At 38.2% G+C, this 140,520-nt stretch overlaps 16 protein-coding genes, 1 long non-coding RNA gene and 4 other non-coding genes across 41 annotated transcripts; 9 read left to right on the top strand and 12 right to left on the bottom strand.

Moving 5' to 3' along the window:
• Positions 1–13,406: 13,406 nt before the first annotated feature.
• Positions 13,407–17,893, top strand: LOC116215237 (SH3 domain-containing protein 2-like). 2 transcript variants are annotated; one of them, XR_004158435.1, is made up of 11 exons: positions 13,407–13,572; positions 14,119–14,238; positions 14,315–14,384; positions 14,496–14,647; positions 15,170–15,271; positions 16,030–16,230; positions 16,323–16,385; positions 16,483–16,644; positions 16,753–16,827; positions 17,346–17,514; positions 17,652–17,893. XR_004158435.1 is itself a non-coding variant. In XM_031550874.1 (10 exons), the coding sequence occupies exons 1-10, from the start codon at positions 13,513–13,515 to the stop codon at positions 17,460–17,462; spliced, it is 1,122 nt and encodes a 373-aa protein (XP_031406734.1). In that variant the 5' UTR covers positions 13,408–13,512; the 3' UTR covers positions 17,463–17,893. The 2 variants fall into 2 exon arrangements, 1 of the variants encoding a protein (XP_031406734.1); XM_031550874.1 differs by having other exon boundaries at positions 13,408–13,572; positions 17,346–17,893.
• A 280-nt stretch (positions 17,894–18,173) lies between these two features.
• On the bottom strand, positions 18,174–22,190 carry LOC116215236 (transmembrane and coiled-coil domain-containing protein 4-like). Of its 2 annotated transcripts, none has more exons than XM_031550872.1 (15): positions 21,939–22,190; positions 21,726–21,810; positions 21,145–21,636; positions 20,884–21,052; positions 20,621–20,773; positions 20,370–20,467; positions 20,079–20,170; positions 19,859–19,929; positions 19,632–19,767; positions 19,417–19,476; positions 19,244–19,329; positions 19,077–19,153; positions 18,913–18,983; positions 18,602–18,659; positions 18,174–18,511 (listed from the first exon to the last, which is right to left on the bottom strand). In XM_031550872.1, the coding sequence occupies exons 1-15, from the start codon at positions 22,148–22,150 to the stop codon at positions 18,365–18,367; spliced, it is 2,007 nt and encodes a 668-aa protein (XP_031406732.1). In that variant the 5' UTR covers positions 22,151–22,190; the 3' UTR covers positions 18,174–18,364. The 2 variants fall into 2 exon arrangements, with proteins under 2 accessions (XP_031406732.1, XP_031406733.1); XM_031550873.1 differs by having other exon boundaries at positions 21,145–21,617; positions 21,939–22,074.
• Positions 22,191–25,512: 3,322 nt separating this feature from the next.
• TRNAE-CUC lies at positions 25,513–25,585 on the bottom strand. Its single transcript has one exon. It is a non-coding gene; the product is annotated as a tRNA-Glu (tRNA).
• A 988-nt stretch (positions 25,586–26,573) lies between these two features.
• On the bottom strand, positions 26,574–29,466 carry LOC116213931 (uncharacterized TPR repeat-containing protein At1g05150-like). The gene has a single exon (XM_031549083.1). The coding sequence runs from the start codon at positions 29,315–29,317 to the stop codon at positions 26,882–26,884; it is 2,436 nt and encodes an 811-aa protein (XP_031404943.1). The 5' UTR covers positions 29,318–29,466; the 3' UTR covers positions 26,574–26,881.
• Positions 29,467–33,041: 3,575 nt separating this feature from the next.
• LOC116213747 (pentatricopeptide repeat-containing protein At1g25360) lies at positions 33,042–35,863 on the top strand. Its single transcript, XM_031548794.1, has one exon. It carries the CDS (start codon positions 33,225–33,227, stop codon positions 35,622–35,624), a length of 2,400 nt encoding a protein of 799 aa, XP_031404654.1. The 5' UTR covers positions 33,042–33,224; the 3' UTR covers positions 35,625–35,863.
• Positions 35,864–35,895: 32 nt separating this feature from the next.
• LOC116213748 (protein ACCUMULATION AND REPLICATION OF CHLOROPLASTS 6, chloroplastic) lies at positions 35,896–39,596 on the bottom strand. The gene is made up of 6 exons (XM_031548795.1): positions 38,997–39,596; positions 38,692–38,916; positions 38,049–38,309; positions 36,968–37,943; positions 36,663–36,796; positions 35,896–36,298 (listed from the first exon to the last, which is right to left on the bottom strand). The coding sequence occupies exons 1-6, from the start codon at positions 39,504–39,506 to the stop codon at positions 36,008–36,010; spliced, it is 2,397 nt and encodes a 798-aa protein (XP_031404655.1). The 5' UTR covers positions 39,507–39,596; the 3' UTR covers positions 35,896–36,007.
• A 3,246-nt stretch (positions 39,597–42,842) lies between these two features.
• Positions 42,843–43,289, top strand: LOC116214493 (probable E3 ubiquitin-protein ligase RNF217). The gene has a single exon (XM_031549894.1). The coding sequence runs from the start codon at positions 42,843–42,845 to the stop codon at positions 43,287–43,289; it is 447 nt and encodes a 148-aa protein (XP_031405754.1).
• A 1,967-nt stretch (positions 43,290–45,256) lies between these two features.
• Positions 45,257–48,708, bottom strand: LOC116215587 (probable 1-acylglycerol-3-phosphate O-acyltransferase). Its single transcript, XM_031551346.1, has 9 exons — positions 48,414–48,708; positions 47,692–47,931; positions 47,449–47,495; positions 47,199–47,317; positions 46,940–47,100; positions 46,664–46,773; positions 46,489–46,588; positions 46,035–46,158; positions 45,257–45,726 (listed from the first exon to the last, which is right to left on the bottom strand). Exons 1-9 carry the CDS (start codon positions 48,638–48,640, stop codon positions 45,601–45,603), a joined length of 1,254 nt encoding a protein of 417 aa, XP_031407206.1. The 5' UTR covers positions 48,641–48,708; the 3' UTR covers positions 45,257–45,600.
• Positions 48,709–50,302: 1,594 nt separating this feature from the next.
• On the top strand, positions 50,303–50,879 carry LOC116215073. Its single transcript, XR_004158403.1, has 2 exons — positions 50,303–50,539; positions 50,701–50,879. It is a non-coding gene; the product is annotated as an uncharacterized LOC116215073 (long non-coding RNA).
• Positions 50,880–52,046: 1,167 nt separating this feature from the next.
• Positions 52,047–54,245, bottom strand: LOC116214209 (V-type proton ATPase 16 kDa proteolipid subunit). Its single transcript, XM_031549558.1, has 3 exons — positions 54,009–54,245; positions 53,612–53,897; positions 52,047–52,492 (listed from the first exon to the last, which is right to left on the bottom strand). Exons 1-3 carry the CDS (start codon positions 54,085–54,087, stop codon positions 52,360–52,362), a joined length of 498 nt encoding a protein of 165 aa, XP_031405418.1. The 5' UTR covers positions 54,088–54,245; the 3' UTR covers positions 52,047–52,359.
• A 387-nt stretch (positions 54,246–54,632) lies between these two features.
• LOC116214208 (lysine-specific histone demethylase 1 homolog 3) lies at positions 54,633–65,256 on the bottom strand. Of its 11 annotated transcripts, none has more exons than XM_031549555.1 (11): positions 62,944–65,256; positions 62,024–62,165; positions 59,559–61,826; positions 59,337–59,430; positions 58,313–58,806; positions 56,766–57,458; positions 56,589–56,663; positions 55,494–56,402; positions 55,330–55,417; positions 55,085–55,238; positions 54,633–54,974 (listed from the first exon to the last, which is right to left on the bottom strand). In XM_031549555.1, exons 1-8 carry the CDS (start codon positions 64,653–64,655, stop codon positions 56,337–56,339), a joined length of 5,544 nt encoding a protein of 1,847 aa, XP_031405415.1. In that variant the 5' UTR covers positions 64,656–65,256; the 3' UTR covers positions 54,633–54,974; positions 55,085–55,238; positions 55,330–55,417; positions 55,494–56,336. The 11 variants fall into 11 exon arrangements, with proteins under 11 accessions (XP_031405415.1, XP_031405413.1, XP_031405416.1 ...); XM_031549553.1 differs by having other exon boundaries at positions 55,352–55,417; XM_031549556.1 differs by having other exon boundaries at positions 55,567–56,402.
• An 18,183-nt stretch (positions 65,257–83,439) lies between these two features.
• LOC116214975 (aldehyde oxidase GLOX-like) lies at positions 83,440–85,828 on the top strand. The gene has a single exon (XM_031550516.1). It carries the CDS (start codon positions 83,818–83,820, stop codon positions 85,468–85,470), a length of 1,653 nt encoding a protein of 550 aa, XP_031406376.1. The 5' UTR covers positions 83,440–83,817; the 3' UTR covers positions 85,471–85,828.
• A 12,943-nt stretch (positions 85,829–98,771) lies between these two features.
• LOC116215056 (histone H3.3) lies at positions 98,772–99,725 on the bottom strand. The gene is made up of 2 exons (XM_031550618.1): positions 99,400–99,725; positions 98,772–99,303 (listed from the first exon to the last, which is right to left on the bottom strand). Exons 1-2 carry the CDS (start codon positions 99,469–99,471, stop codon positions 98,965–98,967), a joined length of 411 nt encoding a protein of 136 aa, XP_031406478.1. The 5' UTR covers positions 99,472–99,725; the 3' UTR covers positions 98,772–98,964.
• A 1,635-nt stretch (positions 99,726–101,360) lies between these two features.
• LOC116215760 lies at positions 101,361–101,447 on the bottom strand. The gene has a single exon (XR_004158560.1). It is a non-coding gene; the product is annotated as a small nucleolar RNA R38 (small nucleolar RNA).
• Positions 101,448–101,560: 113 nt separating this feature from the next.
• Positions 101,561–101,635, bottom strand: LOC116215769. The gene has a single exon (XR_004158568.1). It is a non-coding gene; the product is annotated as a small nucleolar RNA snoR20a (small nucleolar RNA).
• A 131-nt stretch (positions 101,636–101,766) lies between these two features.
• On the bottom strand, positions 101,767–101,850 carry LOC116215768. The gene has a single exon (XR_004158567.1). It is a non-coding gene; the product is annotated as a small nucleolar RNA snoR64a (small nucleolar RNA).
• Positions 101,851–110,017: 8,167 nt separating this feature from the next.
• LOC116213794 (protein IQ-DOMAIN 32) lies at positions 110,018–114,274 on the top strand. Of its 4 annotated transcripts, XM_031548864.1 has the most exons (7): positions 110,021–110,319; positions 110,858–111,205; positions 111,299–111,541; positions 111,863–111,943; positions 112,035–113,629; positions 113,689–113,733; positions 113,818–114,274. In XM_031548864.1, the coding sequence occupies exons 1-6, from the start codon at positions 110,233–110,235 to the stop codon at positions 113,714–113,716; spliced, it is 2,382 nt and encodes a 793-aa protein (XP_031404724.1). In that variant the 5' UTR covers positions 110,021–110,232; the 3' UTR covers positions 113,717–113,733; positions 113,818–114,274. The 4 variants fall into 4 exon arrangements, with proteins under 4 accessions (XP_031404721.1, XP_031404724.1, XP_031404722.1 ...); XM_031548861.1 differs by having other exon boundaries at positions 110,018–110,319; positions 112,035–113,733; XM_031548862.1 differs by having other exon boundaries at positions 110,028–110,319; positions 111,299–111,529; positions 112,035–113,733.
• Positions 114,275–115,586: 1,312 nt separating this feature from the next.
• Positions 115,587–120,511, top strand: LOC116214185 (zinc finger CCCH domain-containing protein 6). The gene is made up of 4 exons (XM_031549516.1): positions 115,587–116,035; positions 118,802–119,014; positions 119,113–119,237; positions 119,345–120,511. The coding sequence occupies exons 1-4, from the start codon at positions 115,976–115,978 to the stop codon at positions 120,222–120,224; spliced, it is 1,278 nt and encodes a 425-aa protein (XP_031405376.1). The 5' UTR covers positions 115,587–115,975; the 3' UTR covers positions 120,225–120,511.
• Positions 120,512–128,454: 7,943 nt separating this feature from the next.
• Positions 128,455–132,261, top strand: LOC116212785. 5 transcript variants are annotated; one of them, XM_031547475.1, is made up of 2 exons: positions 128,455–129,036; positions 130,597–131,026. In XM_031547475.1, the coding sequence occupies exons 1-2, from the start codon at positions 128,680–128,682 to the stop codon at positions 130,636–130,638; spliced, it is 399 nt and encodes a 132-aa protein (XP_031403335.1). In that variant the 5' UTR covers positions 128,455–128,679; the 3' UTR covers positions 130,639–131,026. The 5 variants fall into 5 exon arrangements, with proteins under 5 accessions (XP_031403335.1, XP_031403336.1, XP_031403339.1 ...); XM_031547476.1 differs by lacking the exon at positions 130,597–131,026 and adding an exon at positions 129,342–129,553; XM_031547479.1 differs by lacking the exon at positions 130,597–131,026 and adding an exon at positions 130,401–130,590 and having other exon boundaries at positions 128,457–129,036.
• A 115-nt stretch (positions 132,262–132,376) lies between these two features.
• On the bottom strand, positions 132,377–135,453 carry LOC116212783. Of its 2 annotated transcripts, none has more exons than XM_031547471.1 (7): positions 135,068–135,453; positions 134,347–134,970; positions 133,718–133,905; positions 133,303–133,541; positions 133,004–133,203; positions 132,763–132,888; positions 132,377–132,672 (listed from the first exon to the last, which is right to left on the bottom strand). In XM_031547471.1, the coding sequence occupies exons 1-7, from the start codon at positions 135,224–135,226 to the stop codon at positions 132,574–132,576; spliced, it is 1,635 nt and encodes a 544-aa protein (XP_031403331.1). In that variant the 5' UTR covers positions 135,227–135,453; the 3' UTR covers positions 132,377–132,573. The 2 variants fall into 2 exon arrangements, with proteins under 2 accessions (XP_031403331.1, XP_031403332.1); XM_031547472.1 differs by having other exon boundaries at positions 134,347–134,953; positions 135,068–135,201.
• A 484-nt stretch (positions 135,454–135,937) lies between these two features.
• Positions 135,938–137,822, top strand: LOC116212784. Its single transcript, XM_031547474.1, has one exon. It carries the CDS (start codon positions 136,180–136,182, stop codon positions 137,437–137,439), a length of 1,260 nt encoding a protein of 419 aa, XP_031403334.1. The 5' UTR covers positions 135,938–136,179; the 3' UTR covers positions 137,440–137,822.
• The last annotated feature ends 2,698 nt before the right edge of the window (positions 137,823–140,520 follow it).

Raw genomic sequence — 140,520 nt, 5'->3', positions numbered from 1 at the left:
TAATTCAACGTCACAATCATTACAAACCAATTAAAATCAAAATTCAACACAACTCAACTCTAAAATCAAACACACTATTATGGTGTTTGGTTTTGGAGTTAAGTATAGTTGCGTTTTGATTTTAATTGAATTGTAATGATTTTGTTGTTAAATTATGAGAAAAAAGTATGAAAAAGTAAGGAATAATTAAGAGAAAGTAATGATTGTATTGTTGAATTGTTGAAAAAGTAATGAATAGTTGAGAGAATTTAATATTAAAAATTGAATTGAGTATAATTGAGTTGTATGTGTATTGTTTATATATGGGTCCCACCTTTTTTAATTGAAAGAGTTGACTTTTGTTGTGTAGTGATTAGAGTTAAAATTAAAGTTAAAATCTTAAAATTAAATTGCAAAATCAAACGGGGTATAAAACAATGTCATTTTTTTTATTAGAGGTATAGATAATTAATGATGAATCAGTTATATTTTTAAGGACAAATATAATCCTTATTTATACTCGAAAACTCTTATTCTCTCCTATCAATTGTAACTAGTAATATTAATAAAAAATAAACTATGGAAATAATAATCCCTAATCCTTAGAAATTTAAACACTTCAACTAAAAAACCCTAAACCTCTGTATTCTAAATCCTAAATTAGAAATTTTAGGTTGTGTTTAGTTTTAGAACTGAGTAGAGTTGATTTTTTGTTTTAATTGATTTGTAATTATTGTGTTATTGAATTATGAGAAAATATATGAAAAAGTAATGAATAGTTAAGAGAAATTAATGATTGTGTTGTTGAATTGTGAAAAAAGTAATGAATAGTTGAGATAAAGTAATTATTGTGTTGTTGAATTGTGAAAAAAAAATAATAATAAATAGTTGAGAGAATTTAGTATTAAAAATTGAATTGAATGGTTAAAAAATTGAAAAAAAATGAAAAAGTAATACTTGTGTTGTTGAATTAAAGATAAGTAGAATTAAGTGGAGTAGAGTTAAAAAAAATTATGAAATCAAACGGGCCATAAATGTTCCTGAATTAACCACAACCGTTTAAATGAAATGTGATTGTCCTGCATATGGAGTAATTTAATCAGATATGGTTGAGACGGAATCTGATATCAATCCACTAATTAATCAAGATAAAATCAGAAATGGTGGGGCCCTGCAAGCAAAGTAATCTGATGGGGACTGAGCTAGAAGACAAATTTTGCTTTTTCTCTCATAAGCTGGGAGCATGTATGACTTTTTCTGAATTATTTGGTGGAATCTCCGAAATTGAATAATAACTTGCTCATCAAGATATCTGCAGGACAAGGATTGGTCAGGAATGAACAGTAAACATCTTGATGAATGGCTTAGTATTTTCTCAATGTTGTTGCAGATATTTTTACCTGCATTATAGGAGTTGGACACTATCTCAAGTATTTTCCGATGATAAGGACAAGAATCACAAGGTAGAATTGATTTCAGTCAATAAATTGAAAATAACTGTTGTCTCACGATTTTTTCTTTTCCAATTAGGTGTACTAATTTGTGGACGGTATATAAGCATTTTCATGTTCTTGGAAAATCTGTTTAATTAGCAAACTTTTGGTATATTATATATAAACGTGTTGATGGGACCCGATGCCCACTAATAAGGAACACTATCATATTGCTAGTCTTTTATTCACAATGTTATGACATAATAATTTAAATGATGAATTAAATTAATTAATATTGGTGGGCTCAACAAATGATCATTCAGTGAAGTGACAAGTCGGCAATAATGAAAATTTTTCTAGAAACAATACTCAATAAGCCACAAATATAGCTAGTAAGAAATTAATCATTTTCATGTGAAGTTTTTTTTTTTTGGTGTGCACTTTAATAGTCAAAAGTCTAATCCTAACTAAATCAATTCGAGATAGATTAACACTTGAGAACTGGTTTTATGTTAATCCCACGATTCTGAGATGCTAATTATAAGGACCTGTCCGGCTAAAAAAGGATAAAAATGACATGGTGACAAATAGCAATATTCAAATCTTGGACCAACTAGGAGAGGGTAAGAGGATGCCAAGTGGAGAATAAAAATATTGTTTTGGAAAACGAGTGGAGTAGTGGCATGATCATGAATGAATCGAACACGATGTACAAAGTGCTCTTTTTTACGAATAGTTTTCTAACTATATTACATGTAATATACGTCGGGCTTTGCAATATCAAGACTTCCTGCACATGGCATACCTGATAAGTGGTTCCCATCCGTTGATCAAATTGCTTATAAAAGATCGTATTAAAAAGAAACGAGTCGCATTGCATTAAACTGCTATGTGATGAATTTATCAAAAATGGAACAAGAGGTTCATAGAGAAAAAGTACAATGTCACAACTCCATCGGCGATAGAATAACTGAGCAATTTCCCCATTGTCACGAGATTACTTTAAAGGGCAAAGCATGGAATAGCCCAAGTTCAACAATTAATTGGCTGAGATATATTGGTTTAGCTCCTAAGCTGAATGTCAATATCGTTGATCCTACTCTGTCTCTCTTTTTTTTTTTTTTGGTTGAAGTTGATCCGACTCATATCACATGGCGTTGGATGGAAATGGTGCAAATTAATCATCTATGTAAGTTTAGAATAGGTAGTTTGGTAAACGACTTTTTTCTAATTTCAATAAAAGCTTGAATTGACGTGGATTTCAAAAATCAAGCCCAGCTAGCTAGGCTGATTTTAAAAACGACGTTGCCCTAGGATATATATAGCTCTTGGAAAAAGACGAGAAAATCTTTTATATATATATATATATATATATATTATAATATTTGGAAATCCAACAGATTTCAACCAGTTCAATTCGAGTTTGGTCGATTCATGAAAAAGTAAAACTCCTTCCATCAAGAATTTTCTACATTCACAAGACTTGAATTCGAGACTTTATTCGAAGTGAATAAATATCGAATTATTTGAACCGATCATTATAGTTCCACCAAGGGCTGTCCCGGAGCTGCAGGAGCAGGAGGAGTTTTTCAAAACTCACGGAGTGGCTGGATCAGGGGGTTCATCCACTCCCATGGAAAGGGGCTTCAAATGGCAATAGATCAGATCATCTAGTTTCTCATTGTGGAACTTGATGCTAAAGTGGTTTGTGATCTTACCCTGGATCTTTTTTCTACTGATCTTCCACTAATGCCTATTATTTCTGATTGTAGGAATCTCATTCAGCGCTTCGCCGGATTTAGGATGCGACACACCTTTCGGGAAGACAATAAGGTCGCTGATGGCTTGGCTCATATGGTCAGTGATAATAATATTGTAACTCGAGACACGATATATTTTGATTCACCTCCTCTAGAGATGTCTAACCTAGTATTAGCTGATCTCATGGGACTCTTGAGTTCCCGCTCTATCTGTATTAAGGCTAATACTTTTCAGCTTGCTATACTGCCTCCTTTTGGTTGATTAATATATGTCCACTTTTTCTACCAAAAAAAATCTTTGCCATTAAAAGATGAGCCTCTCAAAGGACAAAAAAAAAAAAACAAGAAGAAGGAAAAACTACATTATTGCGTCTTGCCAGATGACATTACTGCCCATTGATAAATGTAAAAAATAAAACTATGATTTACTCTTCAGATCGTCTAGTCTCTTTCTTCATTCCCGCATCCATCATAAATCAGTGGGTAGCGATCATTCTCTGCTCACGGTATAAGGTAAATAATCACAATCCAACGAACTGTCTGAAAGTCGATCTAGAGTTCTCGATTCGAACCATTAATTTGTTCTCCCTACATTAGCTATCCAAGTCCCTTGTTATTATCGTTTTTAACTATCACATTACATTGCATAGCGATGAAATTTAAATTTCCTCCCAACCCAAGAGATGGGTCACATTAAAGATTATTTTTTCTCAAAAGTCAATAAACCTATGCTCGTAGCCTGCAGCTATATATTGCCAAGGTTTTCAATCACCACGTGGAATTTAATAATTCATAATATCACCAACCTCCGGCAACTTAGGAAGAGGATCAATGGTCAACGGTCTACAGTGTTTTACCTTGTTTCATTGCTCTCCAACATCTGACCACCCCTTTTTCTTTTTTTCGTATCCTCGGTGAATTGAGGCGATAATCGTGAAGTACTATAATGTCTGTCAATACGCACCCACCCCTTATCCTCATGAACCTGATCAGCATTGATTTTTCATCATCTATATAATTCGCATGATAAACCAGTATGTACTCGCAAAACAGACATATAAAAAAAAAGCTTTTTCATATAACCCAAAAAAAAACATTTTCACCCAATTTAAAAAAATAGAAAAGTAGTTAATTCTCCGACGCTATATCTACAATCATAATGCTAAAGCTTGTGGTTTTGAAAATGTGCATATGTTTTGACATAAAATTGGATGGTGAGAACAATAAGCTCGGGTCGCTTTAGAAATCTCAAAATTTGAAAAAAGAAAAAAGAAAAAAAGAAAAACATGTATATTATTTTAACTAGATATTATGTAATACCATTTTTCTGTATTAGACAAATAAAGTGTTGTGACTCCTTAGTTTATTGGATTATTATAACTTCCGTTCAGGCATCAACTTGTCTTAATTGTGGCTTTTCAAATTAATGTGACTAGTGGTTTACAACAATATCATTTACATGGAAGTGGACGGAGGCAGAGTGAATTTAGATAGCAATGAGCTAATTGAGGGCTGAGCTAGAAGACAAATTTCGCTTTTTTCTCATATGTTGGGAGCCAGGACTTTTCCTGAGTTAGTTGTGTGGAATCTTTGAAATAACATTAATCACTTGCTCATCAATTTATCAGCAAAAGCACAGATTAGTCAACAACGAACAGCAAACATTTACCCAAAAAAAAAAGAACAAAAAAGAACACCAAACATTTTAATGAAGGGAATAGCATACATACTAATCATTTCAAGATATCTTCATGAATAGCGAACCGTTTCGATGTTAACATTGACAAAATATACTGATGAAGATATCTTACAATAATCTTGAGAAAAATAATACTATTCCCTTCATCAGATATCAGCAACATTTGCAGATATCTTGAGCATGTGGTTGAGATATCTTCACCATTAGTATATATACGCAAAACGTTTTAATGAATGGAATATCTGCGAAGTGGCATATATCTTGATAAAGGGATTAGTATTTTTTTTAAATAAAAAATATTTTTCTCATCGTTTAGATAATATTCTTATCTGCTGTGTGTAGGAGCTGGACACTCATTTATGTATTTTATGACCGGGGCAAATCCACTCACCTGTGAGAATTAATTTCAACCAATAAATTGGGGATTTAAAAAAATAATGACATGTACTAATGTATGGAAGGTATATAAATATTTTCAGCTTTTTAGAAAATCTGGTTAATTAGGAAATGTTTGGTATATTATAACCGTATTAATGGGACCCGATGGTCACTAATAAGGAACACTATCATATTGCGTAGTCTTTTATTCACATTATTATGACATAATGATTATTTATTTGACGAATCAATTTAATTGATGTCGGTGGGTACAGCAAGTAATAATCATCAAGTGAAGTGACAAGTCGGCACACAAGGGAAAACTTTCTAGAAACAATATTCTCTATAAGCCACATTGGTAATCCTACCTTGCAAGAAATTAATAATTTCCATGTGAAGTATTTGACTAAGAGATCCAATCCAACTTCATCAATATTATTTTAATTAGATCATTAAATGTAAAACCTTTTTTTTTTCCTTTTATGAGACCATGAGTTGATGTGACTCTTATGACTCCTTAGCCTATTGGATTTCTAATCCGTGCTTATGCATCCACATGTTCTAACTATGGTTTTTCAATTATGTTGGGACTCATTGGTTTAAGATAATATAACTTAGATAAAATAATGGGCAGAGGTTTGGGCAAAGAGATTAAGGCCCGCCCATCAAACCATTAGGCAATGAATTCACTCAATCAGGCGCAAGTTTACTTTGAGGAAATCTAAAATCTGCTCAGATGGCAAGTTTACTTCTATGCTGAACTAAGAGAACGTTGCTTCATATGGTAAATAATCTTCCTCATCTCGCTATGACTTCGTCGAATCCTGGTTAGGCCATCACAAGTAATTCAGATGATCATAACAGCGTATAAGCAAAACTTGGATTGGTCCAGAAAGAAATTAATTAATCTGGTATGTAAATAAGTTTATTTACAAATTGACAGTTCTCTCATCTAATAATACACGCATTTTGGCACGTTGACCGTACGGAACTTCTAGAGTCCACAAGAAAAATTATGAAGTAAGAAATTACATGAAACATGGATGATTTTGCTTGATCATTCCAAATGCATGATGAATTTCTGCATATACCTCGACTTATTTTTCTCTTCAATACCTTATAAATTAGTTTCAAGAGTAGGCAAAAAGAGATGGATAAATTATATTAAATTAGTCCTCTTACCTGCTCGTTGAACGGGCTTTGGCATTTATATATGTTTACAGAGTATTTTGTGAAGTAATTTTGAAAATATAATGAAATGATGATTTGTAATATTTTTAGTTGATATCTTATAAATTACATAATTTACTAACTTTACATTTTTTAGATTATAGGAACAATTTTATAAATTGAATTTTAAAGCTTTATAATAATTATAGATTTCATGAAATATATATTAGTAATAGAGATAAATTTTATCACTTATTATATGTCAAATAATGAGTTCGTGATGAAATCACTTGTTTTCGTGGGATGTGGATTAAAATATATATTGCATTCAATTGTAAAAGTAATTCAGTGATGGGTAATAAGGTATCTGTAATTGATAAAAATTACATAAAGTGGGGGAGCATTTTGGTAAAAGAGCAATGTGATCCTCTTTTTCATCTATCAGGCAATGGCATTCATAACGGTGTTATGGGGGAAAAATGTTGCATCTGTAATGGCAGTCCATATGGAATGTCCATTTCGAACGAAATGTGCAATCAAACTTCAGAGTCCAAATTTCGTAAAGAATTCATCCATAATCAGAATTTTATTCTGGACTACCAAACATCCTGTTAGTTTTAAGAAAATATGAAAGTTGGTTTGACATTAGCTGGCATCACTGCTTTTCATGGTAAAAATTTAAATCTCAATCGATCTTATCGTTTATTTCTTTGCACTGCTGATCGATGCTACCAAGTTTATGCCAGAGACTCTCTATGAATGTCACTGAGTATTGCAGAAGGCCTCAAGGAGTTCTTTAAAAGATTTGGCAGGATTACTGAGCGTTTTAATATGTCAAATTGTCACGTAAGCAACGTAATATTTTGATTATGTGGTCTTTTGGAGCTAAGAATCAAGTCATCATTTCCTTCATGATCTCCTACCTAATGGTCAGTGCTTGTGCAATGATGATTGATGAGGTCCGATACTGCAGGGCGTTTGGAATGTAGACTCCACCGGATTCGGGTGAGAGGGTGATGATTTCTAGATAGAACCAACTTAGAGACAGATGGTCCCAAAATGGAAATGAAGTACTTAGTCCTTTCCTTTTTTGTCATCTTCCTTTTATACTTGGCGGTTCTTAAGTTTGGGCAGGGTTTATATTGTTTTAGGCTTAAAGTGATATCATTTGCAGGACGAAATTGATTTTTTGCTTGATGGGACAGACTTTTCATCTTTCAAAATGCAATCCATCCTTAATGCAGCTTGACCGACTCTGGTCCAATCATGCGACTCCTCCTCAAGTAGTTAGAAGTTAGAACTACCTAGGAAGTTGAGTATTAGCCTCATTAAAGTTAAAAATTAAATAAATCTCTCACAAAAATGATTAATCATTTTATCTAAAATTATTCAAATGTATAAAACTTAATATATGAAATATGAGTAAAAAAATAATTACAAACACATAATATTAAAATCTTATAGATTCTATGATTATTAATTTGTTAACTAAAATTAGTAATTTTGTATCTTTTAGATTTTATAATTATTTTCTTATAAATAGTATTGATAATTGAGATCACGTCTATAAAATATTTTGCATGAAGTATATGCTTATGAGCTCTAAAATTAATATTATCTAACGCATGTATGAAATTTATCGTATTAAAGTTTATATAGTGTAAAAACATATAAATCAATATTAATAATTGTCTTAATATCTAAAATTTCGTAATAATTGTCTTAAATATCTCATCGAAATGATTATTCATTTTATCTAAAATTATTCAAATTTATAAAACTTAATATGTGAAATGTGAGTGAGAAAAAGACAATTGCAAATATCATTCTCTCATGCTCAAGTAGCCATACCTTATAGAATATCGTTTTCTCGATGCTTTGAATATGGAGGAGAACAAGGAAGCATTCCTTATGCTGCACTCGCTTCAAGATAGAATTTCACTGGATCACTAATTACTAACCTTTCTTTCATTAACTGAAGCTATGAATTTTGTATTTTTTTTAGATTTTATAATTATTTTAAAAAAAATTGGATTGGTAATTGAGATCATATCTATAAATTATTTTACAGGAAATTCATATTTTTTTAGATTTTATAATTATTTTCTTAAAAATTGGATTGATAATTGAGATAATGTCTATGAATTATTTTACATAAATTATTTGCTATTGAGTTCTAAATTTAATATTATCTAGCGTGGGTATGAAATTTGTCATATTAAAGTTCATATAGTGTAAAAAATATAAATCAATATTAATGATTTTCTTAATTTATAACATTTCATTATATATATATTTTTTACAAAACTCTTGCAACAGGCAGTTTCAATAGCCTATTATGAACATAATTGTATCATTTTCAATAAGTACGATGTTAATTGTAGTTACATTAACTCTACACAATAAATGTTGTAATGATCTACTCAATTAAAATAACATAAAAATGTTTTACATTAGTAATTTTTAGTATGATAAATCAAACATAATGCAAATTACTCTTATGAAGTTAATAAGTATATAAGTAAACCAATCATATATGTATTAATATTATTAAGTGTATGATCTTCTTAATTTATTTAGATTGACTGAATTATATTAAAATTTTTCAGAAGTATTAATCAAATAGACCTCCATCAAAGTGATTGGAACATTTCATTTAAAATTATTCAAATTCATGATATTTAATTTATGTAATGTTGAAGTACAAGCAAAATACTAAAATTTTAAAATTTTAAAAATTCTATAATTATCGTTCTTTCATCAAATAGAAACTATTTATTTTGAACTTTTTTAGCTTGTATTTGTTTTTTAAATGGGTTAATTGTCCAAAAAAGCATGAACTATGCATTGTATCCGGTTTTTAGCACGAACTTTTATAAATTGACAAAAAAATGCACGAACTATCGATTTTGTACCACGTTTAGCAAGTTGTGACTTGGTCCGTTAATTTTACGGTTTTGCTGACATGGCACTTAACATTGCCACATGTCACACTGAAACAAATCAATTGGGGCCCGGTTGACCAATTGACTGCCCCCCCAACTGCTCTCTTTCTGTCTCTCTCCTTCTCAGCCTTCCCTCGCCATTGTCGTTGTTGCGTCCTCTGAGGAAGCCCCCACCAGAGCCTTCCTTTCCCGCAATTACTATTGGTTACTCCTCTGCCTCCTCCTCCTTCCTTTACCCTCACACAGAAGAGAGAAGGGGAAGGAAAATGGGACAAAAGATGAAGAGGAAGGGTGCGTGAGGTAGGAAAATGAGACATAGGACAAATGGGATAGAAGAAATAAAAAGGAGGGTACGTGAGGTAGGAAAATGGGAAGATGATGGTGACAAAGGATGAAAATGAAGGGGATTAAGATGGAGATGGTGTGTTGATTGTAATCCCGAACTATCACCCTCACACAGAAGAGGGAAGGAAGATGCGGTTTAGGAAGAAGTGCTTGATCTCCATGTTGTGTACTCAGCTATCCTCAACTACTCCATCTCCTCACACCATCATCATCTCCATCGCCATTTCCACCTTCACCATAGCCATCTCCATTTTCATCATAACCATGTCCACCTTCATCGTAACAATCTCCATTTTTCACCATGCATGCCTCTTCTATTCATCTCCTTTACTCCACTGCCATCACTATATGTGCTCCCTCTCTTGGCTCCATCATACAGCAGCATACACACACAACCGTCACCACCTTCAGCTCCTCTCTCTATTCCTTCCTCTTTCTGTCACAGCCACAAATATCACCTTCCTCTCTTCTTGGCACACTCCATGACCATCCACATCTTTTTCTTCCTCAACCTCCTCCCATAGCCACTCCATTTACCATTGAGGACTATAAAGCATATAGACATAAAATCCTGCATCGAAGTAGTGATCGAAGATGTGGCCAAGAGCATCGACGTGGGTCCTAGACTCCTAGTGTGCGTAGGGAGCTTCATCTCGATTTTTTTTTGTAATGCTTCATCTTGGAATTATTGGTGAGGTTGCTTTTCTTTATGTTGATAGCAGCAACAGGATCTGCCCAACTGTCCCCATAATCTCATACGCGAGAAGTTCCGGTGTTATCCTGTGGGTGATGTCTATAATCTTCCCATCCCCATGCACTTCTCGCCTAACAGGGACCAAACTTTCAGGTTTCGAGTAATCACTGGTGGGGTTAGCGGTGCCTGGGATGGTTGAGTAGGCAGCGGGGTAGTAACAACATCAAAGAAGATGGAGGAAAGGGTGAAGAGGATGAAGTGATGATGTCGCATGAGTATAAAAGGTACGGGAGCAATAGTTGGTCACAGGGCCAGCGGATGAGGAAGGAGGCTAAGGGAAGAAGACGGATTGGACTGGAATTGCATCCTACACGAAATCCCCAATTTGCCCACTTCAGGTGTGCTGACATCACACATCAGTTGTCGTGAGCCACAATATTGCCATTTTCGTGCCACATCAGACAGTTCCATTAACTTTAACAGACGCACTAACGGCGTGCTAAACGTTGGACAAAAAGAATAATTTGTGCATTTCTAACTAATTTCCAAAAGTTCATGCTAGAAACTTAACAAACAGCTTAGTTTGTGCTTTTATTACAATTAACCCTTTTTAAATTAGATCACACTCAACTCAACTTAGCCATTTAATAATAATTTTTCAGCCATTTAATAATAATTTTTCATTCATATTTTTCCTAACCATTTTTATAATCAATTTTTAATAATAAATTATCCATTTACTTTCACATATATATACAAACATATTTAAACTTGACAACAGAACAATAAATAGGGTCATAAGTTTGTATTATCATAGGGATACAAATGTCAATCTATATCTAATTGAAATTTGAAATTCAACAATATAATCATTATTTTTGTCTTTTCCTGCTAGTTAATAATAATTTTTCACTTATAATTTTTCCTAATCATTTTTATAATCAATTTTTTAATAATAAATTCTCCATCTACTTTTATATATATATACTTATATATTTAAACTTGACAACAAAATAATAAATATGGTCATAAGTTTGTATTATCGTAGGGATAGAAATGACAATCTATATCTAATTGAAATTTGTATCAATTACTTATCCCCAAAAAAAAAGACATTTGTATTAATTAAAAATTATATCTTAGTAATTAAGCATCATATTTTAATTAGTTTGTCACAATATTATATATATACATCTCTTTATTTATAAAATATATAAACTTGACTCCACCCTAATAAATAGGGGCAAAATAATAAATGTCTAACTAACTCATTTGTTAATATATTATAATAAAATTGAATGATAGTAATTTATTATTATGAGTAATAATAATATAAGAGAAAAGAGTAATTAAAATTCATTAGATAATTATTAAAAATTCAATTAAATTTATTCATATTTACGAACACTTAATATATATGATAAATGCATAAGAGAATATAAAAATTCAAAATTTATAGGCTTTATAATTACTATTCTCTTATCAAATAAGATTGAGGATTTTAACCATTGTTATCAGAACCGGACTGGACCAGCCGTTCGACCGGTCGGATCGAGACCCGCCACTATGATCGGTTTGGTTTCACCTTCTGACCGGATATGCAAAATTAAACCGTTGAACCCACAGAACCGATCGGTTTGAATCTGAAAATTCACTAAACTGGCCGATCTATGGGTTCAATGGTTGAACAAATATATAAGAAAAATTATTGAAGATAGAAGGTTTTAAACCTCCAACCTCCCCCTCGATGTGCATACCCCCTAACCAACTAGGCAACAACTGCTTTACTTTATTTCTTCCTCAATTACTTTTGTTCCCTAGATATTATGCATTGTTAATGAATTTAGATAGATATTATACATTTAATTATCATTAATATTACTTCAAATAATAAAATATTATTATTAATTAAATTTACGGTCCGACCCATCAAACCCCAGTTGAACTCATAAACCAATGAACCCATACCCTATCCGGTTCGACGTCCGGTCCGATTCTGATAACACTGATTTTAACATAACTTAATTTTTAAAAATTATATTTTATTAAAAAATTCATTGATAATTGAAACGATATATTATGTACACAACTCTTTACTTATGATTCTCGAATTAAATATTTATTATTGTAATATAAAATTTACCATATTCAAACTCTCTAATTCATATCAATTATTATTTTCATATTTGATTTCTCATTATGAAATTTTCGAACAAAATCAATGCAATGTATGGGTTAAACAACCTAATACATATATATTCTTATATATCAATATATTTATCAGCATTTGCAATCATTATACAAAACAAAGTTGAGTTGAATCACTATTCAACTTGAAAAACAAACGTACCCAAACTTAAAATTATTTTCCTAGATATAAGATTGATAATTAAAATGATGAATATGAATTTATTACATAAATTCTTTATTTATGAATTCAATAGAAAATAAACGTTTTGCATATATCACTAAAAACTGTAAATTCATTTCATTCTTATATCTATATTTAACTTCTTATTATAATTTTTTTACAAAAACTGGGCGATACACAATCTCAATAACCTAGTGTATGTATACTTTTTTTGTTTTTTGAGATATATTTCGAGTCATTGGTTTATCTGTTTACAAAAATAAATTTTACTTAACTTAATTTTTTTCTCAATTCAATAGCACAATTATCATTTTTTTTCAAATTCTCTATCTTACTTTTTATTATATATTATTATTATAATTAATTTTTTAATACTAAATTCTTTCAACTATTGAATATTTTTTCTCAATTTTATCAATATAATAATTATTTTTTATCTTCTTTTTCAAATTTTCTCACGTACTTTTCCCAATTACTTTTGTCTTAATCACCTTAAATCAAACTAAATTAAATTAAATCAAATTTAACTACGTTATTTATATATTCAATTTTCGACTTAACTGAACCGACCCGACCCGACCCGGATCCATTTTACACCCTTGCCTCGTCGTTACATGGGAACGAACGACTAATCAAAACTCGGTTCTGGCTGGATCATCATCATCATCTTCGTATGATCAGCTACTGCTATAGATTTGATTTCAAAATTTGTCTCCGCGGAGCTCAAATCGATAATCAATGGAGGCAATCCGGAAACAGGCAACGAAGCTCAGAGATCAGGTCGCTAAGCAACAGCAGGTAAATCCCATCTTCTCCTCTCTGTTTCGTTTCATTTCTTGTCAGATTTGCCGAAAACGATTCCGCGATTCGTTTGTTTGGTTGGGGAATTCATCAATCTCTGCTAATCTTGCTGAATTCGACCCCCATTTTGTCGTACGATGTTATTACTGTTCCTGGTTCATCTGTCGATTCATCTGGCGAGCTGATGCAATTAAGCTAATTGGGGAACCGTGAATTTTTTGCTGTTTGGATCGATTGAACATATTAGGGTATTAGCTTCTTTGAGCTTGAAGATTAGTCCTTCCGGAATATTTTTGAAGATTCTTGTAGCTTAGACCCGTTCGAATGAATCAAAATGTGAAAGCTTTATCTGCACCAGTGGTGGAGAATACAGATTGAATTTAAAGTCTTCGGGATCCGATGAGTCCAACATCGATTCCATAAGGTTTCTCCTCAGGGGAGCTGTTAGATGGAAACCTGTGCTTCATGAACTTGAGGCCAACATTTTAAAAAAGATAGCCTATGTTACAGTCTGAATCTCTGTCTCAATTTCAACTGTCTCAGGTCTTCAGACAATTTGCTGGTGGTATATATGGAGGCGCAGAAAATGTTGCATCTGATGAGACAGATATTCAGAATCATCAAAGACTCGAGAAACTATACATATCGACACGCGCTGCCAAGGTTTGTCTCTATCTTTTGCGTTGCTACTATTTTTAGCTTCCCCGTACTAACCTTTAGTCATGTTCAACCTTCTCAGCATTTTCAAAGGGAGATAGTTCGTGGTGTTGAAGGTTATATAGTTCATGGGTCCAAGCAACTTGAGATAGGTTAGTTAACCTGGAGTATCTATTTGCAATATATTTTGATAATGAGGAACCCGGTGAGGTTGGACCAAGTAATGGTATATAACATGCAGCATTATTTTATTTTTTTTATAGGTACCAAGTTGTCAGAGGATTGTAGAAAATATGGTTCTGAAAACACTTGTACAAGTGGCAATACATTATCGAAAGCGGCCCTCAGTTTTTCAAGAGCTCGTGCTGCAATGGAGAAAGAACGTGGAAATCTATTGAAAACTCTGGGCACACAGGTACGTGAATTTGTTGTAGAATGATCTATTGCTACTGGTAGATTAGATCTTTCTTATAGAAAGTAATGTGTGAGATTGCTTCTCTAGTAACTATCTTCTTGATTCATGTCAAAGTGTACAGTCATTATGACACAACAGGTGCATTTGTTTTTCGAGTTGAATTGCAAGTGTTGACAAATATATTGATGTGTGAGGATATATATATGTGTGTGTGTGTGTGTGTGGAAGTAGGTGGGGAATTTATTATAAAAAAATTAATTATAAATATGGTTAGGAAAAAATGAGTGAGAAATTATTAATAAATGACATAGAAGACAAAATAGTAACGATTATATTATTGAATTTGGGGAAGAATAGAGTTGAGTTGGGTAGAGTAGTGATCCGACTTGAAAAACAAGTGCAAGCTAATGGTGCCATTTGAATTTTGCTTTTGTGAACTTCGTACAGAAGTTTTGTTATGAATAAACTTGCGCTTATCACAAAACAAAAATGAAGCCATTTGAGCCTTTTATATCTTTCCAGGTTGCGGAGCCTTTGAGAGCAATGGTTATGGGTGCGCCGCTAGAGGATGCTCGACAACTTGCCCAACGTTACGATAGAATGCGTCAAGAGGCTGAAGCTCAGGTAACATTCTCTACACATGGTGACATAGCTTGTCTTCCATATTGTCTTCAATTTGTGATAGGAGGCCAGGGCTGTCTGGTAACTTTGTCACGAGCATGCAATGTTTGGTTGCTTAAATTTCAACCATATTTCTGATTTTAATCAGGTAGAAAATTAGATGAACTCAGAGTTATGTTCAAACAAACGTCCAATTTTAAATGGTCAAATTTAGAATTATTGGAAGTTGTCAAATTGGACTCAGCTAGAAGGCCTTATGTGAAAGGAGCATGATATGATAATTTTTCTGAAGATAGGCCTTTCTCTTAATTTCTGCCACTTTTTCACTGATTTCCTGCCGCTTGCATTCCACGAGTTCACTTTTCAATAGCTGTGGCTCACCTCTATTTTCTGTGGTAAAAACGGTCGTATAACTGAATATCTATTCAGTTGTGTTATGCGGTAAATCCTGAAATTTTTGGCAAATAGATTGAAGGATTTGACCAGCGGGTGCAAATAAAAATGACTAATTTAAGGATTAAATAAAAGTTTATGCCCATATATCTGTTGTTTTTATACCCCCATATTTGATTTTACAATTCCAAGACACATGTCTTATCAGTCCCGTGTAAGAACTTTAGTTTTGTGGTCTTCAGATGTGAAGTGATTCTGGAAGATTTTTAATGGTGGCAGCAAGTTCAGAATGGAGCTTGTAAAATAAAGGAAGATGCTCTATGAAAACCTTGTTTCACGACACAAGGCCTTCTTGTTTCTCCTTGCAGGCTATTGATGTATCCAGACGTCAAGCAAAGGTGAGGGAATCCATGGGTACTGCCGAATATGTTATGAAATTAGAAGCTGCCGAAACAAAGCTTCAAGAACTGAGGTCAAATGTGGCAACCATGGGAAAAGAAGCTGGTGCTGCTATGGCTGCTGTAGAAGGCCAACAGCAGAGGCTGACTCTTCAGCGCCTCATTTCCATGGTGATTTACTGTTCATTAATATCTTTTCGTCACCTCTAGTTCTGATTCTGATTTTAGTCATAATTCTGCTTCCGTCTTATTTGTAAATAAAGGTGGAATCAGAGAGGAACTATCATCAAAGAGTTCTGAACATACTTGATCAACTCGAAGGCGAGGTGTGAATTACTCTCGTCAGTACCCTCTATTTGTTTTCATTTTAGCTAGGGCAACATCTAGTCATCTTTTTAATATCCTTTCTTTGGTTATGAGCAGTTAACATCAGAGCGCCAGAGAATTGAGGCATCTCCATCTCCAACTCCTAGTGCACCTGCAGAAAACTCGATGCCTCCACCACCATCATATGACGAGATCAATAACACTTTTACTCCTACCTATGATGAGTCATCTGATGTTGTTGACTATTTCTTGGGAGAGGTGATCACCTCACTTTATGTTGAAGTTTATTTCTGAAGCTTGTTTGGTTCAGTAAACTAATATGCCATGTGACTATCTCTTTACTAACAGTCCATCAATTAAATGCAGGTTATGCACTCATTCCGCGGTGTGTCTGATATGGAGTTAAGTTTGTCCGTTGGAGACTACGTTGTTGTCCGTAAGGTTGTTACTTGCTTTTTACTTCTTGCTTCACTGCCCTTCTGAAGTTAAGTCAATTGTCTTGCATTTATCAGTAGGCTGTTTTGTGGCAAAGTCCATTTTCAAAATGACGGGGAAACCGTAATATCAGAAGCTTATATTGAAATCTGTCGAAAGACAAAATTTTTATAATACAATCATCTGAGAGATATCTTTGGTTTACTGGTTTCTTGGTCCTGAGTTTTTGGAGGAGCGCTTTATATAGAATTTTCCATATCCGCTTGCAGATCTGACCTTTCAGATGTAATCACCAACTTTAGATTCTTAGGTGCTTTCAATCCTTAGGATCTTAGGAGGTGTTGCTTGTGATAGCAGAATGAGTGGAGATGCCTTCACATTCCGAAGACTCTTGTTTTGGGCGTGCTGGTCTTCTAATTACTTGCAACCATGTCTTTCTGTTAGTTGCTGTTTTGAATTCTGTTCATCCCATGGTAGTTTTCTCACAGAATCCATTCAACTTCCGTTCTCTATAATGTACACAGGTTTCAAACAGCGGTTGGGCAGAGGGAGAATGCAAAGGGAAAGCTGGTTGGTTCCCGCTCGATTACATCGAAAGGAGAGAACGAGTTCTCGCAAGCAAAATGGCTCACGTCTTTTGAATCCCATTCCTTGTTGTCCAATCACGCCTTCTGTCTGTGTGAGTTCCCTCAAGTATGCTCTCTGTCCCTCCTGACTCGAATATTTGCTCGACTCGGCTATTTTGGTCTCCCATTTGGGATGTGTTGTAGATCAAATTTTCTTATCCCTCTTCCCTCTCTCCATTATTATAGCTCGAGAATTGTATGTAGGTCATACCGACATTCCTTGAATCAAATGTTGTTTCATAATCACAAATGCTTTGGATTGGATTGTTCTTCCCTGCCGCAGATCGACACTGTTCCGCTATTGGTTTGTCTTTTTGATGAGTGAATACAATAGATACATGGCTTTTTGTGTTGTTTTCTCGTCTTATGGCACTTCTCTGAATTTCAATATTCCAAATTGTATCCCAAAATAGATTTGAGCAATATAAGGAGCTTGAGATCGTCAATGTCGGTGGAACAGACCAGTGTTCCGAGTTGTATTGTTGAAACGATTCTTATACAGATGATTGGTAGTTGCTCGCTTTACGTACTGCTGGTTTCAACTCGATGACAAGCTTAAAAGACTTTACTACCCTCATTCTCCACTCAATTCTTGCTATTGCGAAGTCGTTATGGCTGTTAGAAGAGAATGGTTGGTATCGTCAGTTGTCGAACTTCTGTTATTGCTCGACGAGTATGTAACTCTTAGAAACACGAGCTCGATTCCGTGTTTAGCGAACATCAGAATAACATCAGCATATTGATGGATGCATTGAAGAGTCTATTAGGTTCACCTCAACCGAACAACTTGCAAATTCATACACGAAGGAAGATTTCTGCTTGGAAGCTATTGAAAAGGATTCACGTCTCCTAACATAAAAATGAAATTAATAGATCAAACGCCAAATTCCTTTCAATTCCACCGATCTTGTTAACTATCATGGAGGAGAGTTCTTAGGTTGATGTATTTCGGTGTTTGCAGTTCTAAAAACAGGATGAGGATTGTCGAGCTCCAGCTGGTTCAGTATTTGTTTCGTCATCCAAAGATACGATGAGTGGCCTTTAATGTATCTCGTAACATCGACCTGCAAGAAGCCCAACAAAAAAACAAAATCAAAGAGCTGCAAACGGATGAACTGAGAAATCTCCGCAGGACGCAACACCAGAGGACTTACATTCTCTATACCGGGAAAGTCGACTTGTTGAATCCCAGCTAATCCCTGAGAAAGCATACTGGAAACAGCAAAACTGGTCAATCCCGGTAAGGTAGAGTCGATTTTTACGAGTCTATGCCAAAGCATTATTCACTGATATAGGTTTTCCTCAATAGAAGATCAAGGTGTTTCTAAATTCTTAACCGGCCGGCTTAAGTGTTTAATGTTGTCTGTTGCAAAATCATGGATTAAGTTAACAATACAATTGTTATGCATGTTCATAGATAATGCATCTGAAAAGAGGAGTGAAACTAGATCAAATTGATAGGTACCTCGCACGACATACAATGCCAAGGGTCCAATCGTTTCTTGAATACGCATTGACGAATCTACCGGCAACCATCTTCGTGCAATAGCAGAATGCAGTACATAGAGTTAAAACGAGAAGGAAAAGAATAAAGAAAGGGGGAATTACAGTAAGAAGGTTCTGAACTACCTTTCTGGCAATCTCCCAGCTTTCATCTTTGATAGGAATCGGTGCTCCGAGAAGGACAACTCTTTCAACGAGACAAGCTGCAAGATACCGAAAAGTGCCAGTCAAAAATGGCCTTATCATGAGAAAACAGCAGCCAACTAAAATGTAGATGTTCGGTCTAGATTTACCGTTGTCTTCACCAGCTTCAGCCAGATATGACAGACATTTAAAGATTACACGAGCCCCCAGAGAGAAACCGATGAGCGTAACTGGTCTAAAAACCAAGAATAAGTTTGATGAACATAGTTCAGGAAAGAAGCTCGATGGATCTTTGGAGACTAATACCACAATCAAATTGTACCTGTTCCCTTGAAGCCCTTTCAATAACACTTCCGCGAGAAGTATCCCAGCTTTATCTGATCTGATCAACAAAGAAAAAGGAATGAAGCTGGAGCACTGAGGAAGTACGACATTGTTTAGTAAAGAATCCCTGAGAACTTATATTGAAGGATTTTTCTGGATCACTCGTTACGAATGTGCAGCAACATCCGATGGAGAAGAGTATCTATTGATAACCTGTCGATTCCTACTGCCCATTTACTGTCTATAAGATCTGATGCCATAACTAACGTGGCGGGTGCAGCCAAAGCTGTCATAAGTGAACTCAAGACAGTCATCATTCCACCTTGCTTCATCAGCTGAAGAGCAATTCCTGCAACATGAGGCGAAATTGACGACATTATCAATGACTTTGCTCTGTGACATGCTATAAAATAATGGAACTCAAAAGGGTCATAGAGTACTCGAAGTAAGCCAGTCCTGTACTGCTGTACTGAGCGCAATCAAATTTTTCGACTCCCATTGCAATGCATACCTGCATTTTTGTAGCAGATAAATGTCTTTCGAAATGACCTACGCTACTAAACTCTTGTGCTTGCCTATTGATCCGAAAGAATCCAAACTAAGCGGGAAACCACAGTTGAAGAACGAGGGAAAAAGAAGGGGGGAAGAAATGATTTATACCTCTCCAGGTTTTGGTCATGACCTTCCCAGGGCCTTACAAAATCTTCGACTTCAAAAGCCAGTCCAGAGATTAAAATCTCGACTGCAAGCCACTGAAAAAGAGTGGTTTATCATGTAATGAGTTAAAATCGACAAGCATATGCCACAGAGTCGATAGTATACTTGTTGCTCGACAGCAGTCTCTTCCCGTTGTTAGTAACAGATCTTCCTTCAGTTTTTGTATTAAAGGACTAAAAAAAAAGAAAAAAGAAAACAATAAGAGACTATGGCTACGAACGATTGAGGACTCACGCCTTGGTTATTGTTCTTCCCTATCTCGTTGAATTCGAATTCCTCAAGTTCTCCAATTCGTTTAGCCATTTTACATCCCGAGAGGCCAGCTCCAGCGGCTGCATCATGAAAGCAAAAACAAATTATTAGCTACATGTTTAGTATAGTTGAATATTTACTCGTTACTCGTTTCTCTTTCACATTTTGCTACATGCTTAGCCGAAATTATCAAGACAATGATTTCTTAGTCATGTATATTAAGATTTTCATACCTCCAAATGACGCAGCAACAGCAACAGAACCTGCAGCAGATCCTGTGGCAGTTGCTGCTGCGGTGAATCCTCCAGCTCCGACTGCAGGGATAAGACTGCCCATTGTAGGAGCCAGGGCCCCTAATCCCTGACCAATAGCTGGAGCAGCTAGACCTGTCACGAGCTATATTTTCAGAACTCACAGAAACAGTTTACGGCATTACGAACTTTCACGATTTAAATTAGCAGTCCTCTATCAGAAAGAAATTGAACGATTCTTGTACCACCAGTGATGGCCATCAATGTTCCTCCCGTCAGAGCAGCTGCACCTATCATAGTCCCACGCTTCCATCTATCCGACATGCCTCCCGATGCTTCTCTTTCTTCTTCCTTCGCATTTTCGCCTTCAATTGATGTCATTATAGAGCATGCCACCATCATCTCCAATGCTTCCTGGAGAGGATTTTTTATTGAATCGATCATATTATAACCTCCAAGTACAAAAAATAAGGACAAGAGGTGCTTCTGGTTTCGAAGGGAAAAACCATTTCAATCCATTGGACAACTAGCCAGGTTGCCAGGAGCCGTAAAGCTGCGCGATGCCGGGCATCATAGCCCTTTCTTGCAGGAGACTTCTCATCATTTTCGGCATAGTTGTTGCCTATACAAGCCGAAAGAAGCTCATAACAAATTTTCAACTTTCTGTGCCGGCTCAGTTTTGCTCCCTCTTCCACAGGTTCCTCAGGAACTCTGCTTCCTGACTCATTATTCGCATTGTGGTCAGATGATTTCTCGGCATGTGGGCTCTCAGCAGTGCCATCGTTTTCCGCTACTTCACGAGATCCTACATCTGTCATAACAGTGGCATATTTCTCTCGGCACTCTTTCTCGTATTCATGACTTCTCTGATCTTCCGGGTAGATCGCGCTGCTTTCTATGTTAAGCACCATGGCGTCAACCGTTTTCTCTAAACCGAGCTCCTTATCCCTGCTTTCGGGATTAGTTCCATCTCTGTCCTCTAAAAGCAATTTCAAGAACTGAAATGACGTAAATATCAAACTTAACAGATCAAAAACATAGTTCCCAAGAGGATGGAAAGGAACCACCACAAAAATAGGCCAAATACCGAGCCAACATGATGCCGGACTTGCGAGGAAGAACCGGCAGTTTCCTTTATCCCTTGCCATGTCTTCTCATCCACCTCTAAAAACCTTCTTGACATGAATTCAATAAAAGACCGGATCATCAGCACTTCATAAAAGCATAATTTCCTCTACATAGACCTCTACATATGTTGGGATGGCATGAAATTTTTGAACTAAGGAAATCGGAGAGGAACCTGAGAACAGGCCAAAGGAGACCCGATTTCTCGTGGATCCACAGCTGCGGTTCATCCGAAACCGAGCCTCCACTGCCGATGCTCACGCCTTCACCGACTGGCTCTTTGTCGATGGATGCTAAAGCATCCGAAGGCTTAGACTGGTGGAGGGCGAGCGCAAACAGAGCCGCCGCCGCGTACCTCTCCGTCTGCGTCAGCATCCAATCCTCCATAACCCAAAACCGGAGATATCGTCAGCAGTGAAAATGGAGGTGAAAGAGATGACGGACTGCCGATCCAAATAGTGAAGCGCCGTTTCCGCATCAACGGTTAGCTCAGCTACTGTACGCGCGGGAAAGACGAACAGAGCTCCACGTGGAAGGAGGCCACGTGTCTTTTGGTTCTCGGGTTGGTCCGGATTCCAGTAGAACTGACCCGAACCGAGTTTGACCGCTACTGCTCTTGGGCCAGCCCACCCACTTCTTCGATGCCCCCTTTTTTTTTTGTCACTCACATTATTAAAGTTCAATAATTATATACGGAGGACTTTTTTTTTTTTGGTAGAAAAATGAAATGCATTAGAAATTAATCGTCTATGCGCAAAGCACTTACAGATCTCAAGAACGAAAGTTCCATATTATCTTGAAATAAGAACTCCCTAAGAGAAGGAGGGGGTTGAGATAAAATATCGAGGCTATCCGAAGATTTCGCTCCAATGTTAGCAAGATGATCAGCACATTGATTGGCTTCCTTGTATGTATGCTTCAAGATAATAACTTCAAATTGTTGGGAAAGGGTATTGCAGTCATCGATCAAATTTATTAATACCATATTGGGAGTGTTCCCCCATACCCAATTTAAAATCAACTTCGCATTAAGTTCAACCACAAGGCAGTTGATTCCGCAAGCACGAGCAGTTGTCAATCCTTGTCTTAGTGCTTTGAGTTCGGCAACTAGGCCAGTAGTGCACGCAAGGTTCATCGAGAACCCAACAATCCATCTACCAAGTGAGTCTCGGATGAGGCCACCCGCCCCAGCTATGCTAGGATTGCCTTTCGAACACCCATCAGTGTTGAGTTTGTGAAATCCATCTGTGGGGGGTTCCCAGGAGACATGAATGGTAGAGTTGGACAATGGAGAGTTATTTGGCATAGTTGCATAGAACTCCGCAGCTTTCTGAATGGTGTACTCGGCTAGGTTACTATGGAGAGGTTTCGAAGAGAGGATGAGGTTGTTCCTGTTTTTCCAGAGGCCCCAAATGGTAAAGGGGAAGAGAACCCGCCAAGGAATATGCAGGTGAGATGCAAGGTTACTGGTGAGGTTTTGCCGCACCCATTCTGTGAGAGACTCCGTGAAGGTGGCCAACGCAGGTGCTAGGACCCTGAAGTGTTTCCAAAAGGATCGTGCATTGGAGCAGCTCCGAAGAATATGATCTGTGGTTTCCAATTCTGAGGGACAGCGGGGACAATACGGTGGTATAGACAGCCCGCGGTGAGCAAGGTGGCTAGCCGTAGGAAGTTTATTCATGCAGCAAAGCCACATGAAATAAAGGATGCGGGGAAGAGTCGAACATTTTCAAAGCCACTCCCACTGAGTATCCGGGCTGTTATAGTGATCAAGGTAGAGGAGATAGGCTGATTTTGAGGTGAATTGACCGTCTTGAGTGAGTCCCCAAATGATAGAGTCTGGAACGTCATCCCTAAGTCCCGTTGGGAGTCCTCGAATGGATTTTTGGATATTTTTGGACAGTACGAAGGGTAGGGAGAAGAAGTCCCAAGATCGGCTGGTTGATATGACAGAGTTAACCAGTCTGTTGTGTTCTTGAGCAAGCAACGGACCATGAATGAGACTTCTAAGAGTAGTTGTATCTGCCCATCTATCCGTCCAAAAGCGGGTTGAGGAACCATTACCGATCGACCACTTTGCACCTTTTTCCCAAACTTCCATACCAACCCTCAGCGCTTTCCAGTTACTGGAGCCTTGTTGAAGTCGAGCTAGGCTTTACGGGGTGAATTGATGTCGCAGCAGGCAAGCCCATGGAGCCTTAGAAGTTGATGGTCTAGAGACGAGATCGCCAAGTAGCGCTCTATTACGGATATCCATGCGAGGAATGCCCAATTCTCCCATGGCCTTTGGTATATACGGAGGATTTATTCAAGTGATTCGACGCTTATTTTCCTATATCAAATCTCAAATTCCGTATTTGTAAATGTATAAAATCTACGATTATTAGTTGGGACTCATTGGGGTTTCAGATACCAAGTGGTGCACATCGAGAAAATTATATAATTCTACGATCTACATTTATGTCTGCATAAGAGTACGCTTCTAAAATGGACCTTTCTGGTGCCATGACTTGTACATGGTCTTTGTCTGATCGAAGATGCAGCCTAAAATATGTTCGACACTCGTACATTTATATGCTCTCTCTTTTTTCTTTTTTTAATTATTTGAAATTCATCAGATCTTTGCTAGTATCACTAGTTTTAGAATGTACTCGATTGGCTCTTTCACCACTGATCTACGGTACGTACGTTGATAGCTGTAACGATAATTTTTTTAATCTGTGATACAAGTGAAATTATGACACATTATTACATGATTTGATCAGTAAAAGCTTAGATAATTAAGTAGTTAATATCAAAATAACTCTATATAGCTGGGGAATTCGGTCTCAGAACTGATTCATGCAAGAATCATGATGCTCATCCCATGAGCATGAAACACAGAATACCAGTTCGACTCTACTCAACCACCGCGTCGTGTTAACAAACAAACGCTTTGCAAAAGTTTAATCACGACCACGGCATTATTAGGTATAAAACTAGTTGATCATATATAGGTTTGATCAAGACGAGAGACAGTCATCGGCAGTTCTATGTACGGGAAAATAATGCCTGCTCGGACGCGTAAGCCGGTTGGACATGCACCTTGCATGAGGAGGAGGGTGATATGGGGAATAGTGACTATATGCGTGATGCTTATAGCTCCAAGGTTGTCAACAATGGAGGGTCTAGATATGGGAAGAGACGGCCACCACCAGAGTAGTCTGACGGGAATCGCTGAGGATTACGGAACTTGGGGCCCAGCGCCGGACTTCGGAGGAGGCAGTGTAGCCCCTATTCCTCATTTTGCAGTCCCGTTCTCTGGCGCTTTTCTCCAATACCAGGCATCTCCCCCGGGAGTTACGGTATCAGATTCAAAAGCCTGAATGATGATACCCAGTACGAGTTCCTGCATACATCTGCAACTTAATCATGTGTAACAAGAGAATAATCGAGTCGTCTTCGTATTGATGGAAGCAAGATAAATTTTATGCCATGGCAGTAGCAATGTATACGCATATCAAGTTTTGTATGAGCAATAACCAGAGTACATTCATCATGAATCATAATATTCATGTAGAATTATATAATATTCAGTTTTCTTTTCCTTTTTTTTTGCTTAGAATATAAATTATTCCGTTCACTTTCCTTCTTTTATTGTTACTTTTGTACAAAAATCAAGAAATATAATAGGGCAAAAAGAAATAAAGTATGGACAGAATTATAAAAAAAATAATAATAATACAAATATCAGATAGTAAAAATGTAATTTCCGTTGCCGGGACTTGAACCCGGGTCTCTCGGGTGAGAGCCGAGTATCCTAACCAACTAGACTACAACGGAGTTGCTTTGTACTGTCAAAAATTATCGGTTTCTTTCTAACCCTCCCACTCAGCCATCAATTTTGTCCCCGAAGTTGAAGGGCCGTCAATCGGGTCCCAACGGAATGACTGCATTGGATTTTTTCAAACCATCAGGACATGATCTATAGCTTTTTAACTTCAGAGATAAAATTGATGGTTGATTGAAACATTAGGGATGAAAAATTATTATAATTTACGGATGTAGTGGTTCAGAAGATTGTGTTCTATGCCCTTGGGTTCTTTGCTTCTCGTTCCAATTACTTCTTCAGCCTTCAGGACATCATCACGTGGATATGATGCATGCTCATTGCGGAGCCTTTGGGAAAGAAGACGACCATCGATATATGATAAGGACTAGAGCCGAAAATACACAATAAGAGCATATCAAATCCGAAAGAAACTTTTCTCTGAGATCACTAGAATAAGCTTAATGACCTGTTTTTATTTTCCAGGAAGGCTTCGTCTAGAGGCTCAGCAAACCGAACGGGATCAAATCGCAATAACGTAACATATTTGATTCGGGTTTAGTAATTGGTAGTGTCATTCCAATCTCTTTTAATCTTTGATTCTTGGTAAAGCGCATGTGCAACCACTATTAGCTTCTCATTGTCCGCAATTAGCTCTGATTCTTCTTCTACCTCGGATCCTCATCTACTTGGACCCAACAATCAGATCTTGCCGGTGCCAGAATAGGATTCTTCTTCTTTCCAACAGTCCTAAAACAGAGGAGAGACAAAAAGTTGCTTGACCGACAACAGAGAATAAAGTCTCAGTAGTGTCAGTGGCGAATGTGAAACGCAGTCCTCTCGACTTGGAACCAAGAGGTGCGAGGTTCGTTTCTCAAGTGGAATTTCCCCTTCTCACCCAGCAATTAAAGACCATCTGATCTGAGAATGTGAAAAGGGCAAGACTGGAACTGTTTGATCTCTTAACAGAATCTACCGCAAATTATATTATCACATCCGAACGTCAGAGAAAGAACAAACAGAAAATGGAGACATTTCAATTAGCATCTTGGGATTCTTGATGCGGACTCTACATCCAAGCGCAGAGTCGCACATTGAGGGGGGGACTGTACATGACAGAGGTACCACAAAAAACTTCTAGCAGCTAAACAAAACCGAGAACGAGACACCGAGGAGCATGTGTTCAATTACACAAGGGCTGTCGCACACTTGAGACGCCGACGAACTATAGATACACGCTGAGCAACTAGAACAGGAAAAAATGGAAGCAGCACCGAATCAACAAAAGAAAATTCCAAGGGTCAACATGGTTAGGATGCGCTGTTTGATTGCATATTAAAGCATGTGCACTTATCTTTCACTGCTTCCGATTCGCTAACATACTCTCTGAACCTGTACTCTTCCTGCTTGAAGGTTGGAGGCACCTTACCCTCGCTGTAGCACTGATTACACAAGCTAAAATGGGACTTCGTTTCCTTAAACCGAGACCCAATGACTGGGTATCGGCAAACCGAGCAAACGTAGCGACCGTGGCGATTCCTGTCCCCTGCTTCGAGCTTCATCAGAGTGGATAAGATGCCAAAGCCCCAATCCCGATCATCGAACATCACAAGGAACTCGGAGAAGGAAATCATCGAAATGTCCATCTCTCCATGTACCTCGTGGATCTCACTACTGCCACTCGAGGGGGTATAGATAGCCCTTAACAACTTGATAAAATCAAGGGCATCGACCTTTCTTATCTGGGATGGAGCGATCCCATCATTCACGCTTCGCCACAAGAGCGCATCGTAGGCGACACGTTTTCTCTTTTCAGGTGGGCCACTGCATATGGGTGCAAGAACAGCATAGAACATCCCCAAGTCAACCCGACCAGAGCCTGTCATATCTAGAACAGAAAGGATCCTCTCGTTTATCGCTTTTACTGCCCCTTGGAACGTCTCTGGCTTCAGGAAATTAAGGAGCTTGCGGAGGATCTGCTCCAAGTTTGGTTTCCGAATAGATTTCTCTGGAGCACCTGTGCCAGAATATGAGATAGGGACATCACTGCCAGACATTTCCTGCTGCAAGAGCTCCACATCGCAGCGACTCAACCTGGTGACCCGCTGAAAAGCCCTAATTTGAAGGGCAACTGCTAAATCCTGCCTCAGAGTTGTCCTCTCACCCAGAGTCTTGAACTTCGATGCTTCAATGATGACAAAAGCTCCCTCCCCATTGGCACCTCCATTGCCCTTCACTTTCTTCTTCTGCAACTGCTTAAGATGGGCTATCGCATCATGCAGTTCAACTCTATTAGTCATCTTCAGTGCCTCCTTCAGTGCTTTCTTGGCTTCCTCAGTTTCCCCAGCCCCCAGCCAAGACACAGCCTTGTTGAGCTGAGCTCTCCAATGATTCGGCCAAACAGACAAAACCCGAGTATACATCTCTGAAGCTCTCTGAAACCTACCCAGGTCCATATAAAGTCCACCCAAATTGTAAAGGGCATCAACATGACCAGGTTTCAAGTCAATTGCCTTCTGAAACACCTCAATAGCCCTTTCATCCTCGCCCATTGCATGTAAAGCCGATGCCAAATCGCAGTGGGCATCGGCATAATCGGGTTTCATAAAGATGGCCTCTTCCAAGGCCTTAACGGCCGCCCTATACTCTCCTACGCCAAAAAGTGCACTACCCAAAAGCTTCAAGGCCCGAAAGTGAGTCGGGCACAATATAGCAGCCTCCCTATAGTACTCACAGGCACTTAAAACCATACCTTCACCTTCGAGAGCGATTCCGAGGTTGACGTAAATCTGAGGGAGTAAGTAGGACCACTGGTTCCCTCCTGCCTCGGCTGCCTCGAGAGCTAACAGAAACTCTTCCTTAGCTTCTTTATACCTGCAAAGAACATACAAACAGTTGCCGGCCCTAAAATGTGGCCTGACATCTACAGGTTGCAGCTCACAAGCCCTCTTGAAACTCACAAGGGCCACCTTAAACAGCTGATGATCGTAGAGAACCCTCCCGATCGCCATGTGCCCGTCGAACGCCTCTTCTCTAGACCTCGCCCCATCAGCCCTGTTCCTTAGAACTCCCAATTCCTTCACGAAAACCGCATAGTCGTGCCCAGACTCCTCCCAAAAGAACCTCCTTTCACTAATCTCCGAGGACGGCCCCAACTCCCGGGACCATCCGGCATCTGAATACGAATCAAAATTGTTGTTATTGTTGTTGTCGCCTCTCAATTTTCCGTCTTTCGCCTGCTTCGCCTTCAATCGCTTGATCAAAATCTCCAAATCGTCGACTATCTTCCACGTGTCATCGAAAACGATCCCGTGGTTCGGAGACACGGCCCAGGCCGCGGTCCTCTGCTTCTTCTGCGACTCCATCGCCCTCTCATCCGCGATAGAGGAGGACGACACCTCGTCGGACCCGGTCCTGACCCTAATCTCCTTGTTCTTGGCGTCCTCGTCTAAATTGAGCTCGAGGCCCAGCGCGTCGAAGTCACGGTCGACGTCGCCGGCGCCGTCGTCGTAGGTACGGAGGAGGCCGTCGTACGTGAGGCCCTTCTCGCCATCAATGTACTCGCCATAGGTCCGGAAGACCTCATCGAGGATCGCGTTGATCTGCTCGTCGCTGAACTTGACCCGAGGGTTCACGGCGACGACGAGCGCGGCCATCTCCTCCCGGTTGAGGCCGCCGTCGCGGTTGGAGTCGAATTGCTGGAATATCCTCTTCACTTTCTCGGATCTGCTCCCCCTGGTGGCCATTTCCGTCTCCCCGTTAGGGTTTGTGGAGGGCAAAATCTGGCCGTTTTTCCTCAATTTTTTTGTATACACCAAAGGCAAAGGAAATGAGGTGGCCTGGAAGGAAAAATAAAAAGCGAAAGAAGATGAGGAAGAAGCAGCGAGAGAGAGAGAGAGAGAGAAATATATATATACATTTTTTTTTTCTTTCTATGACTTCCCCTCATTTTTTATTTTTTTATTTGGCTTTATCAAATTAATTAAATCAGGTGATTAACACCAATTTAATTGTTGGTGTTTCACTTTCTTCGATAAGGAAAAAAATTTTGCAAATAATATTTCCTTAATTGGACATGGTGAGAATGACATTATGATGCTACACATTTGATTGTAAAACCATTAATACTTCGTCTAGGAGTACGATAGAAGTAAAATAAACATTTTCTTTACTAACTTTTAAGTATAAATAGTATTTGGATAATCATTTTAAAACCATTACAACTTCAACAGTGAAAAAAGTAATTTTTCCCAATAAATTTTTTGGTATTTATAAAAACTGTTCTTATATCTTCTTTGTTTCAAGTATAAAGTTTAGTTTTATCGGTTTCAAATTATTATTTTTAAACATTTTTGGTGTACACTTTAGTATCTAAAATATCAGTGACTATTAACTAATCTAGTTGGAGATTGGAATTCTTTACCACTCAACTAACATTTTATTGGTGTTACTTCTAAACACTTTAACTTATTTTGAAATCAAATTTTACTTTTTTCAATAATTATATTATCACTTTTACATTAACAACACTCACAAACTAAATCATACTCGTTTGTTGTAATCTTATTGATATATTATCTCGTTACGTGGCGAGATAGAATTATGAAAGAATTCTGTCGTGATAATTGGAAGCATTGAAAAATTTCTAGGATCTGATGCAGATCAATGATGGGGGGAGGAAGGGGAGAGATTTAACAAAGAAAGGCTCCTTTATTGTAAGCGTTTTATGATTTTTCTGATAAGTTTAATAATTGAGCTGGCAGTTGGAAAATGGATTTTTCGAAAGGAAAGTTGATGATTTGCCAGTTGGCATAGTGGGTGTCATCATTCTCCCCTCTCTCTCTCTCTGCCCTTTTTCTTTTTTGGAAGATTGAGAAACATGAGTTTCATTTTCTTTTTTTATGGTGCACATAATGAATTTCTCAATAAACTCCAATTAAATATTTTCTTAGCATGTTAAATATCAGGGAAACGAAAGTGACGTACCAAACTAAGATAACCTCATTAAGTAATACTATTTAATGATTGATTTACCCAAGTAGGCGTAGGCAAAAACAGATGGCTTTTGCCAAAGGCAACCTTTAACCGACGTGACACCTATTGGTTACCTTATATTAGAACTCAAGTGTCAATCCCTCTCAATGCTTTTCCACTACAAGTGAACATCGGATTGAAACACTCTTTATGGGATTATTGTTCGGCTATTGTTAGATTAATGGGAATATTAAGATTATAAAAAGATTAATCATGAAATCATTCTTTCACTATGTGAGTCAAAATTTGAAATTATTATATACTAGGCATGATACCCGCGCTTCGTTACGGGTCCAAGAACTGCATTAAATTATTTGAAATTTTGCAAATAATATTAAGTAAAGGAGAATATTCTGTATTCTAAAAAAAAAAGAAAATAGTCCCAATTTATAAATTTGTGAAAGTTAAATTAACAATGATAATCAACTGTCGTTATGGGTCTTATTATATGGGTAAATCGAGAAAATGTATTACTTATAACACAAAAAGATAAATGTATGCTATAATCTTTAAAAAGATACAATATAGAAGAGGTTCGTGAATGAATGAAAATAAAGCATACGCATCGAAAGAAAGACATTCTTTTTTTTTATTACCTTCCTCGCGTAATTATTTGTAAAGAAAAATAAGTTGCAGGATATATATATATATATATTATCTTTTAGAAAAAGATAATAGATAGAGATGGTAAGTAGAGTGTATTGTGTCAAATAATATACTATTCGGGAAAAATTAGAAATGCTTATACACGATAGTGATAAAAAAAACATGATTCAATACTTACTTGGGAATAATAAAATTTTGTTTTCGTAGGTGAAACTATTTGTGTAAATATATAATCATAAAAAAAGTGAATAAAACTTATACACATAGGGACAAATATAGATAAAAGTTACAGAAAAAAACTAATTTTTCCGATATAACTGGTCTCATCATAATAATCTGCCTTTTCACTTGATCGTTTAATCTCGAAATATAATATCAATTGCTTGTTGAATCTTGAGGATTACATGAAAGTATAAAACTCCAAATTTGAGGATCGAAGAGCTTTAAAAAGCGTGGGAATTAGAAACAAAAGAATAGATACTCAAGAGTAATAAAAGGTTTTCATTCACAACCTAAAATTTGGAAAAAAAAATATATATATATTTCATCATAGTTATTGGTTCTTTCACCTGATCATTAATCGTGAAATATCTATTACTTATTGAATCTTGTGAATTACGTGAAAGTAGAATATTCTAAATTCGGGCGGTCCAAGAGCTTTAAGAAACGTAGGAATTAGAAATAAAAAATTAGATACCCAAGAGTGAGAGAAGGTTCCCCACTTATAAAATAAAATTTGTGGAAAAAACATTGTATTTATCCTAAAGAAAAGGTCCAATTATAATGACTAGATTATTAGCATCCGCTGGTTAACTGATTACATGTTACCTTGGTCTATCGGATTTAAAAGCGTATTGAAAAAAAAATGAGATTAAAAAATTATAAAAATATTCAAATTAATAAAAAAACATGGAGAGCGGAAAAAGTGGCGCTCGCTCTATGGTCTCATCTGGGACCTATAATAACTTCTTGTATAGTATTAAAATTTTGCTCGTTAATAGGTATACTAGATTACTAGAAATATAGGTTATAATATTGTATATGATTATTACTGCAGAGATAGAATAAGAAACTCATAGATATATAAAATGGAAATACGAAGCGTTTCAATTATAGAGTCTTTCCCAACGTGCAATAAAGTTTTTTCAATCATAAAAGGGGTTATAACTTATAAGAATTCGCATTAAACAAAACCTGTATATAGAAGAACATTGGGATTTTCTTGAAAAATTCAAACTTTGACATGGAAAAAAGCTACCCCATAGCAAAATCCAAGTGACATCTCGGAAAATCAATACGAATTTTCTGAACTTTTTCATCCACTGATAACGTCAATAAAGAATGTGAAATAATGTATTTTTTGCTCATATTAAGTATCACAAAGTAGAAATGGAGTTCACAAGTAAATAATCCTAATGCGAGAAAGAATACACAATTTCACGTAGAGAACTTACATTACTTCTAAACGATGTGATACATAGGGTAATTTTCAGCTTTGAAGATTCAGATTCTTCGAATAATTTACCAAAGTAAAAAACATTCACGTTTATCATTATTCATCGATTATGAAATTTTGACTTGAAAGCATGCCCCCCCCCCCCCCCCGTGGACTACAAGCAAAAAGTGGATCAAACCAAAGGAGGCAAGCGCCAATAACGGCATAAATATTAAACAGCGATTGTTTGATTGATTTGTGTTGTTGTACTTTTGCACTTTCTAACTCCCATTGCCGCCAACATAACGGCATGAACTCGCGGACATGCTGCCGGCAACCGCTGATATTCGCTTGGGCCTTTTATTTTATCAGCCCAGTGGGCTTGACTGATGAGGCCCATTAGTAATTGGGCTTTGATGGGCTCTGCGTCTGTAAATTCAAACAGATGGCGCCGCAGCCGCGGCGGTCAAATCTCCGTCGTACCCTCGGTGCAGCTTCTCCTCCTTCAGTGTCTTGCTTTCGTGCGATCGATGATTACTCTTCCGACAGGACCATGACAACAGTTGAGCTGCCCGACAATGAACCGCCGTGCACTGGACTACCGTGCCGCGGCGAACGGCTATGCTGCCCAGCTCCAGCAATGCTGCCGTCCCGGTGGCCCGGCCTCCTACCCGTTCGCCCGGGCCGTCCACGCCCACATGATTGCCTCGGGTTTCCGGCCGCGAGGCCACATCCTCAACCGCCTGATTGATATCTATTGCAAGTCCTCCAACCTCCCTTACGCCCGTCGCCTGTTTGATGAAATCCCTGAACCGGACGTCGTCGCGCGGACCACCCTGGTCGCCGCATACTCCGCCTCCGGGGACCTCTCCCTCGCCCGGAAGATATTCGACGACACCCCGTTGAGTATCAGAGACACTGTCATCTACAATGCCTTGATCACGGGCTACTCCCATAATAATGACGGTCACAACGCAATCACACTCTTCCGGGAAATGAAGCGTCATGGATTAAACCCTGAGGAGTTCTCCTTCACGAGTGTTATTGGAGCACTCTCGATGGTCGCCGAACGGGAGTCTCAGTGCCAGCAGTTCCACTGCGCCGCATTGAAGTCGGGAACTTTGAAGATAACTTCGGTCTCCAATGCTGTTATTTCAGCTTACGTGAAATGTGCATCTTCTCCATTGGACTCCTCCTCATCATTGATGAGTTCCGCGAGAAAGCTCTTTGACGAGATGGATAGGAGGGACGAGCTGACATGGACGACCATGATCGCAGGGTTAGTGAGGAATGGCGATCTTGAGGTTGCTCGTGAGTTCCTCGACCGGATGGATGAGAAGCTGGGAGTCTCATGGAATGCAATGATCTCTGGGTATGTGCACCACGGTCGATTCGAGGATGCGCTAGCCCTTTTCAGGAAGATGCATTCTTCCAAGATTTACTTGGACGAGTTTGCCCTCACAACCACTATTAGCGCATGCGCTAATGCAGGGTTGCTCAGACACGGGAAGCAAGTCCACGCATATGTTCTGAAGACTGAGAAGAACCCTTCACGGGATTTCTCCTTATCGGTGAATAATTCACTGATTACTTTATATTATCGATGTGGGAATTCGCATTTGGCGAGGAGGATCTTTGATCGAATGCCTGAGAGAGACCTCATCTCATGGAATGCGGTCTTATCAGGATATGTAAGTTCAGGACAGATCGAAGAGGCAAGGACCTTCTTTAGGGACATGCCTGAGCGGAGCCTGCTGGCATGGACGGTGATCATCTCAGCATTAGCCCAGAATGGGTATGGAGAAGAAGGATTGAAGGTTTTCAATCAGATGAGGCTTGAGGGATTTGACCCATGGGATTATACATTCGCTGGGGCAATCACTTCCTGCGCTGTACTTGGGTCCCATGAACATGGACGGCAGCTCCATGGGCAGATCATGAAATTGGGGCATGACTCAAGCCTTTCCGTGGGAAATGCCCTAATAACAATGTATGCGAGGTGTGGGACGGTGGAAGATTCTTACAATGTGTTCCTCACCATGCCCTGTTTAGATTCCGTCTCTTGGAATGCAATGATTGCAGCACTTGGACAGCATGGGAAGGGCGCTCGAGCCGTTGATCTCTTCCAGGAGATGCTCAGGGAAGAGATTGCTCCTGATAGGATAAGTTTCCTCACTGTGTTATCTGCTTGTAGTCATGCAGGATTAGTAACCGAAGGGCGTCGGTACTTTGGTTCAATGCAGATTTATGGTATAGAACCAGGGGAGGACCACTATTCCCGTCTAGTCGATCTTTTGTGCCGAGCGGGAAAGTTTGAGGAAGCAAAGGATGTTATAGATTCGATGCCTTGTGTCCCAGGCCCGCCAATCTGGGAGGCTTTTCTCGCTGGATGCCGTGTTCACAACAAGATAGACTTAGGGGTTGAAGCAGCCGAGAAGCTACTGGAGCTGATCCCTCAGCATGATGGGACGTACGTGCTTTTGTCCAACATGTATGCTACTGCTGGAAAATGGAAAGAAGTGGCCGAAGTTCGGAAGTTAATGAGGGAGCGAGGGGTGAAGAAGGAGCCTGGGTGCAGTTGGATCGAAGTTGAGAGCATGGTCCATGTTTTCCTTGTGGACGATACCGCTCACCCAGAGGTGAAAGAGGTATATAATTATTTGGAATGGTTAGGAATTGAGATGAGGAAACTTGGGTACGTGCCCGACACGAAGTTTGTTCTGCATGAAATGGAGTCGCACGAGCACAAGGAGTATGCACTTTCGACCCACAGTGAGAAGCTTGCAGTCGCTTTCGGACTGATGAAGCTGCCCCAAGGAGCAACCGTTCGGGTCTTCAAGAACCTCAGGATCTGCGGGGACTGCCACAACGCCTTCAAATTCATGTCGAAAGTTGTGCAGAGGGAGATTGTGGTGAGGGATGGGAAGAGGTTTCATCACTTCAGGGATGGAGAGTGCTCCTGTGGTAATTACTGGTAGGCTTGGAGAGCTTCAGCTAAGGATTTTATAGATCAGATGTTTTTCGATTCGATCCCGGATCCTTGGCCATATTCTTTCTTTGAATGGAATGAGACAAAGCTCAGCAAAGGAAACTAATCCTTCCTTAAAACAGATGTTAGAGATGCCAATTATTGGCTGCTTTGATTGCTCGAATTTGTGATATTTTCAGATACATTTTTTCCAGAATATTTTGAAATTCATAGATGCTCTTACTCGAACATCGATCTATTATCACTGAATCATTTACTCAGATTATGACAAGATACTTTCAATACATTATTTAGTAGACACTGTTGTACAAACACCAAAATAAGCTAATTACAAGGTCGAAGCAGACCGCTCAAGAAAACGCAATTACAAATTCATAACCTGAGGACAGCTCCCTCAGTAATTTTCCATCCCGAGTCGGCGCAGGACATCTCATACCTTGTTGTGTACGTCCTGCTGTAGGAATCATTCCGCTCGGGATTCTTAACATCTGTCAGGCGCGCAGACTCCTCAAGCGTGACTTCTACTGTGGCCCTCCTCCCATCCAATGAAAGAGTCACACTGTCGATCCCAAGATTGAGCAGGGTGTAGTCCCAGAACCAGCCGTTTTGAGCAATCTCGGCTGCACGATCTGTCCATATCTTCAACATCTGACCGTCCAATACCTGCCAAGCATTATTATCTATCATCCATTAAGGAAGGTTCCCACCTATACCGAATTCATAATGATTCTGTTACACCGGATCAATCAGAAGGTGAAAGAAATTACCAAGGCAAATGATTGCTGTAAAGTAATTAATCTATTAATTTGCTGGTGCCAGCTTAACCAATTTGGCTTGAACCGAGCAATTTCATTACAGAGTTATAATTATTTTGCAGAAACCCTTGACAATAAGTAATGCAGCGGGTAACAATAATTGTGCTGCTCAATCACCACTGATAGAAATCAACATCTTGCACTATCATCTTTCGCCATCAACATTGGCCCGAGCAAAAGAAATACATCCAAGAAGAGGAAAGAAAGCTCACCTCAGGTAATTTTTCAAGACAATGATCGGGCCCAAGGGCCTGCGATTTAATGACCTGCCACTTGCGAACAAGAGATTCTGCAAGTCTAGCATCCATTCTTGGCAATTCCTCTGACATTTCTTTTAGTGACCCACCTGAAATTTCTTAATATGTTAACCACAGGAGAAAGTTTCAAGTTTCAAGTTTCATCAACAGCAATTTGCAAGACAATAAAGCAAACAAAACAGTAAAACAAACTGGTACATTATACTGCCGTTAGTGTTTTTTTTTTTTTGGCCAGTATGTCTCTTGAATTCAGATCGTACCTACACTCATAACATCAGATGCCATTGCAGCACCAACTTCTTTGCGCAAAACTGATGATCCTTTCTTAGCAGGTAAATACTTGAGACCAACTAAAGTGATCAGTCCAATTGCCGCACCAGCAGACATGATCTTCACACTCGCATCCTTAATTTTGTCTGCAATTGTCATGTCTTCACTTCTTCCTACTGACGATATATTATTCACGGGAATCTTAACTGCCTCCATAAGATCCTCCTTGTCAGACCCTTCTGCGGGCTCTAAGTTCTCCATCTCTGGAAATAAATACTCTGCTGGGTCCACATCTTCCTGAAGCCGTCCGTCCACGCTCTGCTCCATGTGGCCCTTGAGAGGGAAAACTTTCTGGAGTGCTTCAATGGCACTAGCCTTCACATTCCCTAGAACTGCACCAGCTTCAGCCCCTATTCTCACGATAGCAGCAGCCGCTGCCAATGGGGAACCACCGACTCCTTCGAGCCTCTCTAAGTATCTAAGGACAGTGGGATCATCATAATAGTCACCAAGTTTGAACTGTATATCTTTAGTGTCCCTAAATCTGGGGAAAACCACCTCCATTAACCATGTCTCCAACAATTTACAAAGCCCAGGAAGATCACTATCCTCATCATCCCTTGAGTTCTCCAAGACAAATTCCACAATTGAGGGATCTCTGTAGGATGAACTATCACTATCTAGGCCCAACCACGAGCGGCACTCATCTAGCTCACCCACCAGAAGGGAACAAAGACCCCTTTCCAGAGCAAAGTCTCTCTCCCGATCCTCTCTAGGGACATACACAGGAGTAGAATTCATTACAGCCGTTTTGGTCTGTTGAAGCTGCTGGAAAAGGTTGTCAGCATCTTGTATGAGATGTGGTTTTTTACCAACAAATGCCTGCACCACAAGTGCAAGAGCCACTCCATAGACTTCAAAGCTCTCTGCCGGAATATTTCCCGGTGTAGCAGCAAAAAGATCGACCTTTCGTGTAAACAGTTGAAAAAAGTAAGACAATAAGTTTATATCTGACAATTAAACAATAAGATAGACGAAATAGGGGAAAGAAAATTTTTTTTAATGTTCTACCTGCTCAGCTGCAGTCATTCGTAAAAAGGCCTCATTCATGAAATCTTCTCGAGTGAATCCACCAGCGACTGCCGCTGCTCCCCCTCCTCCAACTGCCCATAATATGTTTCTCACACCATGGAGGCCCTCTTCTCTCTTGTGCCTGTACTCATCATGTAGCGGCAGAGCAAGGAGCTCCAGGACACATCTAGGAGTTATCTCTTCCAAAGTCTCATCAATCTGTGCTTGTAGATCCGGCGCAAGGCTACTGGCTCCTTCCTCCTATACGTCAACGTTGCATTGCATAAGTCAAAACTTATCTATTGATGCAGCTTAAAGTTCAGAAGTGGACGACGCCAAGAGAACATAGCATCTCTAAGCCGTGCTTCGCATGATCCATCAAAGGCCAATTGAGATTCACGAAAGCTACAAATTTTGCGGGTCATGGAACTCCACTTCAAAAGCTTGTTAAAGAAACATCTCCATGGAGGAAGTTCAATGCCAACAGTTCAAAAAATTAACGATCTTCCCCAACCTCCAGAGACGATTTCAAAGCAGCTTCTGAACATAAAGCAATCACACGCCCTCCATCGACATATCCTACACTCCGATTGATCATATTACTGCAACTCCTAAAGAATCCCATAGAATGAGCATTGAGTACCTGTAGCAGCCTCAAAGCTCTCTCGAGCACCTCACAGCCGCCGACGAAGTCGGGCGGGTCCAAAGACATTGCGTCCCTGGACAAGTCCACGTAAGCCAGCGCCATTGCTAGCACGATGTCTTGCTTGAAAGCCTTGGGCAGCCTCTCCTTCAGCAAGCTCTCGCCGATATGGAGCACCACCTCGGCCTCTCCAGCTTCTTGCAGCACGCACAGAGCTCCGGGAACCTGCCAAGGTAGCACAATTCAGCTCTCAATTCGGGGTCATCTTCTCGACGAAGCCGAGCAGGACAGGCGCATGAGATTACCTTATCCCAGGGGACGTCAGTGAGGATAGTCTCCTGCTCGTCCTCGGCGAGTCCCTGGTTGTAGTCCCTCCGAGAGCTGGGGTTGGCGAGGGTCTCGCAGGCTGCTTGGAGGATCTGGCGGCGGCTGATGAGAGCTTCGTCGCTGAAGCCGTACTGGGGCGGCTTGCAGGCCCTGGCCTCGTAGGCCCGCCTGATGCCGTCCCCGAGGAAGTGGGGCTCGGCGCCGAGGACCCGGTAGAAGTCGATGGGGATGGGGAGGTGGCGTTCGGGAGGCGCAAGTGGGGGAGGAGCGAGGGTGGCGGTGGCAGTGGCAGTGGAAAGGGAGGAGGAGGAGTCAGTGCCGACGGCGGTGTATTGGAAGTCGGAGAGGAGGCGGTCGGCCCATTTGCTGGCGGAGCAAGGGCGGAGGTGGGGATTGGAGGAGGGTCTGAGGAGAAGAGGGAGGAGAGGAGGCGGCGGCGGCGAGTAAAGGCAAATGCCGAGCCGGCCGGTGTGGCTCAGTGACTCCATCGAAGTGCAAACTTAACTTTCACTTACAGGCCGACCTTAAACCCTCCGCTGCCTCCCCTTCAATGATGGGAGTACCGGCAACGGAAATTTTTTCAATCTGTTACGCTATTTTTTCTTTTTGTGACGTAGAACTCGTTTGATTTCACAATTTAATTTTAAGATTTTAACTCTAATTTTTAACTCTACTCATTACATAATAATAATAATAATCGACAACACAATTATTAATTTTTTTTTCTTCAATTTTTTTAACCATTCAATTCAATTTTTAATAATAAATTCTCTCAATTATTTATTACTTTTTTCACAATTCAACAATACATTCATCACTTTTTTTAACTATTCATCACTTTTTCACATATTTTTTTCTTATAATTCACCATCACAATCATTACAAATTAATTAAAATTAAAATTCAACTCAACTCAACTCAACTCTAAAACCAAATATAGCATTCACAGCTTCAACTATTCCAAGATACTCGATCAGTACATGTTGCCGAGGCAGTCCCAACCACATGGAATAACCGTGCCATCGATGTCATGGCCTAGTTGATCGATTTGACCTCATCGTGCCCCCCGGCAAGATATTCTGGTCAGTTTAGGCCATACTATGCTATTGCTGGTGACATTCCTCCTTCCATCATATAGATGTCGTCTTCGTCCATTGATTCGTCCCGGAAGAAAACCATGAAATGTCTGATCTCGTGTATGCATATCGGTTGCTTTTTTTCTTGAACAACATATCAGATAGGATAGATGTATATTCCATTGAAATTTATTTGAGGATTCATATATATAATATAACAACCCGGTGTGCCTAAGGCTCGACTCTCTTTCAGCAAAGTCGATTTCGCAACATGATGTGTGGTGGGGGAAGTCAGGTCTTTAGGCCGTAGCTGGACATTCTTTCATGTTAGATATATGAATCAAACCCTCAGGTTAGAAAGTGCAGTTCCTCCTCAACCATGAATAGAGGATCTGAAGGAGGTGAGGTTTGGAGAAGACGTGCCGGAGCGGAGTTACATCCTAATGGTGTGCATGTTTATAACAAGCTTACAGCAGAAAGGAATGAAATAAAATCACTATCATATATATGACTTATGCCATTTCGTATAATATTTTCAATTCATTTCATTCCTTTTCAATTTACTCGCACCAAGCGTGCGTGACAAGAAATAAAATTAATAGGACTAGGATTTAAATATAGTTTTAGTATTACTTAATATTTACAATCATTTTCCGCACTTCGCGGCAAATGGGCTTAGGTGTGTAAGGCCCATGGGACTAGCCCAACTAGGAGCCGTCCATGATTAAAGACTCGAGGACCCGACTCGAGAATCTGCGGCACTACCCGATTTGAACAGCTGCTGGAGGAAGATAATTCGAGAAAAAAGTCATTAAATGTTCTAGTTGGGCTGATCATATCAGTTAGTAGAAAGCTAGTTGTTAGCTCGTACTAAGGGAGGAGTTTCGATTCTTTCCTAAACGGCATTATCGCACAAATCTGGACATATATGAGGACAACTACGTGACTCTACATGATAGCGGGAGTTATTTCCTTGGTTTGCATACCGGACATAGAGAGTTAGCGCAACACACAAGGTCATTAGCCCAATATAGGAATTTGTTGGATATTCTTCCTTTTGTGGTTGGTGCGTGCGAATCAAGGCAGAGGCACGGCTGATGCCTTAAATCTGACGTACAGGGGGTCTTTCCCTGGAGGAAGATGACGTTTATGGAGATTGCTAGAAGATTTAACAAGCATATCATCATAATTTGGCAATTTTCATAATATTAGCTAGGTAATATATTTTGTTTCCTAGTATAGCTAGCTACTTCAGTAGCACAAATTTTATTACATATTATGTTGCTTATTTTCTTAGGATAAGGTCGAGATCTGCTCTTTAGGGTTTCCTAGGACCGCCTTATAAGAGTAGACGACACCACTCAATATAGACCCCCTTCGACACATCAATCAAACGCACTTATCTTTTCTATCATTATTTTTATTGCACCGCACCTTCAATATCTATTTTTCTCACACCTTTACATACCATGCGCTAAACTGCTTTCCGGATCAATCCTATCGACCTCCTGGGCGATTAGTATTTGATATATATGATTGAAAACGCATGTATGATACGTGTAAATAAATTAATTACTTGTATGTTAATTAAAGAAAGTATGGCGTAAAAAAGCACATACCCGTCTGGTAATCAAGATATTCTAAATTCAATACGTACTCGTATACCTTCATTAGTTATTAAAATTTTTATCTCATTGTATGGACCTACCAAAAAGAAAAAAAAAATACTTGTATCTTTCAATCAAGTAATGTAATTGCTTTTTACATAATTTGCTTGAGTTATCAGTAATTTATTTAGATTTTCTCAAGTAAATATTTGTATGTACCATACTTGCATTTTAGGTGTATGTATCATAAAGTTTAACTATATTGATGATGTAAAGAAGGGTCAAATTGACCTAAGATTTATAAAAGAGACCTGATGCAACTCGTCCATCCCAGCGACGAAATAGTCTATTTATTTCAAATTTAATTACATTAGAATTGAATAATTCAAAATTTCAAATTTATATCTCTTTACTGATAAATTACATGCGAGCACAAAGTCTTATCTTCATTCACATGAATATGGTTATATATATATATATATATATATAAGGGCTTACACTATCGAGTTAATCTAGACAATCTAGAATAGGAAATATCTAGGAAAAATATATAAACAATTGCCAACTAATAGATATATCACATAATATCTCGTGATAACAACATCGAGTAGATAAGAAAACTGAATACACTCAAAATTATATCTCTATATCGCTTAGTAGAAAATAACAACACCGAGTAGATAATAAACTGAATATAGTCAAAATTAAATTTCTATATCGCTTAGTAGAAAATAATGGCACATGAATGGATAATCAAACTGAACGTGGGACTCCCCGAAAAGTGAAATCCCAATTTATCCGAGGGTTGAAGTATTTTTAGTAAATATAGTTGATATAAACACGATTTCGTCAAATCCTCGGTGAAGAAGATCTCGGGCAAAAAGAAAAGTTAGATCTTAAGAGGATGATCTATAAGAGGATCTTATATATAATTAGTTCATATATGAATACGAATGATAAAAAAGATTGCCATTGACTAGCTGCCTGGCAATTCAAGCTAGAGAATATGACCAGAAGAAACCCTAGACTGCGAAGTTTCCTTTGCTCGATATGCTTCGAATTTCGCCCCCTAAGCGAGAAAACGCTACACCGCTGCAATCTCCCCTACAAGTGCCGCGACAAGACTTTTTGCAGGCCTTGTATGGCCAAGTTCATCGAAGTGTCTATTAGGCAGGGACGCGCTAAGATAAGCTGTCCGGGCAGCTTAGAATGTACTGAGCCGCTGGACCCACAGATGTGCAGGGAGCTCGTCTCCGAGGAACTGTACAGTCGATGGTGTGACCTCAGTAGCGAGGGCAGCCTTCTAGGGTTTGATAAGTGCTACTGCCCAAACCCAGACTGTAAGGAGCTGATCATCAATGAGTGCGGCCGTACCAGGCGTCCCAGGAGAATCACCTGTCCCAGCTGCAAGCAGCAGTGCTGCTTCCGCTGCGCGCTCCCTTGGGATGAGCGGAAGAAGCAACACAAATGCGACGGAGCAATATCTTTCGTGGAGAGAAAAGGGTGGACGCGGTGTCCCGGGTGCAAGAACTATGTGCAACGCAGCCATGGGTGCCGGACGATCCGCTGCAGGTACGCGCTGACCTAGCTAAGGTTTTGAATTGAATCCAATAAAGTAATTATAAATTAGGATGCCATTATCAAACCTAAAGACGAGAACTTTTATGGTGCAATCACTTTTTTTTTTGTGCAATCAATTTTTGAATCGTTTGGATCGCAAATTATACTTAAAAATCATACAAAGAGTGCAATCTGCACTATATGCGGCATTACATGTAATTTTAATCCGTAAAATCGTCCATGTGGTAAGTGTAATCTTGAGTTATAATTTGAAAAGATAAATTTATTATTTGGTGGAATCAATTATATTAAACTTTGCGTATGTGCATTTAATGGATTATTTTATATTAAAATTTGCGAAATATAATTTTGAATATGTAATAATCATACAAATAAATTTAAAATTGAATTAAAAAGAAGGGAGTGCTGGAATGTTGGAGGGAGGAGGAGAAAGAAGAGCGAGGGAAGCTGTGGGAGAAAAAAAAGGTTAGAGAAACATGGAGATATAAAATTACAGAATTATCCTTCGATGTTAATGGCTATTAAATTTTTCTTCAATTTGTAATATAGATATAGATAATGGGTGGGCATGATCTGGTTGTGCAGTGTTAGGGAAATCGTGTCGAACCAAAAGAATGGCTCGATTGGTTTCGATTCGGAAGTATAAGTCGAACTGTTACCATTTTTATGAGAAAAATGAAATGGAATACGATCCCCTTTACAATTTGGTTAACCAAATCTTCCTAAAAAGTATTAAACCTAGATAAAATAAACGAGTTCGGTTTGATTGGACGCAGTTCTTATGAGTACAACCATGAATTAAAGTCCGTGTTAGTGAATCTTAGCATTTTATTGTTTTATTTTTCAATTTATTTTCTCAAAAGTTATTATTTTAATTATTCTGGTGATTTTATTATAGTTATATTAGTTATTTCAATTTTTTGAAAAGTAATTTTAATTAAAGAGGTTCATTAATTTAACTCGGCAACTTGTGGTTAATCTAATTGAATATATATTAACAATTCATTAACCAAACTACTTTTTGGCTAAAAAGCCCCCACTTAATTGAATATCGGTTCAAGCGGTTCGGTTCTTTTTGGTTTAGTTTGATTTAATTTGGTTTAGTTCGACTTGACTCAGTTTGGCGATTTGATTCAACCTTTTGGTTCTTCCTCTCTCCCAGCCGTGGATATAATAACATATGTGAAAATATCGGGACAGGATGATAGACTACGATTTCTTATATAGAAAGTTTAATCATCCCGATCGAACTTGAACCAATTAATGCCTTCTCTTTGGTTTGGTACGAGGTGATTTTGCGGAATGGTGCGGCACAGTACAGGATTTTCTTTTTCTTCTTTTTCACACTCTTAGTTTCATGACCAAAGTTTATATATCGTACTTTCAACATTTTGCGTAGTTTCACTTTTGTTTATGTTAATTAATGTGTGCAGATGTGGGACAAAATTTTGCTACGACTGCGGATTAACCGACGAGAAGGGGATACACGATTGTTGGATCAAGAGAAGGCTCAGAAGAATAAGAGAGGGGTTGAGAGAGAGGTCGAAGTATCGATTGGGAATGCGTTGCAGATTAAGTAGTTACCTTATTGGTTTTTAAACAGGATTAATGTTCAGTGAATTATGTAAAAAACCATGATTTGGTTGACATTCAACGTTGAAAACACAAATTTTCACCACTAAGTTAGTAGATGTGTCGATATGCTTTTGTCATCCACAATATTAATTTGCATGGTGATGCCGTCATCGTGTGTTCAGTAATGGAGCTGTTGCCAAGTTCTTTTGGCGACCTGCTACCTCTCATCATGGGTTGTTCACTAATGTATTACGGAATCCGGTCACTTTCAAAAACATGTTTAGTCGATATTGTTTTTCGAGTACAGCTAGACGGCTAGGAGGCAGCTGTCGGAGTCGATTAACAGACGGACTCTGAATTTCCGCATTCTGCTTCTCGCAGCCATCCCTTACAGGAAACTTGACCAAATAAACAAGTGGCGTTTACTGTTAAATTGAAATCATCACAAGTCAGATTCAACTAATCCGTGTAAAATCATCAGAACAGATAAGCAGACAATGCAACATCAGAGCTCGAAGAAGTCCTGAACAGAGATGTATTTCCTGTACAATGCTCTCTTATTCCTCCACTGTACAGATGCACAAATGCTGATTCTGAAGCAGCTCTATAAGATGCACTTCGATCCTCGAAAGACCTACTTTGCTTGCAAGAGAGTTTTCCGGCCGCTCCGGAACATAAACATAACATAATATTACAACAATCGATACAGTACAGTAAAGTATAAATGAATTTTCCTGGTTATACTATGCCGAACTTAAACCTTCGGGAAGGGACTCACTGTCTGGATCAGGGGATAGGAATCGTCGACAGGCATAAAACATTGCAGAGTGGAAGGCTGATGGATTATCGATGAAGACAAAGTGTCCGCCCTGCACATTATCATTTTTGGGTCATACACATGTGAACTGGTCCATTCTTCTTAGTAACTTGACATATTAGGAGATACTGAACTGTACAGTTCATGTTGGCTTTCTATGTGAACCAACTCAATCTCGCTTGGAACCAACCCTCTCCTTTTCAATTAATCAAATACGTGTTTTAGAATGACATTTTACATCATTAGTTGAAACGATGCTGGACATATTAGACCCAACCTGAAGCTATGAGTGCTTAGCTTGACATGCAGCAACTATGCTTGTGTATGTGTCAGAGAGAGAGAGAGAGAGAGAGTGGATACCTGAGGGACCCGAATAATTTCGCAGGGGACTTTCATATTCTTCCGAGCTTCCTGAGCCCCTTGATAATTCATCCAGTCTTGAAAACCATATATGAAGGTGGTTGGCACCTTCCACTCCGATGCACTGTAACACAGGGAGGACAAGAGACGTGAATTTCCATTGGCTGCTTAATGATCATATTGCGTAATCCTTACGCTTATCAGGATCTTATATCTCACTACCACTCAAATCACAAAGCAAAATGCCGTTCTGTTCTAGAAGCAAGGAGCTACTTTTGCACTTCTCCAAATTCATGAAAGTACTGACTGCTAACCTACCCAATAATAATAACTCTATAAGCACATATACGGCGAGCAATTGTATACCAACCAAATACACAATATGGATCTCAGATATCAAATTTCAGGTCACAGTACAATTTTGGAAGTTCATATATGAAGATCAAGAGCGGACCTGTGCAAGAGAGGAGACCTAGCAAATGCTCCAAATGAGAATATATGTTTCAGACAGAGTTCACCACTAGCTTTAGCTGCCAATGTGTGATAGACATAATCTGGACAAGAGAGGCCAGCCTCAGTACAACTAAAATTGGATAATATTCATATTAACCAAACTTTCTATATGATACCTGTCAGCAATCTCGACTCTTCTTCAGTTAAAGTGGTCCCGCTTGAATAAGAACCAAATCTAGCACTTGTATACCTCCTTACCAGATGTGGACCCCAAGGGCCCAACCCTCTGAAAAAGATGAGCATAGATATATAAGGACAATGTAGTCGGGGCAAATTTTTCCTCTAGTGAGAAGTTAAAGTAGCCAACAAACCAACTCATGGAAGACGAATATATTTCTCATGAGACAGTGTTAGGAGAATGAAAAAGAGGATAAGGGCTGCAGCATATTAACCTGATAAGCTTCTGAGGAGTGAAATTAGACTCCCACAGATGGTTCAGAATAGCTCCCTTCCATGTTGCTCTAAATCGAGTAAGCCATTCAGACTTTGCCTCTGCTTCCGAAGAAAAACCAGCAGGTCCAACTAATATCAAGTGTTGAACATGCTCAGGATGCTGTAGCCAAAAAAAAAAGAAAGGGTGCTAAATATTTCCATTGCTCTTAATCTATCCCTACGAATGTAATATCGATAACAGAAATCTCTGTAAGTAACCTTGAGGGCATATTTAGCCGCTACGTATCCTCCAAATGAATGTCCTAGCAATATAAAGTTGCTGAGGTTTTTGGCCTTACGCCATTCCTCAAAAGAATCGATGAACCACGCCTCAGTTTCTACAGAACCAAATAAAAAGGACCTGATTCAGCAACTCATCCATCATTAAAAGTAGACATCTCAAGAGTTTGCAGCTATATGCTGAGCATAACATCCTTGTTGCTTTAACAGGATTGTGAATTAAACGAACCTTCCGTGCTTTTGCATGTGAAATCAGGCCTGCTTGATCCTCCCCAACTGTAAAGACATTAGACCATGAAACCGAGTTACAAGTGTCTCCCACGAATTAACAGAACATAACAGTACTCCAACTATGACTACAACTGAAGACAGGAGCATATTTGTTCTTGCACCCAAAGCACAACAGCCAGAACGCCAGGGAAAATTTGTTTTTTCCGATAAAACAAACATCGACTTTCATGAAGGGACTTACCCGAGCTGATCGATGGCAATGACCCTGAAACGACTGGCGAGGGCATCGTAATTCCGAAAGAAGAAACCTTGAGAAGCACCGTACCCATGAACCATAACTAGTGTGGGCGAATCATCATCTTTGCTGTCAAATGTAACAGTGTTGATGAACCTCGGCTCATTGCTTTTGGAGCGAAACCACCTAATTTTGGATCCTGGAGGGCCTGTGCCTATATTAACCTTTTCTTGAACATACGGTGTCCTGCATTCACACAATTTTTTTCCGTATTATACCCATTATAATAACTTGTATACAAGCATTAAACTCGCAAACTACCTGAGATTGGAATACTCTATTCAAAGTGCAAAATAAACAGATGAATTTAAAAGATATTCCATTTCGGTGCAATCGCAGTAACAACGACTTATCAGCAACAAAAACGGAACTCAATCATTCGTAGAACCGTACGGGGTCAAAAGCTATTCCCTTGTGCTGGATTCAAGACAACATCCAAAGGTTCCAAACAATTAACAAACCGTACGATGAAAAGCTCGTGATTCAATTAAACGCTACCATTCATTTCCGAGAAACAAGCGAGTTCAGCGTCATTCGTATATGCGGAGCTGAAATGGGTGAGAGCTTATCCAAGTTCAGATTAGAAAGCTCAACCGAATTCTCCGTTACCAGCAATTTGTCGGAGCTCGATCAGTTTGACACAGAGAGAGAGAGAGAGAGAGAATCACCTGACGACGGAGAGGAGCCGCTTCTCGGCGGCGATGATGTGGTCGGTGGAAGTGGGGATCCAACGGAGCACCGAAGGCCATAACGACCGGGACTTGGCCTCCGCGGCAGCAGCCGCACCTCCCGTGGTGGGAGGGGCGGCGCCGGACGATCCGAGCTCGGCCTTAGCGATTCCCTCTGCCATTACTCTCGAAATCGGGGTCGGCCACCGGAGGCGAGGAAGGCTCATGCGGTGTCGGTGACGATGCAGGGGAGGGGAAGCAAAAACTGCTTTTTTTCTTCAACGTCGGTTCTTCGAAATGCTTTATATACGGGAAAATAACTGGAAACCGGGTGGAATCGTGGGGAGAAGGCTTTCAGTGCGGCCCAAGAAAACTAATTAATGTAAAGTTTGGGGTGTTTTCTGCAAATTTTCAATTTCTCTGCTTTTTTTTTTTAGTTTAAAGAAAAAAGAAAAAAAAATTCGCTGCAAAATTTCCTATTTTGATTTTTGCCAAAATTTGCAGTATTCATTTTCTTTTCTCTTTTTTCTTTTTCTTTTGGGAAGATCTCAATGTATTAGTTCGTCATTTGATATGAGTTTACTTTTTTGGAAAATAACTCATCTCTTAATTTGCAGTAAATTGATTAATTAGATTTTATTTCTCATTTAATTGAATGCCGCACTAACTGTTGTTAGTAGATTTTAAAAGAATTGTCTATATACTCATGAAACGGTTGACCATGAAACGACATATGAGGTTATGAGGCAAATAATCATGTAAAAGCTTATCGCTTCCAATTGCAAGAGTTAAAATTAATAAGCTATATATAGATTAGAAAAAAGATTTCAATTAACATAGTAATATTTGATTTTTTTTAAAAAAGTTAATATATTAATAATAGTTTATATCCATTCCTTGCGGAACGGAGTCAATGGGCCGCCTAAAAATTTAGCCCGTCACAAAAGAAGGTCGCTCTTGACGTGCGCTCTGACGCCTTTTTTTTTATTATTTTTTTATTTTCCTTCCTTCACTCTTTAACGTATGATCTGACGTTGGCACAGAGAGAAGTCAGAGAGAAACATTATGGGCCCATGTGCTCCGTTGGTTCGCGGAACTGACGGTGGAACTTCTTAGGCTTATTTATCGATGATGTTTTTTTGAGTATCAAATTTCATATAAAATATGTTACATATTTATCCTATATCTGTCATGAAGTTTTTTTTTTTTAATCATTAAAATATCAACTTCTGTTTTTTTTTCCTCTAATCTATCGTACTTCCATTTTTTTTCTAATTTTTAACTGATATAGCTCTATTATTGTCTTTTACCGGATGCGTTTCCATATCCTCAAAATATAACGAAATGATAAAAATACTAAGAAATATAAAAAAAACATAAAGAAAATAGTTAAAAAATAACCCCAAATTGAAGCTGGTCCTGGCAGGGTGGGGGGCATCAACGGCTGCCTACATCACAGCAATAGGCCCGAGATACACCGGTGACCTAATGTCGAAAGGTCGGGCTGCTAGTGAGACCCCCAATTCTAAAATTAACTCGAGACTTGAATATCAGTTTTGGACTTCACTAATGTGGTGGGGGTTTGGCCGACAGCCCCTACTCTCGATATGAAGTTTCTGACACACTCATGCCAGTGCGCAGGGCCACCATCAGCGTCAGCTAGGGGTGTGCACGGATATAGGATATATCCAGAATCGGTCGAAACTTACCCGTTAGGGTAGAGTTCGGATAGTTTGTATTGAAAATAGGGTAGAGTCCGGGTATTAAAATAAAGAATCGGTAAAAATCGGTTACAATTCCAGTTCCTACCTACAGGGTACCCGGAACCGAAACCAAAACTGAAACCTATATCCTGAACCTGATGATATTTACTAATAAAATAAGAGAGTAAAGTTACTACAGAATACATAATGTAAAATTGTACACAATAGCTGCTCGACTAAACGAAAAACGACGAAAGTCCTCACCATTTGAGTTTGCCACATAGAGATTAGTTCTCGAGGATCTCGATATGATCCTGCACAGACTCACTACTCAGCTAATCATTGGCCGTCAAAGCTGCCTATGCTTTGTTCTCCTGATCACCATTACAAGAGTTGAGAGATTTTTGGGACAACAAGTTAAAGGTGAGTTTTCTAGGGTTTTAAAAGCACTCCTATGTTTGAAACTTTTTTCCTTTTTTTATACTTGTCGATCCATTGGTGATCGACAAACTCCTCAAAGCCCTGTAGGTGGCTTCCCCTTACCGTAAAAAAAGGTCTAAAAAAGAAAAATTGCGTCTCTGCAGTATGCCCGAACGGTGGAGATGATGGATGACTAGAATGCAAAATCACTTGTTCCTCTCCTGGTGTAATTGAATACATGAAGCAGAACCAGTGCTCTTGGCTCTTTGTGGACAGTGACTCCGAACACCCCTTGTGAGGAAGACGATGAACAATACAAGGATGTGACATGTTTCTAAAAAAATAAAAATAAATTATGGGGCTATTATTCAATTTTAAAAAATTTACAGGTTTCAACATAGCACTCGGAACCTGTGGTATAATACAGGTTACAGATTCTGAGTAAATTCCGATTTCAGGATTCAACAGGGTAAGATCCGATTCTAAAAATCTCGAAACTTGTCCTTATAGAATAGGGTCCCAATATCGTGAAAAATATAAGAGTGTGTTTGGATTGAGAGTTGAGTTGAGTTGAGTTTTGATTTTAATTGGTTTGTAATGATTGTATTGTTGAATTATGAGAAAAAGTGTGAAAAAATAATAAATAATTGAAAAAAATAATGATTAAGTAATGATTGTATTGTTGAATTGCAAAAAATTAACGAATAGTTGAGAGAAATTAATATTAAAAATTGAATTGAATGGTTAAAAATATTTAAAAAATAAAAAAAGTAATAATTGTGATGTTGAATTGAAGATAAGTGAAATTGAGTTGAATTAAGTTGAAAATTATTGCGAATCCAAACACACTCTAAGGTACTCGGAACTGATCACCCCTAACGTCAGCTACCTGTTATTATAATAATAATAATAATAATAATAATTTTTTAATGTTTCTTAATAATTTATTATTATTTCTTGATATTTCGAGGAATTGTCAGTGACACATTTGCCTAACCTAGAATACCCCCACGATGCACCTAGTATCAATAAACGTCATAAAATTTCGACTAGTTCAATCAATACAAGACAAGTTGGCCCAATAATCCCAATCATAAGTATTTTTTTTTTCCATACATAAGATTCAAATATAAACCTTAATTAAAAAGATAAGTACAAAACTACTTCAATCAACCCATATTATATTAGTATGAGTAATAAAAGATAGCAAAATAGATTATTAAAAGGTATAGAGTCTAATGGATCTGAAATGAAACAAGAATAAAAATTGATGTTTTATAATTAAAAAATACTATATAATAGATCTTAGACAAGCATAAAAATTCCTAATTTTATATGATATTTAACCGTTGTTTTTTTCTAAACCAACCAACCATACTAGCATAGATCTCGTATAGCTAACATGGGAAATTGGATGGCCTGCCTTTCAATCGTTCAAGGAGATGAAAGATTAGTGGAGGTGCTCAGCATGAAAAAAAAGGATTGCAAAACTGATATCGAATATAAGAGATACATATGAGATGACAATTATTATTGAATAAATACCAGAGGCACAGCAGAACAGGTGGAGCTCGATTTTATTGAGATACTAGGTCTAATCATACATATTCTACCAGTATGAGCGGAGAAAATCCCGCGCCCATCTAATAAAATCAACACAAACTTCACAGCAAGAATTTCGGAGTAAGAGATTTTCCAAAGCTACAACCTCCTCCAACCGATCAAAACATGGATAATAATCAAAGTATCAGAATAAACCCACTCGCAGTCACTGGACAGGATACCCTCTTCTCGTAAGCTCTTTGTACCACGAGCTGTGCCTTTTACTCTGCTCTTGATTGACCAGCTCGAGAAGACAGGATGATGCCGACGATAAGCCCGTACAGAGCAAGTGCTTCAGCAAAGATAAGAATGAGGATCATCCCCACGAAAAGTTTGGGCTGTTGAGCATTGGCCCTGAGACATGGATAGAACCATGCTAAGATTCTCATTTCAAGCACAAAATTCATTGGACAGAAACATAACAATTTACACAGAAGTACCATTAAGTCCTAAAAGTTATATATCTATCAAAAAAATACATTCAGTAAACTCCAAAGTACACCAATAGGAAGCAAAAACTAGTCTGCCATATCAACACAACCACAAAATGGAAAAAAGTTGGTGACATCCCATTTCTTAGTGGATTGGTTAGAAATAAAGTATGCATGCATAACATTACATTGCACCAGCTGCAGCCATTAATGATTTTCCAAAAGTAACACAAGGAGGAAGAGGAACCTAAATTTTCTTTGTTGGTCGATTTCATGCTGTCACTGCAAGCAGAATGTGACATGTTTGTATAAAAAAAAGCAATACACTGGAGTTCAAGGTTAATGATTATCAACCACAACTAGGACTCGATGAATCTCATACATAGCTTTTCAACTTCAAAACCTAAGTCCCAATCTCCAGAGAAAGAAGCCACCATCATATGAGCTAACTAGTGCTTCGTAATCTGCCTACGAAACGAAATAAATGAAAGAGCAAAAGAAAGCAACCGAATAATAGATAAGCTACATATAGCTTTCACCTCATGGACGAAATGCAAGAACTGAGAAAATCTTCTTTTTTAGGGAAGTCCAAGAGCTGACATTTGAATGATTCGACGTCACATCATAAGATCATAAGACAACCTATATTTTCTTGATGCATCACTTCAACTAGGCTAAGACCATTGGAGCACTGAAATTTTAAGCAATTTTCAGAAACGGTGGCTACAATTTCATCTCTTTATAATGAAATGATTGTCCGATCCGAACCCATAACATCTGCATTCCAAGCAAAATTAATTTCATCTTATTAAAGCAACCAAACAATTTTTTACAACATAAGATCTTTCATCGATTGGATAAAAGACGCAATCAATCAAGACGGACAAATCAGCAGGCAAAATCAACTGAAGAATTCCATTTTAGTTCAGCATAACAAATTAGATATTCGACAAGAGAAGATCCACATCATAACACAATAGCCAATGCTTAAAGGAAACAAAGGAAACGGTTGCAAATGAAACCAGATATCGGATCGCATTACCTGACACCAGCATCTCCGACGATGCCAATAGCCATACCGGCGGAGAGACCAGCGAGGCCACAAGCGAGACCAGAGGACAGATGCGCGTATCCATCAAAGAGGTAGTACGACTTGGCCTTAGGGTTAATCCCCGTGCTGATAATAACAGCAATAATCAGACCATAGATACCGAGCACACCAGCCATAACCACCGGCACGATCGACTTCATCACCAGCTCCGGCCTCATCACACCCATCGACGCCACACCGACGCCACTCTTCGCCGTCCCATAGGCGGCTCCCATGCCTGCGATGCACCGAGATCCAACCTCAGATCCACACAAATCCAACACAGATCCAAAAGAAGGAGACATCAAACCAAAAATTCACACTCACAAACTACACAATCAAAACTTACACGAGAAGACGAGCGCAGCGGCCGCGCCGAGGAAGCCGAAGAAAGGGGCAGTCTCATCGCCGCTGAATGTCGAAGACATCTCCTCAAGCCTTTGCTATGATCCAATTACTATGAAAAATACAGATCTGCGATAAGGCTTTCGCCGATTAGAGAGAGAGAGAGAGAGAGGGCGGAGGGGAATGGAGATTTGGGCGCTGGCGATGCTTCCCGATGAGAGAGATTTGTGTGTCTGCAATTCACCAAAAACGGGAAGACGAAAGCATCACGAGACGAGATCCAGCAATTACGATTCTGCCCTTCGTATTAGATGGGCCTGAATAAGGCCCAATGGGGGCCCATAGTCCTACGGGCCTCATCGGTTTATCGCGTGCACGTTACCACAACTTCGAGACAATTGCACCATACTCAGAGCAACCGGGCACAATCCCACATGATGCTTTAGCACTAGATCAACTGTCAAAGCACAACAACATAGGTCATGCAACAGACACGAATCACCTTGTGCTCAAGCGGAATGTCCGAGAATATGAGACCTGACCGGGTATTGAGCAACCGTGGATCTAAAACAGAGCTCCTCCGGGTATTTACAAGATGTCATAATTTAAAGTTAAAAGACATCTGATCTGAGTGATAAAATGACCATTGTACTGAGGATGGGAGTAAAACGAGTTCACAGGTGATGCAAATAAAACAAGGATTTACTAGCACTACAAAGATAAGAATACATTGCACGGCACAGATATTTTCAGATTTGAAAGATGAAAAGAAAGTAACACTCAAGACGGCAACAACTTCTTATCCATTCACCAGTGGTCCTATCATGACCGTAATAATATGGTTAGGCGACAAACTCGGTCATGTCACATACCGGTACATGACATATTTGATGAGATCTCATCTTCTCCTTGAAGTGACTCGGTTAAGTCGAATCACCTTGTAAACATGCCCTATTCCAGCAAATTGTGACTGGTCAAGAGATACAGGAATCAGGACTGGAGAAGAGTGCAAGAACAAAACAGCTTCCCTGACTGAGGAAACAAATGAGAAATAACCCAAAATGGGGAATGCTCTATTACCTCGAAGAAAAATCTGAGCAAACTTGTAACCTGTGAGACAAAGGCGAGAAACGTAGAGACCAAAACAGGGTCATAGCATTGTCTATAACAAAAGGCTCTTCCTGGCACGGATGATTCCGTCGGAGTCGAAATATAACTAGAATAAGAGTACAGCCTGCACATGATGATATGACTAAGACGAGAACTAGTGCAATACACATCAGGAACACAGAATACGCCAAGTATGCAGTGCAGTAGCAACACACCGAAAATAAGAAGGTGGCTTACATAACCATTAACATCCAGAGAAGGGGCAAAGATCGTAGCTTGCATGGTAACACAACATCTGCGAACCTGTTCATTGACCAAGCATGGATTAGAAAGAAGCAATACGGTACTATGAGAGGAACATAATCTTTAATGGACTCACTCAGATCAGGAGGAACATTCATTGCGGATCTTACGTTAGGATGAGCAAACTGAAACCAGAGCAGGAATCTTACCAGCCAATTGCTAGTTCTTGAAACTTGCTGTAATAGTCGTATAAGACAAGCAATTTGCATCAATATTCGCGTCCAATTAGGCCAGGATGCTCGAGCTGATCAAATTCACTAGCATGGTTCCTCAGGAAATATTGATTCAATACGGGAAGAAATAGTGATGCTATGCACTTTATTTTGAGAGGAGATGAAAGGGAGTCCATTAGTTTGAAAAATAATGTTCTAAACAAAATTAGAGCACCTAAAGAACTAGCAAAGAGATCTTAGAGATGTTCTGTATGGCTCTTGATCACTACAATCATCCTACTCTGTACATTCTTGAGAGTCAAAACATAATGAAAATGTCTGTATCTGTCCAATCTATAGGTCATCCCTAGAGAAAATAGGGTTTGAAATTTCCACCCTTTAGGAGTACAGCCTTGAGTTCCCAATGATTTCAAACTGATTGCTGGGAGAAATCCTCATTGGCCTGCGTGATTGCTGGGAGAAATCCTCATTGCTCGCAGGCCACCTTGATGACACTAGTTTATTGATTAGCAGCAAAGCTATGAGAAGCAGTTAGCCGATTCGATGCAAAAGAAAGTAATTCAGCAGCAAAAACGGTCTGCAGACACCATGCACTTGAGCTATGTTTGCCTGCACTCATCAAGATTGAACTGAAAGGGCCCGGGATTGAGCAGCTAAACAGGGGAGATTCCAATCACCTCTTCATCCTCCAATCATCAATAATGGCTGAATTGAGAGGATAAAACTCCACTTTGCTCAAGGTAGTTTCAAGGCTTTCCAGCTGCCTTTGCTGCCATGTGCCTCTCAATCAATGTGTCTACAAAAGCTCGGATCTGCAAGATAAATTATATCAGAGAAAGGCTAAGATAATATAAAAATAGTTAATCTTTGTGCAAACAATTAAAAGCATGATACCAGTTAAAAATTGGGGACAAAAAGAACAACCAATCATCAGAGAATCATCAATGAGAGGAGAAAACCACCCTAGTTCAGGTATTCACTACAAGAGAAACGGTCACCTTATTCTTGCGCTTGTAGTCAAGAAACTGGTAAACAGCCATTGCTTTCTCTGCATCTGCAGCTTGCTCCATGACCTGAAATTTACGCATCGATTGAGAGTTCAGAAACACGTAATCATCCATACAAGTTTGTTAACATAATCAGGGGGAGGAGCAAGAATCAGGATAAAGAAAAACCTTAGTAGCAGTTTTCTTCATAATTGACTTGTACCCATCCCGATCAATTTTTCTTGCCTTATACAGGGGCATCAGCAATGATGCCACATAATCAACAACTGCTTGTTTGATTTTGTCTGGTCCTCTAAGCTGATTATCCTTTGGCCCCTTGTTCACCGTGCCCGGTGAAACAGAGCTCTCATTTGCAATTCCATCGTTCCTCCAAGTGGCTGCAGGTCTTGAAATCATATTCGAGTCACCCTCATCCATCATGTGCTCATTCGAGTTGAAGAAATCAGACCCTGCTGCAGCAGCTTGAGACTGCCATCTCTCGATGGCATGATAGTCTTTTCCACTCTCACTTCCTGAAGCATCTACCCAAGCTTTCGTGAATATGCTGCTATCTACTGCTACACTTTCTCCTGAGTTCTCTGCCAAGTTCGGCTGACCTGCAACCTCGTTTGAGTGGCTCCGATGCGAGCGGTTATCCAGGGACACCCGTGCAATGTCGAGGTTGCCAAAAGCAGCAGGGAAATCCACAGACCAGTCCCTAACTCTACAGTTACGAGAATCTATTTCCGATAGACAGTCTTGCCTTCCCAGGACACCACCAGGCCACTGAGCGTACTGCTCCCGCCTTGCAAATTTGTGGAAGGAAGGTATTTTAGGAAGGTGCATCATTGCACTGTAGTTTGCTTCTGCTGATGCAAAGGCCTGCAGCATTTATGTGGAGCAAGTAAATACACTTACCTTGAAGCAGACAAGTGAAAAGGATCTCACCAGAAAAGAGAAAAGGAGGAGCAATAGAGGTAAAGATCATTCTATAACAGACTAAAAAATCTAGTTTCTTTAGGGCTGCAAATCCTAATTGGCTCCTGTATTCAAATAATACTGAAAAGAGCATATAGTATGGTGAGTAACTTCACATCAGTTCCAGTATTCAAATAATATAACTGAATCGCTGAGAAGCAAATATATCACAGCAAGCATTAAATATAATTTACCAATATCTTTTCTGTAAATTGTTCCTGGAGGTCATTCTTTACAATGGCTTAGGATAGAACATAAGGTCCCGTTTGGTATGCGGGAATGGAATGGTAAGGAATGGATTTTATATAGAGCGATGTAACAACATTGAGTGAAAATTTCTGATTTTCTTTATTAACCATTATAAAATGAAGGAATACAATTATAATATTGAACTTATTTACCTAGATATCATGTTATATATATTCTTAGAAATATAAATTAAAAGAACATATATGATACTTCACAACTACTAGCACAAAATGAGGGAATGACCATTCCCTTTGTTGTTTAAGGGAATGCCCTTTCCATCAGAATGAAGGAAAAATATGATAATGAGGGAATGCTCTTTCCATCAAAAAGGAAAAATATGATAATGAGGGAATGCCCTTTCCAACTAACACAAGTGATATTATATAAGAGAATGAAGTGAAATGAAGAAGTAGGCATTCAATTCCATTCCCGCCTACCAAACGGGACCTAAGTGCAGGTACCTAAGTCAGAGAATACCTACAATGAGCATAGGGGGAAGGGAAACAAACCTCAGCAGCTGCAATTGCTTTAGCACGGGCTTCTTCTGCAGCAGCAAAGGCAGCCTTTTCTTCCTCGGACATGGGAATGCTCTCATCCTCCTCCACCTTCAAATCATGTCTACGTACTGATCCTCGAGACCTTGATGAATCGCTTTCTGATTTCGAATCATTGATCGTTTCCAACTTTGTAGGTCTACCCTTCACCTTCTTATTGCCGCTAGAGGCAGCTTGGCTTCCTGAAGAAACAGAAGTATGGGAGTTTCCCTTATTATCGGAACCACCATGCTGTGCTCGTAAAGCTGCCTTTCCAGAAAACGGCTCTCTAATGGGCCTAATCTTCAAGGAATCCAAGGCAGTATTCTGCCTCACTACATTCAGTTTACCATTAGAGGCCTTTTCTTTACGGAAGACTTCGAGCCAAACATTGACCAGTTGACTTGCTATGGCACGTATATCACGGCTGGTATGTACACAGACTTTCTCCTTCACAGTTTTCCCAATACCTGCATCAATAAACAGAATCATAAACAAATAACCATAGGGGTATCAGAATATCTTGGACATGTTTCATGCAATGTCAATAGTGAAATGAGATCTCATTTATAGCTCAACACAAAGAAGAAAATTCTTTCGTGCCAGAGCTGGTCCACGTGTAATGGTGTCAGTTGACATGTCTTCACAAAGTCGGAAGATGATAACAGTAATGAGATGCAAATATTTGAATTTCTTTTTTCATGAAGTTATCAGGTTATGATAGTTAGCCTCTGTTTGAAAAGATGATATTAAAAAAGGCATGGTTCATGTCCAATAGAGAGCCTCTTTGCGACAGTGTTTGACATGATATTACTTCAACAGCAAGAAACTCTGATTGATAAGATGCAGAAAAACCAGGAATCATACTAAAATCAAGTAAGAAGCTATTTCCTGATGCAGTCTATCAAGTATTCTGCCACTCAATCATAGTGGTAATGCATGTAGAGCGTCTTTATCTAGTTTTAATACAAGCCCAAAACTGAAGAATTATTAAGTGTACCTGACAAACGAATGGCTCGTAGATCAGTAGAAACACGGACCAAGAGACGAACACAGTGACGCAGAAGTTGGGTGGCATCCTTCCCCATAGAATCCTAGCACAGTGTTGTTATTCTTTAATGAGCAAAAATAACAGTGATAAAAGAGGTGGCGAGAGATAGAGAAGGAAAAAGGAGGCTGTGGATCTGGAAGGAAAAAAGAGAAGATCTGAACAAAATTTTACCAGGATCCACGAGTTCAGCGTGCTAAGGCCTTCTTTGGTTCCAGCAAAAGTTTTCAAGGCCTCAACAGGAAGATTAAGAAGTGCTTTGGCCACACGTAGCCTCCCTGAAGTGGCTTTTGCACTGAAAAACAGCTCCCGCAGCAAGGCTTCCTTGGACAGAATCTGCTCCCCTTCCAAGGAGTTCTTGTACAGGTAATTAGAGAGCTCCACCGCATCAAGCCTCTTCATGATGTCTCTAACTTCATCCCTTTCCCCATCAGACTGCCTCTGTGCAGCCTCCAGTGCCTCAACTTCGGTTCTGTAATCATTTCCAGTACTCAATATGTCCATTATTCTCACTGCTTCCCTCAACCCGCTCATCATTGCTCCCCCAACTGTGTCTGGGTGCTCCTTGCAGGTCGCTTCTCCAGCGAAAAATATGCAGTTCTCAACAGGCTTGCCTATGATATCATAATCCTCTCCAGAAGCTCCAATGGCGACATATGAGTAAGCTCCATAGCTGAAAGGATCCCTTCCCCAATCTGTCACCACAGACCCAACTGGATTAGGGACTGATGCCTCCCCAAAAAGTTTACGAAGAACCATTACCGCATGATCTGCATGATCCTGCGGGCTCATGTGTTCTCCATCTTTAGCTGCCTTACCAACAAGTAAGGCTATAAGTACAGGTGCCCCAACAGTTTTCTTGATGTTCCAGAACATGAAGCACTGACCCCTGTGATCAGTCTCTTCAGCAGTCGCTCCAAAATAATCTACAGAATCATCCCAAAAAACTTCCGGGAATTCTAGAACTATTTTGTTGAGGACACCGAAGCCAAGTCGTTTAATGGAAGATTGCTTCCAATGAGGTAAAGGCGGAAGAAACTTGATGCTTTCTGCTTTCAAGCACCCCAGGGGTACAGTAATGAGAACTGCATCCCCTAAAAACTCACGCCCATTGGATGTGCAGACTTTGACCTGGCTTAAATGGTCATCAGTTGCTTCAGAGTCCTTGGAACTGTATGAGATTTCAGTCACGACATGGTCTAAAAGTATATCGAGTCCTTTTCCAAGAGACTCAACAACTGCACTAAAACCTCCTTTGATCATACAATGGGCTCCTCCAAATCCTCCAAAAACATCATCTTGATTCCAGTAAGGAAGAGATACTTCTTTAAGCAAAGCAGCGCACCCATACTCAAGGTGCGCGAAATGCCAGTTCATGACCCTTCTCTCCAGAGGACTCAGGATATCTTCCTCTATGACACAACTGTTCTCAGTAACTCCATTGTCAATGCTAGTTTTTGAATTATCCGGTGCAGGCAAAGAATCCCTTAGCTCAGCTTCTCCAGTATCAGTTCCAATCCGAGCCATCCGACGTCTCTTGAGGGCATACTCTAAACCATCCTCAAGAGACATTTTCATAGCCCTTTCACCATTCTGTGCAACAACCAGAACCATGTCATCAAGAAGGCCATTATACTCTGCTTCAAGAGCTTCATCGAGATCTGAAGGAACTTTTTGACCCGTCACAATATCATATAGGGGACAATCACTATTCAAAACGGTCAACTCAATGCCCAATTGAGTACAAACCAATGATGAAGGATCTGGTCTTCTTTCAGAGGCCACATCAGCTTCAACGCCTGTAATAATGCTGGCACCAAGATCAACAGGGACTGAAAGAGATGATCGGTCGGTATAGACACGACCTCCTATTCTGCTTCTAGCCTCAAGCACCGTAACAGAAAAACCCTGTCGCTTCAAGTGCCTGGCAGCTGTTAACCCAGCAGGACCAGCTCCTATGACTATAATCCTTTTTCCAAAGTCATGACCATGTTTTTCATCAGACTCACCTTCTGCAGGAATGCATAAGGTGCTAACAGTTAAGTGAGAATCACCTTTTACTTCAGTAGTTACAGCCATATCCTCTCTAGACTCCACGAGCATGGGAGTTGGATAATCAGCAAAATCATCCATTTTAACTGATCTACTGGGTAATTTTGTATCAGTCGAATCAATATCCAACTTGTCACTGCCCTGGTAATTTTTGCCATTTGTGGCATTGGGTGATTCTAGTTTCCTTGGCAAACACTCAGTAATCTCCGATTTATGATTTTCGTCAATTAGAGCAGCGTCAGAAGTCATGCCATTATTAATATTAGAACCGATTCCTAGTTCTGAATCAACAAAGAGCATCCCGCCAGGCTTTTCGATCTGTTCTCCATCTTGAGGTCCAACCAGCTCAGCATTCTGCTTCGCACATGCGACCCCAACATTTATATAACCCTGTACAATGTAAACCTTTAGCCTCAAAAAACGAAACGCGTAAAATTAAGCTAATAGCAGCAGCGGAAGATTATGTAAACTGGCAATAGCAATCAACTAGACATACCAGAAACTACAAATTCTAGAAGCAGCCCAAGAAATTTATATTCTTCTTTGGCTGGATAAGGTGACGATTTAAAAGTTAAGCAAAGACTCACATTTTGATCTAGAAATGCATAGATCTCTCTAAGCAAAGAAGAACGGGGTGATTCATCCTCCAAGGGAATATCTGAAACACTACAGTCGGCAAGAGATAGTATACGGCTCATATCTTTGCTCCAGAGACTCAAGATCCAGTTTCTGCATGGAGAAAACAATGAGTTCAATGGCATAAGCTACTGAACTGAAATGGAAGTCCCAAGGTTGCCACAGCCAAGTGTCATATAGAAAACTCAGTTTCAGAGGATTAGATACAGAGAGGCCCAGACACATCACATAACAAGCAAGACACTTCAAAAGGTTACTTCAAGGTTGCCACAGCAAAGTATCATATAGAAAACTCAGTTTCAGATGATTAAATACAGAGAGGCGCAGACACATCACATAACAAGTAAGACACTTCGAAAGGTAACTTCAACGAGAACTCACATACCCTACCAAGTTGATATCGTCTGCAGAAGATGGAGGTTTTCTTTCCTTTTTTTTTTTTCCCCTTATCATTGTATGTTAATCTATAGAAAGTGATGCACAAAAGACTGAAATGTGAAAAGCCTCTGGAGACATACATAAGGCTTGTATGATTGCTGGGTACAGTTGAAACCACCTATAAATCTAACCTCCAATAACCAATGCTAGAAGAAATACCAAAATCAGCTCTGAGAAGACAAGGTCATCATAGCACAAAACTATATGAAAATGCCACCTGTTAAGAGCCTGAGTCCATATTTCATGATATTGCCCTCTCTAAAGACGAATTATCCAGGAAAAATTAGATAAAGTCTAATGAAAATGAAAAGCTAAGGCTATCGAGAAAATCAAATAGCTGGAAGATAATACTACAAAAGCAATAACTTTCACTTATAGGCTATCGTTAAATTATAGTGTATGGCAAATGTACACAGGTCTAAGGAGTAAATACCTGCACTCCAGATACTCCTGCAGCCCACCTTTGCGTTTGAAGACCTCCTTGAATTTGATCTTCTCCACTGGACCAGCAGCACGAGCTTTTAGTCCCACTGATACAGCTGCAGCACTGCCATTCACTGAGGAATCGACTTTTCCTCTGCTTCTATGAGGACGGTCACTGTCCATAAGCTGGTAACTTTCAAGAAAACCATGCTCACTTATCAGAGTGTCCCATTCAGCATCTCCCTCATAAGCCATGTCTTCTTGTCTGTACTTCTTAGCTTTGCGACGCTGTGCTACAGATAGTCTGTTTTCTTTGCTACCAGATTCAGGCAATGAATTTTCATTCTCGTCCAGAATCTCATCCATTGTAATGTCATCATCAACAGGAGTTGTAGACCTTCTCCATGTGTCGTTCTGAAGCCCGCCTGTCACAAGAACATCTTCAACAGTCTTCACTGGAACTTCTGAGTTCCTTCCGTTGCATGATCTGCATACATCTTCTGCTGCATCTGTGCATGAGTTATCCAATAACTTATTATCGAAGCAACAGTCCTGAACTTCATCTCCCAACCTTGACATGGACACATCAGCTTTATCTTCAGAAACCGCATCAGTAGACACTCTATTAGTTTCAGTCTTGCCCGATTCAGCTTCCACCATAACCTCTGCAGCTAGACTGATCTCATTGCCTTGGGTGCTCATAAGTTCAACATCTCCAGAGCAAGGCTTTTCAGCGTCAAAAGGTTCCGGGGGGTTAACCTCCTGGGCAGAAACCAGACCCTTAGCCACGTTATGCGTCTCTTCAATGAAGCTGGGAGCACAGCATGTATTGTCATCGGAGCTTCTATTTTCCACTTGAAAGCATTCCTTTGGAGCTGAAACAGAGCGTCTATTAGGACTCTCTTTGGCATGGTTCTGGCTAGCCACTTTCACAGAAAAAGAGCAACCTGACATCTTTCTGAAAGTGGCAGAGTGAGAACGTTCTTCATCACCTTGGGAAGAGCCACCATTCGAACTGGCTTTCTTTATTATCTTTCCCTTCTTCGATTTCGAACCCAGAGCTTTTTGGAATTTACTAACTCCACCAGCTTGTGCCTTCTTGAAAAATGATGACAGTGAGTCTTCCACAGGTTCATCAGCTGAATCCTTAGAACCACTTCTAGCAACTTCCTGGGACTCCAAATGCACCGAATTATCACGAGATTCAGATAGGTCATAAGATAACTTCTTTACCTTCTCTAACTTACATTTGCTTGCCTTTCCCTGCTTCTTTTTGTCTGCTTTTTTATCAGAGCCATGATCGACCGCATTGTGGCCCATTTCCACAACATTCTCAGCAGATGTCTCATCAACAGATGCATCCTTCAAACTTGAAGATTGCTTCGATTGATCTACTTCTGCCGAAGAAACACTCCTCTCCCTTGAAACTTTCAACCCACCATCTTTCTTAGGACCCTTCAGCTTCCTCCTGAAGCATGCCAACGTATCATCCATTCCACCCGAATCATCATCATCCACAGCCACCGATTTTTCTTTAGTGGCCTCAACTTTATTACCCTTGTCGCTGTCCGCTTCCAACCCTAGCCTCGCCTTCTTAGCCTTCCGTGGCTTTTTCAGCTTCAGCAAGGTCCCAATCGGCTCATCATCGTCTGAATCGAAACCAATCTCGACTGTCTTGTCCCTCTTCTTCACCGCACCACTCTTCTCCTCCTCCCCTTCCATCTTTTCAACCCTAGAATTCCACAAAACCAGACAACAAAACCTAGCCCCAACCTAGCCCAGCTTCAATGCCCAAGTCAACACACGGCAATCAATCACGAAAAGCATCACCTTCCACACCTCAACAATCACAGAGCCAAAACGCAAACCCCACCAAGAAATTCCCCCCTCGCACAGCAAATCATCCCATCAAAAACCACAACCTCAAGCTCAACCTTCAAGCACCAAGAACCCTAATGGGCACAACGAATGCTGCTCGATTGAGTGAGTTCCCTCACTGTATTCCACTCGAAGAACTCTCAACAATTCACACAAATCCTCCAGACAGCATAGGAATCAACGAAAGACTCAGAATTTGAAGAGGCGACGGAGAGAGATAGGGCTTCCCTTACACTGTAACGCCTCTGCTGGGGAGTGACAGATGGAACCGGCGATTGGGGAAACAGAGACCTCTGTATTGGAAGAGAGAGCTCGCAATTTTTTTTTTTAATTATATTAGCGTTTAACGGATTGATTTTTGCAGACAGAGAGAGAGAGAGAGAGAGAGAGAGAGAGAGAGGGAAGGGAGAGAGAGAGAGAGGGAAGGGAGAGTGAGAGCGGAAGGGGATGCCGCGCACATTAGCCCGTGGATTTTGAAGTGGTCGGGCTCTTAGAGTGCGCCGGTTTGAGTCGTGGAAATTGTGAATAGGAAAAGATTTTGGATGAAAATAAAAGGAAATTCATGTGAAAACCTAATTTGGCAGCTCCAAGGGAGCTGTTTTGGGATCCAGTTGATAATGCGGTGGGCATTTTTCTTTCATAAATTAAGGACATTGATGGAAGTTTTTTGAATTTTCTCATCGGGTTTATCGACTTGTCGACTACTGGAGATCACTCATATCAAGTAAGTTTGACAATGGCTCCGTACTTAGTTGCAGTCTGAGAGGAAATCAATCGGGATTTGTAATTGCTCGCATCTTCGGTGGATGATAGAAAAAAAAACTACTAGGAACAGGATTACTCTGAATGATTGGTTTACCGTTTAACTGTTTCTCTCAAACAGGTTAGGATCAGATGCCAAAATCAAAAAGGGAAACCGCCGCTGCAGCTTGCTTTTCCAATAATAGAATGTTCGGATAGTTCGTTGCTCGTCGGGTGTAGCTAAAGGGGTTTAATGTATTTTGAGTTAAAATATACTTTCACTAATCTAAATTTATTAGCCTTGCTCTAGGAATAAGTTTGACCATTGTTCTTTATTCCACGAAACCGAGATTTGTTGTTGCTAACCTCTTCAATGGATGATGGAGAAAAATTACAAGGGACAAAAATTGTTTTAAACAACTGATTTTATCGTCTAACAGTTTCTTTCAAATTATAAAATTGGCATGCCAAAAGTAAAAAAGGGAAAATGTTGCCACAATTAGTTCTTGGAAGTCTAGAGTCCTCTCTCAAGATGGAAAACATGTTCTTATTCGTACAGTTGCAGCATCCCTTCGAGCTTACACCATGACCACATTTCTTCTTGCAAAGACCCTTTGTCAAAAGCTCGGTTCCATGTTCTCAAATTTTTGATGGGGCAACAATTCTCTTGACAATTCCACGATTCATCTTAAATCCCGGAAATCTACTTTGCTCTCCTAAATCTAATGGAGGGCTTGGGTTTCGAAGGATGTGGGATCAAATTATTGCTCTTATTTCCGAACTCGCTTAGGCAATTGCCCAGAACTCCGATAGACGACATGTTCGGTTCCTTCGAAGGAAATATCTGAAACACCAGCCCTTCCTCCATCGTTCTCCCAATCAAAGATCCTCTTACCTTGGAAAGGAATCTGCAATGCAATTTCACTTCTGAGGAAATGAGCTTGTTTCAGGATAGCAAATGGTCGGTCTATTGACATCCGGACTGATCCATGGGTCCCAAACACACCAAACTTCCTTCCTAATGCCACAATTTAGCTAGTTGGGCTACATTGTGTAATCATAATGGACTCATCCTCATCTCCTCTCTTCCCAACTTCTGTTTTCCTCTCCAGGGAAGCCAAGATGTAGAAGGTTCATATGAACTCTTTTCTTATCTATTAATAATATTGTCTCCATTCAGCAAAAAAAAGAGCCAAATCCCACATAAATCAATTACTTTTCCATATATGAAAATTACTTTAGTACAAACTTATTATAATTCTTTTACTTTTATTCATTAATTAGAAAAAAAAATCAATAGGATTCTTGGGGAATGAAATCGACTACCTAGGGATGGAGCCACATGATGACAAGCCTCTCTCATATTTTACCCTAAAAATTATGATTTTTAAAAGTTTGCCCTTACATTGAACATCCCTGCAAATTGTTATTTATAATTTTCACCCTACATTACCCCAATTTTTATCTCCCATATTTTGAATATGGGAGATAAAATTTAATAAATTTTCACCCTAAGAAATGTTTGGTAGTTCGCTGATCATCGTGGGGCAGCTGAAGAAATTTAATGCGTTTCTAGTGAAAATTTCTTCAATCTAATTCGATTATACTTGTGGGATAATACTTTTTCTCGTGAAAAAATATTGAAACAGAATTTTTAAAAGATAATGTTCATCTCAACTAAAAATTATTTAAAAAGTGTTTGAGAAATGCTAATATGGAATAATCATAATTATAATTGATGATTATTTGTACTTGTGAAATATTAAATAAGCAAAAATTTTCATATAACCAAATAATCTGACACAAAATTATTTTGGAACTGAAAAATTTTACACATTGACTAAACACTGATTTTGCCTGAGAGATGATGAAAATGCGCTTACAAAATCCCTTATATCACCCCCGAATATAAGAATTTCTACTTTTGTATGGCGCCATTGAATTTATTAACTTTTTTTCTTCAAATTTCTAAGAACATAACGACATATATATACTCGAGCTTTCATTTTTTGAAAAGTTCATCTTTGATTTACATGACAGGACCCGTTGCCCTTTTTTTAACTATTCTTTAAGAAAAAATTGAAAAATTCCCATTCTTGTGGAAATTTTTTTCCAAAAATCTAAATGAAGGACTATGAAAGTTGCACTAACAAAAATCAAACTCAAGATTTTATGATTCCAAACAGGAGACTTGTGCCATTGCCGAAGCCACCTTCCTCTAGAATAAACAAAATGCTCAATGCAACGCGCAAGTGATAGACTAGTTATTTAGTTAATAAGAAGTGAGAATTGTAAAGGGTCGTGCACTGAGGAGTCAAGAATTTACGATTTTGGTGTATTTGAATTTTTGGCACGATGTAGTGATTTTCCCAGCAATCCATTATCTAGACTAGTTATTTAGTTAATACGAAGTGATAGTTGTAAAGGGTCATGCAATGCAGAGTAAAGAATTTACGATATGTAGTTGAATTTTTGGCGTGATATAGTGAATGTCCCAACAATCTATTATCTATTATAATATATAAAAGCCGACAGGCTCTTATAAGATATCGTTGTTTGCAAACTTTCAGTCATGATTAGTCGTCTTTTGAACTGCTCAGAAAATGCAATTTCGAATATGGACATTTGTGTATTTGTCTTCTCAAATTCTGATTAAGTGAATTTTTTTGCCATATTTTATTTGATTTATAAAGATTCAACGAAATTTTTATATTTGTTCATATTAATTGAATGTATTGATTTTAAAAAATTGAAAGTCATATGGAATAATAAAAACTCATTGAAATAAGAGATTCCTTTTCAAATTCAATGCACTGAAAATTCTATAAATGATGGACTTAGAAACTCATTATATATATATATATATATATTCTATTTGCTTTAATTTTTTTATAGACCTTTACTCTTATGTGATATTTCTTTAAGGTAGAGGTACGAGCTATATATATGTGTCATTCGCATTCTTAAAAGATTTGAGTAGTTATTTATTTTATTTTCTTACTTTTATTTATTCGCATCATTAGTATTGATTATTATATTTGGTTATAAAACAACTGATTAAATATTACCGCGCAAAACTTGGGTATTATCTAGTTATATAGATACTTCACCTCGAACCAGAATTTTTTTAAACTAAAATTCAAATTACAAGAACTAATTGCTTAGATGACATTGCTGACTAGTAATTGATTAAGGTTACATCAACAAATCAATAGTTCGTTCACTGATTACTCTCACTTGAAGTTGACATAAATATTACTGTTTAGATGTTCAATTCCGCAACCAGCAAACCCTTAACTTGATGCGAGAATTATCAGTTAAATACGAAAAACGACTTGCGAATTCGTTGGAAATCCAAATAAAGATGACATGTCTTTATATCGAATTTTACATCAATCTCTGGATCATATGACTGTTTATTGATTTTCTTATTGTAAAGGTGAACTTAAGGTATTAGACGCACAAAATTGTATATTGAAGTATTACTCGGACCTCGGAGAGCACTGCATCATATAAGTGATTTTACCAAGGTGAATAGTCACAAGTCAAGTTCACCATTAGGAAACAAACAATAAATACACATCCTTAAATTTGGGCTCGGCGGAACTACGGATGGCAACTGTGCGGATACTACAAAAACCATGACCACATAAAGATCAAAAATTGCACACCATTTTCGTACCATATATGTGGTGGTTTCGAAAAGTGAAGACCATATTCACACCATCAGAAAACAGTAGTTATCTGCATCATATTGCACCGGAAAATTAAATGAATAGAATATGCATGAAAATGTAATAATATTAAATAAAAAAATTTAAATGTAAACCTATAAATAAAAGCTATCATTAATTTATTATTCTATCTCTCTATAGTTTTATTATTTCATATTAAATGGATTAGAAATTAAGTGGCCCGAGATCAAGCTTGGACAATGGGTCAGGAAATTAGTCTAAGCTATATTTATATGGTCTAAATTAAAACATAAAAATTGTGTTCTGGTTTCTATATATCCACGATTTTTCATCAAAACATAATCACTTCTATCGTAGTGATCTCATTATGCACCCCCGTAAGCATTTGGTGCATGCACTATAAAAGGTTAATGCAGTTATCCAGGAATAGGATCGATCTTTTGCCTATACTATTGCCATCCCAAGGAGGAAGGGGTGCTTTCAAAGTAGTTCAAGGTTGCATTTACTAGGAGATTATTTGTTTTTGTTTATCCCTATCTTTGGAAAATTTCAAATAAACCCCTCCCATCTATTTCCCCCAAAACCAAACAGAACATAAATGTACCATAAATAAATAATGACAACAGTTCATTTAGGGAAGGGTACAATCATATTAAATTGTCATGCAAGACCATTAACATTTTCGGAATGAAAATATATTATTCTGGAAATATATATTCAAATAAACATATAACCAAAGGAAGAGGTCTTAGTACAGCGTCATAAGATGTTAATCCAAAATTAATAGATCCTGAGTTCAATCCTCAATAGTGGCCCGATGAGACTTAGGTGTTCCTTTATTTCGCATAATTCTTGTTCTAGATTTATAAGCCTCTCTTATTACCGTGGTTCATGATTTGTTGATCTTTAACTAAATCTTCAGTTCGAGTCTTGTAAATGAAAAATATCTATAATTAAGGAGTTTTACCTTTTGATAAGCCGACCCACCTTTGGGCCTATTGAATTACTAAATGCCATGCAATGCATGCCAAAAGGTAAACATATAATTCCCATGGAAACTCTTTATCCATTTATTTTTTAGTGAGCTGACCAGACTCGAAAGTAGATAAATTGAGCATATTAATCTTCTAAATATCAGGTGATCTGCAATATAAAAAATAAAATAAAAACTCTTTGTCCACTGTTTTCTGAAGAAATACCAACCCTCCATAATTCAATAAAAATCTTTTGCATTTCGAATTGGAATACCATGGTTTCGGCACATTTATTTAATATGTGATTGTTTCAAAAAGAAATAAGATTTCTTTCTAGAAAATTATTCACCGCTGTCTAATGCATTATCTCGCATGTCACCATCAACACATAAACAAAAGATCTCTTAGATAGCCCATGCGTACATCAAACCTTTTTTTCACTTTCAATCAAAATATAGAAAATACAATTAAATATAAATTTATATGCATAATGTTTTATGACACATTTTCAATAGAACAAGAGTGTTTGTATTTCTCACTGAATTGATTGTTCATATTGTATTTGCACGGAAATATGAACAACAAAGCTCTACGAAAAATTGACGGTTGAAAACATGGATTCCATACCGACATCGATAACTCGAATCATCCTTTCATGAATCACAATTGTTCTATTCGATATTTTAATTTCAGCATTATTTTCACTACAATATATACTCGCGAGCAATCTTAATTTTCCCACACGATTAACGAAATTGCAATTCCGCTAAGCATGTATTTCAGATATTAAACGATCACGTCTCCAAAAGCTCGCACTTAACATTGGGCTGGTGTTATTGGGCCCATGCAAGTAGGTCATGAAGGCCCAAGCAACAACTTTAACAATCATGATATGACATAGCCAATTCAAATCGAGAAATTTCTCTCGTGTTGTCTATTTAACTGTACAGAGTACATAGAATTATTCTCCTGCCGGGAGCAAATCGAATGGGATCGTGAAAAATTATCCGCCTTCCCACTTCGGAGGAGAGAAACGATATGACACAATCAGCCCAGATGTCGATATTTTGGGCCAATGTATTGGACCCGTACCTACTATTTTGACCCAATGGAATCTAATTAATCAAGAAGCACGTTTTCTCTTTGCTATAAATAATCAGAAGTTGCACGTTATAGGTGTTTAATTTGTTATTCTAAAGTCTTCTAATTGATGATGACTAACATGTCTTTTACGTCTAAGCTTCTCTGTTTCAAACATAAAACATTCGTTTATTGATTGATGATTATAGTTAGGATTAATAACAAAAAAAGTACAAACTTTTCACATTTTAACAATTTTAGCATGAACATTTTTCTTTAACGTAAAAATGCACAAACTTTCGATTTGATAATAATTCTAGTACGGCATCAAATTTTTTGTTAATTTAGATGGAAATTGCTGACGTGTAGGTCGAGTGTGACCCACCATATTTTTTTAATAATAAAATTATTTCAAAAAATTTTAAAAGGAAATTTTAAAAGAAAAAAAAAGAGCAAAATTGGGGAGGAGGGACGATGGCCGGTGTGGGGACCTCGTCGCCAGCCACCATCACCCCAATTGGGGTCACTAGAGACCACACTGAAATCGAGGCTCCCCCGGACAATTAGGAGAACCCCCAAATTGGGACTTCTCCCGATTTTGGTGGGCTAAGGCACGACCTCGGCCATCATTCCAAGCCGATTGGGGTCACCGGCAGCCTCTGTGGTCACTGGCAAACCCAATAGGGGGTGATCCCTAATTTGGGGCCTCGATTCCGGCCACCATCCCCCGGTCGAGTTTGTTGGCAACCACAGAAGCTGACGACGAGGCCCCCACCGTCGACAACAGCCCCTCCTTCTCGATTTTGCTTTTTTTAAAAAAATTATTTATTATTTGTTTTATTTTCTGAAATAATCTTGTTATTAAAAAAATATAGTGGATCCCACTCAACCTACACGTCAGCAATTTCCATCCAAATTGACAGAAAATTTGACACCGTGCTAGAATTGTTATCAAATTGAAAGTTCATGCATTTTTAGGTTAAGAAATAAAGTTAGTATTAAATTTATTAAAATGTGAAAAGTGGTACATTTTTTATTATTAACCCTTATAGTTATGTACGTTCCATACTGCTCTATGCGAGAACTATTTAAAATTTATGTCACTTTTTCTTTGTTAAAATACTTAATACGTACTCGTGACTTTTATACAGGGAGAGTTATGCGATTAAGGTTAAGAAAGTGTAATTATGAAATTTTGTCGTTTGATGCGTCAAAATGTGCGAATAAAGTGACTAATTTCTAACCTGATCTATATTCAGCCAGCGAAAGATATTGAACGATGTTGGGCCATCTTCAACTCATCAAGTTTAGGATATACAAACATTAATCTAAACTTGTGTTGGCAAAACGCAAAAATCAATGTTACTAAATGCATAAGATTTACAGTATCATCATTAATAACTTCTGATTAAATAAAAGATACGAGAAATCCTATAAGCGAGAATTGAATTCAAAGTATCATGGTTGTATACGTCAGAGTTTGCCACTAGACTGGTTATACTATACTCAATTTCTCGATAAATTTTTCTGGGGAATCCAATGACTCTAGAAGTACTGTTAGCAACGGTAAATCGCATGGAGGTTTATTTAAACTTAGCTTATATGGGGATAATTTTGGACTGTGTAATCAGATATAGGTTAAGAAATTATCAACGTTATAACTAGATATAAAATTTATTGATTTTATTCAAAACTTTGCTACTTCGGAGTCATATATGTTTTTTTTTTGTCCTTTCAATTACTTTTTCTTTCTTTCTTTATGTCTTTTTTTAATTGCTCAAGACATGCTTCAATTTACTTCAAGACATGTAATCCTCCATGATGAAAGACAGAACAATTTTTTTGTAATTCATCAGAGGGCCGCCGAAAGTGCAAGTTATGTACTCAGCTTCCCCCCTCTTTATACCTATCAGGAGTATTTTTCCAATTCGGAGAAAAAAGAAAAGAAAAGAAGAAAGAAGAAAGGCTTAGAAGAAGAAGAAGAAGAAGAATAGTATCTTCTACTCCCACGGAAGAATAATATTCCTCAAGGGTCTGCACAATGACGCGTTTTAGACATGTAATTAAAACATGATTTTTGAAAAATGAAAAGGCAAAAGAATTCAGTTAACAATTAGAAAACAAAGCAAAGAATCAATCCCAATGAATCTGGCCTAATGGTTAAGGAGGATCTCACGTATCCATCTAATTTCAGACTCAAAACCCTCGAAGTCACTGAAGCACTTTGGGAATGATTATTCGCTCCGTGCACCGTCCGGGGATTAATGAAGTCCGGGGATTAGTGGGATGAACCCCAAACACCTCGGCTCCCTCGAGAGAAAAAAAAAAAAGGACTAAAAGCTCGAAACCGATCCTATCTTCCAAGTAAGAAGTCAAGTGCGGATAGGAGCTCGCTAATTAAGTTCAATGTTGGGTTGCTCACTTTATTTATCAACTAGGTATAAATCTTTTTTATATATAGATAAAAAATGGTGAGAAGTAGTGATGACAATATTATCACTCTCGCTGCGCAATGGTCCGGCTCTCGTATTTAATCGCGAACATAGACGAATTGAACAATCAATGTAAGCACTGGCCCCGTCAGTGTAACATCAAAAGGGATCTAGTATAGTTTACAAAAGCCGGAGATGATCCCAGACCCAAGTCAAAGAGCCCAACCCTATAATATGTCCTCGGGAGAATTCGAACTCGACACGTCGGATTCTCTAAACCACATGAGAGTGCATTGCGTAGATATGTACAATATTAATAAAATATATATAATATACAATACTTTGACATTCAATAAGAAATTGTTTAGTTCTAAAAATTATAATTTGTATTTTTTGAAAAAGCTTTTAATATCTATTCAATCGGTAAATTTTATTTTCTATTTATTCTCTACTTTCAATATAATAATTAGCTGTCAAAATTTCGTTTAGATTAAAATAATACAAACGATCGATAGAATTTAAAGAGCTAATAATTATCAAAATGGAGCACTCAGTCTTACCGTTAAGCTTCAGTTTATATTATAACTGATGATCGTTCGCTCTATTATTGGCTCTACTTTTTAGAGATATCATCATAACTAACATACCCCGCCTCTGCAATTTGATAGGGCAAAATTATAGAAAGAACTCCAGACCATAGACATAAGTTCCACGTTTCACGTGATTGTTAAATTCACCCATTAATTTATATATATTCTCATTATCTTTTTTTTATATGAGTAAAAATATTTTCCGTTGCCTAGACGAACCGGGACTGTCGGGTAAGAGCCGAATATCCTAACCAACTAAACTATATATAACGAGTCCCATTCTGATTATCAGGTGGTGAAAAATGCTGAAAAAGAAAGGTAGAGATTAGTTAGAGGCGAGAGACAGAGCAACTGAGCAAGAGATCGTCCAGCTTGTTGTTTCTCTTTGTCTTTTTTTTTCTTATTTTTTTCTTTTCTTTTTCTGTTTATACAAAAAAAGAAAAAAAAAAAAAGCAGCTGGCATGGCGTTGTTATTCTTTTCCTCCTCCTCTTTCCTGTCAGAGTCAGGTAGCTAATTAGCCATATTTGCATAATTATAATGCCTAAAAGTCCCAAGGTTTAATTAATCACATCCATATATGTCATGTGACGATTGATTGGAGTTCTCCATCATTGACATTATTTTCTTTCGTAAACGTCCGACAGAATGACTAACTTTCACGCAACAACGAGAAAGTTAACCGAAAAACTCCATGCGTCCGAAGAATACATATCAAGACTCGACTGCAGCATATAGGTGCAATTGGTTGGATCTCGATGAGATTGATCCAATGTCGAGATTAGTGTTGATGGAGAGACGTGACAGGATTGATCAAGTTATCGATACACCGATGTTGATAGACCAACAGACAGGAGAAGAACCACAAAGTACAAACCTTTAAGGTGATGAAAGCGAGGAATCACACCACAAAGTGGTCTCTCAAACCAAACCACGTTGCAAAGGCATTGCTTCGAAGTTTCGAACATTCCTTTCAAGTGTTCTGGTCGCTGTGCTTTTGTGTTTTGTCACCCTTGCTTGTTGTTCCTTCTTCCTACAAGAAAAAAAAAAAAAAAAAACGTCTCCTTAGTACGTGATGAATTTGTAGATCTGGTAACGCGATTCGTAGTAAATATGAACGACGTACAAGTACAACCCGCCAACGTACGTACTTTATGTAAATGGCTATGGCCATCATTAATTTGCCTTGTAGATAATATATATACGCGCACACAAACATATATGTAATCTATATTTACAGACGTATAGTGTATATATATATTAGTCGTAGAAACCCTACATTACACGGGTAAAACTTGATTTACTTTTCTTTTTTGTCAGTTTCACCGTATATCATATTTGCATATTTTAAATTAATCATCATAAATCGTAATAAAAATATATACATTAACGGAAAAAAGATATTTTTGGTCCTACGGTCAATTTTGATCATCTCTAAGTTTTAAAAGTGCCGAATTAGTTCTACGTGTTTGCTTCGTAAGGCAATTTTGATTCATTTCGTGATTTTTGGAACCAAAAATGTCTTTCTTTTTCAAAATTTATAGGACCACATTTTAATTGAAGCTAATTTCTAGAATTAAAAATGTCTTTTCCAAAACTTATAGGATCAAAATTGTTTTACGAAGCAAACATGTAGGACTAATTCAGTAATTTTAAATCTTATAGGACTAAAATAAACTGAATGCCAAATTTATAGGATCAAAAATATCTTTTTCCTTTACATTAACTATATATGACTGATAGTAATTGAATTTCACCAGTAAATTAAGTAAAAAGATTATATTAAAGATAATCCGCCCAATCATATATTATCAGAAGAAATATATATACACACTTATTGTAATAATATATGTATCACATGTATAAATACATATTAATAAATAATTATTTTAATATTAATATCTAGGTGACTAGATATTAATTTCTTATATAATAAATTAAATAAATAAAAATTCAAGATTATTAAATATTATATTTTCTCGAAATGTTTCTGAAGTATTATGTTGTCAAAAAATATACATTCAATTTTAAAAATTCAAAAACTTATGATTTATTAATTAAAGATTATATAACTAACAGTGTCTTAACAGAAAATTCAAAAAATATTTCGTTTTATTTGAATTCTATCATATATCTTCTAAAATTAAAAAGAACTCATAAAAATAGAAAAAAAAGTATTTTTTTTTATTCGGAAGTATCATAAATATCTTTTGAAAATTTAAAAAATCATTTTAATTAAAGCTATTACAAAAAAAATAAATAAAATAAAAAAACTGAGAAAATTTCATTTAGCTATTCGAGCATTTTAAGGCCATCTGGCAGTAGCACCAGACACTACTCCACTTTATTATTATTATATATACAATATAATATAATATATATGATATAGATATGACTAGGAACTAATCGCTAGTCACTTTAATTTTCTAGATCGAGTTATATCTAATCTTTGACATGCATGGTTATATAGAGTGATAATCACAAGTTGTGTTGCACTTATCGAATCCAAAATGCTATATTGGACCAATTTTATCTACAGTGGAGTGCCGAAAATGCATGGAAAGTACTTCATGTGGTCGTGAAAAGTCGAAGGTGTGGACTTTTTTTTTTTTTTTGGGGATAAGCAGACTAAAGAAGGTGAGGACATTGCATAACATCAATTAAAGATACATATATACACGCCATATGTGATGATCATCCCCTCATCTGCCCATATTTTCATGATTGTTCCTCGTGCATGTTGTAGAGAAGAACGAATCACATTGGAATTCCTCGTAGACATGCGTTTTCCCTAGCAATTAATTCTTAGTTAGTGCATGCATGCCTTTTGTGAGAAACATCAATTTATCGAATATAAAGAGTCCTACTCGAATCAAATATATTTTTGCCAACATCCGTTGATACAATATATAGTGTATGCCTGTGTGGGAAATTCGGGCTGTCTGAATTAGAATCAAGCTCATGTGCCCACCAGATTCAGTTCCTGATCATACCATATATAGCTCAAACTATTGATTTTGTCAGCGTTTTTTAATTGGCAGTCTGTGTGATTTATAGATGTGTGATCGCATCGTATACACGTAAACGGTATGAGCTTGTTAATGAATATACGATGGACTACTCCCAGAGTGAGAGATCAATGCGTATTGAATTCTTATCCTAAACGTAAATAGTAGTGTTGTTCCTCGTTCAAACTTCAACATAGCAATGGCTTAACCGCCAAATATTTAGTTTATTCTGTTAAACAAGAGCAGATGTAATTTGTGGCTTGCGGATCTCGACCAGTGTTCTTGTATTCAATGATCGTGTGGTACGTGGGCCATGGTTATATGTCGGGAACCGACTCGCACATGAATCACGACCTATGGTTCATTCATATGGACATCCCAAACGATTAGATCGATCACCCGACTTTAATGATTTAAAGCGGCCTGCTAGCAATCACTCTGAATTCATCTTTCGCCTACCTAATTATAATTAGATCCCCAATTGAGCGGGGTTGATGCGATATCTTACTCAACATAATCGAATCAAATGGAGTAATCTGAGAGAGCACTGACTCAATCAAAACGGCAATTGGGTGTAGACTTAGGCTTAAAAAAGGCAGGCAGTCTGACTAGACGTTTGGCCGTTAAAGGAAATAAAATGTGACCCCCTATCCAAACTTAAATAAATATAATGTCTGGGGACGTTAGTAGTTAAGCACGGGCAACAGCTAGCTGGAAGTGGACGGTCCCCGAAAGCAATTCGTGGTTAGAGCAAGTCGGTGATATCAAATGATAGGCTCACTGATAAGCTCACGAACCAGAACTTGATAAGAAAGAAGGGTGGAGAGTAGAACCAACTATACTCACTCGATAAGATAACTCACCACGAGTAAGAAAAGTCGTTTTGATTCGCCACGCTCAAGGAGGAATTATAAGAATCGGAATTTTCGCCACTAAACAAGGGACTTGTTCAGATAAGAAAATAGAGGAAAACGCTCTAGGCAATTTCATTCAAATATTCATTAAAGTCTCTCTTCTATCTTCTCTTATAATAAGTGCATATTTATATAGAGGGAAGACATATCGCTTGACTCTAAATTAGGAAACTGACATCTAATATTCTCCAGATTACTTTCCTAAAATATAATGAGGAAACAATCTGAAATAGAAAACTTAAAATTATTGACTTAAGCTAATATAGAAAATAATATCTAATTAAGGGAAACTATATCATAGAAATATAGGAAACTTAATATCTATTAAGCTAAATTCTTGTTTCGGAATCTTCTAGAATACGCGTTTGGACCCGAAAATTCGAATATGTGTTGAGCTGCAATCTGAAGCACCCGAGCGGGAATAAGTTTGACTAAGGATTTTTGTTTTGAAAAATTTTACATTTAATCTACTAAATTTGATTACTTTTCTGTTTTCGTTTACTTTCTATTTTTTTTATTTTAGTCCATTTATCTTTGACTGATTTTCTGTTGTAGTCTTGTTTTTTTGTTGGTAAACTTTTCTGTTATGGTCAAATATATTCTTTTGTTCATTTTTATCTAGTAATTTTGCATGCTTTTCTATTTTAGTACTTGTATTTTTTATTCATTTTCGCCCAGTAACTTCCGTGATTATCACTTTTCATCTTTTTTCTTCTATTTTCTATTAGAGTCCACTTTTGATCTTCAATATTTAGTTTTTTTAAAAATTTCCTTCTAATTCCTTTTTTTTAATGTAGTCACTATTGTTACATATGAAATCAATATTGTAATTGTTTACCCAAAAAAAAATCAATATTGTAATTAAGCAATTGTTTTTTTAATACCAATTTCCAATTTTCAATCGACACGGGTAGATCTAATAAAGGACATAGACAAACACATACTTCACAAAGAATGCATTTTTGTTCCCTTTAATGTTATTGTTTAACTGATCCGTAAAAAATGCCCACGTTACATATTTTTTTAATAAAATATATTTTACAAAAAATGAATAAGAAAAAAGAGGACGAACACTAGAAATAGAGAGAGGGATTGAATCACCGATGGGGGCTTAATGTCGAACATCGCAATGCAAGCAAGGTCACTGGCGTTGGATATGTAGGCATTGGGAACAAGTTGGGCAGTGGGGGTATAAAACTGGCCATCTTCATCGCGGATAATCTGCCACCACATATATAGCCTAGAGTGGCGGTGGCCAAAATCGAGCCCCTCGCGTTGATCTGCTTCTAGAATAGAAAATTGATAGGTCTAATTAGTAGCCTTCTATTTTTTTGTAGAAGATAATTTTTTGTTTAAAAAATTGTCAAGCCAACGATGTTTATGGAAAATTAAATGATAGGATTAAAGGAGATCAATTGTTTAACTTTGAAAACGTGATTTAACAAAGGAAAAAAAAAGAGTGATGACGAAATTGTAAAAAGCAACTAAATCCTAAGGACTAAAGGTGGACTTTTCTTGATAAAAAATTGAAGAAAATGATTAAAACAGAAAATCAACTAAAGGTATAAGACCAAAACAAATAAAAAGAGAAAGAAAAGGTACTAATATAGACAAATATGCAAAGTTACTGAATGAAAACGAACCAAAAAAAGATAATGGACTAAAATAAAAAAGTAATCAAAGTTAGTGGACCAAAAAAGGAAAAGAAATTAGAAAGTGGATGAAAATAGAAAAAGTAAGCAAACCTAGACTAAAAGTCTAGTTTTCCCTTCTTCTTCTTCTTCTTCTTTTTTTTTTTTTGTTGTCATGAGAAAAATAGCAATTACATGTATTTACCGTGGAATATAATATATTCGCTAATATCAAACAAATGTTTCAAATTTTCAATGGAATCATGGACAGCAAAATGACAGCAAAATGACATCACGATGAATTAAATATATCTAAGATCCCAATGAAGGAAAATCAGTTCCCATGAAGAGGCCATTACAAGAAGCTGTAAAGTGCATACAAGAATCCTTTTTTTTTTTTCGGTGCAAGTGCATACAAGAATCTGATTCTATACAGATCATTGAAACAACCATATTCTTTCATTTGATTTCCGAAGTATTTTAAAGCATTTTTTTAAAGATGAGTCAAGATTTTAAAAAAGGAAAGGAAAAAAAAAGGAGGAGGAGAAAATCCTCCTTTTTCAATCTAAGGATGTAAATGCATTTAGAAAAGATTGCTACTACGCTGGAGAATGGAGAATTAATTATTAACCTATCTCTCGGGGTTTGACTAAATCTGGAAAGTTGTCTAGAAAAGTTAATTCTATTAATGCTATGGTAGTGAAAGTAGTCCCTATAAATTTCCACGACGATAGATAGGGGTAAGATTTGTTTGGCATCTAGTAAGTCATGAGGTTAACCTTTTATTGTGGGGCAAACCTTTAAAAATCACATTTTGTTAGGCAAAATTTTTGGATGACCTTAAAATTTCAATGGAGCCAATGCTCCCTCGAGGCTCAAGTAAGCTTGGCTCCATCCTCGGCTTGGATGACTTGTCTTTGACTCGCCTTCGAAGACCTGGGTCCGTCGAGGTGCCTATTGGCCACATGCCGGGCATCTACAATTCAGAGTCTTCCATATTCAATAATTCGTAGTATATAATGGCGATCAATAATGCTTTCTCTGTCTGTGGGTGTCCACTGAATTTGAGAGATGAAAATCACATTTCATCTCTTAAAAAAGAAATGGATTCTTATTATTTTCCAGCTAAAAGACAATAACTTCTTTTCTCCTAAAGAATTAGTTTTCTAAAGACATACGCAAAGACACCAGAGCGGAGATTTATTCTCAGCATCTCCTTCTTTGCCAATCACACACAGTACCACAAAAAAGCAATTACTTCACCGACAAAACAGTAGCGTGGAAATGTCCCAAAGCCGGTTCGCTCTGGTGCGATTCTTATTCCTTTTAAATAAAACATTCCATTCGCGAGTATTGTGAAATGACATAATTCATAATTGAGAAAGTCTTATCTTTTAGTCGACTGAGCCATCTCCAACTTGAATTAGTGAGAGTTTACTGAATTTTCAGATAGCAGGTGGTGAAATTAAAAAAAAAAGAGAAGAAAGTGAACTGGTACAGAAGAGCAAGGCGAGATATGATTCTATTAATGGCTGGTTTCCTCACAAAGCCCCTTTCATGCACGTGTTCTCAATCACAAGCCTTCTGATTCCCCCAGTTTTTGACCCACGGACCACTGGTCTTACAAAGGCTAGCATTTACTCACCAATCCCTGCCTCCACAATGACAGGGAAACCCTAACCTCCCCGTACCATCTCCGGATATCGATCGATGTAGTCATACATATAGGTTCAGCTTTAGATCCATGGTCGTCGATAGGTCGTGTTTGATTTTCAAGGATGTGATAGCGGCTCGACTCTGCTCTACTTTCAGTCCCTAGTTGTAGCTTTCATATCTGACTCGAACATGGTAAGAATGCCGGCAAAGAAACCACCTCATATGTTCGGATTTGAGTTATTGAACCATCAAATGTTTTCAGGCAGTGGCCGCCTAAGGCATCTCAAGGCCTAAGGCGAAAATTTAATCTGAACCTCTAATTTATATTTAATAATAATAATATATTTTTTTCGGTAATTACAATAATATATTATTTTATTTTAAATCCTTTTTACAATTTTTGAGACGCAAAACCTTAATAATTAAGGTTCTTATAATCAATATTTTCTAATAATTTTTCCAATGTGATTTCACTTCGTTATAATCATTCACTCTGAAAAAACATAATATACTCTTCTTCTCCTTACACCAACCAAAATAATATGAGGAAAAATAATTACAATAATAATAAGTGGGAAAGTAATAAGGAAAGTTGAGTATTTCGGTGAAAGAGGTAAAAATTATTAAAAGAATAAAATTACTTTAATTGAATATTATGGAGGATGAACAAATTCGGATATGATTAAGAGCACAGAAAATTTAATTCAATTGAATTTAATGGATAGTCAATTAGGAGAATGTAGTGGAAAAGTTCTCAATGAATTGGGAAGTTTTGATAGAGAGAAAAATTATGGATTTTGTGTAAATTGAAAAAAATTATGGATTTTGCGTAAATTGAAAAAAATTAGGAATTTGTGAAATCAATTACATCATAGTTGGCTAATTAATATAAATAAAGGAAAATGAGACTACTTAAGAATATGAAGGAGCCTTGATTTATTATAGGCAAGTACAGTAACTAATTATAATATTCCTTGATATTCAACCTAAAATTTAGGGGCTAATCAAAGAGACTGTAGTGTAGTGGTGTATCTTCTCTCGGTAACTCAGAGATTTTATGTTCGATACTTGGGTGGAAATATCCGTGCTCATTTGTTAAATATTTATGATTTTATTTTCATTGTACTAAGATAAGGGGCATCCTTGTAATAAAAAAAATGGGGCTAAGGCGACAGCTTTACTAGCCATACCCTGGAGGCGGCCCTGTTTAACGAGAAAATATTGATTGAATATTACTCATTTATTTTGAATGAGTAATAACAAATTAAAATGCTTATAAGTGAGAAATACTTATAAATGAAAATCAGTGGATTTATACAGTTAAGTGGTCATACAATATCGACCAAATATTTGCTTTGTTTAACCAGGTAACCTTTTGGTGAAGTCGATTAGGAAAACGTCCCAAATACATGCACCACGTGGTGCCATCATTTTTCTCAATTGCATGCATATAATCATAAGTGGGGGCACGTATATGAAATCTACCTCACCCGTCGTACGTGGGGCATATGAAACAGCGTCGGAAGATGTTTTCTCACCTTATGATCCTCAGAGATGTGATATCAGATCACACACATATATAAATATATATAAATATATATATATATATATATATACGTATTATGCAGTTCCTGACGACTGCAGCCTGTATCAGAACTTCTGAGAATTTACGAGCAGTCCTATATCAACTCAATGATAAAGGAAGGCTTCATTACTCTCGAAATTATTTTTTGAATTAAATGAAGGGAAAAGAGAACTAATATATGCACATACTATTCAATAAATTGCACCGTAACTTTGGGCTTGAGTGTGGGTGGAAGCAATTAAAGATCGATTTCTTCCCACCATGGCACCTTCGGTTGGGGGCCCTACACGTGCATTAAAAGGCTTCCCCAGCAGAAGCCAAGATATCCTCAGACTTAAAAAGTATTGGAACATATGTATTTATTTACATATATATTCGCATGTTTATGCATATATATTCACATGTATCTACATATATATATATATACATGTTGTCTCCCCTTCTACCGATGTTAACTCTTTGAACCCATCCCTCTTCCCTCTCTTGGTTCTTCCTTGTACATCCAAATTCATATTCATTCTCCTAGGCGGTTTTGACGAGTTCGCATGGCGAGCCATTTCACGGTCGAATAAGACCTTATTAGGCCTATTTGATCTGGGAGCTCTTGTCCTACTTGTAGCTGCATGTACCTATAGAGAGCACGAAACCTCAAGGTGTGGACTAACCCAAAACTAATTAAGGCCAATTCCAAGGTCGCAAGAAATGGCTCAGACTATGACGGTGATGCTTTATTACATTCTTTTCTTACTCCTGGGCTTCGGCACGGCCAATGTGGCCGGTGCCGGTGGAGGCAAGTGGCAGCTGTTGCAGAAGAGCATCGGCATAACGGCCATGCATATGCAGCTCCTCCACAATGACCGTGTGGTCATCTTCGACCGCACGGACTTCGGGCTGTCCAACCTCTCCCTCCCCAATGGACAATGCCGGAACAACCCCAAGGAGCTGGCAGTCCAGGTGGACTGTACCGCCCACTCGGTAGAGTATGATGTGCCCTCCAACTCATTCCGGCCCCTGGTGGTCCAGACTGACGTGTGGTGCTCCTCGGGGGCGACCACACCCGATGGCCAACTGATCCAGACTGGAGGGTTCAATGACGGAGAGCGCCGCATCAGGATATTCAACCCGTGCAATGCTGGCAGCACGGAATGTGATTGGCAGGAGGTCGACAACGGCCTCTTGGCTCGACGGTGGTACGCCACCAACCACCGTCTCCCTGACGGAAGGCAAATAATAATAGGCGGGCGAAGGCAATTCAACTATGAGTTCTATCCAAAGACTGCCAATGCCCCGAACGTGTACAGCCTTCGGTTCCTGGTCGAGACGAACGATCTCAAGATCGAGAACAATCTCTACCCCTTCGTCCACCTTAATGTTGATGGGAATCTCTTCATCTTCGCGAATAACCGGGCGATTCTATTCGACTATGTGAACAACAAGGTGGTCAAGACATACCCGACAATCCCCGGTGGCGACCCCAGGAGCTACCCGAGCACCGGCTCCTCAGTCTTGCTTCCGCTGAGGAACCTTCAATCAAAGGCTATTGAAGCAGAAGTGCTGGTCTGCGGCGGTGCGCCGAAGGGCTCATACAATCAGGCGATGAGTGGGAATTTCGTCGGAGCTTTGAATACGTGTGCGCGGATTAAGATAACCGACCCGAATCCTCAGTGGATTGTGGAGACAATGCCACAGGCTAGGGTCATGAGCGACATGCTGCTCCTCCCCAACGGCAATGTCGTGATCATCAATGGAGGTGCTGCGGGCACCGCCGGCTGGGAATATGGCCGGAACCCGGTTCTAAATCCAATCATTTACCGCCCCGACAACCCGGTTGGGGCCAGGTTCGAGACCCAAAATCCGAGCAGCATTCCCCGGATGTACCATTCCACAGCAATCCTCCTTCGGGATGGGAGGGTCCTCGTCGGCGGGAGCAACCCCAACATATACTACAACTTCACCGGAGTACTATTCCCGACCGAGTTAAGCCTCGAGGCCTTCTCGCCACCATACTTGGACGCTCAATCTTCAACCCTCCGGCCCAAGATTCTATCCCCTAGCTCCCAGACCAAGATTGCCCTTGGGCAGAGATTCACCGTGCAATTCACCCTGGCAGCCGCTCTGAATGGGAGCACGGTGGCTGTGACAATGGTGGCGCCGTCGTTTACAACGCACTCGTTCTCAATGAATCAACGGCTGCTCGTGATTGGCGGCTCGAATGTGGCCGCCGCAGGCCCATCTAAATATGTGGTGGAGGCCGTGGCACCCAGGTCGGGTAATCTCGCACCATCGGGGTTCTATCTTCTATTCGTGGTCCACCAGGAAATACCCAGCGAGGGCATATGGGTCCAAATAGCATGAATGAATTGGCCTTCGTCAATAGACCGATAGGGCTCATGCTTCCCATGGAACACAGAAGACAATCATGGTCCCAGTCCAAATTAATTTCACAAGAAGAGGTCTGAGGAAGTTGGGAGTTTGTCTTTTTCTTTCTTTCTTTTCTTTTAATTTTTCGTGAGGTTGATAATTATTAGGTGGAAATGGAAAAATTACGGATTTTTTTCTCTGATTATATATATATATATATATATATATATTTCTTCTTGACTGTCCCTAAAGAAATTTATATATACACCGAACATGCCAAATTAATATTTTACTGGGAGACATTAATTTATGTAGCCACGAATTTACATGGAAATGGAAGTATGTCATATCATACCGTGTTTCCTTGTCCTGCTGTCCATATGTTTTCTCCTTTTCCGTTATTCAGACTTTATTTATAGTCTGAATTCAATTATCGCTTTAAGCAACTATTACATAAATAATTAGAAAATCGGAATTGATTTAGACAGCGAGTGAAGATCATTTTCAGTTGATTAAATAACTTAGCTTAATAGCCTGAGAAAGGAGGATTTGTACTGTAATGACACCACCCTCGATTTAGAACTAAGAGACTTTGTATTCAATTCTCACTAGTTGAACTCCCTCTCCATTAACAGCTTCTTTATCATCCCATTTTCAATCCCGTTTTAGGCTAACCTACAGATAATGCATGGTCCCTTGACGTCACTAAACAGAGAATTTCTTTTCCCAATTAGTTCTTTGTATCATATTATTCTTTTCTTTTTTGGCTGAATATATAATTTTATTCTTATATATGTTGTGTTCAATGTGCTTTTAGCTAATCTCGGAGCAAAAGGCAAAATGTTTTTTTTTTAGGTTACATAATAGTACATTAATTTAACGACATAATAATAATGCAAAATTAATATATATTCTCATCTCAGTGGCAGGTTGCCGCCCATTATGAAGTGGTCCTAGGAATCTTCATAATTTCTTCCTAGACTTTTATTTTTCCTATCCTTTGTCCCTCTTGTGAGAAGGGACGATGGACCCAAAGTTTGTGGTTAAGGGCGAATAAGAAGATGTTTTTTTCAAGTTGAGGACGGGAACACAAGAAATTTCCTCAAAATTTTAAGAATAATGTAAGAGTCTTGCCAGCATGATACGGTGTCATGTGACTCTATTTAGTATTTTAATTCAATTGTTTAGTACTTTTTATCAACTTTTCAGTATTTTAGTTCAAGTGTTTAGTACCGAACTAAAATATTAAATATTTAGGGAAAAAAAGTATTAAACACTTGAATTAAAATACTAACGGTGTCACATGACATCATGTCATGCTAGAATGTCCCAATATATAAATTTACTAATATCATCAAAATTTTATTGGTGGGGCAACAGCCCCCTCGATCCATCTATGCCCGTGATCGCTTTTCGTGAGAGATATTTGGAAAATAAATGTACCGTGCTTTTTAAGAATTTCGCCGTTGAAATTTTAATATCTGTCTCAAAAAATAAATAAAAATAAACTCAACTACTGAAATCATAGTAGAGGTATGATATTCTCATTTGAAAGATTGTATCATAGAAGTTCCCTCCCTTATTTTCCTTGAATCTCTTTGAGATTACATCAAAACCCCTCTCTTTCTTTTACCAATTTATTTTTCCAATATATCTTTGGCTTTTATCAAATTTCTTCCCCAAGTACCATATTTCAAACAATCTAATTATTTAAAAAATCAAAATTCTCACTAATAAACGTAAGTCCTATTATTTTCTTTCCTCTATCCCATTATTAGCTTCATCGGCCTCTTAATAATTGAAAAAAGGAAAAGACATAAACACTTCTCAACCTGCGGAAGGTTCTTCCTTCCACAAAACAATCAACGAGGTGCTATGATATAAGATAATCTTGAGACAAGATAACCTTTGGAACTTCCTTTTATTCACAATCACCCCCAACTAATTCGCTCTTGGCTAACCAGATAGTTTAATCATGAAATATATTGATGGGACCGACCGGCACACAAGGAAACTCTTTGACATCTCACCTTAGGCGTACCGAAGAGTAATGCAGCATGAAGGTTGTCGACCACGGAAGCTTTTCAATGTCGCTTTTTTCTTTAGCAGTAAAGCTTTTCAATGTTGCTTAATTGCATCTTCTTTTTTTTGTGACTTAGTGCTCCCACTTTATTTATTTGCTCTTCAATTATATGATCAGAATGCACCTTTTATGGGCTATAATGACGCTCACTGGACACCAATAACATTGTTGTCATTAACCAAAACTAGATTAATAAAACCTGTTTAAAAGAGTGGCTTTGAATTTTTGTGGGCAAAGCGCGGGATGACCCGACACGACCCAAAAAGCAGAAATATGTGGTCAAACCAAAGGTACAAATTTGATCTGATCTGATGTGATACTTGGATCTTTCTTTTGCAGTTGTTCATAAATGGACTTTGAGAAAATCTTGGAATTTTTTTTAGATAAGTGATGATATTATTAAGAGCATACCATGGCCAACACCCTTATCTAAGGATGGAATCTATTGTAGGGAAGCTGCCTTTCATGAAGTGATCGATTCGGTCTTGTGTGTCTAGAAATCAAATAAACTTTTCCTTTTTTTTCTTCATATTATGAGGGATTTATGAGTTTAGTAAAGGGACATAAAATTTTTCACCAGAAGAAAAAAGAAGAAAAAAAAGAAAGAGTAAAGTATGTAACTATTGTCAAGTCAAGAGTGATTATCCCAAATCAGACAAATAGAAGGAAAAAAAATATATGAGTATGTAAGATGATTGGATCTATCATCCTATCGGTTAGAGTTTTAAAAAAGAAATCCTAAATATATAAAATAAAAAATAATTGGGTATACAATTCTATATGCCAATCTGCACTTTTAAATTGAATATATCGCAAGAAATCAAGTACTTGAACAAAATGTAAGACGAACTTCAACCTATTAAGCTCGAGAAACGCATCTTGTTTATGCCAATGTGTAGGAATCCCACACTTAACAGAGCAACGGCGGAAGCAACGGAAAACAGAAAATTCAAAATTTTTTATTGCGCGAAACCTAAAATCAGGATCGCACTAGAAGAATAGAGACAGATAAAGCGTATCTGGGCGCGATCTTATCGCATAGAACTAATGTTGGCTCCTCAAACCAAGCGCTCCATGTGTCACGCCTCTACCGGTATCCACGCCAACCGCATCGACAGAACTTCGGGACTGGCTGTGCTAGCGACCTATACCCGAAGGAAGGCGCATGCACAAGATAAAAACTTTTAGACTAATGGACCCGAATAGGGCCCTTGAGCAAATTGTAATCGTATTATAACTTACCGTAATCAAATCGGATAATTTTTGAACCTGAGCGTCGATACCCTTAACCAAGGGCCTTTACCCCTATTTATAGGCTTAGGGGAGGACCCCATGGACTTCATGAAATCAATGTGGGATAACTAAAATTGGTTATCCTCATGCCATGTGTCCGCCACGTGTCGACCTCTCATTGGTCCACTTGTCATCATATGCCCGTGCCACGTGTTGGCACATTATTGGACCAATTGTCATCGTATGATTGGACCAAGTGTCATCGTCCGATTTGACCCCCCATTTAATCTATTAATCTAATGATCAGAATCCAATCAATCAGGAAGTTTAATCTCATTAAACTTCCGACGTTTCCATCTTGCACTTAACCTCATCCAATCTCTATTAGATAAAGTCGCCTTCATTATCCACCGATTCGGTTGTTGCATGTGACGCTGTAGGTTCCCGATTACGTTGGCAGTAATATCGAAATCTCTATTTCGACATTACAAATAGTGAGTGGCATCTAGCAATACATCATTGTAATCCAAGCAATCGGAAAGTCAACTGTTTGACGAACCTCTAGACTATGTTATCGTGCAGCAATGTCCCTTTGTCCTCTATATCTCAATCGAGCCCAAAGGCATGGTCGATGTCATCCTTTGTATGGCTCAGTCTTTTCTTGATTCCGGGTAAGTCTATCAAAGCAAACGAGCTCGATATTTCTATACCGATTCATTTGGATATGCGCATACACTTCCAGACTTCTTCCACCAAGGGGCCCAGTGAGATATCGCTCCCGATACGAAAGAATGACAAATCCTCTCTTTATTACTCACATTCCTCTACATGCTCTGTGGCATACCCAATAACTGTCTTTCTAACCAACATATCTTTATAACCAGCCTATTAATGTCAAAGTTAATGACATTACATGTAGGAATCCATAGTGACCTAAAGTCAAAGGACCTCTGCACCATAATCACTATGAGAACTGTTAATGACAATTTCATAACGACCCATGTAATAGTTTCATGGCAGGTCAATCTAGTACGCATTACCCTTAATTCATATATTTGGTGTGACTTGATGTCTCTACATCCATGACCTATGAGACTTGGTCATTAATCACCACCATACTGGCCTCATGCATTATCGTTGTCCTAGTTAACGATAATACTTCAACCAGAGACATTAGGAATAGTGTTCATCATTGATAGGATCTCATCAAGTCATACTTGATGCCTATCGAACCTACTATCCAATGACGTTATCATGTAAAATAAAAGCGCAACCACACGATAACAGAAATGCCTCATGGTATATACATGTCATAATACAGAATTGATGACAAATTACCTCTATGACACACATCAATCCCAACACAATGTTATTTATGGAGACACCATAAAAAATATCCCACACCAATTCTCCTCAATGAATAGACATAGTTTGGACAAACCTAATGTGGAGAAACACCAGCTCCATATATATACAGCAGGCAAACATTCTTCTTTGGAATGTTTGCCTAGTGAGTAGTTCAGCACGCTAGTTTCTTTCTGGTTGGAAAAGCCAACTTATTAGGTGTTCAAAATCCCCATAACCAGGAAAATAAATTCTCTAAGATAAGATATATTAATTTCGAAAACTCACATGTCTAAAAGGCAGATCACCTCCCACCTTCGTTCCTAACATCACCTTCCGAGCGACTGAAAAAAAGAGGATATCATGTCCAGTCTCAAAGATAGAAGTGGGATAGAATGTTTTCAGATCTACTGTATCGTCACTCCAACCCAATACAAATAATGGGATAAGACCAGTTGAATACCAGGTATCAAGCACATCAAGATCTTGGCACAATTGAAAGTTCATGCCAACAAATTTCGTTGCAGCAGCTGCCTAAGCCTCTTGCTCATCTCTAGCAACCACCCAATGATCATCGTATGCACCAAACTCTTTCACTTTATCATTTTCTAGAGTAACCTACCCTGCAGGAACACAGTGGCCTCACCAAATCTGCCTTAAGATGCACCAGTCCCTTATACTCTTTAGCCATTTGTCACGTCAAATTACAGAATTAGAGAAATGAGATAATTACATTCATTTCAAGATGCGACAGACTAAGTGAAAATAAAACGTGGTACTTTTTCCACTTGGCTACGTGTTGTCTGGGGATTATCTCAAGCTTCCCATGGTCCTCACCATAACTGCGTCTAAAGCTTCCTTCGCCATGATTTTGCAATTAACCCACCATTGTGGCTTTATCAGTGGCTCAATGACATCTTTGGTCCTCGAGGAAAGGCCAACTCGCATCTCATTATCTTTAGCAAATCGATAGAAAACCTAAATGTGCAAACGAACAAACCATTAAAGAGGAATTTGAAAATGTAGAAATGTACTTCTTTGCTAGGTTAAAAGCATATAGATTGTTTTTTTACTTGTCATTTTTAGCTATGACAATTAAATGAAAGGAAACATATTATGACATCTAGAAGATGAGAAATGGAATTTATTAGAATGAAAAAATACTGGGAATAATATCACCATATAGTATGATATTTTGAAAATTTTCACCACATAGCACATATAGTATTAATTTTGTCATTCAGTACGATATTTTGAAATTTTTTCATGAAATAACATAACAAAAAATAATTTCACCTAGCACAAAATTTTGAATTTTTTTTACCATATAGCACAAAAAATTAACGTCACGCTACGTAGTGAAAAAATGTAAAATTTTGTGCTATGTGATGAAATATAATATGTGTTATGCGGTAAAAAATTTTAAAATTATATGGTGATTTAATCCTATATATAATATATAATGCTAAAATGATAGGGGAAGGATGAATGCGTTGCTCGAACTTTGTCAAATAGTCAAATCCCCAGCTCATCATTGAGCAACCTTTCACTTCCACAAGTCTAATTAATTGCGAAAATAATCCCAAGAAAAATAAAATAATCCTGAGAAAAATATTCATAAGAAGGTGAATATCACTTTTGAATTTTGACATTCGCTCCAACTTTGACATTTACGACCTTATCAGTCTATTCTTTTTTCGATGAATTTATCAAATAGTTATAAGTAGCAGCTTTGTTTGTTTTTTGAATAATACTCCAACTCTATCCAATTCACCTCTATTCTTTCTCAAATTCAATAATATAATAATTATTGATTTGTTTTTTTTATTTAATAATACTTCTCTCATTCATACTTTTTGCTAACATTTTTAAATTCTCATTTAGTAATAATTTTTCACTCATACTTTTTTTTAACTATTTTTAAAATTAAATTTTTAATAATAAATTTTCCATCTACTTTAACATCTATATATACGTACATATGTATATTTTCATATATCAATATATTTGTCAATACTTACAATCATTGTACAAATCAAGTTGAGTTTGATCACTTATCCAACTCGAAAACCAAATGTAAACTTAAATTTTTTGGATGAAATTCACGCCCTTCTTAAATTTCTAAAAGCTTTGTTTGATTTTTGGATAATAATCCAACTCTACCCAACTTAACTCCATTCTTTCCCAAATTTAACAATATAATAATTATTATTTTGTCTTTTTATTCCATTTAATAATATTTTCTCACTAATACTTTCTCTAACCATTTTTAAACTTCTATTTAATAATACTTTCTCATTCATACTATTTTTCTAAATATTTTCAAAGTTATTTTTTGAATGATAAATTCCAATATACTTCCACATATATATACATACATATATAGATATATTCTCACACAATAATATATTTATCAATACTTACAATCATTGCTCGAAATCAAGTTGAGTTCGATCACTTATCCAATTCGAAAGCCAAACACAAACTAGCGCTGCTTTGTTTGTTTTTCAAGTAATAATTTTACTCAACTCAACTCTATTTTTTCTCAAATTTAACAATATAATAATTACTATTTTGTCTTTTCTGACATTTAATAATAATTTTCACTCACATTTTTTAACCATTTTTTATAATCAATTTTTTAACAATAAATTTCCTATCTACTTTTTATAATCAATTATTTAATAATAAATTCTCCATCTATTTTGACATATATGTATACATGCATATATATATTCTCACGCATTAACATATTTATTAATATTTGCAATCATTACACAAAATCAAATTATGTTAGATCTCTTATCCAACTCAAAAACCAAACGCAATTTTTGGATCTTATTTATTGCTTTAGTTGGTAATAATTAGTAACATTCAGGAAGATGAGAAATATCCATTAATCGCGTCAACTTCTACCAGCTTTTACCAATTATCAGTCTAATTTTTCGAGCAGCTTCAATCGTATCATGTATTTTTGTACTACTTACAAATGCAGGTTTCAAATAAAATGTATCAATAAAAATGTTAAATAAACTGCAAATACATGGCACAAATTTATATCATAATTTTAATTAATTACCTTAATTTTGATTCAAATATTCTTTTTCATTTGATTTTATAAACTTATTAATAAAGCACATAAATTAATCCTTTTTTGTTGAATAACGTACTATTTTTATTTAACTAAGATATTTCATACAATCAACTCAATATGATAAATTTAAAATCTTTTCTTTATTGTCAACTTGAAAATTATAAAAAAAATAATAATTTTACGATCATAAGCTAATTAATATTTTTAATGATCCAATTAAATAATAAAATACATATTTCTGTCATGGATAATAAAACCGCGCAAAGCAATTGATGGAATGGCTAGTTTCATTTTCAACCGAGAAAAGTTATTCTCCCTCATTAATAGTTTATTTAAGCGTACGAATAATTGTCATTCTAAATCCCAAAGACAAGGCAAGCCCGAAAGGGAAATGCGTGTCTTCTTACGAACAGATCATATGGCCCCTATCGCAATCAAATCCGAATTACAATCTCGACTCTCAATCTTAAGTTGGATCCTCTGAATTGATTGATGAATGTGGATCCATCCAATGATTGGAAATGGCACCTCTCTTGAAGATAAGCTTAATATTCATGCCAAGCAAGTCGGCCCACGACTTTCGACGGGAAAGGTCGGATAGCTTGGGAGGCATTCCTGAACTGGCTGTACTAACTCAACTCCAAAGGTCATCGATCAGACCCACCAATTGGTGTCTTTGTTCTAATGGTTTACGCGATCTAGCTCGTATGTTTGTGAATTATGTTGTGGTCCAAAGCAATGACACAAAAGGTGACAATATGGTACCAATTGCCAATTTAGGGAAAACTTTACGGATAACCTAAACTAGAAGTAATCCGTGATGACCAAAATAAAATTACAGTTGAAAAGGCAAAAAAAAAAATTCCCTTCAGTAGGAGCAACTTTTCTTTCTTTCCCCATTATAACGTCATCAAAGAATCGTAAGTAATAATAATGCGGAGAGAAAATATCAATAAATGTGCTACAATTAACCAAACTCATTCACCCGAATAAAGGGGTTTGGAAGTCTTATTAATATAAGAATCGAATTCAAAAACTTTTTTATTTCAGATTGAAGGTGAGTGCCAATTTTAATCGTATTTGTAAAACTCCATTGTCATATAAATGATTGGGCTCATCATCTCAGTCACACAGACGCGTAAAACATGCTTTAATACCATATAAAATTTCATTAGAACTATAAAGTCGCATTTGGTGCATTACCATTTGAGATTATTGGTAATTCATATTCCACTGAAATATAAATTCCCACTTTTAAATTACTGGTAATATTGTCAATCGAAAAAATTACTAGTAAGGTTCATTTTCATGTTTGGTGTGGACTGATAATGTTATACATTACTGGTAATCTTGCAAGTAATCTAGATAATCATTCCCTGCCGGGAAAGTATATTGCTAGTTGAGTGAAAAAGTGAATTACCTTGGACATTCAGATTACCAATAAACTGTTTCAGTCAAATATGATAATTTAAGGGCCTAGGTAATTTAAAATTAGATTTCCAACCATTCACGTGAATTATCTCATACCAAACACTTTAAAAGTAATTGGACTTATTCAACATATTATATACTCAGTTATTTCTTTTTTATTCTTATGCAAATCTCCCATTGTCCTGACTATGGTCTATGGCTTTACATGAAGATGAGATGGAAAAATTATATCGTCATAAACGAAGCAATGCTCTCCATTCTTTTAAGTTTTAATTGATCAAATGGATGCTCAACCTAGTGCAGAAAATTTCGTAATTTATTATGGACAATGCAATAGGCTAGATCAGTCACGGCTACGAAGTCAAGCGAGGCACGCATCTTTCAGCGAACCCAAGCGTCTCCCGAATATATTCTCTATGATAGGCACAATTCCGATTAGATTCGGCCCCTCTAGTGATGTCTTACTTTGTTTTTTATATTTCTGTAGAGATTGTGAGCAGGGATGGTAGCCAGCCGCGAGTCACGGGGACATATGCGATCCCAATGAATAACATGGGGGGTCTCATTTTCGAGAGTTCACGGGCCCTCGTCTTGTTTTAATGTGACGTTAATAAAAAGTTCAAAAATGGGATATATTGCAGTTCACTCCAACATCTTTCGTTAATTATATATTCGCACCCTGCTGAGTGCTGTCTCTATGTCACTGTCTGAGGAAGAAAACCGCGTGGAAATTCAACCCATTTTCAGATCCAATTATTATATCCGTGTGGCCCTCGTCTTGTTTTAATGCGACGTTAATAAAAAGTTTTAAAATGGGACATATTGCAGTTCACTCCAACATCTTTCGTTAATTATAAAATCGCACCCTGCCGAGTAGGGGTGTGCATGGATACCGGGTATACCCGGAACCGATCGAAACCTACCCGTTAGGGTATGGTCCAGGTAGCTCGTATTGAAAATAGGGTAGGGTCCATGTATTAAAATTAGGAACCAGTGAAAACAGGTTCCGATTCCGGTTCCGATTTCTGCATATAGGGTACCCAGAATCGGAACCGATACAATAACCAGATAATAATTTTCCTGATTATATTCAGATATATTTCACCATTTTACTTTACCATATTCCCCTCTCAGTCTCTCTCTTCTCTTGGTAAAAGTTTCGCATTCTTTATCGTCGGCAGCTTTGGTTTGACGATAATAGGTGTATCCTCGATGAGGCCTGATCGTATTACAAATGTTTAGTTTTGTGAATGGATTGATGAGATATATTATTTTTGTTGTAGATGTATTGTGGATTTAATCTAAATTTATATCGACATTATGTTATGCGTAATTACTGATTTTTGATGAGATATTTTCGGTTTTATTTAGCGAAACAAAAAAATTTACAGGTTCCGGGTAGGTTCCGATTCCATGACTCAATACGATAAGGTCCGGTTTCAAAATCTTGAAATATGTTTCTTATAGGGTAGGATCCGAGTATCGTGAAAAAAATAGGGTATCCGGAACCGAATACCCCTACTGCTGAGTGCTGTCTCTATGTCACTGTCTGAGGAAGAAAGCCGTGTGGAAATTCATCCCATTTTCAGATCCAATTATTGTATCCTCTACGTCCCCAACATTTTTGTTTTGGGGGAAGAAAATGGGAGAGTAGTTCATGAATGACAAAGGAACGTAACCGAATCGACCGTACAAGATGCAATTATTTTGGTACGATTCATTACCTTCCACTTCCACTATCGTATCTATCTATGCATGCTCATAAAGCCATGTACTATAGTAGGAGGAAGACGAACGAATCAATGACGATGGAAATTGATGGGGTCGATGTACTTTCATGTTGACCCAAGGTATTCTAAAAGAAAAGGTCTATCCAAGGCTGTGTTTGATGGGCGTAATGTAATGAAATATCGATTATGGATCAATCACATACGTAATTCCCATTACAATGTTTTGTTATCAGCAAGTGTAATAGCAATTACGAATAGGGCTTACGATTCGCAATAGAATATGACTGGCCATGCTCCACCATCATATATATCTAATGGGGATTGCTCGTACGTAATACGTAATCTAATAACTAATATGCCTTACTCATTCCATCACATTTACAAATCGTGTCATTCTCCCGTGACACCCCCCCACCCCCCCTCCCCCGCGACGTTGAACGCCATTTGCAGCCGTAATAGAGGCTATGAATCCAGATCTAACCATGAGTTGGTCGAGTTTGGCCTCGACAACCGAGATCTCAGCTGGAATTCCTCGGAGATGACCCACAAACCTATGGGGTTGCCAAGTCGAGGTTCGTGGACCCCAGAGCTTAATTCGCAAGTCCAGGGCGAACCTAACCATAGGGTTCACGAGCCTTGGGTGGCTCGGGGAGCTATACATTCGCCGGAGCACGGAGCTCCGGCTATCCAAAGATTATTTGTCTTCTTAATTTTTCTTTTTAAAAAAATATAAAAGATAAATAAATAAAATTGAAGTCTTTCTATGTTTTAAATATGATTTTAAGTTTCATCATGTCATAGTATTTCCATCGTTCGATTTAAATTTTAGTTTTGCAACTCCCTACAACCAAACAAGCAAAATGCCGCCCGCTTATTTTAAATTCAATTCCTTGTCAATTTGATTTGGTATCAATTACATACAACCAAACATGCCATAAGAGTTATTACTGTCCGCTTTATATGAGCATAATGTGTACAGATATATCTTCTGTAAAGATGCATCTATCGAAGGATGTAAGCTCACACATAACATCATTCCCTTCCAATGTGGTGACCTGAGTTTAGGTAACTAAAGCAAGAACTATGGCCCGTAACAAACAAATCCTTTATCAGGCATGGTCCCTCCAAGGCTTATATGAATATATATATATATGCATATTTGAAGCAGTGCATGCTTGGCTAGGTGAGAAGAGACGCATGGAATTAGAATGGGAAAGCTGCAATCAGCGAGAGGGGATGGGTTCACATGGATTGCCCATATATAAGAAGCGCATGCACGTCCAAAATTTCATGTCCTTCCAGCAGACCTTGTCGGCTAGGGAACAAAACAATTTTCTACTGTAGTTAATTATAATCAACTATCCAATTCTCGTACGTACAGAAATTTTCATAAAATGCATTTTTGTTTTGTGCATGTTGAAAAAAATCATAATATCTAAGATATAATTTGTACAAGATCATATATTATTCCTACAATTATTTTCGGCAGATACACATTATGAGGGCCGGGGAGACAAGGTATGCATGAGCAAAAAAAAAAAAAAAAAGAACACCAAACTATATATTTGGGAGTAATTTTAAGTGATCGAGTAAACTAATTACATAATGGGCTTGACGTGGTGGTGATGCAAATTGAAGGTCAATTTGGAATGATATCTAGCTAATATGGCGGCCCCCATTCCCATATGAGCTTTTATAATGCCATAGTTATGTTTGGTGGACCGGATTAAAAGTACGTTAAGCTTCTGACTGGAATTGGGATTAGGACATGACGGAATATAACATTAAACAATAGAATTTAGGAAAAGAATGGGAAAACCCAAGGATCGATCAACATTTCCCAGGTAGCGACTGGGTTGGAATTGGGATTAGGATATGACGAAAATATAACATTACACAATTGTTTTTAGGAAAAGAATGGGATGAGCCCACACTAGGATTTAATTATTCTTGTAACAATCAAATCAAACCCAACAATCGATCGACATTTCTACATTTCCCAGGATACGCATAGAACTGAATGAAAGACTCCATACTTAAGGCCCATGCGTTCGGCCCATATAACCCGAACTCCACGTCCATAACACCGATTGCGAGTCCAAACAGCTTATGTCCACAGGTAAAAGGGTTTGCTCCTGACCTCGGTTCGGGAAAATTCGACCAAGTCAATGATATCTACCTACTCCAATTAAAGTAGTAGAAACACGATTAGGTACTATGAGATAAAACGATATCGATCAATACCATATCGACCAACTCAGAGTCTCAATTCGTTGGCCCGAAATACGAAATTATCGATATCAATTTGGTGACCTGAAATATGATATTATGGATGAACTTCATCATATCAACTCGCAGAACCAATTTGGTGCCCTGAAAGTTACTAGGGGTCAACAATTTCAATTGAGCCAACAAACTATATCGACTGATATAACTGTTCTTTACACAAATTTTTTTTTAAAAAAAAAAGAAACCCTAAAAGACGAATTCCGACTGATCGAACAGCGAAAACCTATAATCTTCTACGGAAATCGAAAATGCCAAATCTCAAAGCCCTAAAATATCCAGAATTATTAAGCACGCTCGCCGCGGATCCTCCTGGCGAGCTGGATGTCCTTCGGCATGATGGTGACCCTCTTGGCGTGGATCGCGCACAGGTTGGTGTCCTCGAACAGCCCGACGAGGTACGCTTCCGCCGCCTCCTGGAGCGCCAGCACGGCGTGGCTCTGGAACCTCAGGTCCGTCTTGAAGTCCTGCGCTATCTCACGGACCAGCCTCTGGAACGGCAGCTTCCTGATGAGCAGTTCCGTGCTCTTCTGGTACTTCCTGATCTCACGCAGCGCCACCGTCCCCGGCCTGTACCTGTGGGGCTTCTTCACTCCTCCGGTCGTCGGGGCCGACTTCCTCGCAGCCTGAAATTCGCAACAAAACCAATTAATCAACCGTCACAGACCCCAATTGAATCAACTCAATCCGTCGATCAGAAACGCGACCGATCCGATTCACACCTTGGTGGCGAGCTGCTTCCGGGGGGCCTTGCCTCCGGTGGACTTGCGAGCGGTCTGCTTCGTACGGGCCATGGCTTCCTCTTCGCCGGATCTTTGCTAGGGTTTTTGGACTGTTTGCTTTTTCTCGGTGGTGATGGAAATTGAGCGATGATGGGAGGGAAAAAACGTCAGGGCGCGTCCTTTTATATGGAGAGAGGGGGGGTTAGGTCGGTTTCCTTGGGGGACGGAAAAGGCGGACCAGAACAGGCCGGACACCATGAGAGAGAAGGCAGAGCGATCCGTGTACTTGCATCCTATTGGCTATCAGTGTCATGTCGGGATTGCCAGCGTGGACAATCTGTGTTTCTTGTGTGAGAGGAAACTGGTTTATTCTAAAATGGCAAAAACTCGGTGACCAGGGCGGCTTTCATTCTTGGCGATCCGATTGTCAGCCGGGCCGGAAACTGGGCTTACTCTGTTGGGCCCATTCTCAGGACTGGCCCAGGGCCCACCCAAATTGAAGCTCGATGCTTCCAAAAGCCACGGTGGAAATGGAAATATAACGAGGTGGGAAAGTGATTATTCAGGCCACCACCACATTCCCAAACGGGGCCTCAGCCTCGTGTTTCGAACCATCAGCTACATGTTACATTGTTACAGCGCATAGCCGTGACGCTGATGCTTGCAGATCTTATGTGCTCGCGACTCTTTCCGTGCTGGTTACTATGTTCTTTACATCGGCCGTTGCCTTTAGATCGTTTTAGAGCACTTCATTTGACAAAAAAATAGACAACTTTACAATTCACTAGTCCTGGCCAGATTCAAATGTCTCGAGTTACGCCTAGTTAGAACTTGTCGTGGACCGGAAAGAACCATGGAACGGCTGAAATTGAGAAAATTGAGCCCCAAGTGCCACGTACTTGTAGGACTTAAGTCCGAGAAAATTGCGCCCTTGATACAAAAAATTTTTTTTTTTACACTAGAGGTATAAAAAGTTTGAAAAATGTAATAATCTAGTACGTTCCGTCAATTTTGCCTTAAAACCAGTAGTTGCTGCTTACATGGCAAATATTGTGTCCCTTGCTATCCGACGTGGTAGATGATGTGGACCAAATTGAACCTGATGACGGGTAAAAGGAAAAAGCATGGGACCTCTTGACGGGAAAAATCACGTGACGTGAGCCAAATCGAACACCATAATGTGCCGTCAGATGGCAATTGACACATCATTTGCCACGTAGGCAGCCACTAACGGCGTTAAAGCAAAATTGACGGAATGATATTTCATACTTTTTTTTTTTGTATCTTTGGGGTAAAAAAAAACTTTTGTACCAATCCTGCAACTTTCCAAAACTTTTTATTTTAATGGTGCAATTTTCCCACTTCAATCCCCAGGCCCGATATTGCTGCTGGCCAGACCATTGAAAACGAAATACAGGCCTCAGCAGGCCCATGTTCATAGGCAGCGATAACGCATTTAATCTTTGTTCGAATTTTCGCTGAATAACAATCATAGACTCAGACGGTTGGTTGGAATTATTGTGGTCATGCAGATCCTATTAAGAACTTGTCCTTACCGAGACTAGGTCGGCACAGTTTAGATTCAATGCACATATTTTATGATCCATTTATGGTCGTCATATACGTTCCTGTAGTTACTTTCCGATGTTATATTTCGGTGCGCGACCACGGAATTGTCATGTTCCATTCTTGGTCGTAGTCATAGGAGGCCAATTGCATTCCATTGGGTGTAACAATGGTCATCGGAGGCAAATTGGCAAATTCCATTCCATTGGGTGCTGCAATTAATGGTGAAGAAGGTCACTTTCGTTGCCCGCCATAACAGCAAAGATCATTACTTTGGTTCAAAAATTGTCTGTTTTCCTCCTTACATTTGCTGGGCATTTCTCACTGAGAGAGCAATGCCACAGATGAATTAAACAATTTAAAGGTACAAAAACCAAAGGGAAACAGCAGAAGTGGGTTGTGTCAGATTTACATGATTTCATCACCTGATCTTCATCAGACAGGGATAACTGTAAAAATTCAATGTCTCATCATCCACAACACACTCCCCATTACATCCCATAAGTCACCAAAGTTGATCAACAATCCAACTGATAATCGCAATTAAATCCAGAATTTGACAAATCAATGAATGAGAGAGAGAGAGAGAGAGAGAGCCTCAGACCGTCCTAGTTCTGAAAGTTTCCACATTGAGAATTCAGGTCTCATACATGAACATGTCATCATTGGCTTTCCCTCCCATGGAAACGAGCAATTGTCACTGATTTTGGAAAGGGCAAAAAAAAAGACTTTTGCGGAAAAAGATTGGGGAAAATCTTGATGGAGAAGAGACCCGAATGAGGGATTGAAGCGAAGAGAGAGGCATCAGATCTTCCTATTCAAATTGTTGAAAAATCACAGTACCCAAAATCGTCGTGATGAGCACTCGACAACTTCATCAAATCTTTCGTCATTTGCCTTCATTCACGCCATTTCTCGCAGACAATTCAAAAAACAAAAACAGAAAAGAAAAAGGGAATGCGCAGAGGAGAAGAGAAGAAGTTTAAAGCCAGAGGAAACCGAGGAAATGATGAAGCACGGAGAGCGATTGAGCGGCCAATCAAAGCTAGGGTTACTGCGGGATGGACGGTGGCCTAATTTATAGCGTTCGTTCGTATCTAGGGTTTTTCTTCGGAACGGGGATGGAGGGCGTTATGGCATCCGACGGCTGTAAACTCGCTACAAGTTGTGACACGTGGGCGGTTGAGATGGGTTAACGCCTTCCTCTCTGCATTTGGGCCTGAGCCTGGAGGAAGTCTTATACCTTCTCCTGAGGCTGCGGCCCAGCCCATTAATTTCAGAAAGAAGTATTTTATATTTGTCTCGGGTAAATGATTTTTCGTAAAAAAAAAATCATTTTGCGAGACAAGTAATTTCAGAGAAAATAGTTTATTTTAAGTTTTTGTGGTAATAATGATAATCGATTATCTCTGGAAGAAAAGAAAAGAAAAAAGTCACTACCACCGGTCCAAGCTAGGTTATCAATGACCTCGGATGTCATCGGTGACCTATAAGAAACGTGGTGGATGACGCGCACTTCCTTCCCCTGAGATATTTACGACATGGTATAGATCAGCTTTTATATATTTCTAGAAAATAACTTTTTTACTTTTTTAATCGTAAAAACCAAAATGAAACCGCGTCATGAAACGAGGTTTGACACAATATATAAGGAAGATCACGCCTGGGGAACATTGATTTGTCAAGACCACACACAGAAAAATGGGTTAATTACATTAGAGATATAAAAAGTTCGCTAAATGTAACACTTTGGTATTTTTATACAAAATGAATATTTTGTTAAGATCTGGTAAAAATGTTTCAATTTATTGCAATTCGATGCATTCCGTTATCTGCTCCTTGACATCATTAGCTTCAGGTGATGTGGCTGATGACCTTTTAAACTACATCTGATGTGGGAATTTAAAATAAAATTTTCATTTTTAGTTTTAATTAAGATAACATAATAAAAGAAATTTTAAAAAAATCTATTTTCTCTCTCTATTTGCCAATCCCCCCCTCTCTCCCCCATAGCCGTATTGTTGAGGTTTGCTCGGGAACTGTCCATCGCCGAAAGCTCATGTCATTGGAGCCTTCTCTCTCCTCTTTCTTCCTTCTCTCTCGATCTTCTTTTTTATAAATCGAGTTAATCGGGGGCGGGGTGCCCCCGCCGGCGACCCCCACCCCCCGACAGAGCTTTGAGTTGAGGGCACCTCCAACTTTGATCTAAGCGAGGAGTCAGATCTCTAGTTGAGGGCACCCCCTACTCAAGTCAGAGTCGGGGGTCGCCACCCTTCAACCCAGGTCCTCGACCTGGTCAGGGCCCGCCAGCGCCATTGGTCGGGTGATAAGGTCTTCTTCGGGGACGTCCCACCCTCTATTGTCAAATATTTTTTTTAAAGATCTAGGCAGTTCTCTTGAGTCGAGTCGATCTGGCCCGATACAAGCTACTAATTGGAAGTGATCGGCATCGTGGTGGTGGTTGGGGTCGAGCTTGATCGGGAATAGTCTTAGAAGTGATCGAGATTGGAGTAAAGAGAGATTAGAGAAAGGGAGAGAAATTTTTTAAAATTAAATTTAATTATTTGTTTAATTAAAATTTTTAAAATTAATTTTTTATTTTAAATTTTACGCTACACTGGATACTCGTTTAACACGTCAGAAAAGCAACATCAACAAGGTGTGATAGTGTTAGTTTGCAAATGACAAAATGCACTTAATTGCAACAAATTCTAACGTTTTGAAGCAAATCATAACTAAAATTCATTTTGCACTGAAGTTTTACATTTACTAAACTTTGGTGTATTTAACCCGAGTAAAATAGGACTTAGCATCGTGCCTGGAAACGATGTGAACCAATTCCTGTGTTGAATATTCATTTTTAATTGAAATTTAAATAATCATTTCATTTGTCAGACTTGAAAATTAAATAATTAGAATAAAAAAATTTGGATTATATATTACCGTCATCTTACTAGATATAACTTTATTTTGAATAGAACATCTTCATTGGTCGACTGAGAGATTACATTTTCGTGGGGTAATCACATTTTATATAGATATTAGATTGAATAATGATAATCTCAACGGCCATATTGAGGTGTGGTAACGTACTTTATTAATAATTTGCTCATTAGGTCTTATCTCGTCCAACTAATCATTTGGTTAATTAATCTGCCTATTAAGAGTCAAATCACCCATTATCATGACAACAATGATTCCAAATAAAAAAGAGAAAAAAGTGATAAGTTATGATTATAGGTATAGCTAATCCAACCTTAGCAGCCCCCAGCCCTCGAATCTTCATATATCGGATAAGATTAAGTTATGATACCGAAAACAAACTTCCGCAGTGCAACTTTCGATCGCACGAGTCTAGTGTAAATATTCGACGATAATTACCGAATATATCTCAGCCCAGCTATTGCCTCTTAGTATTGTTGTGTGGTTTAAACGGATGAATATCTTCAAAGTCGGAGTTTATGAATACGTATGTTGATTATAAACAACAGGAGTCCTTACTTAGGTCGATATGATTTTTCTCAATTAAGTAGATCAAGTTCGTGCCGATGAGTCACATTCCAAATAAAAAAGAGAAAAAAGTGACAAGTCTTATTCATGGGGATGGGTCCTCATCATCACTCATGGTTGCTTCTAAAGTCGAGCTTGAAAAGGCTGTGCAAAGCATCGATTGATCTCTCTGCATGCACGTTAGTGAGCCCAGCCTTCTCTGTGATCTATCCTTTTCTAATTTTTTCGTGAGATTATGAACATTTTCGATGCCTACTCAAATCAAATCCCGTTCATACGTCGATTTTGTCTTGATTAAGAAGTCATTCCAGTGATCAACTGCGATTATTAATTGAAGGCGTGTCTTCGATTGTTGCTTTAAATTCAAGAATAGGTGGTCAACAGAGCATTTATTAGAGAACATTTTCATGCTACAGTGATGATTTAAATAAATTTGGTGGCAAACTATATGCACTATGATCACGAACCGGGGTCCAATTGATAATTAATAAACTGCGGTCCATATTTGATAAATTTTATCTACCAGTGTCGTTGGGATTCGTAACATATACTGAAAGGATTCCGTGATAGGGCCAATTCTACGTCAAAATAAGAAATTATGATCAATTCATAGGTTGAACATACTTTGATATATCAAAAAATAAAAAACGAGCAGTAAAGTCAGTTTGTTCAGAAATTAATTTGATAAAAATGCAGTAACACTCATCCTCTACTCGAATTGAGAGATTCTAGTTATGAGTTTATCCGTTAGTCGTCAGCCACATATCCATTCAACTTGTACTCGGGTTTGGGGCAAAGAGTCCATGTACTCAAAGCAAGAGGATAATGAGTATGATCGATGCCGTCTTAAACAATAAGCTCGTATAAGATTATACACATGACTTATTTTGCGAGTCGAGAAAAGCTATGCCTCGACGTTCACGTAACAAATAAATCTACGAAGATTCAACTATTACTGCCTCTTAATCATTGAAATGCTAATTCAAAGCCTCCTCCCTTTCATGCCCCATGTGAGGTGGGGCTCTACCTAAAGAAGAGGATCATCCATAATAGAAAATAAAATAAAATAAAAAGCTAGCTAGCTAGACAATCAATATATATGGCTAATTTTGTTGTACCTAATTAAATGCCAGCTTGACATTGCTGAAATGATTCTTCAACCTCATACCTCTCTTGGGAAAGCCAATTAATCAAAGTCACAGCTTAATTTGCCCTAATTATAATTGCGACATGTCTTCTGATTTCCATTATCTGTCCCTTTCTCCTACCTTTTTCATATGCTCAAGTCTTGCTTAATGAGGAAACCCTATGTCCTATTAATTGATTCTTTTCTAGGTAGGTGTGGTACTAATGTTGTCTTCTTTGGTAGAACCACACCAATGTGGATATGGGAAAGCAGACATAATAACAACTGCATGACATCCAATTTTGTGCATAGACAGACCACATGACTCTCCATATGCGTGCTTCATTGTAACAATGTAAAGGGGTTTTCAATTAACATACTTGTGTTTGGAATAAGGATAGAAATGAGCAATTCAATATCGTGTTGACCCTTAGTTTAGAATCAAGATGCTATCGGTTCAATTATTTTTAGTATTATCTTGCTTGTGCTATATATTTCTCCTTTGATGTGTCCTATCATGCCCATGTGCCTCTTTGTAACATGAGGAAAAAGTGGAGGTGCGCATTTTTCAGTTCAAAATGATCACAATACATTCTTCAAGAATGCCTTGGTCTATATAGAGGTTCTCAATGGTAAGAATTATCCTTAATATGACATGACTACCACATCGAGGAATGTGGCCACGTATCACTACAATCACGCATCGATATCTTTTCATAGATCCCAAATGAATATCGGGAAGTACGATCACTGCTAGCTATCATACTGTGATATAAAACCTTTTCTTAGTATACATGCTTCTTCATCAAAAGGAAAAAAAAAAAAAAACTTATTTCATCGTTTAGTGACATTCTGGATATAAAAATTAATTGGGTGATAAAACAAATGGATACAACTTTTACATTTGAAATATGGGGTTCAAACTTGCACTAATAAATAAAATTTCCTTTTTCCGCATCATATCTCACTAATTTCCTCAAATATCAGGCAATGAGAGACAATGATACTATGAATATATGTCAAAAAACAAAAACAAAATCGGGAACCTATTTGCACAATGATTTCCCTCCTTTCTATGCGTAAGGTTAAAAAAATTATGAATACATTGAATAGTCCATATAAGATGTTTTTAACAGTCTATTATATAAGACAGTACTATTTCGGGAAAGAGTGTTTACAACCACTCGAGAGTCGACCTCGCCCAATTCACATGAACCGACATCCTTCGTCATAGTCGAATCGATCGTCCCACACCCGCCATGCGCGGAGTAAAATGGAAATATTCCGGTCAATTATGAAATAGAGATGGTCCCGCAGGCAAGAGAAACTTAATATATTCATGGCATCCCACTCGTACTGCAAATGTCGCAACCAGCAGTTAATTAAACAAACGCCAATGTGCGCCGCAGATGATTGAAGGAAAGAAGTGGTCCTACTTGCGTACTATATCGATTTTTATTTTATATCCTTGTCGTCTATCATATTTCAACTTTATTGTAAATTCTAAAATTGGAATTTTGAGGATTTACGGGATATGTGTTTGGCTGCTTATGTAAGTTCCCTTTTGTCTCTCGGTAAAATGATTTGTCATAAGTATATCTCATATATTTTCTTCCAAAACTACTTTGGTCCCCATGGTAATTGAGAATGAGTAACAGCTATCGACCGAGGTAAATATTTCTTTTGCCTTATTGATCAACTTACTGCCGTACGTATGAAATGGCCGGGGCTTATATCTAATATTTCCTTACTCACCCACTACAGTATAAACGAAGCTGATGACTTACCGGGCATACGTGCTGAACTATGGTTGAATTAACCCCTCGAGTGGACCAGTCGAGGAAGGTTTTTTCATTACAATAACGAGGAGTATCTAGACTGATCCTACTAATTCACGATACATGTGAATATCCTACAAAATCCAATCATCGATAATCATAGTTCAGTATTCGATCCAAAAAATTTATGCGATTAGATGATTGTATGAGGTTTTTCACTAGACAATGGCGGAGTATGAGCACTAGAAACCATTACATATTACAAATTACATATTACATACCATGCAATACAATATAGATTTTTCTATTTTTCACAGAAAATAGAAAAATCTGATGAAAAATTTATCCAAGTATATTTAATCCCTTATGTATATCTATGATAAATCCCCATAGATCATGCTCTAAAATTTTAATTCTATATCATGAACAATTGCTTAAAATCTACCAATTATACTTATATTTTTTATTTAATTATTTATGCAAAAATATCCTTATAAAAAATACTATCTCCAATTATTAGTTGAACCGCTTGTTTTAATTCACAACTCATGACATTCACGGCGCGAAGCCGGGCTTATTTACCAGTAAAAATGATAATGTACGAGCATAGTGAAGATTGTTGTCGGCATAATTAATTCTGTTTGGACAGACACAGGGACTGCCGCATAGACCGCATCGGATAATCTCCCGGGGGTTTTGTCCCGCAGATGCTTTGGTTCGGTGCGTTGCGGAACATGTGCTGCCACGTGTCTTGCATACGTGGCGAGTAATGCCAAATTAGCTGTCAAAACTTTTGTCCTATTGCTTCTTTTATTTCTCTTATTTTTAGTGTATAATATATTTAATTAATTAAAAAAAGGGGGAAATGAGGAGGGGGCCTCGTTGCGAACAGTGTTCGTTTCCCGTTACCCGTTGGGACTGTTACAGTTAGAGAGATACTCGACAACGTCCATTTGTGGAATACCTCTAAACGCACCGTTTTGCTTTCGTCCTCTTTACCCACCTAAGAGCACAAAAAATTTCCCGTTCACAGGATTCTGACAACTTCGAAGATGGCTGAAATTGCCATGGCAGAGGTAATTATTATGATTCTGGCGGAGGACAATGGAATGGAGAATGTCACTTCAGACGGTGAAGTGATATGATTTATCGGTGGATCTTTCATAGATTCCATCATGGGAGATTGCTCTAGTATTAATTAAAGTTCATTACTTCATTTATCTTATAATTTCGTCGAATTCTCAAATTTACCTTATATTTTAAAAATTATTCAAAATATCACATGATTTACATTTGATTTCAAATCTATTCAATCATCAATTTATATGTTAATGGAATGTAAATAGGCTCTAAACCTATTTCATAATTTTATTTTTTTTAAATATATTCCATGATTTTAATTTTTTTCAATCTATCCCATGATTTTAATATTTTTTTTCAAATCTATCCGGGCGAAGGTTATAACGGCAAGAATGAGCTCACTTACGTTCCATGTCAGCTACACCATTAAATGTTGACGGAATATATAACGGCGAAATAGATTTAAAATCAAACATAAATCATGAGATATTTTAGATAATTTTTAAAGTATATAATAGATTTGAGAATCCGGTAAAATCATATAATATATGGATAATAACCCCTATTATTTGTTGTATAAGATGTACTATGCTAGGTACAAGTGGTGGCGTATTTTGTATGGCGCTATAGAAGGCTTTTCGTGCGTCGGCATAGGTGGATTCGCGTTCCTCCCATGTTTTTATTTTTGCATGACAAATTCAATGATAACTGAGACCTTCCCTCCAATGATAGTACGAAATTTCTCCTATGGGGAGGTATGACGAAAATTCTTTCACGGATTTTCTTATGAGATATTGATTACAGTATAAAATGTACCATGCCACTACATGAATGCAAAATCTCCCAGATATCTAACTAATACTGACAATATTCTTACATGAAAATGAGTTGAATGAACTTGTGAAAGAAAATGATCTTTAAGGATAGTTGCAATCCAAGATCACGGAACTTGATCGATGATTCAAATGTGCTCGAGGAAAGAAAAGGGTAAAATCATTTGAACTCGTGCCACCTATCGTCAATAGTTTATGCATTGTTCGTCAACCTGAATAATGGTCAATTGATTTGGCCGTAGCGCCTATTCGAACATAAAGAAAATGGAATGCGAAGAAATGTCAATCGATATAGGAAGGGTCAACATAGCATTTTTTTCTTGATGAGATACGAGACCACCGCCATTGACATTCCTAGCATCTTAGGTCATGAAATTTTAGCGCAGGTGATAATGTGGACCCTTTCGAAGGCAAAAGCAAATCGATTTATCGCAAGCCTCGTGACGTGACAACTGACGACCAATGGCCTGATTACAGAGGGTATAGATATTTTCTTCTTTTTATCCTCTTGATTATAAATTATCTCTAATTTTTCCCCATTTCAAAATTAACAAAAAAGAAATTCAAATCCACCAATAAATATGAAATTATGAAAAAGACAGTTGCAGATGAGAAGTCCGACGGTTTTTCTTTTTCCTTTTTAATTTCTCTTATTTTTCTTTTTCTCGGGAGCTGACGGAGCAGCGTACGAGGGAGACGGCGAACTCAACGGCGGACTCCAATCCAGAGAGTACGCTGAATTTGAGGATGTCCCGTTGAGGTCCGGAGTGTCCTCCCCCCCCACTCTGTCTTCCCCGCTTTTTGTTCCATTTTCCAACAAACTGTCTCGGAGAGAAAGCAGCTGAGGTGGTCTTGTCTCTCACTGCAGAGAGAGAGAGAGAGAGAGAGAGAGAGCTCAGTGTCGCTCGTTCGAGGCTGAAGCGAGGGGAGGAAGAACGCAATGGGGAGATCCACTGCGTCCTGCTTCAAGATCATCGCCTGCGGCGGCGATTCCGCGGCCGACGAGGATGATGTCGAGGCCCCCGAGGTGAGCTTATCCGATTGCCCTTTGACTTCCTGACATTCTTGTGGTTTTGTCTTTTCGCGAATTGGGCGTTTCGCTGGATTTCCCGATTCACGCCGAAGCTTAGATTTTGACTAAAGCGAGGGAAAAAGGTTCTTGCTATTTTTGGTTGCTAAGATGAGAATCTGTTACTGGAAGATTTCTTCTAGATTTGTTTCCGATCTTTGACAGCTATGAGCTGTTTGGAGGTCACAAAGAAAAGGAAATGTGAGATCTAAAGTGTCCGGTCATTGGACTTCTCATCAGTTCTCACAGGTCTGTGTTTGGTTCCTGCATATGGGTCAATCACATAAGCTGAAGTTGGAATTTTGTCTCAATCTGGTTTGAGTTAGCAGTCTAATGAATCCGTAATGTTCATTACATATCAAGTCATATATAGAATCGATTTTGTTGGCATAGATTTTGAACACTGGCGAATAGGAGTTACATTATTTTCTTGAGTTCTGATGATTGAGATCATGAAAGACTAATCTGTTCGGGCTTTTACGCATTGAGTTCTCAGATAAAGGGTGACAAGAGGGGCTGGAGTTTCCGTAAGAGGTCTGCCCGGCACCGTGTCCTGAGCAATACAGTAATTTCCGAAACTGCTCCTCCCCCTCCTCCTGTGGTGAAAAAGGAAGCCCCTGAATCTGCTGCTGATGTCAACTTTGAACTGCCAACTAACATCGAAGTTCCTGAGAAAGTACCAGTTCCACAATGTGTTGATGAGAAACCCCAACTGCCCGCTTCCGTCGATTCGAAGCCATTTGATGCTGATCCCGTCTTGGACACGGAGATTGAGAGTAATGTGGACTTCAAAATGGAGGAATCTACTGTTGTTTTGATCCAGTCCGCTGTTAGACGATTCCTGGTATTTCTCTATTCTTTAGCGTATCTCTGATGTGTTGAACGTACTAAAGTAATCGAAAATTGCCTTTTTTGACCTTGTCATGTACTGCATCAGGCTCAAAAAGAGTGCCTAAGGCTCAAGAATGTGATCAAGTTGCAAGCTGCTGTGAGGGGCCACTTGGTGAGGAAGCATGCTGTGGGGACGCTACGATGCGTGCAAGCTATTGTGAAAATGCAGGCTCTTGTTCGGGCTCATCAGGCTCGGGCGTTAGCTGAAGGTCTTCTTGCAGACAACAATGTAGAAGATGGGAAGCCTAACGAGGATGTCCATAAGTCACAGGCCTCGGTATTGTTCCAAGTAAATTTGTGTGATCTTAGTATTTTCTTAAACTTGTCGGGCCAGCACCCGCCGACGCATTTGCTTTGCGTACTATTTTAAGCAATGGAATGAAAGTATGTGAAATTCAATCTGTCAAGGTTGGAATGGAAATTTGCCACATAGAAGCGCTTGTTTTTCACGATTCAGCTTTTGTTGGTTGGTCAGGACCTATGTTTATGTGGTTGTCGTAGACATGACATGTCTTTTCGAAACAGTGACTCGACAATTGTCTTCTTGTTTCAGAATAAGCACAAATCTAGTGTATAACTTACAATCTTTTCTTTATCTGTTTGCCCTCAGGATAAGGCAAATGTGAAGAGTAAACTATCTGTGACTTATGTCTCCATCGAGAAACTGCTGAGTAACAGGTTTGCCCGACAGGTATGGTTTGTTGATTCCAATTTTTGGTAACTTGACGGCCCTTATTTGTTTGTCCCGATTGATCTGATGATGTCGTCATTTTCGAATGAAGCTCTTGGAATCAACGCCGAGGGAGAAACCAATCAACATCAAGTGCGATATGTCAAAGTCGAACTCCGCCTGGACGTGGTTGGAAAGGTGGATGTCTGTCTATTCGGCTGAACCATCTCCAAATAACGACTTAACGCCTGTGCCGTCAAATAGTGAGAATACGTCGTCAAAAAGTGAGAGTGAGAACAGCTTGGCATCACAGGCAGAGACCGAAAATCCACCTGAAGTCTGTTCAGAGCCCGCAGATTCAGTGGCCAGCAAAAATGTGGCGGCAAGAACGTTGGAAAGCGACGACAATCTCATCACTCATGATGAGGACAAGATTAAGTTTGAGGAATGCCAATCTGCTGCCTCAGTTGTGCAGGAAATTACTGCTCCCCCGGTTGTGGAGGAAATTACAGAGCCAGAGCATCCTCAGTCAGGGGAAGTTGGAGCATACTCTGAGAAGGAGATCCCTTCAACTGAATCTTCTGGAGCAGAAAAGCATACTCCCCATGGTAAGCCTGAAATGGAGACTGAGCAGCCAAAGCGGTCCATGAAGAGGTCTGCCACCGAAGAACTTGAGACCGAGGGGAAAAAATCTGTTTTTGGTTCGAAAAAGGCAACAAATCCTGCATTTATTGCGGCCCAGTCCAAGTTCGAGGTGCTGACCTCAACTGCCATTTCTAGTGGATCAATCAACATGTCCGGTGAGTCGAAACTGGAGACTGCTGTGTTGCAGGAAGATTCTGTGACTGAGACGAAGGAATTTAGCTTAGCAGATAATTCAGCTAATCATCAAATGAGGACTCAAGTTGGCGGATCTGAATGTGGGACCGAACTCTCAATTTCATCCACCCTTGATTCTCCTGATAGATATGATGCTGGAACAATGGAATTGGAGAACAATGCCAAAGGTCCCGAAGAAGAGTCTTGCAGCTCCACTGGCTTCAAAGATCAAAAGGTTGAAGCCGCATCGACTAGCATTCTCGACTCTACCTCAGATCATCCTGAGAAGAATAATGATGATGTTACTGGTGAAACCGCGAACTCAATTAAGGCATCAGAGGCTGTCCAAGAAGAAACAATAACATCACCTGATCTGCAGAGAGAAGTTTACAACGAAACAGCTCGTCAAGCACATAATGGGTCCCCTGAAGCGTCTCCCTGGAGCCATATAACTGTACCTGAATCTCAAGGAACTCCCGCTAGTCAGGTCTCAGTCAACACTAAGGGAAGTAAGGTCGAGAAAACTGGGTCAAACTCAATCCACAAGCGCAAATCCTTAAGCAAGAAATCTCCGTCTAGCCCATACAATGACTCAGGGGCAAGCAGCAAGAACAAACAGTCGGGCAAAGACCAGAAGAGCAGTAAAAGGCGCAGTTCCTTTGGTTCGGCGAAGGCTGAGAATGCTGATCAAGAACCGAGAGATAGCAGCAGCAGCAACTCTCTCCCACACTTCATGCAGGCCACAGAATCTGCCAGGGCAAAGGTCAATGCTAACAACTCACCAAGGTCAAGTCCCGATGTTTCGGATAGGGAAGTCTTCGTGAAGAAGAGGCACTCACTGCCTGGTTCAAATGGGAGGCAGGGATCCCCTCGGATTCAGCGGTCGACGTCTCAGGCGCAGCAGGGTGGACAGGTTAATGGTGGGCCAGCACAAGGTATCCCTGAAGCTCTAGCTTTTCCCATCTTACACTCTGAACTGCCTCTCTCACTTGGTAAAATGACAAAGTGTCCCTTAAATGAAAATTTTCAGCTATGCACTAATTTGACAGTTCTGCTATGAATGTGCTTCGTTTCAGAGCGGAAATGGCTGAGATGAAGTTACCTCAAGATTAATCCCTATCCTATCAGGGCCGGTGGTGCTTAACCCTGTCGACAATGATTGAAGAACTCAACCACGGTACCTGGCCCGCGTGTTTCCCAATACATGCTCATTTTGACATAGTACGACTACAGAATGCTTGGTATTACGGGTTTGCTTGGAAGAGGAACAGAACGAAGAAGAGGCTATTTTCCTTTTTGTCTGTTCTTTTTCTGCTAATGGCTCTGATCTATGCTGTGATTTGCTGAAGACTTGTTCCGTGGAGTGAAAGAGGTGTTTGTATGTAGAAGAGACATAAATCTGTGTGTGATATTTGTTTCTCTCACGTTTGTTCATACCTTACTTTTTTCATTCGGATTCAGAGACTGTTCCCTTGTACGAAAGAGGTTTTTCCGGTTCTTGATTCGAACTTTTGCTATTCGGTTGTCTTTGCATTGCTGAAGTCATTCGTATACAAGAGAATATCCTTGTTGAATTGTAATAGGAAAAGGCTGAAGTACCCCGTTAAAGCCGTGACAGAGTCTTCGGGTTATAATTTCGCGAGGGAGTAATGATAAATGGTGGGTTTATTTTGTCTTTAAACATCCAAGATCTCCCTGCATCTTATTACCGGATCATGCACCCGCGTTACGTGAATCATATCACCTTCACCACGGCATCAGCGAGAAGATGGGATCAAAATGCTAACGAATCGGAATAGAAACCGCACAACCGATACATGCACAGCACAATTCTATTATGGGCCGAGTCGGCAGTGGGGCCCATGACCGTGGGCCAAAGCCCAACATTTATAATGACAGAAAAGTCCGACAGCTAGGAAGTCTGCTGACGAGCCACGATTACATACTAAACTGCCGCGACCGTCTTCGTCCTTTTCATTTTTTTTTCTTATTATTTAATTACGAGATCTCCACCGTTTATTTACTAAAATTAATCTCGAATCAGACCTCAACTTCAAGCTTGGCCACAGAATGATTTCAGTGGATTTCGAACCTTTACGGTGTGTTTGATTTTAGAGTTAAGTTTTAATTTTAATTGAATTGTAATGATTGTATTGTTGAATTATGAGAAAAAGTAATGAATAGTTAAGAGAAAGTGATGATTGTGTAATGATTGTGTTGTTGAATTGTTGAAAAAGTAATGAATAGTTGAGAGAATTTAATATTAAAAATTAAATTGAGTATAATGGAGTTATATATGAGTTTATATATAGGGTTCACCTTTTGAAATGAAAGAGTTGATTTTTATCGTGTAATGAGTATAATTAAAGTTAGAGTTAAAATTTTAAAATCAAATTGTAAAATCAAACAGAATGTTAAACTCCAAATAAAGATATATATCATGATATTAGTAAGTTCACAACAGGCTCTTAATTAATCAAATTCTAAAAAGTAAAGCTCGGACTTTCTCACTTATTAAAAAACCCAATTCGCAAAAATCCAACCCGACACTTCGTTGGAAAGAGAAAAGAAACCATTTGAGCAAATTTTGATTTAAGAATGGAGAAAAGGGAAATATATAATAAAAAGAAAAATGTGGTCAGAATCTTAAAATACTAATCTCATCCCTCTCGGACGCCCACTCTCAATCCAACGCGTGTCTCTCACCCGCGCATCCCTTTCATAGCCACGTCGCCCACGCGCCAGACCAGAGCTGCAGGGTGTGGAGGCGACCCCCCCCCCCAGAGTGACGCCAGATAATTAAATGATATTAAAAATCAAATAAAACGGGAAAAAAAGAGATAAAATGAAGCAATTTAAAAATCCCCCATGGAAAAATCTGCCAGGTGGAGAAAAGAAGAAATGAACATGAACAGAGGATCTAGGGTTTCCTAGGATCTCTCTGACGAAGACGAAGACGAAGACGTTGATCATCCCCTCTCTGTCTCTCCCTTCCTCTCCTCTCTCCCCTCTTGAATTGATAGTTTCGACCTCCGATTAGGGTAAGCGGCCGCCTAGCTCGGGGATTTTCGAATCTGATTGCAGGGGGAGTTTCGCAATCGACGTCTGATTCAGATCGAATCCTAATCGACTCATCTGTAACATAACCGTCTACATGTGTATGTACATACATTGAGAATTGGAGCAGGGGAAGGAAGTATTTTGAGAGGGAAAGGAAATTATTGATCTGATAATATGCGGGGATTTCACAAATCGAAAAGGGTTACATGGGCTTCAGATGTTAACCTTTGTCAGGTAAATAACACCCCCAATCGAATCTAATTTTGGGGCTTCGGTCTGGTCGATGTGAGTCTCTGATGAATTTTCAGCTAAAAATGTGATGAACTTCACAAAGTGGTATTAAAGCGAACTGATTTTTGAGCTGTTTGAACCGATGATGTGCTGCCCTACTGATAATTTACGGTTACACTGAGTGACGACATTTGAAGTTCCATTTTTTAAGGAATCTATATGTCTCTTCAATGTGTTTGCTTTTGGTATCTTTGTTAATCATGAGAATCATGATGGCCTTCTTCTTGGTCGTGACTTTAGTTTGTACATTGAGACCTCCGATGCTCAGAGTTGGGTGTTTCTTCATCTGTCAGATTACATTTTCAGTATATATGCGCATGATTTTGCTGTTTCAATCAGAAGGATTACTAGGACCACTAGTGGTGAACTCAAGAGTATTCCCTGCTCCTGATTGACCATTTCATTCATTTTTCATACTTTGGGTGATTCTTACAATGAGTATGCTGTTTTTTTTTTGGCCAATGAAATTAGTGCCTGAGAAGCACCCATCATGCTGCATGAAAAGTAGTTTGATGTACTTCTTGCATTTCAAATGTGAGCAAAGAGTGAGAGTAGGATGAGAAGTGAATCCGAAGTTTGTTTTGGAATCTTTCTTCCAGAGGATTTTAAGTTTGGGCAAACTTAAGAATAGTTCTTAAGTCTATAAACCGCTAAGACGTTTTCACTAACTTGCAGAACAGATTATTTTTTTTTCCATGGAGAAAGCATGTAGAGTAGAGTTGGCTTTTCTGTCCTTCTGCGTAGGTGAAAAACTTCAGAGGCTGCTGCTTATTTCATTCAGTTGACTTGTGTCGGGCATATGGATCACCGAAATGGCAGAACTGGAACAGAGAAAAACTAGGACTTGCCACTATGCTGGTGCTACCTTTTCATGTATCACAATTTAATCCTGAGAATCTAGTCTTCTTGTTACGGATATCACTAAGTTAATCAATTTTCCTGTCAATAAGTAATTCTCACAGAAATCTCAATCTTATGCACTGGGAACCATAATATTATGTGTTAGAGTGTAGCAATACTTCTGTTAATATGGAAATGGAGCATATCATGTAGAGTCATCTGAATCTGGTTGAATTTATTGGTGATTATAACAACTGAATAAAAGACAAGGAAAAATACAGCCTACCAAGAAAATTTCAAATGTTAAAACAAGAGAAACTTTAATTTCTGGCTTGAATATGCTCTTTAACTTATATAACTGAACGATATTATGTCACTGATTGGCTGATGATTAGTTAAGTAAGAACTGCTATGTGGAGGACTTGATGATTTGCTGAGAATCTTGAGATTGACCCAGCAGTCATTATTGGAGAATCTTGAGAACTGCTATATATGATGTCTGCACATTCTTGTCTCTTCGGAGACATCCGATAGAATTGAAACGATACAGAGAAGATTTTCTCTAAGAGTTGATTCTGCAGGAAGTGTGGGCAGAGAATACTCTGGGTATAGTGCAGAGGCCAAACTGTTGCCTATATATTTAATGTTGTGCGGAAAACTGAATCTTCTTCTGCCGGGGGGGGGGGGGGGGGGGGGGGGGGGGGGGGGGGGGGGGGGGTGGGGTGGGTGGGTTTGGGGTGGGGGGGGGGGAGGAAGAAGAAAAAAAGAAGGAATTTAAATGCTACGGTTCTTTTACTTTTTTTTTTTGCTAGAGATTGTTGGGAACTTGGGGTACTTCGTTCCATTTGAAATTCTGAATAGTTCTTTGCACTCTTTTATTTATAATAAATCGATAAAATTTCTTGTTCTTTTTTCCCCTTTTTGCATCTTTTAATTGATAGTTTTGGCTTTGAAAAATGAATTCGCACAAATTCGTGTTCAGAGCCTCGAGTAATCTTCTGATAATTTTTAGGTCATTCTAATTTAAAAACCAATATGCATGAGAGGTAGTTGTACTAATGCATAGTTGGGGGTTTTTTTTTTTTTTTACATTTTTCCTGGTTATGAAGTAATTTATAGTTTGAAATTGTAAGTTTTCTATATGTATGCCATGTTATGAACTGCCTGAATGTAAATATGATTTTTTTAACTATTCCAATTTGCAGTTGAAAGAGTTCTAGTTGATGGATCCATGTTCACTATTTAGATATTTGCTCTAGTATCATGTTTCTGCATCTGTCTCTGGTAGATCTGCTGTATGGCCTTGCATGGCATAGTCGGCTGTAAAGGTACCTCAATGGGGATTATTTAGGAACTAGCTATTGTTTCTGCAGTGTCTAGATGGGATTTTACTGAGTGTTTTGCACATTTTGTAAATTCAGGTCCCGTAAACATTGGTGGTGCTAGACTGTCTCAAAGTTCGTTTGCTGGCGGTGCTGTAGAATATTAGATAAGCATTTAGCGAAAGGTTTCTGCAGTTATAAGTCTTTTGAAGAGCTTCAGTCATTTGGTATCCTAAGAAAGAATCAAGGGAAGGAAATTAGTCATGTGATAATCTATATGGGGGTGTTTGCTTATCAGTCCTTAAAGGAATACCCTCTTCATAAAATAGTGGGAATTGCCCTAATAATTATCCACATGAATCGGATGAAAATGAAACAATAGTTTTCTAGTCTAGACATCTAATTAATTCAACTTGGGCAGAACATCTCTTCCTTCGGCCCCGACTGCTCGATGTTTTCTTGGTCTTGTGAATGGTTCTGTTGTCTTGTCTCAAGTAACATTGTGCTCAAGACCTAAGGTTTCCATTACTCTTCTTCCTAAAATTAGGTGAGGCTATTCCTATCAGAAGATGCTCCTTTCCAAATCAACTTGGGTGCTCAAGACCATCTTCAGGCAAAGACATCAGTGGCATCATCACATTTAGCGGGACCTGGCTCTGAAGATGCCCTGCCTCCAGGCTTTGAAGCACCTCAACCTTCCTATCAGTATCAGATTAAGTTGTCTGAGATCCCTCTCATCCGTTGGAGATGTCCTAAAAGGGTAAGCAACAAGTTCCATTTTGATTTGCCCTCGTGGTGGATTTGGATTCTCGCAGTCTTTTTAATTTATCTCTCCTTCCCTCCTCTTAATTGGAATAGTTTGTTCTAAATCATACATGGCGAGTGGTGGCGGGGGAAGAAAGTCTGGAAGTGGAGGTTCAAAGCCAGAGGGAGATGAGAGTTCTCGAAGCGGTTTACCCTCGAGAATCTTCTATACCTCAAAAGTGAGTCGCTTCTCTTGCATAACTATCGCACTACTTGAATTTCCATCATCACCCCGACTATTGTTCACTTTTAATCCCTTTTTTTATTTCCTTTCTTCTTATTACAGTCCTGCTTATGCGGTTGAGTCGGAAGAGTTTAGTCAGTCCGACCTGCAAATTCCATCAATACCCATCACTCCCATTGAGGATGAAGATGTGTCAGCAGATCCATCATCCAGTTATGGTGCTCCGATGATATCACAGCCTCCTTTAGTGGCTCCTGGAATTCCTGGGCCATCTAAGATTGCTGATGAGAAATCGGGCCCCGAAATGCCTCGTGGGCTAGAGCCAGATGTAGCAGCTGCTGCTTCCGCTGCCTTTACAGCAATAATGAAGAGCAGCGAGCAGGGAAGCTCTATTGACCAGAACTTGCTGATCCATATCCTCAGTAATCCAAAAATGATCGAGAAATTGGTCACTGAATATGGTACCGGTGCCATGAATATGTGGAATACGCCTGAGCCAGTCACAGCTCCGGCAGCTTTATCCATCCCTCACCCAGTGACAGGAGCAGTTTCTTCAAGCGGACCTTTTTATGCTCAACCCAATGGGCCTAACCCACGGTTCCCTCAGCCAACCTATTCTCCAGCTCCCCCCCAGCCCACTGTAAGACCGCCTCCTCCTCCTCCTCCAGCAAGAGACATGAACTACTACAAGAACCTGATCCAGCAACATGGAGGAGAGAGACAAGAGTTTGTCGTCCCTCAGTACAGCAACAGCCGTCCCGAACCAGCAAGCACTAACAGTTCTTACAATGGTCCGAGGCTGAGGGACCCTAAGGGCAAGATTATGAAGCCCTGCATATATTTTAACAGCTCGAGGGGTTGTAAGAATGGCGCAAACTGTTCCTACCAGCATGATAGCTCGATGCAGCCCCGGGCAAATAGCATGGGAGAGGTCCAGAATCCGAAGAGGATGAAGTTAGATAGGGAGATCACAGGTACATAGAGAGATTCCTGTAAGTACAATTTTTCAGAATCACCGGGGGGGTTGATTAAGCCCCGTGTTTTTATAATCTGCTTCCCCCGTTTATTTGTTTATGTTCCAGAATGCTCCTTTTTGCTGCGGGTAGTTCGATTTCGACACTGGCGCCCGTTTAGGGATTAGTAAATGTGTGAGCGAATTTCTGTTCATTCTTGTTATGCTCATTTTCTATACACAGTGCCAACAGATGGGGGAAAGGTTTGTACTCGCATTCACTATGAGAAATTGTTCCAGATGATCTTCTCTTGTTCGATGCTGTGCTCAAAGGCCCTGTTGAATTGTTCCGTGTCAGAGTATGTTGTGCGGTAGTCAATCGCAGGGTCGACGTACTACGAATAATTCAATCGACTTTGTTAGAAGATTTGAGGTGTCATGGCCCCCTCGAAACGTTCTATTCATCCGAGTAGAAGATCCTTGAAAATTTTATTGCATCGGAGTGCGGGCACTCTCTTTTAGCCTCAAGAAACTAATGATTATCAAACGCTCGGAACTAAGGTTAAGGAACCGTCGAGACATTCTGCAAGCTGCTTGATCGATCTATATTTATTTATATATAGTAAAACAAGTTACGTTTTGCATTTAATATAGGTTTACATAAATTAGGATTACAGAAATTAATTTATACATGGAATAACTTTTATGCAGTAATACTGTCCCGTTTGTTACGCGGGAATGGAATGGAAATGAATAGATTCTATATAGGAAAACATAATGTGTTTGGTACTCGAGAATGTAGTAGAAATAAATAGATGCTATATAGGAAAATATAATGTTATTGAGTGAAAAATGTGATTTTCTTTAATGGCTATTACAAAATGAAAGAATATAATTATAATATTGCACTTATCTATCAAGATAGTATATTATATAAATTATTAGATATAAACATTAAAAGAATATATATGATAGTTCACAACATGTAGCGTGACATGAGAGAATGACCATTTTATTTCTTTTTTGAGAGAATGTTCATTTCATCAAAATGAAGGAAAAATGATAATGAAGAAATGTCATTTTCAACTCACATAAGAGACAATAATAAAAAAATGAAATGGACTGAGAAATAAACATTTCATTCCATTCCTACTTACCAAATGGGACCATCAACAAAAGGGTACCAATCATGTAAATAAGAAAGTATAAATATTATATAATAAATTATAGAAAAAATGAAATTAAAGGTTTTCTTTTTCATGATTGAAATAAAATCAATATTAATATATATATATATATATATATAGTAAAGCATAATTAGCAAATTAAATGTGCATTAATATTAACCCTTGCTTTATTATTAAATAAAATATAAATATAAATAGAAAATGTGTATAATATTCATATAGCATTTTAATCTACATTTTATAAATCATGAAAAAAAAGGAATTTTTTGGCCCGAGCAGTATATTCTTTATAGATGATTAATTAAAAAAGTTAATATAGTCACTTATATGATTAATATTTGGAATATCCAAAGCATTTGAATGAAAAATGCACGGAATATTTACAATGGGTTGCATTTAAATAACTAATTCGACTAATCATAAAATTTACAATGTGGTCTTAAAAGTATAATTTTGACAAATTAATTTATTAAAACAACAAAATATTTTTGCCAACTAACTTAAAATGGAAATACTCAAGAACATGACCCTGAAATTATTTAACATGCTAATTAATTTAATAACTTATATGATTTATTATATGCATGGATATGTATATCAATTGTTCTTATACAGTGGGTGGTCTAGGTAAAATGCATATACAATATATAAATATATGCTTATGTTATATTTATATCAAGTGAACCACGTTAGAATGATTTATTTATTTTATATGTTTTAAAGTATTACTAAAGTAAATATCCAAAAAGAAAAAGAAAAAACTTTGTAATAATTAAGTCCAAAACTTTTCTTTATTTTATTTTATTTATATAGTTATAAACGCAGTCAAGTTAATTACACATTGTGAGGTTAAAAAAGCTGAGATAGAAACTAAAACATGTCCAAAAAATTAGAAAAAAATTTAAGAGATTACCAATCCTATTAAAATCATGGGTGAAACATTCACTTAAGTTTAAAAAATAAGTAATGATGCACATATATTACATAATTAAGGTGTCTTATGTTAAAAGCATTACAATACATAAACATGATGTATTTTTATCTAAAAACGATTTGTATTAAATTTCAGATGTCTCTTCATTGCTAATATATAAAGAACGTGATGCTGAAAAAAATGTGTAAATAGAATACGAGATATATAATCAAGTATAGAAAAAAAAAATTCACAAGGAAAGTTCATGAGCACATGAAATTGACCATAGAAATTACATCTTGATATTATAAGAATAATTAGTTTTACTAATTTTGATCAATAACTTATATAAAAATACCATGCAACGCACGGGTAAACACTAGCAATTAATTGAAAGAACATTGTAGTAAATTAATGCATATACTAAAGTAAAGAGTTAAATTACCCTTTATGAAAATATATTACTTATTATGATTTTCAAGAAGCAAATATATAAAGAATGATATATATATATATATATGTATTTATGAAAATATGAGTCCATATGATATCAGGGATATATAATGTCATAAAATATTGTTAGATTTTTATGTACAAGATTTCCCCCAAAAAAAATCATGAATTACTAATTTCATTTACTTATGGTCATATGAAAAAATAGACATTTAACATTTGAAAGATTCCTTTCAAAATGAGTGCACCAAATAAATTAGAATGTGATAAATTTTACTTTCCATTAATATTAAAAAAACATTTAATACCTATTAAATAAGACAAGTAGAAACAAAATTAATAGTATACTATTTAACATTAGCCTAATTTTATTTAAAATATTATTTAAAATTTGAAATTAATTATTGAAACTTCTGCTAGTATTAATAATAAGAAAATTTATGTTTCACAAATATTTATGAATAATTTCTAAAAGAAATAATAACATATATACGAAATACAATCATGTAAAATTAATTATCTTTTTGCAACAAATGTTATAAAAGATGCAAAAATTATACTTGATTTTTTTCTAAAATAATAAATGATTCCAATATCACGATTTATATTTTTTCTTGAATCTAGCACGACTTTTCAATAATAGTATAGAAAGAAATGACTTTCAGATTTAGTTGGGAATCTAGCACGCCATCAAATGTAACGGTAACAACTAACGTGGACCTAATGATACCACACGGCGTAACATTATTGGATGAGTGAACCCCGCATGATTTTATTTAATAAAAAATAATTTAAAAATAAAAAGAAGTTTCTTTAAGAAAAGAAAAAACGGGGGAAAGGGGAGGGGGCCAGCTGTGGTGGCCACGACCTCCTCAATTAAGGTTGTCGGCCACCATTGATATGGCTTGCGACCTCGATTGGAGTGGTGGTAGCCGCAATCAAGGCCCTTACCCCGAATTGAAAAAGCCCCAATTTCATGACTCTTTCGATTTAGGTGGTGAGGATCCCAATTGTGGCTACCATCATCCTAATCTAGGTCGCTGGCCACAGCAGAGGTGGTCGACAAACCACGTGGGAGGGTGATGGCGGCAGTAGGGGTCCCTACCACTGGAATCGAACGAGCCCTAAAATTGGGGTTGTTGCAACTCTGGGTGGAGCCCCAATCGCAGCCATCATCACCCAATTTAGGGTTGTTGGTCATAGTTGAGGTGGTCCACGACCCCAATTTCGATTCTGGGTTTTGGGGGGCTCCCTCTTTTCTCTCTTTTTTTAATATAATTTTAGAATTATTTTTTATTAAATAAAATCGTGCGTGATCCATTCGTCCAATAATATTATCTCATGCGGTACCATTAAGTTCACTTTAGTCGTCACCGTTACATTTGACCTCGTGCTAGATTCGCAGCTAAATCCGAACGTTGTGCTTTTCCGTGTTATTATTGAGAATTCGTGCTAGATTCAAGAAAAAGTGCAAATGTCGTGCCTTTTTAAGTGATTAATCCTATATATGATAGTTAAAATCCACTTTTGCAATTTTTCATTTTGTGATTTGCTTGAAATTACTTCATATAATTTGATTATCCTTCTAAAAGATTTATATATTTTTCGGTTATCTTCTTTGTTGTCCGTGCTAGGCACGTCATTCGCTAGTATAAAATATGCTAGGAAAATGAAACGACATTGTATATTCGAAATCAATGTATAAAAAAATAATTTTCAATAAACACTTTTAAAATGAATAAGTAAAACAACCTGTGCATCTCATAGATATAAAGACTACTTTGTTTTTTTGGGTAAATTGAGACGTAAAGACTAGTTTTTTTTTAATAGTAATCCACGTTATAAAAAATTGTATGTAATAACATCAAGGTTTTAAGAATGTTCAATTAAAGGGAATAAATAATGTTTTAAAAGCATATTTTTCGAAAATGGATTGTAGTGAATACTCTCTCTCTCTCTCCCTGAGGTTCTTAGTTTTTTTTTTTGTTGTAAATATACATATGAATATTTTATATTCATTAACTATCTAAAAGCGAAATGTCCTACAAATACAGAATCAAAATTTATGTTTTATCATTTTCTTTTTACTTTTTATAATTTTTCCTATCCCTTTTAACCGTCAACCTTATATCTCATTTTCCGTAGCATCAAGAAAAAAGTTGAAAGACTAAAAATCTCACTCATTTAATACTCATAATATATAATATTCTAATTTTCGAAAAAACACATATATATGAACATATATTTATTAATATATTATTATACCATCAAATAAATATTTAAGCTGATCATAATATAATTTCTGTCAAATACAAATTGTTATAGTTCTGGTAATATAAAATTAAAATTTTTAAAAACGTTAATTTTAAAAAGCATACAATTAAATTTTTCAAAGTATCTATAAAAAATATACCTAATACTTAAATGATTAAATTAACATATCTATATGTATGCATATTGATCAATAAAGTTAGTTATATAATTGTTAATGAACCATTTCAAGATTAGTTCGATTTTGCTAATTATCATTGATTATAATATAAAATTAATCATTCAAAATATCTTATCATATGAAGAAACAAATAGGTTTCCTAAAAATCAGAATACAATTATTACAATAGAAAAAAAAACTGTACAATTTCGAATATCGAAATTGACTCTGATTTGCACTAGCCTCTGGGGTCGTGTAAGTCTCTCTAGCACTTCTCCGTTTTTTCTTCCTCTGATCGGAGAAGCAAGAGGAGTGGGGGGAGAGGATCGAATGGAGAGGGATCAATATAGAAGTTAGGGCATATGTCGAGGGAGACTCAGAGGCAACAGTCGGAGGGAGCGATGAAGAGCGGCCGGAGGAACAAGCAAAGTTGGAGGCAATGGTCGGAGGAGCAAGCGGAGTGAAGGCAACTACCGGAGGAAGAAGCGGAGTGGAGCCAAATTTCTATTGTCTATCACAAATTTCTGCAATGAATTCTTAGTTAATTTCTTGTAGTCTATTATCATTCGTTTCCAGCTTCCTTCTTTGTGATATCTATTCAGTCGGCATTTGCTAAATTATTTACACATTCTAAGGCAAATAAATGATTTCTAGCCTTGCAATTTTTTAGAATATATTTTTTATGTTTATTTTGCTCATACTGTAGACTATATTGATTGTTATCTTAGAGGAGAGGCGATGCTTATGCACGTCAATTCATTTCATGCAAACCATGTTTGTGGGGAAAAAAAAAAGCCAAGTGAAAAATGATATCTATGATTTTATATTTTTTCCTCCGAATGCAAGTTTGCCAGAAATTAATGTGCACTCTCGCTCTTTGCTACTTATTAAACATATATAATGTACCTTTTTAATATTGAATTCGGGCGATGATAGTTTTTTATCGTATGAAAAATTCTGAAAACCATCTATATATATATATATGTATATATAATATAAAGGGAACTTATATTGGACCCTGCTAGATGGGCTTACAACGCTCGATTCCTGAATGAAATTTCATTGAATTTTTTAATTTTTATATTAACTCTTAATAAAACTGATTTTTATTTTAATTCTTAAAATATATGATACGATAAAATCCGATTTTTTTCCATTTTTTTGAATTTTTTATAATAATTTTTAATAAAACTACTTTTTTAAAAAAATTTAACATATATTTTTTGACAAAAATAAATAAAAACATAATATTTTTTTAAAATTTTCATATTAGATATTGTTGATTGCATTATATTAATCTAAAAAATCAAGGATTTTTTTAATTTTAAAATTTAGATGAACTTTTTTTTTATAAAATTGTGGATATAACAAAATATTTTTGGAATTTTTTAGAAGATTTTATTTTATCATTTATATAATATCTGATGATCTTGAACTTTTTTTATTGGAGGTAAAAAATCAGTATCTAATTTTGTAAAATAAGTATTAGAATAAGTATATGTTAATTTATAGTTATTTATAATATAAATGTATTAATATGTATTTCTTCTGATTATAGAGTCAATCGGCTATTTCTGATATAGGCTATTTTTTTACTAAAAAGTTTTAAAGTTGAATGACTATTTTTTATTAGATACTTATATAATATAATATTTTTGAAATTTTTTGAAAGATTTTATCATCTACATAATATTTGATAATCTTGAACTTTTGATATTAACATTAAAATACGTATATGTATTTATAGCTACAGATATATATATATATATATACATTTTTACTTATTTTATTGGTGAAATTAAGTTAACAACAGTATTATCCATCCAATATAATATATTTTTGTTGAGAAAAAATAATATATTTTACTAATTGTAAATTGCTATTTATACATACAAAACACGAGCTTCATGACTAGTGCATTAAAAATTACAACATGGAGGATAACGGCACTAAAGGAATATATAATTTATCATATATCTATATAAAATATCCACGATCAGCTTTTTATTGACTTAGGGTTGTATAGAAGAAAAAACTTTACGTATTATATATGAATTTATGATCATCAATAATCAAAGATTTAAAGAAACACGCTTAAAAGATATGGATGTCATAAAAACTATTTTCAAAACATATTTGGTAAATATGAATATAAATCTGTATTGTAATTTCTAAATTAAAGTATATGTGATAAATATGAATTAATAATTAACTTAAATAGTAAATGACACGATTAGTTGTAAAACATGTTGAACTATTAACGCACTCTAATTTATAATGAAAGTTATTAAAAATTATTGTTTGAAACTGGAAATTAATAATTATTAAAAGATATTGTTGATCGTAATGAAAGAATTGGTCTTTCAAGATGTGAGTAATTATTACATATAAGAGAAAATATTAAAAGATATATTAAAATGAACACGTGCAATGCACGGTCATGAAACTAGTTTTTCGAGAAATGGAGTGTAGTGAACCAATATGGATTGGTTCAAATGCTTCGCCGTTTATTCTCCTTAAACAAGGTGAATTGGATTAGTCAGGGCTTCTGAGTATCGGGTGCACACCGAAAAAATAAAAGTACTATGTCTCTCTAGGTTTTTGGGTTGGATTTCGTTACAAGAGCTTTTTATATTCATTAACTATCTAATACCAAATGTCCTACAAACTAGGGCCGTGTGAAAATAACTGATAACCGAGTTGTCCCGATAATCATCACGGTTCGAAACGAAAAATAAACAAATTACTCGGTTTCGAGAAAAATTCGATTCCTAAATTCTCAAATCGTTTGGTTTCGAGACAGTTACGGTTTCTAATTTCAAAAATCATGTTTAACCGTCCCGTACCGAATATAAAAAAAAAATATGAATTATATATTTTGTTATATTCATTTATAGATCCGAGTTTAAATATTACCACTTTCTTTTTTTTTTCTCAAGAGAAAAAGTTGAAAAAGAAATCTAAAAAATCATCCAGTCATTAAGAGGTGTTTAGTAATTGTGGGAATTTTGATATTTTTTGTAATTATAATTTCGTAAAAATTTGATTAGTATATAAACGTGCTTGTTTTTTTTAACACTTTATTTAGTGTTAATTCTCTTATGGAGCGATTAGACTTTATAAATTTAGAGTTTAATGTTAATTTTTTTAATTTAACTGAATCGAAAAGATAGTTATTTTTGGGACGAATTTATGATTGGAATATGGTTAGACGATCGGTTTCGGTTAAATAATTTCCATTTTCCGAAAATTCGGGACTGTTATGCTTAGCACCTAAAGCCGAACTATCTCGTCCCGTGCCCACGTCCCCACTACTAGTAAATCATCAACCTCATCTCCCATCCCATTTTCGTTGCACCAAGTTAGACCGGCACTAGGCTTGGTCTGCTTCCGCGCTCTTGAGACCTCATAGCTCGAGCTGGAGCTGGAGCTGGAGCTCTTCTTTTCAGCTCGAGCTCTCCGGCAGTAGCAAGCAGAAGGACGAGAAGCCGAAACTCAAAGATGCTGAAGTTCCTGTCCAAGGTGAGGATCGAGTTCAACGCCCTCGACCCGCGCATCGCGTCGTGCATGGAGTTCTTGGCGCAGTGCAACGCCCGCAAGGCCAAGGAGTCCAACCCCGCCTGCCAGGTCGTTGTCAAGCGCCGCACCGACGACCACCCGCCCCAGATCACCGTTACCTTCGTCAACGGAGTAGAGGAGGTCTTCGACGCCACCTCCACCCCCGCTCAGAACATCCGGACCATGATCCTCGAGAAAGGTCAGTTCCTTGAGACCGAGCAGATGTTCCGCGAGGGCGGCGAGGCGTGGCCCGTCATCATCCCCGAGGAGGAGCTCCACCAGTTCGCCCCCGGCACTAAGGTCAGTCTGTTCATTTGTTTGCTTGTCATGGTAGAGTTGTGGGTCGAGGTCTGGTTCTGTTCGTGTAGGGCTTTGCCTCTGTGACATTTGGTCCAACAGGGGTCTGTGGTCAGTATCTGATTTTGTGGGTTTTTGGTTTTTTACCTCTGCGGCATTTAGTCGAACAGCTGGTGTTCATCAGTGACAGTGCTCCTAATTCGAGAGAATGGTGATTCCTTGGTTGTTTTTTCTTCATTTACAGTTTGATCGAGCCATTACCTGTCTTAATTATGTGTTTTGAAGCCCCAAGCTCTTGCATTTTGTAGTATCACCATGGATTGTTATCAGAGGTCCTCTTGAGCTGAGCCCCTATCCCAACCAAAAGATTGTCTCTTGCACCTAGAGCTTGCTCTTAGATGAGGAAAACAACCAAAAAGTCTGATGAATGCAGTGCTTGCCACCGAGTTTGTTACATCTGCCTTCCGCGGATGGGGAGTCTGTCATATTGCAATCTTATAACTAATGCAAACCTTTCTTGGCATTCTCTCAGCAAACAGATCACCTTTGTTAGCCCTGGTTAGAAGAGTTGAATCATGATAAGAGTCCTCTGCAAACAATGATCAGGACAATGGAGTATCTCAGTACATAAGTAGGACAGACTATGAAGATCAAATAGATTGGGAAGATGATCAAGGAGGGGGATTATGATGATGAAGTTAACAAGGCAAATAAGAGTGGTGATTTCATATCCATTTCTTTTGTGAATGTGAAAATAGGGTGAGGAGGTCCTCCTTTACCTTTGTTTTCAAGTTTGCTAAAGCAATGGTTTGAATTCATTACGCTTCCTTAATTTATTGTGTTTGTCATCATAACCATCTCCTGTCTCTTTCTAGTTTGTTTAATCTTTATTATCTCTCATACTGTTGAACTGATAACCCTCCTATCTATAATATGGCTCTTATGACTGGTAACAGCCAAGGTACTGTTTGTCAGAATATGCCAAGAGGCGGTCCACATTTTCTTCTAAGATCCCTATACCTCTACTTCCCATTTGATGGTAGCTGTAAAGACTTTGGTGCCCAACAGTGCTCATCAACTGTTGGGTCATTTTCTAATATCGCTCCTGCTTCGGGAGGAAGACCTCCGATTGATATGGTTGTGACTTCTAGTTCTTCAAAAGAGCCTTCTGGTGCACGTCCTTGGGCTACCAAAGAATTGACTTTCCTATTTGGGCTTCTTACTCGGCGATCTATGTCTTGGAAGTTCTTTTCCTCTCTGTATTTTCAATATTTCCCCCTCATTTTTAGGTATTTGTTGGTTGTACCATTACTTCATACTTTTGCTTCTAGTTTATCACTGTAGTCCATTGATTTACTTTCCCTTAGATCTCTTGAGGATATCTCGGAGCCCCTTATCCCTACCAAAAGATTATCTCTTGCACCTAGAGCTTGCTGTTATATGAGGAGAACTACCAAAAGTCTGATGAGTGCAGTGCTAGGCCACCAAATTTGTTACATCTACCATCTGTGGATGGTAAGTCGGTCATGTTGCAATCCTAAAGCAAATGCCAACCTTCCTCAGCATTCTCTCAGCAAACAGATCGCCTTTGTTATCACCGGTTAGAAGAGCCGAATCACAAGAAGAGGCTGCTGCAAACAATGACCAGTACTGTGAAGGATCTCAATACATTAGTAGGACGGACTAAGAAGATCAAATAGATTGGGAAGACAAGGAGGGGGATTATGATGATGAAGTCAACAAGGCAAAGAAGAGTGGTGAATTTCATGTTCATTTCTTTTGTAAATGTGAAAACAAGGGTGAGGATGTCAGCGGAACGAAAGACCTGTCTCTTTTACCTTTGTTTTCAAATTTGCTAAAGCAATGGTTTGAATTCATTTCATGTCCTTAATTTATTGTCTTTGTCATCATAACCATCTCCTGTCTCTTTCTAGTCAGTTTAATCTTTATATACTTTCATACTGATGAAATGATAGCCTTCAGTGTCTTAATATTGTTGGATTGGCCCTCTTATCTATAGTGTGACCCTTCTGACCAGTAATAACCAAGGTTCTGTTTGTCAGAAAATGCCGAGAGGAGGTCAATATTTTTTTTCTAAGATCACTATACCTCTACTTTCCATTTGATGGTAGTTATGAGGACTTCGGTGTCCAACTTCAATGCTCATAAACTTTTGGGTCGTTTCCCGAGAAGTGAGATCACGCACTTGCTTTGGGAGTATGACCTCTGGTCGATATGGTTGTGACTTCTGGTTCTTCAAAAGTGACTTTGATGCGTGTCCGTGGGCTAACCAAAGAAATTTTTGTTTGGTGCCAGGGCTACCAAAGAGTTGGCTTCCTCATTTTTGATTCTTACTTTGAGATCAAAGTCTTGCAAGTTGTTTTCCTCTCACTCTTTTCATCGTTTCCCCCTCATTTTTAGATATTTGTTGGTCGTATCAGTACTACTTATTTTTTCTTCTGTGTACTCCATTGATTGACTGCCTTTGACTTCCTCTCATTATGGTTGAATACTCTGTAAAATGTGATTTTTTTTTTCCTGGTAAATCTGTAAAATGTGATTGAGAGTATGTAGTCGCAGTTATGTTAGTATTCTCTTACGTTTTCATTGTTCATGTTTATTGCATGGTTCATGCTATTATCTATCTATTTTTAGATTATTGGACTTAAAGAAGGGAGGATACCCAAGTTTTGGATGGGGATGTTGCCCATCCTGAACTTTTAGTATGCGTCTATGTACCCATGGTCGATTTCTCTATCAACAAGATCTATTCTCGATAGTTGATTCCTGTATCTGCCCATGGTCTATGTTTTGCGGCCTAATGTTATGGAATTTTGCCTAACTCTTACACGATTGTTTATGTTCTTTCATTTGTTCATGACAGCCTCGGAAAGCAGAGGAGAAGAAGCAGTAGGAGCCCATCCTTGCTCAATGTACACTCATGCAGACCATTATAAATGGCCGTCTTATCCGAGACCCTGGTTGAATCTTTCTTATCACCGAGGAGCATCATAACTGATCCAGAACTTCACATTTTATTCTGAAAAGTTCAGCATGTCGAGGGACTGATTAAGATGAAGGGGTTTGCTAAGTTCGCTTTCCTTCCTGACATTATAATTTTTTCCAATTAGGATTTAGGACTGATCAAGATAGTGACATGACATGTTCCGATGCTTTTTGGCAACAATGGAAGGTTGCTTTTCAGTTGCTCGTTCTGTTTACTAAGAAGCCAAAGCGTTCCTTGTACCCTGATCAGTTGGAACCCGGATCGATCATATACAGGTGTTGCAGCACTTGGATGATGGAAGTAACTCACTGCTTTTAGCTTAGAAGAACAAAAGGGTAAAGCAACACAGCAAGAAGATTTGGTATTACTGACATGGAACGAGTAGACAGTTTCATTTCAACATCTCTTTTCCTCTTAACCACCCAACTTCGATCCGCAGTTCAATTAAGCTTCTTATGTCGGATTTACACAATATTTGACCAAAAAAGGAATTTACACCGTATTGACCAATAGGCGCCAAAACTGTCCACATTTCATCGGTCCTCCCTCCGAACTGTGTTGGGATCGGAAACCATGTCCATCATCATCTTCTCCGGGGAGTCTTCCCAGCTAGCAAAGGTCTTCAAATCAACCTGTGTCACAGAAGCAGTACCATCATTATGTCCGAAACATCCATTCATAACTGAGAATGCAATTATTCTCGTCGAAGTAATTCAAATTACCTTGCGCCGTTGCTCCGTGAAAAGTTCTTCCCTTTTCTTGTATGATGTCTGCACTTTCTTGGCCGTTGTTCCACCCAATCCCCAAACTTCCACTTCTAATATCGAATCATCGACAGGGAGAAACCCCTACAATTTTTTACCATCATGAATCGGCAAATAAGGTCATTCTCATCATCAAGATCCGCAGCTTTGGTTCGTAGGTAACATATGCGGGGGCAAGGAAGGGATGAATCACTCCTACCTGATTCGGGAAGAGGGGACCCGGTTTGTAAGTCTTATCAACCGCGTGATGTCGAATAGTTACTCTTGCAAAATCTTGGTCCACAAAAACTCTCTCATTCCCTATGCTTCCTCCAAAAGCGATCCCCACAGGCTTAGGACGAGGTTCATAGACCCTACCCGAAGGATGCAAGTGGCTGTAAACAAAATTATTCTCCTTTCCTGTTCACGTTGAACAATCCATCAATTAGCCACGAATACTTCACTATCATGTTAGGAAGAATAACATAAACTGTGCATGCAATTTTCTGCTTCCAGTACCAGAGGGTAAGAAGACATTGAAGACGGGATCTATCGAGTAGAGATTCCCAGAGTTTCCATAGAATTGATCCTTATTCTCAAACCCTTGCTGTAAAATTACACCTATGGTCCATTTCTTGCCGCTCGTGTCACCATGATGAGAATCCTCACAAGAAGCAGAAATTAGAATTAGGAGCGGACCATGATATCCATCTACATTCGCCCAGAACCTATTCAGGCCCTTCCCATGGATCGATGAACTACATTGGAAACCAAAAAAAGGAGATATTAACAGACATATTCAACAGAAAGAAATCCAATTATAAGTCAACAAACAGGGAACATTTCTTCAACATAGGGAAAGCATGACAACTCAGTTAATGAAGAATGATATCAGAAAGGAATAGTGACATGTGATCGGGAAAAGATGACGAACCGATACAGAAGATTCTGATTCATCTCGTTGCTATTGCAAGAAAAGCAATGCCTTAAAATTTCTTCACTTGCTGCTGCTCTGAATGTAAGGGAGATTGCCCATGCCTTTCCACGAGTCAGAAGGTGCGTCTCGGAAGCCCATTCTGAATTGCTATCTTTTGAAGATGAACCTGAGGGTCCGAATTCATCCTGATATAGATTATAAGACGAGTCACATCACAAATATGAAAACGTAGTATTTAGGCTGTTTATGACACAAATATATCATTTTCATATGAGCAAGATCAAACAGCAAGAAGAATCCATTCACTTGAAAGTTCCTGGAAATTCTGCTCTTGATAATATGACCACTTACGTATCTAAATGATTGGCGCAGACGGATGGAATCACTGACATACATGCAGGTAATTGAGTTTACAATAGCCAAAACTATCGTTACCTCATCGAAACTTAATTTTGATTCTTCAGAAGCCATAGAAAGAAAGATATCACATCTTCCCCATATCTATAAAAATAGGATACTTGAAACCGATACTGCTCCAAGCCGGGGGGAAAACCATTGTCATTCAATTAACTAAGCAGAAATACTTGAAACAAACTTAACACAGTCATGGATGACAAACTGAATACCTCTGATGCAACCGAGCACTGAAGGGTCGCGGAGACAAATTGTGAGAAGCAGTCGGGAAGTCTTGGAACGGTACCCAATACCCAAGTCAGAAACTTCCCAGCAGGAAGCCGAGCTTCCAAACTGAAAATATCACAGTTCCACGGATCCAAATTTCCACCACCTTCGGCACACGAAACAACCGCCGAGCATACGAGATTCTCTATATCAGGAACATAAAAGACAGCCCCCTTATCAGACTTCGAAGCTCCGTTCATTCTGGTACTCCAACACATGCTCGAACACATCAGTAGGAGCGCATAAAGATCGGAGGGCACTAAATATCCAGCCACTTTACTCTCAGCTCCATCAGAATCAAACCACAGGTTGGCTGCCAGGCCGACTCTTTCGGCTGCAAACTTAAAAACTCTGAGCAGGTTATTGAGGCAGGCCGACGCAGCCATCCTCCCGCAGCAGTTGACGTATCCTCTCACGAACTCGACCCAGCGCAACCCACCATTCCCAGGGACGAAGAACAGGTCGACTATGGAGTGGCCCAGATGTCCAAGCAACCCCAGAATCGATTCGGGCATCGAAATTCCAGGCGGCTCGAGAATCGGGCTCCTGCAGCTGAGAGAGAAGCATTTCTGACGCCATCAAAGATCACAAACATCGTATCAGATACCCAAAAAACATTCTATTGATGATTTGGGGAAAATGGGGGATTTTGGGGGAATGGATCACCTGCAGAGACTGAACAGGGATGGCCTTCTCTTGGGGATCGGCGAGGCGGGAGAATGCCTTGTGGAGCATCGGGAGAGCGCCGGTGGAAGCTGCCTGCGCTTCCACCTCTCTTTGCTCCGGCGACACCTCTTTCTGCTCCGTTGAAGATGAGGCTCCCATCGTTAATTCTCTGGGAAAGCTACAAAGATCTTCGCTTTCGTCTTTCCCAGGAAGAGAAGACGGAGACAGAAGGAAGGTTCGACCATCAATGGCGATCCATCAAACTGACTGGGAACAACGGTGATGCCACCGAAACGACGTCGTGTTTCCTCCCAAACCAATCTTTTTGTTTTTCCTAATTTCTTTTTTGAGCTTTCCTAAGGGAATCGATGATATTGTCAACTTCACGTTGACTACCGTTATAATCGTCTCATCATATTGCCATTATTATTGAGTTAAATTAGGCTAAGCTTCTGCCTAACCCGACCAGGTTGAACTATGTCTAGCATGCTCTATATTCGTATGTCTAGCAGCCGATAGCGAAAGGAAAATACTTTACTTGCGATGAGAAACCCCTCGAATATATGGACCGAGACAATTTTCTTAATATCTTATTTTGGATAGTAATTTTTCCATAAGCAAATTTCAAGTTCTATATTTAGTAAATTTGATTCAAAATAAATCACGAAATATAATATAAATGCTAGAGGTTATTTATTCCTTTCTATATACCTGTTTTGAAACGCATTAAATGTATCCGTGACACGAGATAATCTGATGTATGAATGACGATTAGTTATCGTGGATTGGTTGAGGAGTTGTTAAAAGGATAAGGAGGTTAATTTTGAAAGAATAATGCTAATCTTAAGTATGATTATGTGTAAATATCTAACATCAACATGTGACTCACTTTGACCCTGAGAGATCCAATCTGGTCTGGCCTGGCCTGGTCTGGTCTCTCTTCTTCTTCATCCAAAACCTCCTCACTGCCGACAATTATTTCCTCACAAAGTCGACAGTGTCCTAAGATTTCCTAATCTTTCACCTGCTTTGGCTCCATTCCCTAATCAGTCATTCTTCTTCTTCACTCACACTGTCAAGTGGGAACACTTCCCCCTTCTGCTTCTCGGGAAATGGGGTCTGTCTCGTTGAAGATCGGCGATGGGACGGCCCGGTTCCGGCGGGCCACAATCTGCTCGTCCGCCGTCAACATACTCATGCTACTCTCCGTCGTCGCCACCAACATCTTCGCCCTATACGCCTTCACTTACTCCTCCCCCAGGGCCCACCAGACCCTCCTCCACCACACCCACAAGAACGTCCACCTCATCTCCGAGCAGGTCTCCCTCATCCTGCGGGAGATCGATGCCTCCCAGAAGAAGCTCGCGAAGATGGAGAAGGAGCTCCTCGGCTACGAAAGCCTCGACCTTTCCCGCCCCAACATCGCCTCTGAGCTCAAGATTTTCCTGGACCGCCACTCCCTTCCCCTCGGGAAGGACTCGAGGACCGGGATCACCGAGATGGTGGCCTCCGTCGGCCACTCCTGCGAGAAATCCGCCGACTTGCTGTCCCTGTACATGACCTACAAGCCCCTCGGGCCCTGCCCCGACGATTGGAGCCTTGCCCAGAAGCTGATCTTGCGCGGCTGCGAACCTCTGCCCCGGCGGAGATGCTTCGCGAAGTCGATCCCAAAAACGGGTTTGCGCCCTTTTCCCGTTTCTCTTTGGAAGAATGTCAGTGACAAGAGTGTGAGTTGGAGTGGCTTAGGATGTAAGAGCTTCGAGTGTGTGAACACTAAGAAGATCACGAGGGAGTGTGCCGGTTGCTTTGACTTGGTCAACGGGTATGAGCCTCAGAAGTTTGTTAAGGCTAGGGGTAAGAATGATTTCCTCATTGATGATGTTCTGACTATGGGTGGAGGTTCCATTAGGATTGGGTTCGATATCGGAGGTGGGTCTGGGACCTTTGCGGCGAGAATGTCTGAGAGGAACGTGACTATGATCACTAACACGTTGAACATCGATGCTCCCTTTAGCGAGTTCATTGCCGCAAGAGGGCTTTTTCCGCTGTTCCTGAGCTTGGACCATAGGTTTCCCTTCTATGATAATGTTTTCGATATCGTACATGCCTCGAGCTTATTGGATGTTGGGCCTAAGGTGGAGAAGCTGGAGTTCTTGATGTTCGATATCGATAGGATCCTGAGAGCAGGTGGGCTGTTCTGGTTGGATAACTTCTACTGTGCTAATGAGGAGAAGAAGAGGGTTTTGACCCGATTGATTGAGCGGTTCGGGTACAAGAAGCTGAAATACGTTGTGGGAGAGAAGCCCGATGCTTCTGGGACAGGGAAGTTGGAGGTTTTATCTGCTGTCCTGCAGAAGCCGGTCAGGGTATGATCTATATTTTAGAGGTTCTTACACAAGAGGTAAGGATATAGTTGCTATTTGGTTTTGGGTTTCTCAACACAGGATTGATGCAAATTTATAGGCTTTGACCTCGGGCTGGAATTTATCAGCAATGTGCAATAAATGTGCCAATTGTTTACTTCTTTGCGATGAGATATTTCTTATCAGCATTATAGGATGGTGATGGCTACTTTCACTTTTTGCAATTTAAGAATTGTTATATCTTGGTTTGTGCTGTATTAGTCTTACGGAAATGTCAAGTCTAGACAAACCATTAGGATCCGGAAAACATAAAGTGTACTATTATTTCTGCTAGAAATTTCACATTTTACATTGTTATGATTTTGCAATAAATTTATTGTATGTTGGTTGGAGTATGAAGGCTTGATTAATTGATAAAACTTGATCCAGCTTTATCAAGAAGGTTGATTAATTGATAGTAATCCACTACTCCTGCTGTTCAGTGTTATCTCTACTGACTGCTGTTTGCCCGGATAATCAGAAGATACATCAAATTATGAAGTGTCCATGGGAAGTTACTCCTATTAGTTGAACTTCCAAAGACAGAATCGGGAATGATTTCAGTCGAGTTATCTGCAGTTGATCAATTGAGTTAGTAGGTAGATATCATGACACGTTACGTACATTTTATCATAGCTTGCTTCATTAAATCGTTTTTCATTGTAAAGCTGCTGCTTTTAGCTTTTACGATCTGCGCACAAGCAATATCATTGACCATCAGTTGTTACTATCTTGAGAATTCACTGCATCTTGGGCTATATTGTCAGAACAACACGCTTGAGTCCACTTTCCGGTGAAATGCATGCCTCCTCTTTATTTGGTTTTATCTGCTGTCCCATTGTAGATTATCGCTCCTTGACCTGATAAGTTGCTTGATACCCCGATAATATTCGCAAGCATCAATTCTTCCTTGTACTATGATTGCAAAAGTAACTTATGATATAGGCTCATGCTGACATTGCCTGCTAGGGATTCCTTGCCCCAGCAACTCTACTATCTTTCACCAGAAGGTTAATATCTTTGCAATTTACGGTAATGATGATACCAAGTTCAGATCTTCATACCCTGTCATGTATAGCAAATGGAAGGATGTTGGGGTCAAAATAGGGTGTTCTGTATGTGGCCATTGTTTTCAGGGTAACCGTGGGGTTGATGGGAAATGTTAGTAACCGTAACCATCAGCATAGACAAACTTGCTCGAGGTTCTGTATGTTATTGACAATGCCGGTCTTGATCAGTCAAGTGTTTTAACTTTTAAGAGATTCAGCTGCTAACACCATTTGATTTTCCGGATTTTGGTACGGTGAAAATTTTTACTCGGACCACCAGCATGGTGGTCTAGTGGTTAAGTATCAAGAGCTCCACTTGAACATTACGAGTTCAAACCTCACTAAGGACGTAGAGCTCGTCACGATGTGGGTGTATTATGGGATGGCAGTGGTCGGCCCATAATCCTTGATCCAGTGGGCCTTGGATTTAATTCACTAGTGTGTTGGTGGGGCTGCGGTGATCAAGTTGGGTTAAAGTCTCAGCGAGCTATGGTGAAAGGAATATTCCGTGGCGGTTAGGTTCCTTTAGTTGAGATAGTCACAGCGGGCTAATAATCCGATCTAGTCTTTTTATTCAGCAAAAAAAGAATATGTTTACTCGGGCCTAATACTTCAAAGGAACTGATTTGGAAAGTTTGGGCCTGGGCAGGTCGCAGATCTTGAAGTTTGGAGAGGCTTTTCTCTGATGTTAGTGGCTCAATGGCTAAGGGGGAATTAGCCCAAAGCATGTTGAGCTGTTGGAGAAATTATTGTCTCTACATAATCCATTTCATCGAGGAGTAACATCGTGTCGGAATCGAAGCCGTGAGGTTGAGGGTGGATGAGAGAGTAGAGTATCCGCCCATTACTCGACGCTAGATCGTTTGGGAGGACTTAAGCGCTACTCGAGTTAGTCGTAAGCAATTTACACTGTCACCATTCGAGATTCCAAGGGAACCATAAGCACCTGTAAATTTTCCTGATGGGTGGCAAGTTTGTTACCACAGACAAATCTTGCATTGCTCGTCGTCAATGCGATCATGAAAGACTCTTTTTACACTCGGTTTTAGCAGAAACAGATGGTGGGAACAGGTCGAGTTGAAGCCAACAGCAGAATCTTGGAGGGTGTGTTTGGTGGGGGGGTTGGGAGTAAGTGAGAGTGCAGCTGCAAAGTACATTCTATGCACTCTCCTTAGGGTTCTTACTAATCATGATTTGATTTTGCACTTCACCTGCAACCCCCACGTCCAGCCGTCGCCAACTTTATCATAAACAAAACGCAAATCTGAAAAAATAATTAAAAAGAAAAAGTCAGAGAAGTAATTTAAAAAAGACAATGCAGGTTTGGGGTTGGGAATCACTAGAAAAATCATTGTATGATTGATCACAATCATCAGCTTTAACGGAACTGACTAGCATCAACGGGTGCGATGTCCCTTTCAATGTACAAAAACAAGGAAGAAGAAATTGACCATGCTAGCAGCGTAGAAGAAAACCAGGAATTTCATGATCAGTCGCGTTCAATACAGTTTTACGAAAACACGTAAGTGCTCTCGGAGACTCGGCGGAACATTTGGTCCCCCATGGTCGGTGTGAAAACAAGACTATAACCATGGAATTGGTCGTGAATTTAGTATCACGAACGATATTTATCTTGCTCATAATGCAGATAATAAAGGCTTTTCACTTGCTTCCCTCGACCTTTCATGTTCCCATTGTCTAGTGAACTCTCTATTACCACTATGTCAAGGAATCTAAGGTGCAATCACTTCAAAAGTGGTTGCACTATGCACGGAAGTAGACATCAATGAAAATAGTCAATCCTACATCGGAAAATTGAAAAAATATTTTTGGATTTAAAAGAAATTGAGTACCATAATCTAATAGCTTGAGCTTTTGAGTTAAAGATTAATTCAATTGTTTATGGGTCACATTGAAGTTTTACAAGGTATCAGGTAATTGAAAAAAAAAAATCTCGAATTGAAGATGGATCGGACCGCTTATAAATTCAGTGAAAATTTTA

Source organism: Punica granatum, chromosome 7 (genome assembly GCF_007655135.1).
Source record: "Punica granatum isolate Tunisia-2019 chromosome 7, ASM765513v2, whole genome shotgun sequence".
NCBI lineage: Eukaryota > Viridiplantae > Streptophyta > Magnoliopsida > Myrtales > Lythraceae > Punica > Punica granatum.
Note: the sequence above shows the minus strand (reverse complement) of the source record. Positions and strands in the feature narration are given on the sequence as shown.

Bases quoted from the DNA above. Each gene is read 5' to 3' on its own strand.
- LOC116212783 (XM_031547471.1), bottom strand. From the start codon at position 135,226: ATGGGAGCCTCATCTTCAACGGAGCAGAAAGAGGTGTCGCCGGAGCAA. The intron at 132,889-133,003 runs GTAGGAGTGATT...AAAAAATTGTAG, and splicing joins GTCCCCTCTTCCCGAATCAG to GGGTTTCTCCCTGTCGATGA. The intron at 132,673-132,762 runs GTAATTTGAATT...TCTGTGACACAG, and splicing joins TCACGGAGCAACGGCGCAAG to GTTGATTTGAAGACCTTTGC.
- LOC116214209 (XM_031549558.1), bottom strand. From the start codon at position 54,087: ATGTCTTCGACATTCAGCGGCGATGAGACTGCCCCTTTCTTCGGCTTC. The intron at 53,898-54,008 runs GTAAGTTTTGAT...GGTGCATCGCAG, and splicing joins CGCTGCGCTCGTCTTCTCGT to GCATGGGAGCCGCCTATGGG. The intron at 52,493-53,611 runs GTAATGCGATCC...TCCATGTCTCAG, and splicing joins GTCGGAGATGCTGGTGTCAG to GGCCAATGCTCAACAGCCCA.
- LOC116214975 (XM_031550516.1), top strand. From the start codon at position 83,818: ATGGCTCAGACTATGACGGTGATGCTTTATTACATTCTTTTCTTACTC.
- LOC116213931 (XM_031549083.1), bottom strand. From the start codon at position 29,317: ATGGCCACCAGGGGGAGCAGATCCGAGAAAGTGAAGAGGATATTCCAG.
- LOC116212785 (XM_031547475.1), top strand. From the start codon at position 128,680: ATGCTGAAGTTCCTGTCCAAGGTGAGGATCGAGTTCAACGCCCTCGAC. The intron at 129,037-130,596 runs GTCAGTCTGTTC...AACCTTCCTCAG, and splicing joins AGTTCGCCCCCGGCACTAAG to CATTCTCTCAGCAAACAGAT.
- LOC116215237 (XM_031550874.1), top strand. From the start codon at position 13,513: ATGGAGGCAATCCGGAAACAGGCAACGAAGCTCAGAGATCAGGTCGCT. The intron at 14,239-14,314 runs GTTTGTCTCTAT...CAACCTTCTCAG, and splicing joins TATCGACACGCGCTGCCAAG to CATTTTCAAAGGGAGATAGT. The intron at 16,386-16,482 runs GTGTGAATTACT...GGTTATGAGCAG, and splicing joins TTGATCAACTCGAAGGCGAG to TTAACATCAGAGCGCCAGAG.
- LOC116212784 (XM_031547474.1), top strand. From the start codon at position 136,180: ATGGGGTCTGTCTCGTTGAAGATCGGCGATGGGACGGCCCGGTTCCGG.
- LOC116214208 (XM_031549547.1), bottom strand. From the start codon at position 64,655: ATGGAAGGGGAGGAGGAGAAGAGTGGTGCGGTGAAGAAGAGGGACAAG. The intron at 59,431-59,558 runs GTAAAATTTTGT...ACACTGTGCTAG, and splicing joins CGCTGAACTCGTGGATCCTG to GATTCTATGGGGAAGGATGC. The intron at 56,403-56,588 runs GTGACCGTTTCT...TTTATCTTGCAG, and splicing joins ACTACAAGCGCAAGAATAAG to ATCCGAGCTTTTGTAGACAC.
- LOC116213794 (XM_031548861.1), top strand. From the start codon at position 110,233: ATGGGGAGATCCACTGCGTCCTGCTTCAAGATCATCGCCTGCGGCGGC. The intron at 111,206-111,298 runs GTATTTCTCTAT...GTACTGCATCAG, and splicing joins CCGCTGTTAGACGATTCCTG to GCTCAAAAAGAGTGCCTAAG. The intron at 113,734-113,817 runs GTAAAATGACAA...GCTTCGTTTCAG, and splicing joins TGAACTGCCTCTCTCACTTG to AGCGGAAATGGCTGAGATGA.
- LOC116215587 (XM_031551346.1), bottom strand. From the start codon at position 48,640: ATGAGCCTTCCTCGCCTCCGGTGGCCGACCCCGATTTCGAGAGTAATG. The intron at 46,589-46,663 runs GTATCATATAGA...TCTCTTGTCCAG, and splicing joins AGAGTCGAGATTGCTGACAG to ATTATGTCTATCACACATTG. The intron at 46,159-46,488 runs GTCCGCTCTTGA...CCTGTGTTACAG, and splicing joins AGGTCTCCTCTCTTGCACAG to TGCATCGGAGTGGAAGGTGC.
- LOC116214493 (XM_031549894.1), top strand. From the start codon at position 42,843: ATGGCCAAGTTCATCGAAGTGTCTATTAGGCAGGGACGCGCTAAGATA.
- LOC116214185 (XM_031549516.1), top strand. From the start codon at position 115,976: ATGCGGGGATTTCACAAATCGAAAAGGGTTACATGGGCTTCAGATGTT. The intron at 116,036-118,801 runs GTAAATAACACC...TCCTAAAATTAG, and splicing joins CAGATGTTAACCTTTGTCAG to GTGAGGCTATTCCTATCAGA. The intron at 119,238-119,344 runs GTGAGTCGCTTC...TTCTTATTACAG, and splicing joins GAATCTTCTATACCTCAAAA to TCCTGCTTATGCGGTTGAGT.
- LOC116213747 (XM_031548794.1), top strand. From the start codon at position 33,225: ATGAACCGCCGTGCACTGGACTACCGTGCCGCGGCGAACGGCTATGCT.
- LOC116215056 (XM_031550618.1), bottom strand. From the start codon at position 99,471: ATGGCCCGTACGAAGCAGACCGCTCGCAAGTCCACCGGAGGCAAGGCC. The intron at 99,304-99,399 runs GTGTGAATCGGA...TGCGAATTTCAG, and splicing joins GGAAGCAGCTCGCCACCAAG to GCTGCGAGGAAGTCGGCCCC.
- LOC116215236 (XM_031550872.1), bottom strand. From the start codon at position 22,150: ATGGAGGATTGGATGCTGACGCAGACGGAGAGGTACGCGGCGGCGGCT. The intron at 21,637-21,725 runs GTATTTGGCCTA...ACGTCATTTCAG, and splicing joins TCCGGCATCATGTTGGCTCG to TTCTTGAAATTGCTTTTAGA. The intron at 20,171-20,369 runs GTGAGTCCTCAA...ACTCTTTTTCAG, and splicing joins GGAAGAACAATAACCAAGGC to TGGCTTGCAGTCGAGATTTT.
- LOC116213748 (XM_031548795.1), bottom strand. From the start codon at position 39,506: ATGGAGTCACTGAGCCACACCGGCCGGCTCGGCATTTGCCTTTACTCG. The intron at 38,917-38,996 runs GTAATCTCATGC...CTACCTTGGCAG, and splicing joins CTGACGTCCCCTGGGATAAG to GTTCCCGGAGCTCTGTGCGT. The intron at 37,944-38,048 runs GTAGAACATTAA...TTTACACGAAAG, and splicing joins GAATGACTGCAGCTGAGCAG to GTCGATCTTTTTGCTGCTAC.